The sequence below is a fragment of the Mobula birostris genome, chromosome 9 (genome assembly GCF_030028105.1).
Source record: "Mobula birostris isolate sMobBir1 chromosome 9, sMobBir1.hap1, whole genome shotgun sequence".
Taxonomy (NCBI): Eukaryota; Metazoa; Chordata; class Chondrichthyes; order Myliobatiformes; family Myliobatidae; genus Mobula; species Mobula birostris.
The window spans coordinates 77,511,254-77,655,432 of NC_092378.1; the positions used below are offsets into that span (position 1 = coordinate 77,511,254).

Below are 144,179 nucleotides of genomic sequence, written 5' to 3' on the forward strand. Positions count from 1 at the left end.
GCTCGAAGTTTTCGGATGGATGGACTCGGTGTCGGCTGTGGTTGGCTGCTTCCAAGGCACCGGCAGTTGTCGGTGCCTTGGAGGTTTATGGCAGGGAGTTTCTCCCTTTTGCTGCCTACTATCGGGGACTCAGGAGTCGATCGGGACTTGAGACTTTTTTTACCGTGCCCATGGTCTGTTTTTATCAAATTATGGTATTGTTTTGCACTGTTTTCTGTGATATCACTCTGGAGGAACATTGTATCATTTCTTAATGCACGTATGCATTTCTAAATGACAATAAAAGAGGACTGAGTGTTCTCATAATCTATATCTTTTGGTGTTTTTGTTTTAAGTTGATGAGACAGATTTTACATTGGACACTCTAATGACAAAATTTGAGGAGTATTTTGCCCCAAGTAAGAATATTATGTTTGAGAAATATACTTTTTCCCTATGACCAGAAACAAGATAATGGGCTTTGATAAGATTGCTCCGTGAAAAAGATTTGGCACTGGGTGGCAGTGTTAGCTGTGAGGGGGATGCTAAGAAGATGCAGGGTGACTTGGATAGGTTAGTTGAGTGAGCAAATTCATGGCAGATGCAATTTAATGTGGATAAATGTGAGGTTATCCACTTTGGTAGCAAGAACAGGAAAACAAATTATTATCTGAATGGTGGCCGATTAGGAAAAGGGGAGGTGCAACGAGACCTGGGTGTCATTGTACACAGGTCATTGAAAGTGGGCATGCAGGTACAGCAGGCAGTGAGAAAGGCGAATGGTATGCTGGCATTCTTAGCAAGAGAATTCAAGTACAGGAACAAGGAGGTACTACTGCAGTTGTACAAGGCCTTGGTGAGACCACACCTAGAGTATTGTGTGCAGTTTTGGTCCCCTAATCTGAGGAAAGACATTCTTGCCATAGAGGGAGTACAAAGAAGGTTCACCAGATTGATTCTTGGGATGGCAGGACTTTCATATGATGAAAGACTGGATCAACTAGGCTTATACTCTCTGGAATTTAGAAGATTGAGGGGGGATCTTATTGAAACATATAAAATTCTAAAGGGATTGGACAGGCTAGATGTAGGAAGATTGTTCCCGATGCTGGGGAAGTCCAGAATGAGAGGTCACAGTTTGAGGATAAAGGGGAAGCCTTTTAGGACCAAGATGAGGAAAAACTTCTTCACACAGAGAGTGGGGAATCTGTGGAATTCTCTGCCACAGGAAACAGTTGAGTCCAGCTCATTGGCTGTATTTAAGAGGGAGTTAGATATGGCCCTTATGGCTAAAGGGATCAGGGGATATGGAGAGAAGGCAGGTACAGGGTTCTGAGTTGGATTATCAGCCATGATCATAGTGAATGGTGGTGCAGGCTCGAAGGGCTGAATGGCCTACTCCTGCACCTATTTTCTATGTTTCTATGTTTCTATGAAGAGGCTTTGGATGTGTTGGGTGGCAGAGACCCACATGAACACAAGCTAAAGAGCTGCACAGAGCAGACACAATAGTGCTTGCTGCGAAAACAGAGGATCAATGCAAAATGCATTTCCCAAAGCAACAACAAAACAAAAAGGAAGGCAAATGCAGCAAATGTGGAGGTAGGTAAATAGCAAAGATATGGCCTGCTTGTGGAGAAATCCTACAATAATTGTGGAAAGAATTATTCTGCAAAGTGCTGTAAAGCTGAGGTTACCAAGAGAAAGGTGCGCACCGTTGATGAGGAGGCCTTTGTGGATTCTGTACATAGTGCTGGCGCTGGTAAAACAGAATGGTTCCTTTCTGTGACTGTGAATGAGACAGTAATTCCTTTCAAGCTTCATACCAGTGCCTGGGTGCATCTGTTATCCACGGATGATTACAGGACTCTCAAAACAAAAACCAGTGAAGTTAAAAGTGACCAGCTATAATTGGAGAGAACATACCAGTAAAAGGAGGCTGTATAGTGAGTTTCAAGCACATGAGACAGTGTCTAAAAGCACAGCTACAGATTGTAGAAATCAGAGTACAGGCATTATTAAGTTTGAATACATATGGAAAGCTCAACCTGGTGAGAAGAGTTTCCACAGTGGCTTCACAGACCAAAGATGACCACGCTCACTCATGGAAGAGTATGCAGATGTCTTTAAGGGGCTTGGATGCTTCCCTGGTGTACACAAAATTCATGTAGATCAGACAGTAGGCCTTGTTGTCCATGGCATACCGGAAAGTTCCATTTGCCTTAGAGACAAACTTAAAGTAGAACTATCACATATAGGATGGATAAAGTTTCTACAGACTGTTGAAGATCGAACAGACTGGCCATTGTGCAAAAGGAAAATGGAGCATTGCAGATATTTTTAGACCCAAGAGATCTCAATAGAACCATCAAGAGAGAGCATTTTAAATTGCCAACACAGGAGAAGGTCATGGCCTGGTTTGCAAATTTGACATGTTGTCTGGGTTTTGGCTGATGAAGGTTGATGAGGCAAGTTCAAGTGTATATTCTTAAACACACCACAGAGAAGATATTGCTTCCTCTGGATTCTTTCTGCTCCAGAAGTCTACCATAAATCAATCCACATGATCTTTGAGGACATCCCTGGTGTTGGGACCATGATGGATGACATCATCGTCTGGGTTCCACCAAGGATGAGCATGATGCATGACTGAGACATGTGCTTGCCGTGACCTAGAATGTCAATTTGACATTAAATAAAGTGGAATGTGAGTTTCATAAGAGATGTCATATCGGTAGAGGGAGTGAAGCCTGACCCAAGAAAGGTGTCAGCCATTGAAAACATAGAGGGGCCCCAAAACAAGAAGGAGGTGAGACATTTCTTAGGTATGGTGACTTACCTGGCTAAGTTCATCCCTCGACTGTCTACTGCTTGAGAAGAAAAATGAGTGGATTTGGACTCACGAGCAGGAAGAGTGTTTCTGGAGGTGGAAAAGAATCCTAACTGAAGTCTTGTGCTGAAGGTTAATGCTCTCTCTTGATAGCTCTATTGAGATCTCTTGGCTGATGTGTCTCAGTACGTCCTTGAAGCAGTACTATAGCAGCAACATGATGACACATAGCAACCTGTGCCCTTTGCATCAAGGGCCTCATGAAGAAGGCACAAGATGGAGGAGAGGACATCCACAAAAGTCTAATGATTTACAGAAATGTGCTACTACAGAATGGCCTTTCACCAGCCCAAATGCTGATGGATTGATGCATATGCACTAACCTTCCAGATAACGAAAACATGATGACACCTAAAGGAGCAGACAAGGTCAAATTGGCTGAAGGGAAAGGGAAAGAAAAACAGACACAGTACATGACATGACTGTGAAAAGCCTACTAGTCCTGAAGCCTGGAGATCAAGTGCAAATCCAGGATCACAATTCTGGTACATGGTCCATGCAAGAATATGTGCAAGAGGAAGAAGCTCCACAGTCTTACCAGTTCCAGATGCAGCGAAGGACATCTCTGAGAAGGAATTGTGTGGATCTATAACTACAAGCTCCAGCCCGTAGCTATGACACATCACCTGTTAGTACACCAAAGGGGTTTGCAGATGTAAAAAAATGAACATATTGATCAGAGTTCTCAAAAAAGACAATATTATTAATACAGCAAATGAAAGCACTGCATCTGTGAAAACAAAGAGCAGACCAAAAAAAAGTTGCTGAGTGAATAAGGGACTGTATTTGCTCGTTACAATTGGAGTTAATGTAGATATCTTTGTTGGAAGGGATTGTTGTTCCATGCAGCTATGAGGACATAGTATTTTGTTTGTTCTTCTTTAAAGGGGAAGATGTGTTATTATGTGTGTACATAATAAAGAACTTCACTTCCCATGGGCAATGAGGGTGTTTCACCCAGACCTGGAAACAACGGTGGTGAGCTGATTGCATGCTTTCAGTGTGGAGCTAAGACTGTTCTGAAAATAAAATGTGCTTTTGTTTACCCACGTGAAATTTGTTTTTATTAGGAGCAAACATAACAAGGACCTCACCCACATCCTCCACAACTGAACAAGTGTTCCCCCTTTTATCCGTGAGTGGTCCTATCCTCTCCCGAGTTATGCTCTTGCTCTTGATATACATATAGAGTGCCTTGAGATTCTCTTCAATACTACTTGCTAATGACTTTCATGGCCCCTTCTGGCTTTTCCAATTCCCTTCTTGAGTTCATTTCTGGCTTCCTTATCACACTCAAGGGTTCTGTTTGATTCTAGCTTCCTAAGATTTACATAATTTTCCTTTCTCTTGACTAAATTCATCACCTCCCTCAATATCCAAGGTTTACTTATCTTGCCAGCCTTGTCCTCCTCCTGACTGGAACATAACTGTCCTGTACTCTGTGCAGTTGGTCTTTAAACACCCTCTTCATGTCAGATGTAGACTTGCCTGAAAACAACTGATCCCATTTAACTCTCCCTAGTTCTCATAAATTGCCCGCTCCCAATTTGTCCCAGTTTATGTTTGGGAAGTTGGAGCCCCCTGTGACAACAGCCCTTTAATTTCACACTTTTCCTCAAAGTTAATGGGGAATCTGTAGTATAATCTCATCAATGATCGCACCCTGTCTATTTTAAAGTTCTGCTCATAGAGATTCAGGAAACAAGCCCTCCATTATGTCCCTTCTGACTGCTGCTGTGATATTGTCTCTGATTAGTAATGTGACCCCTTTTACCCCCCTCTCTATCTTTCCTAAAGTACTGAAACTCTGTGACACTATGCCCCACTTCCTTTCTCTCTCAACCAAATTTCTGTAATGGCCACATCATCATAGTTCCATGTTTTGATCTACGCTCTTCATCTTTACCCATAATACTCCTAGCATTAAAATACGCACACTTCTAACTATACATACCATTGTATCTACTGTAAGGAGTTTCTTCTTTTATGTTACTGCGTAGGTTAATTAAAATGGTTTCTTTGTTATGTTACAATTGAAATGGCTTCTTTGTTATGTTAAATGCTGAGAAAGTTCTCTCGCTAGCAGCTTGTTTGGGTTATATTATTGATAATAGAGTTAACGAACCAATTGGGATAGATGTTATTCTTTCTAGTGTGTCTGTAAGTTATTGTGATGTTAGCAGAAGGCGCGAGGGAGAGAGAGGATGGACAAAGTGCTGTGAGCCAGCTAACAGGGTCGGACCCCGAGCAGGAGTTCAAGGTCCAGGGTTTTCAGTGAGGAGAGGAGACGGAGGTAGACTTGTGTGGCGTGTCTGGTTGACCACCGTGGTTGGTCCCAGGCGGCGGGTTGAAGTGTTCAGAGGGGATCGAATGGTGAAGAGAGGATCGTTACTTGTGCATGAAGAGATCGAACTTTGATAAGTGTGGCGCCTTTTACTTTCCTTTTATATTTTATCTCTATTAATAATATATTTCCAGTAATATCTATAAAGTGTAATCATTTAATCGTATATGGTGTATTGTCTGTTATTTGGCGTGGTGGGATACATCACACAGCATCCACACAAACTTAATTACCCAGTTTGGCGGGGCCGAGGGCTGTTTCCGTAAATGACAACGAGCTGAGCGACCCTGAGACTTGCCAGGGGGCTACATTATTATTTTGCTCCTGTCTGTTTTTACTGACCCTGGCATCTACCTTCCTCTTTATCCTTCCACTTTTTGATGAGGTGTTGTAGTCTGCATTCTCCTGCCAAACTAATTTAAATCCTCCTGAGAAGCATTAGTGAACCTCCCAGCCACGATATTGGTTCTCCTTCAGTTTAGGTGCCTTACATTGTTCTAAAACTTCACAACCTTTCTTTCTATTTCATCTCTGATTTTTTCCACCTTCTGTTTAAACAACTGGAAATATTATCACACTGTTATTATCTTATACATGGTATGAGACAGAAAGGATCCCAATGAACTGTCCCTGGACTGCCATTGAGCAACAAGCAACAAGCAATCTATTGGAAGAATTCAAGTTAACAGGAAAGGAACTCAATGTCAAAGTAGAAGTAAATCAATGTAATCTTATCGTCAAAGTATGTACTTTATCTCAACTTCCTTAGAAGTTTGTGAAGATTTACAAACGTAGCATGACATCTAAAACTTTGACAAATTTCTATGGATGTATGGTGGAGATCAAGGACCTCATTGCTGACATCAGGAATAAGGTACCAGAGCCTCAAGACCCACACCATCAAGTTCAGGAAGATTTATATTCCCTCACTCTTCAACCAGAGGGGAAAACATCACTCAACTTAACTCTTCATCTCATGTTCTTGATTTATATTGCTTCAGCAGCTTGAACGGGGCATGACTGCACAAGTGTGTGGAGGCTGGCCAGTGAGAACAGGGAGAAGAGTTTAAGGGCGAGCAGAGTTTAAAAGGTGACAGTTATTTCTTCAGTGGTTTGAACGAGGCACGACTGCACAAGTGCACGGAGGTTGGCCAGTGAGAACAGCGGGAAGAGTGTAAAAAGAAGACAGATTCATAGAGTGGGCGACAGAACAGTGGGAGACAGAGTAGGAGGGCTTTGGCTCAACGGGGCTTAGGCGATAAGGGGTCGAGGCCAGGTAGGTTATCTTTTCAGAATACAGACAGAAGAATATGTGTGAGGCCGGTTTTCTGTACTGGGTATCAGATGTAGTCAGATGTGGGAAGTGTTGGAGACTCCCAGCCTCCCGGATGACCACATCTGGACCAGGTGCATCGAGCTGCAGCTCCTTAGGGACCATGTTAGGGAACTGGAGCTGCAGCTCGTTGACCTTCGTCTGGTCAGGGAGAGTGAGGAGGTGATAGAGAGGAGCTATAGGTAGGCAGTCACCCTGGGACCACAGGAAACAGAGAAGTGGGTAACAGTCAAAAGAGGGAAGGGCAGGAGCCAGATGCTAGAGAGTACCCCAGTGGCTGTCCCCCTTAACAATAAGTACTCCTGTCTGAGTACTATTGGGGGGGGACGGCCTACCTGGGGGAAGCAACAGTGGTCGTGCCTCTGGCACAGAGTCTGGCCCTGTGGCTCAGAAGGGTAGGGAAAGGAAGAGGATGGCAGCCGTGATAGGGGACTCTATAGTTAGGGGGTCAGACAGGCAATTCTGTGGATGCAGGAAAGAAACACAGATGGTAGTTTGCCTCCCAGGTGCTAGGGTCTGGGATGTTTCTGATCGCGTCCACGATATCTTGAAGTGGGAGGGAGAACAGCCAGAGGTCGTGGTACATTTAGGTACAAATGACACAGGCAGGAAAAGGGAGGAGGTCCTGAAAGCAGACTACAGGGAGTTAGGAAGGAAGTTGAGAAACAGGACCTCAAAGATAGTAATCTCGGGATTACTGCCTGTGCCACGTGACAGTGCATATAGGAATAGAATGAGGTGGAGGATAAATGCGTGGCGGAGGGATTGGAGCAGGGGGCAGGGATTCAGATTTCTGGATCATTGGGACCTCTTCAGGGGCAGGTGTGACCTGTACAAAAAGGACGGGTTGCACTTGAATCCGAGGGGTCTAATATCCTGGTGGGATGGTTTGCTAAGGCTACTGGGGAGACTTTAAACTAGAATTGCTGAGGGCTGGGAACCAAACTGAAGTGATGGATGAAAGGCAGGTTAGCTCACAAATAAAGAAAGCTTAGAGACAGTGCAAAAGGGGGGATAGGCAGGTGATAGAGAAGGGATGAACTCAGACCAATGGTTTGAGATGTGTCTATTTTAATGCGAGGAAGATTATAAATAAAGCGGATGAGCTTAAAGCAGGGATCAGCACTTGGAGCTATGATGTTGTGGCCATTACAGAGACTTGGATGGTGCAGGGGCAGGAATGGCTACTTCAAGTGCCAGGCTTTAGATGTTTCAGAAAGAACAGGGAGGGAGGCAAAAGAGGTGGGGGCGTGGCACTGTTGATCAGAGATAGTGTCACGGCTGCAGAAAAGGAGGAAGTCATGGAGGGGTTGTCTACAGAGTCCCTGTGGGTGGAAGTTAGGAATAGGAAGGGGTCAATAACTCTACTGGGTGTTTTTATAGACCACCCAATAGTAACAAGAACATCAAGGAGCAGATAGGGAGACAGATTCTGGAAAGGAGTAATAATAACAAGGTTGTTGTGGTGGGAGATTTTAGTTTCCCAAATATTGATTGGCATCTCCCTAGAGTGAGGGGTTTAGATGGGGTAGAGTTTGTTAGGTGTGTTCAGGAAGGTTTCTTGACACAATATGTAGATAAGCCTACAAGAGGAGAGACTGTACTTGATTTGGTATTGGGAAATGAACCTGGTCAGGTGTCACGTCTCTCAGTGGGAGAGCATTTTGGAGATAGTGATCACAATTCTATCTCCTTGACAATAACATTGGAGAGGGATAGGAACAGACAAGTTAGGGAAACGTTTAATTGGAGTAAGGGGAAATATGAAGCTATCAGGCAGGATCTTGGAAGCATAAATTGGAAACAGATGTTCTCAGACAAATGTACGGAAGAAATGTGGCAAACGATCATTGGATATTTGCATGGGGTTCTGAGTTGGTTCTTTCTGAGACATGGAAAGGATGGTGGGGTACAAGATCCATGGTGTACAAAGGCTGTTGTAAATCTAGTCAAGAAGAAAAGAAGAGCTTATGAAAGGTTCAAAAAACTAGATAATGATAAGAATCTAGATGATTATAAGGCTTGCAGGAAGGAGCTTAAGAATAAAATTAGGAGAGCCAGAAGGGGCCATGAGAAGGCCTTGGTGGACAGGATTAAGGAAAACCCCAAGGCATTCTACAAGTATGTGAAGAGCAAGAGGAAAAGACGTGAGAGTATAGGACCAATCAAGTGTGACAGTGGAAAAGTGTGTATGGAACTGAAGGAAATAGTGGAGGTACTTAATGAATACTTTGCTTCAGTATTCACTACGGAAAAGGATCTTGGCGATTGTAGGGATGACTTGCAGTGGACTGAAAAGCTTGAGCATGTAGATGTTAAGGAAGAGGATGTGCTGGATCTTTTGGAAAGTATCAAGTTGGATAAGTCACTGGGACCAGATGGGATGTACCCCAGGCTACTATGGGAAGCGAGGGAGGAGATTGCTGAGCCTCTGGCAATGATCTTTGCATCATCAATGAGGATGGGAGAGGTTCCGGAGGACTGGAGGGTTGTGGATGCTCCTTTATTCAAGAAAGGGAGTAGGGATAGCCCAGGAAATTATAGGCCAGTGAGTCTTTCTTCTGTGGTTGGTAAGTTGATGGAGAAGATCCTGAGAGGCAGGATTTATGAACGTTTAGAGAGGCATAATATGATTAGGAATAGTCAGCATGGCTTTGTCAAAGGCAGGTCGTGCTTTATGAGCCTGATTGAATTTTTTGAGGATGTGACTAAACACATTGATGAAGGTAGAGCTGTAGATGTAGTGTATATGGATTTCAGCAAGGTATTTGATAAGGTACCCCATGCAAGCCTTATTGAGAAAGTAAAGAGGCATGGGATCCAAGGGGACATTGCTTTGCGGATGCAGAACTGGCTTGCACACAGGTCATATTCTGGATGGAGGTCGGTGACCAGTGGTGTGCCTCAGGGATCTGTTCTGGTACCCCTATTCTTTGTGATTTTTCTAAATGACTTGGGTGAGGAAGTGGAGGGATGCGTTAGTAAATTTGCTGTTGACACAAAGGTTCAGGGGTGTTGTAGATAGTGTGGAGGGCTGTCAGAGGTTACAATGGGACATTGATAGGATGCAATACTGGGCTGAGAAGTGGCAGATGGAGTTCAGACCAGATAAGTGTGTGGTGCTTCATTTTGGTAGGTCAAATATGATGGCAGAATATAGTATTAATGGTAAGACTCTTGGCAGTGTGGAGGATCAGAAGGATCTTGGGGTCCAAGTCCATAGGACACTCAAAGCTGCTACGTATCTTGACTATGTGGTTAAGAAGGCATACGGTACACTGGCCTTCATCAATCATGGGATTGAGTTTAAGAGCCGAGAGGTAATGCTGCAGCTATATAGGACCCTGGTCAGACCCCACTTGGAGAACTGTGCTCAATTCTGGTCGCCTCACTACAGGAAGGATGTGGAAACCACAGAAAGGGTGCAGAAGAGATTTAGAAGGATGTTGCCTGGATTGGGGAACATGACATATGAGAATAGGTTGAATGAACTTGGCCTTTTCTCCTTGGTGCGATGGAGGATGAGAGATGTCCTGATAGAGGTGTACAAGATGAGAGGCATTGATTGTGTGGATAGTCAGAGGCTTTTCCCCAGGGCTGAAATAGCTAGCATGAGCGGGCATGGTTTTAAGTTGCTTCGAAGTATGTATAGAGGAGATGTCAGGGGTGAGTTTTTTACACAGAGAGTGGTGAGTGTGTGGAATGGGCTGTCAGCGGCGGTGGTGGAGGCGGAAATGAAAAGGTCTTTTAAGAGACTCCTGGATGGCTACATGGAGCCTAGAAAAATAGAGGGCTATGGGTAAAGCTTAGGTAGTTCTAAGGTAGGCACATGTTTGGCACAGCTTTGTGGGCTGAAGGGCCTGTATTGTGCTGAAGGTTTTTCTCTGTTTCTGTTTCCATTTATTTATTCTTATTCTTTTTCTTTTCATATTTGTACAGTTTGTTGTTCTTTGCACATCGGTTGATCATCCTGTTGGGTGCTGTCTTTCATTGATTCTATTGTATTTCTTGGATTTACTGTGTACGCTTGCTCGAAAACAAATCTCAGGGTTGTATATGGTGACTTTGATAATAAATTTACATGCTACTTGAACATATATACTATCTTGAGATTCATTTTCAGGCAGCTACAACAAAATAAAGAAATTATCCAATGTGCAAAGAAAGGCTAATTGTGCAAATAAAATGAAATAAATAATGCCGAGAATGTGAGTTATGGAGATTTTGAAAGTGAATTTGTAGGCTGTGGAATCAGTTCAGAATGAGGTGAATGAAGTTATCCAGGTTGGTCAGGAACCTGATACTTGAAGGGTATTAACTATACCTGAACCTGGTGGTGTGGGACTTTACGCTCCTGTAGGACTTTCCCAATGCCAACAGCATAAAGAGAGCAAAGCCTGGAGTATGGGGGTCCTTGACAATGGTTGCAGCTTTCTCTTGGCTGATCTCCATATAAATGTGCTTAATGGGAGAGCTTTTCCTGTGAAAGACTAGGCTGTATCCATCAATATTTGTGAACTCTTCCATTCCTGTGCATGTCCATATTTTGGGTTGAAAACCTGCGTCCCTTGCAAACCCCTCTCCCAGCTTCATATAGACAATCTGAGTTAAGAAACTGCAAGGGTAAAAGTGGCTGGGAGGTGGACCACAGATAGCAACAGGAAATAGAAAAGCCATGTCAAAAGGCAATGTTATGATAGGTATGGGAGATTTTAACAAGCAGGTCGATTGGGAAAATTAGGTTGGTAATAGATCTCAAGAGAGTGAGTTTGTTGAGTGCCAAAGAGATGGCTTTTTAGAGCAATTTGTCATTGAGCCTACTAGGGGATCAGCTATACTGGATTGGGTGTTACACAATAAACTGGAGGCGATTTGAGAGCTTAAGGTAAAAGAACCATTAGGAACTAATGATCACAATATGATTATGTTCAACTTGAAATTTGATAGGGAGAAAGTAAAGTCTGATGTAGCAGTATTTCAGTGGAGTAAGGGAAATTACAGTGGTATGAGAGAGAAGTTGGCCAAAGTAAATTGGAAGGAGCTGCTGGCAGGGATGTCAGCAAAGCAGCAATGGGTGCGATCCTGGGAAAAATGAGGAAGGTGCAGGACATGTGTATTCCAGAAATGAAGAAATACTCAAATGGCAAAATAGTACAACTGTGGCTTACAAGGGAAGTCAAAGCTATTGTAAAAGCAAAAGAAATGGCAAACAACAAAGCAAAAATTAGTGGGAAGATACTGGGAAGTTTTTAAAAACCTACAGGGAGCAACTAAAAAATCATTAGAAAGGAAAAGATGAAATTTGAAAGCAAGCTAGCAAATAATATCAAAGTGGATAGTTAATGTTTTTTCAAGTATGTTAAAAATAAAAGAGAAATGAGAGTGGATATAGGACCACTAAAAAATGAGGCAGGAGAAATAATAACGGGGGACAAGAAGATGGCTGATGAACTAAATGAGTATTTTGCATCAGTCTTCACTGCTGAACACACTAGCTGTATGCCTGATGTTGTAGTATGTGGAGGAACAGAAGTGGGTGCAGTTACTGTTACAAGAGAGAAGGTGTTCAAAAAGCTGAAAGACCAAAAGGTACATAAGTCACCCAGACCAGATGAACTGCATCCTCGGGTTCTGAAAGAGGTAACGTTAGAGATTGTGGTGGCATTAGAAATGATCTTTCAAAAATCATTGGACTCTGGCATGTTGCCAGAGGACTAGAAAATTGCAAATGTCACTCCATGCTTTAAGAAAGGAGGAAGGCAGCAGAAAGGAAGTTATAGGTCAGCTAGCCTGACCTCAGTGGTTGGGAAGATGGTAGAGTCAATTGTTAAGGATGAGGTGATGGAGTAGATGGTGACACAGGACAAAATAATACAAACTCCGCATGGTTTTTTACATGCTTCCTGACTGAGGAACCTGTTGGAATTCTTTGAGGGGATTAATTCTTTTTGGTGCTGTTATGTACCCCGTAACTGGGTTGCCAAACCAGCAGAAATGGAACACGTATTGGAGTCTGTGATTACTAGGAATTAATAAAGTTTTATTAAAGAAATAAGTAATACAGTACACTAATCGCAAGGATATAAATGTAACAGGTTAGCAATGATGGTATACACAGAAATAGGGTAATAGGAATCAACCAAGCTCTATTGCAGTCTAGGGGTAAAATGATCAGTCTTAAGTGAAGCAGAGTTCAGCTCAGTCTAATGCAGTTCGAAGTAATCGCTGTTGTTGTACCGTTGGAGAGAGAGAGAGAGATAGATAGACAGAGAGAGAGAGAGAGAGAGAGAGAAAGAGAGAGAGAGAGCGAGAGAGTGAGAGATGCAGTTGGTTTCGGGCAAACCTTTTCGATGTCTTCTGTTCCAGCTGTGGTCACTGACTGTGACCCCTCCGTTCCGGATGCGATCGTTCTTCCGTGGTGAACCCGGCACCCAGGCAAGGGCGGACACACACCAAGTTCCCACCGATCATACCTTTACACCCTGTGAACCTCTGACCGATTCCCACGAACCGGTCCTCCAAACTCCCACCACCTTGTGGGGCACACTGCTCTTTCCAGGGTCTCGAGGTGTGTGTGTCCCGTGCCTTAGCAAATCTGCTATTTTATCCCCCTGCTGGGGTATCACCTGTCCACCAAACTTCAAACAATTCAGGTTCAAAGCAAATGGCCTGTCACAGACGCCAACATCGGAATTGTGTTTCTTTCTCATTAATCTCTCTCTTCTCTCTTACTAGCATTTTGAATGTTTCTCCATTGTCTCCTGTTATCTCTCTCATTCGCATCATCCGTTCTGCAGCTCTGCTTGGCATCACACATGACACCCCCACCCTTAAAAGGATTTTTACTGGGGTAAAAATTATGGGCATGAATGCACATTTTAAGATACACACTAATATACAGGTAGTCATCAGCTATTCGGTTAATACAGAAAACTTTAAGTTTTAACACCTGGGCAGACAATCAGCAATCATATTGTCAGTTCCTTTTATATGTTTTATCTTAATATCAAATTCATGTAATACCAGGCTCTAACTTAACAAGTGTTTGTTTTTATCCTTCATTGTGGCCAAAAACACTAATGGATTGTGATCAGTGTAAACTATCAGTGGTTTCCGTGCTGGACAAATATAAACCTCAAAATGTTGTAATGCCAGAATGATTCCCATAATTCCTTCTCCACAGTGGAATAATTTCTCTGATGGACATTAAACTTCTTAGAAAAATAAGCCACCGGGTGTTCAATTTCCTCTTTGTCTGTCTGCAACAGCACCGCCCCTGCCGCTTCGTCGCTAGCATCTTTGGTAGGGAGAAGGGTTTTGAAAAGTCAGGCACATTCAATACAGGGTGGTGACACAGAGTCGCCTTCAGACTCTCGAAGGCTTGTTAACAAAGATCGTTCCACACAAACTTCTCATTCTTCGGCTAGAGCTTTGTAAGAGGGAGGGTAATATCCGCAAAGTTTTTGCAAAACTTCCCATAGTACCCTACCATCCCCAAGAACCTTCTCAGGGCCCTCTTGTCCATCGGGATGGGAACTTCAGAGATAGCCTGCACCTCAGCCTGCATCGGGGTCAGCTGCCCCTGTCCTACCACATACCCCAGATATGTGACCTTAGCGTGGCCAAGCTCACTTTTTGCGATGTTCACTGTCAGGTTGGCTTCAGACAGCCGTTTAAACAGTTACTGTCCTGCCACAATGTGCTCCTCCCACGTGTCACTCCAGACCACTAAATCGTCAATATACGCATCTGCGTTCTTTAACCCTTTTATCACTGAAATAATCATCCTTTGGAAGGTCCCTGGGGCGTTCTTCATGCCAAAAGATAAAACATTATACTCGTAGAACCCGGATGGAGTGACAAATGCTGAGATTTCTCTAGCCGGTTGGTTAAAGGAACACACCAGTACCCTTTCAGCAAATCTATCTTTCTGAGGTACTTAGCTCTCCCCACTTTATCGATGCAATCATCTACCCTTGTGATGGGGTAAGCATCAGTTTTTGTGATGGCGTTCACCTTTCTGTAATCTGTACAGAATCGTATGCTCCCATCAGGTTTCGGGACAACCACACAGGGAAAAGCCCATTCCGATTTGGATGGCCTAATAATGCCTGTGGCTAGCATGCGTTCAATTTCTTTCTCCACTAGCTTGCCCTTCTCCATGTTCATCCTATAGGGGTGTTGCTTAATAGGCTGATCTGATGTGACAACAACATCATGTACCGTCCCCTTGCATTGCCTCGGGGCATCCGGACATACATCTGCATGCCGGTTAATTAGCTTTATCAGTGGCTCGCTCTGTTCAGGGGTTAAGTGAGAGACCTTACCAGCAAAGTTGGCCAGAACAATAGAGCTTTCCAATCTGGTCGGCACCATATTTACCTTTTCAGGATGGGTTTTCCCCTTATCATTTGGCACCCCAGCCTCATTTATTTTTGTGATAACACCGACTAGATCTGCTTTCTGATCATGGTAAGCTTTTAACATATTAATATGCATTAACTGTGTCGGCTTACGTCTACAATACTCAATAATATCCTTCCTTATGTTCGGCCAGTAAAACTCTTTCATAATTCTATCGACTGTTTTCCTCACCCCAAAATGTCCACCAAGGGGTATTTTGTGGGCCAGTTTAAGAATTTCGTCCCTATAAATTTTTGGCACTACCACCTGGTGTACCACCCCCCATTCCTCATCTGCGGGCATGGTACTTGGTCTCCACTTCCTCATCAGTACTCCCTTCTTCACATAATAGCCCACTGGTTTCCTTTTTATTTCTGCTTCGGAGGGAGCTGTCACCGTCAAAACCATCAGCTCCTCGTCTCGTTCCTGTGCCTGTATAAATTCCTTCCTCGCTAATGATAAATCTACCTCAACTCCCTCACTTCCTTCCGCTCCACTATGCTCCTTCTTCTCACTTTCTAACCCCTCCTGGTACAAGGCTGGCAAAAACGTCTCAGCTAAATCTACATTCGCTTCGGCAGCCTTTCTCGACATGCGCCGGGTTACTGCGCAAACGGGATAAACCTGTGAGTCCACGGGCGGATCTTCAGTCCTGGCAGGCTTGCTCGTCAGCTTTACTGCTGGGTAAACATCTTCCCCTGCAAGGTCGTTACCAAGTAAGACCTCCACATCTTCCATCGGTAATTCAGGCCTCACCCCTATCGTGACTGGTCTGGAGACCAAGTCACTTTTCAGGTATATCTGGTGCAAAGGTACTGCTTCAGTCCCTTTCCCAATGCCTTTTATCACACTGACCTCCCCAGTCTCGGTCTCTGCACCTAGTCTAACACCCTCCCTAAGATCAATGACTGACAAGCCCCAGTGTCTCTCCAGATCCGTACTGGAACTGGGGTTGACCCCTCCTTCACTGACACCAATCCGGCTGAAATAAACTTCTTGTGCCCTTCCTGAACTCTGTCAGCCTTCTTCTCCCCTAGCGGTTTGTTTGCCGACTCCATACAGCCAGTCGGAGTCGTCGTTTTTCCTTTCCCCGTCTTCTTCTTTGGGGCAAAACACTTGGACGTAATGTGACCGGCTTTTCCACAATTATAGCATATGACCTCAGGACATTTCCTACCAAACTGCTTCCCATCTTCCTTATCCTTCTCACTAGTCCCCAGCTTACTTTCTGGCTTTTCCGGCGGACCTTCTCCGCCCTCTCGACTACCCTTCTGGTAGTTCTTACTTGGGGTAAACTTTGCTTTGTGTGTTAACGCGTACTCATCCGCTAATTTAGCAGCTGAGGCTAAGGTTTCTGTCTCTTTCTCATCTGGATAGGACCTCATACCTTCAGGGACACAACCTTTAAATTGCTCAATCAGTCTTAGCTGTAGCAGTCTGTCATAATTCCCAGTGACCCCTTTCGAGGCGCACCAACGCTCACAATACATCTGCATCTCATGGGCAAACTCTAAATACGTGCGGCCCCACTGCTTCCTCACATTCCGGAACCTTTGCCAGAATGCCTCCGGGACCAACTCATAAATCCTGAGTATAGCCTCTTTCACCACATCATACCTCTGGGCATCTTTTGCTGACAATGCTGAGTAAGCTTGCTGAGCCTCTCCATCAAGCACGCTCTGAAGCAAAACAGCCCACTTATCCCTCGGCCAGTCCTGACTTGCAGCGACTTTTTCGAAATGTAGAAAGTACCGATCAACATTGACCTCCTCAAATGGGGGAACCAGCCAAACCTCCTGGGTCGCCCTGAACCCTCCACCTTGGTTCGGCATTTGGCCCCTCTCTAGTGCCATCCTTAACTTCTCCAGCTCAAACTCCCTTTCCTTCTCTCTCTCTTCCCGTTCTAGCTGCTTTTCTCTCTTTTCCCGTTCTAGCTGCCTTTCTCTCTCTTCTTGCTCTAGCTGCTTTACTCTCTCTTCTCGTTCTAACTGCTTCATTCAGAACTCATGTTCAGGCCTTAATTTTTCCATTTGCAGCTGCACTGCCTCCCCACCAGGTTTGCTCATAGACATTACCTCCAACTCCCCGTGGGGAAACACACCTTTAGATACATAATGTTCAACGATAGCTCTGCGCATCTCCGTTCTCCTCATTGTCGGCTTCCCCTTAAAAAGATTTAACCGTTTGGCAACAGTCGCCAATTCTGATTTCCTGGTATCCTCTAATGCCTCCAAGGTTGGCGCCTTTAGAAATTCCTCAGTCTCCATTTCTGCTGTTTGCCCTTTTTTTCTCTTTCGGGAATTTTAACCCAATGAATTTACCCAGTCCCAATTTTGGCGTTCAAAATCCCGGACGAGATCCCCACTTATGTTACGTACCCCGTAACTGGGTTGCCAAATCAGCAGAAATGGAAAATGTGTTGGAGTCTGTGATTACTAGGAATTAATAAAGTTTTATTAAAGAAATAAGTAATACAGTACACTAATCGCAAGGATATAAATGTGACAGGTTAGCAATGATAGTATACACAGAAATAGGGTAATAAGAATCAACCAAGCTCTGTTGCAGTCTAGGGGTAAAATGATCAGTCTTAAGTGAAGCAGAGTTCAGTTCAGTCTAATGCAGTTCGAAGTAATCGCTGTTGTTGTACTGTTGGAGAGAGAGCGAGAGAGAGAGAGAGAGAGAGAGAGAGAGTGAGAGATGCAGCTGGTTTCAGGCAAACCTTTTCTATGCCTTCTGTTCCATCTGTGGTCACCGACTGTGACCCCTCCGTTACGGATGCGATCGTTCTTCTGTGGTGAACCCGGCACCCAGGCAAGGGCAGACACACACCAGGTTCCCACCGATCGTACCTTTACATCCTGTGAACGTCTGACTGATTCCCGTGAACCGGTCCTCCAAACTCCCACCATCTTGTGGGGCACACTGCTCTGTCCAGGGTCTCGAGGCGTGTGTGTCCCGTGCCTTAGCAAACCTGCTATTTATATCCCCCTGCTGGGGTATCACCTGTCCACCAAACTTCAAACAGTTCAGGTTCAAAGCAACCGGCCTGTCGCAGACGCCAACATCGGAATTGTGTTTCTTTCTCGTTAATCTCTCTCTTCTCTCTTATTAGCATTTTGAATGTTTCACCATTGTCTTCCATTATCTCTCTCATTAGCAGCATCCGTCCTGCAGCTCTGCTTGGCGTCACACATGACAGTGCCAAAAAAGAATGATTAAAAGTCAGTGCTCACTTAGAATCACTGTTGTTACAGACCATAAACCAAGCCAGAAACCTTGGTGTTATGATGGACTCAGACTTAAATTTTTACTGTCACATTAAGACAATTACAAAGTCAGCCTACTACTATCATAAAAAATTGCAAGAGTTAAAGGGCGTATGTCTCATCAAGATCTAGAAAAACTCATCCACGCATTTATTTTTAGTAGGCTTGACTATTGTAATGACGTTTTCACAGGTCTCTGTAAAAAAAATCGCTCAGACGGCTGCAGCTCATTCAGAACACTTCTGCTAGAGTCCTCATTAAGACCAAGAAAGTTGAACACATCACTCCAGTTCTCAGATCGCTGCACTGGCTTTCTGTCCATCGGAGGATTGACTTCAAAATATTACTACTGGTTTATAAACCACGGAATGGTCTAGGGCCAAAATGCACCTCTGATATCTTGCTGCTTTATGAACCTTTCCCAGCTCCCAGTTCGTCTGAGGTGGGTCTGCTTACCGTCTCCAGGGTCAAAACTAAACATGGTGAAGCAGCTATTAGTTTCTATTCTCCACATATCTGGAATAACCTTCCAGAGGACCTGAAGTCTGCCCCAACTTTAAGCTCTTTTAAATCGAGGCTTAAAACATTTCTTTTTGCTGTAGCTTTTAATTAGAATCCCCTGCATGGTAACTTTTATTTATCATATCTACTTTTGTGCAATTTTATTCTTTTATATATCATCTGAAATTTGATGTTTGATTTTTATATCTTGTTCTATGTAAAGCACTTTGAACTGTCGTGTGTTTGAAAGGTGCTTTACAAATAAACTTGATTGCTTGCTAACTGATTCAACTTTTCCCTATAACTTAGGTCCTCAAGCCCTGACAACATCCTTGTTAATTTTCACTGTACTCTTTCAATATTATTTATATCTTTCCTGTAGGTAGGTGACTGAAACTGCATACAATACTTCAAATTAGGTCTTACTAATGTCTTATACAATTTCAACAAAACATTCCAACCTCTGGACTCAAAACTTGAAGAACACACAATGACCATTTAAAATACACCAAGTACCCCTGACAAAGTAAGAAAAAAAGGGAAACTTAACAGAAACCTACCCGGACAACTTACACAGAACTAAATCTTCTTCCGAGCCGAAGCCTCCTTTGAGCCAAAGCCTGACAGTCCCACTCCCACCACTGACCCACTCTCACCACTGGCCCACTCTCACCACTGGCCCACTCTCACCACTGGCCCACTCCCACCACTGGCCCACTCTCACCACTGGCCCACTCCCACCACTGGCCCACTCCCACCACTGGCCCACTCTCACCACTGGCCCACTCCCACCACTGGCCCACTCTCACCACTGGCCCACTCCCACCACTGGCCCACTCTCACCACTGGCCCACTCCCAACAATAGCCGCTCTACTTGTCCATTCTGTACGTTCATTTACTCCTCTCTGCGCTGCTCCTGCCACTGATTAGGCTGCCAGAATGACACCGAATGCCTGCGAATCTCTCCTTTTAAATGAGCGCTGTTGACCTGTGAGAAACCTCCTCATTGTGTGCTGCTCCCTCCACAGATTGGGCCGCTGGAATGATGCCTTTATTCCTTCTTCCAAGTGCATAATCATACTCTATATTCCATCTGCCGTTTCTTTGCCCATTCTCTTCATCTGTCTATCTGCAAATTCCTTGTCTCCTTAACACTCCCTGACCCTGCACCTAAGTAAAAAACAGCTGCTGTTATAAATCTACACCACAAACCTAACAACTAAATACAACATATTCAAGTTTTAAAATTTATTTTCCTATTATGCTCTTATTTATTACTGATCTTTAATTGCATGTGCTAAATATGTATTCATTTTCTAAGTTCAAAAGTTTCAGTTATACCAGTGATCTTACAGATTTGTACTGTACTAAAGCCATGAAGGACATGTGATGCAAAAGTGGAAAGGAACTCTAAATATTTTACTGGTGAGAATATCCTCTTAGCTCACCAGAGACCAAATGCCATTTTTGGAAGGTATACTGTATTTATGGCAAAATAATAAAGCAAAACTGAGTTTTATTTACAAAATGATAAAGTGGTTGCTTTGGTTGTAGGGAAGTGGAACTCTATGTTCAGACTCAGGTACCTGAAGTAAGTTCAGGAGAAGTTTTTTTTATACTAGAGCAGAACTGTGGTGCACTCTTGGGTCATCTTGATTTTTATTACTCTGAAAATATAAGGTGACTCTGAACTGAGTTTTACCTACTTGACACCAGATGCCAATTGGCTTCCAGTAATTCTCCCACTCCCCCTTCTGTCCTTTCTAGTCCCCTTTCTGGCTCCCCTCTTAGCACTTCGCTTCTCCTCAGCCACCCATCACTTCCTTTCCCTTCCTCCCATGATCCACTCTCCTTTCCTGTCAGAATCCTTCTACAGTCTTCAACCTCTTCCACCTAGCACCTCCCAGCTTCTCACCTCATTCCCCCTCCGCCGCCCACTTTTCCCTCACCTGGTTTCACCTGTCATCTTCTAGCTTGTACTCCATCCCCTACCCCTACCTTCTTATTCAGGCTTCTTCCCCCTTCCTTGCCAGTCCTGGTGAACAGTCTCGGCCCGAAATGTCAGTTGTTTACTTTCGCCCATTGATGCTGCCTGACCTGCTGAGTTCCTCTAGTATTTTTCTCCAGATCAGTAGTTTCTGAGCTACTCAAACCACCCCATCTGACACCAACAATCATTCTATGGTCAAAATCATGTATATCATATTTCTTACCCACCCTGATGTTTGGTCTGAACAACAACTGAACCTCTTCACCATGTCAGCATACCTTTATGCATTGAATTTGTAACATTCTGTTAAGATTTTTACTGTTAATGTTGTAGGATACTTCAGTTAGTAGCTTTCCGTAGAAGTAGAATGTCCTGCTGATAGCATGCTTGGGTTTTCGGCTAAAGATAAGGGGCTATGATGTTCAACTTAGGAATGTTGGTTTACCAATCAGGATGGTTGAATTGGGAGAAGGTTCTAGAGAGATTTGTGACAGACACTGGTGGGATTTGTGACAGACACTGTTGGAGTTTGTGGTTTTTTTAACAGGAGATGTAGAGAGGAGATCAGGAGAGGCAGCTGTAGGATTTGATCAACTGGAAGACGCGATTGCAAGTCGACGGATTCCAAAATGGGAAGTTCTACCTGTGACTGGTGAGGAGAATTCAGCACTGTAATGGTCATACCAAGATGTGCACATTTAGACTGGTTAAATTGTAACAGACCCTTTTTCTTTTCCTCTTAATGACTGGCTGATAAAGGTGAAATTAATAAATACACTTTATTTATATTTGTATGCAGTGTACATCTGTTATTTCTTGCCGATGGATAATTGTGTGTGGGCAGTATTTACACAGCATTCACTCAAATCGGGATTCAGTTAATCAAAACATCCTAACTTTCCTGTTTGGTTGGACCCAAATCATACCTACCCTAGATGTCTATTGTTTAAGAAAGTTGGTCTTCTCACTGCTGAGTTCAGTGGCTGTTAGCAGAACTGGTTAACGAGCCAAAAGTTTCCACATGAGCCCAGTGAAGGGGCTTCAAGTTGCTGCCACATGATTGGCTGATTAGACATCTGCCTTAATCAGCAGGTGTACAGGTGTACCTAATGAAGAGGCCACTGGGTGTATAAGTTCACTACTTTGCACAGGAAATGTATGTAATTGGAAAGAAGATTTGTAGTGTAAAAAATTGGTATTATATTAATTTTTAATCACAGAGTGGAAAATACAGAATTCTTTTCATTGATCTATCTAACAGGATGTGATTAGTGTGTTCAAAGAGGTACAAATCAATTCATTATATTGTGGAAGGAAAACATTCCACTGTGTCCCCTAAGTCCAATATTTCACATTTGGTACCCATACAGTATGTCCATCAAAAATCTACAGACCAAGTCCACAATCTTCTGGTATAGTAGTATTTGTGATTAGGTGAGATGAGAGTGAATATCTAGGTTAAATGCTATTATCCAAGGAACAGCTCTGGGACAGACTTGGTTGTGTTTAGGTCCATAGGGATGGTTTTGAGTACTGAGAGTGGAGTTAGGTTTAGGGAACAAGAGTGTGGACGAATAGAAGTCAGGTCGGAGTATAAGCCTGTATCGAAGGCCAGCGACGTGATGTGAGATATCCATGGTCAGATATCGGGCTGGCAAACCAACGAGGACAAGAGCTGATTTGCGAGTTGTTAGTGTGTTTCATGTTGGTAAGAGGCACGAGGTATTTGTGTTTGCAAGATCGGAGTTCTTGTTCTTGTGTTCGGGGGAAAGGAGACCAGACACGAGGCATCAGGAGAACATTCTGAAAGCTGGAATAAGAACACATGGGCTGGAATCTTGGAAATCCTTCAGCTTCAGGGTGATTACGTTACAGCACAGCTCAATGGATACGATTAAATATTCCTGTTCCAGCATTCTACAGCTGTGAGTCACAACTTCATCCAAGGTCTGTACAGTTAATAAAGATATTTTAGTGCAATTGAACAGTCTATCACTGTTTAAAACTGATGAAAACAATGCCAATTGTGGCCATACTTCTTCTCAAAGTCCTCGAAGGAAAGATGGCTTCTGGTCCAGGTTACAAGTGCATTTTAAAAAATGGGGTTTTTGACTCCGAATACTGACTTATTGCTGGCAAACATACAGTCTCTACTAAATAAAATTGATGACCTCAGACCTAGGGCACTGTATCAGAGGGACGTTAGGACAATGTGCATCCTTTGCTTCATGGACTCCTGGTTAACCCCTTCCATACTGGACGCAGTGATTCAGATTGACAGGTTTTCTATACACCGTCAGGATAGGATGTCATCTCTCAAAAGCAGGGGTGGAGGTGTCTGCCTCGTGATCAACTCCTCTTGGTGCACAAATGTGTCAGAGAGGTCCCAATTCTGCCCAGCAGACCTGGAACACCTCGCAATGCTGGCCATTTTACCTGCTGTGGAAGACGTCAGTGATCATTGGTAGCAGTACACATTCCACTTCAATGCCAATGCTGAACAGGTTCTAGATGATCTGAGCAACGTGATCAATGTGAATGAAACAGCACACCCTGATGCCTTCACCATCATTTTGGAGAATTTTAACCAGGCCAGCTTGAAAAGGTCACCAAATAATTACAATCAACAAATCACTTGTAATCCCAGGGAAAACAATACACTGGACTGCTGTTACACCATCACCAAGAATGCCTACTGCGCTATTCCACGCCCTCACTTCAGGAGGTTTGATCACCTGGCTGTATTTCTACTCCCTGAGTATAGGCAGAGACTGAAGACTGCTGCACCAGCAGTGAGGACAAAGAAGGTTTGGACAAGGGAAGCACAGGAGCGCCTACAGGACTGCTTTGCATCGGTGGACTGGACTGTATTCAGGGATTCATCATCAAACCTGGATGAGCATGCCACAGTTGTTATTGACTTCATTAAAACCTGCATGGATAAATATCTGCTTATGAAAACTTGCTGTATATTCCCAAATCAAAAGCCGTAGATCAGCCATGAGGTGCGTCATCCACTGATCTGTGGCATTTAAGCCTGGCGACCCAGGTCTATATAAGAAAACCAAGTATAACTTCTGGAGGGCTATTTCAAGAGTAAAGAAACAATTTTGAATGAGGGTGGAGGTGACATCAAATGTACAACAACTCTGGCAGGGTTTGTAAGCCATTAATTCCTACAAAGCGAAACCCAATAGCATGAATGGCAGTGACGTTTCACTACCAGATGAACTCAATGCCTTCTATGCCAGTCATCGAAAGGGAGAAGACGATCTCTGCTACCTGGTGACCCTGTGATCTCTGTCTCGGAAGCTGATGTCAGGCCGTCTTTCAGAAGAGTGAAGCCTCGCAAGGCAGCAGGCCCTGATGGAGTACCTGGTAAAGTGCTGAAAATTTGTGCCAATCAACTGGCAGGAATATTCAAGGACATTTTCAACCTCTTACAGCTACGACTGTAAGTTCCACCTACTTCAAAAGGGCAACAATTATACCAGTGCCCAAGAAGAATAATGTGAGCTGCCTTAATGACTATCACCCGGTAGCACTCACATCGACAGTGATGAAGTGCTTTGAGAGGTTGGTGATGACTAGACTGACCTCCTGCCTCAGCAAGGACCAGGTCCTATTGCAATTTGCCTATCGCCACAATAGGTCAATGGCAGATGCAATCTCAGTGGCTCTCCACATGGCCATAGATCACTGGGACAATGCAAACACCTATGTCAGGATGCTGTTCATCGAGTATAGCACAGTGTGTAACACCATCATTCCCACAGTCTTGATCGATGAGCTACAGGACCTGGGTCTCTGTAATTGGATCCTTGACTTCCTAACCAGAAAATCACAACCTGTCCGGATTGGAAATAACATTTCCTCCTCACTGATGATCAACACTGGTGCACCTCAGGGGTGTGTGCTTAGCCCACTGTTTTACTCTTCCTATACCCATGACTGTGGCTAGGCAAGGCTCAAATACCGTCTATAAATTTGCTGTCGATACAACCATTGGTGGTAGAATCTCAGGTGGTGACGAGAGGGCGTACAGGAGCAAAATATGCCAACTAGTGGAGTGGTGTCGCAGCAACAACCTGGCACTCAATGTCAGTAAGATCAAAGAACTGATTGTGGACTTCAGGAAGGGTAAGACGAAGGAGCACATACCAATCCTCATAGAAGGATCATAAATGGAGAGAGTGAGCAGCTTCAAGTTCCTGGGTGTCAGGATCTCTGAGGACCTAAACTGGTCCCAACATATTGATGCGGTTATAATGAAGGCAAGACAGGAGTTTGAAGAGATTTGGTTTGTCACCTAAAACACTCAGAAACTTCTATAGATGTGCTGTGGAGAGCCTGCACCACAGGCTGAATCACTGTCTGGTATGGGAGGGCTACTGCACAGGACCGAAAGAAGCTACAAAGTTGTAAAATTAGACATCTCCATCACAGGTACTAGTATTCAAAACATCTTCAAGGGGCAATGCCTCAGAAAGGTGGCATTCATTATTAAGGAACCCTGTCATCCAGGACATGTCCTCTTCTCGTTGTTACTGTCAGGTACAGAAACCTGAAGCCATGACTCAGCGATTCAGGAACAGCTTCTTCCCCTTTGCCATACGATCGCTAAATGGACATTGAACCCATGAGCACCACCTCACTTTTTTATATATTATTTCTGTTTTGCACTGTTTTAAATTTAATTATATATACTTCCTGTAATTGACTTACTTTTTTCTTTATTATCATGTATTGTATTGTACTGCTACTGCTAAATTAACAAACTTCATTACTTATGCTGGTGCTATTAAAACTGATTCTGATTCTAATGCGTTTGTTGCTTCTTGTCTGTCTGTCTGTTTGAGAGGGACGGATTAGGGATAGTCAGTATGGCTTCGTACATGTTAAGTTGTGTCTAACCAAACTTATAGAATTTGCAGAGGAAGTTACCAGTAAAGCTGATGATGGAAAGGCAGTGGGTGCTGCCGATAAGGTCTTTTTCAAGATGTTAGACAGGGTTCCAGATGGGAGGTTGGTTAAGAAGGTTCAGTTGCTTGGCATTCAAGATGAGGTATTAAATTGGATTAGGCATTTTCTTCAAAAGGGAAGCTGGAGAGTGGTAGTAGATGGTTGCCACTCTGTCTGGAGGCCTGTGACTAGTGGACTGCTACAGTGGTCGGTGCTGGGCCCGTAGTTGTTTGTCATCTATATCAATGATCTGGATGGTAATGTGGTAAGCTGGATCAGCAAATTTGTGAATGACACCAAGATTGAGGGGAGTGGGGGTGAAGTGGACTGCTTGAAAGGTTATCAAACTTTGTAACAGGATCTGGACACACAAAATATTCTGCAGATGCTGGGGTCAAAGCAACACACACAAAACGCTGGAGGAACTCAGCAGGTCGGGCAGCATCCGTGGAAATGAACAGTCAACGTTTCGGGCCGAGGCCCTTCGTCAGGACTGAAGAGGGAGGGGGCAGGGGCCCTATAAAGTAGGTGGAGTGTGGGAAGGAGAAGGCTCCCTATATATAACAAGATCTGGACCAGCTGGAAGAATGGGCTAAAAAATGACAGTTGGAATTTAACGCAGATAAATGTGAAGTGTTGCACTCTGGGAGGATAAACCAGGTTAGGGTTACACAGTGTGTGGTAGTCACTGAGGAGTGTAGTAGAACAGAGGGATCTGGGAATACAAATCCATAATTCCTTGAAAGTGGCATCATAGGTAGATAGGATCATAAAGAAAGCTTTTGGCACATTGATTTTCGTAAATGTAAGTATTTGGTACAGGAGTTGTGATGTTACATTGAAGTTGTATAAGACATTGCTAAGGCCAAATTTGGAGTATGATGTACAGTTCTGGTCAACTCCCTGCAGGAAAGTTATCATAAGATTGAAAGAGTGCAGGTAAAATTTACAAGGATGTTGTCAGGACTTAAGGAGTTGAGATAAAGGTTGAATAGATTAGAGCTTTATCAAATCTCCCCTCATTCTCCTGTGCTCCAGGGATATAGTATAGAAAATGATGAGAGGCATAGGTAGGGTAAATGCAAATAGTCCTTCCCTTGCTCCCACTTTCTTTCTATACCTTCTTCCCCCTTCTTTTCCAGTTCTGATGAAGGGTCTCAGCCCAAAATATTAATTCTATATTCACTTCAAAGATTTCAAAGGTACATTTAGTGTCAGGGAAACATATACAATATAAACCCTGAAATTCTTTTTCTTTGTAACCATCCACAAAAACAGAGGAGTGCACCAAAGAATGAATGACAGTTAAATGTTAGAACACCAAAACCCCCTCCCCAGCTCCCCCTCCCATGCCTAAGCAGCAGCAAAGCAATGATACTCCCTCCCCCACCAGCAAAAAAAAAGCATCAGTGCCCAACACCAAGCACTCAAGCATGCAGCAAAGCATCAATAAAGACACAGACGGAGTACCTCAAAGACTACTCATTCACCCAGTAATTTGACATACCATGGGCTGTCTCTCCCTAATAAGGGAAAAGTGAAGTCTCCGTTTCACAGCGAGAGGGGAGACATAACAAACAACTCGCTGATTTATATAACCATATAACAATTACAGCACGGAAACAGGCCATCTCGGCCTTTCTAGTCTGTGCCGAGCTCTTACCCTCACCTAGTCCCACCAACCTGCACTCACCCCATAATCCTCCATTCCTTTCCTGTCCATATAGTTGTCCAATTAAACGACAACATCGAACCTGCCTCAACCACTTCTCCTGGAAGCTCGTTCCACACAGCTACCACCCTCTGAGTAAGGAAGTTCCCCCTCATGTTACCCCTAAACTTTTGCCCTTTAACTCTCAACTCATGTCCTCTTGTTTGAATCTCCCCCATTCTCAATGGAAAAAACCCATCCACATCAACTCTATCTATCCCCATCATAATTTTAGATACCCCTATCAAGTCCCCCCTCAACCTTCTACGTTCCAAAGAATAAAGACCCAACTTGTTCAACTTTACTCTGTAACTTAGGTGATGAAACCCAGGTAACATTGTAGTAAATCTTCTCTGTACTCTCTCTATTTTGTTGACATCTTTCCTAAAATTCGGTGACCAGAACTGGACACAATACTTCAAATTTGGCCTTACCAATGCCTTGTACAATTTCAACATTACATCCCAACTCCTATACTCAATGCTCTGATTTATAAAGGCCAGCATACAAAAAGCTTTCTTCACCAACCTATCCACATGAGATTCTACCTTCAGGGAACTATGCACCGTTATTCCTAGATCCCTCTGTTCTACTGCATTCTTCAATGCCCTACCATTTACCATGTATGTCCTATTTTGATTAGTCCTACCAAAATGTAGCACCTCACATTTATCAGCATTAAACTCCATCTGCCATCTTTCAGCCCACTCTTCTAACCGGCCTAAATCTCACTGCAAGCTTTGAAAACCGACTTTATTATCCACAACTCCACCTATCTTAGTATCATCTGCATAGTTACTCATCCAACTTACCACCCCATCATCCAGATCATTTATGTATATTACAAATAACATTGGACCCACTACAGATCCTTAGGCACACCACTAGTCACCGACCTCCAATCTGACAAACAGATATCCACCACCACTCTCTGGCGTCTCCCATCCAGCCACTGCTGAATCCATTTTACTACTTCAATATTAATACCTAACGATTGAACCTTCCTAACCAGCCTTCCATATGGGAACTTGCCAAAGGCCTTACTGAAGTCCATATAGACAACATCCACCGCTTTACCCTCATCAACTTTCCTAGTAACCTCTTCAAAAAACTCAATAAGATTTGTCAGACATGACCTTCCACGCACAAATCCATGTTGATTGTTCCTAATCAAACCCTGTCTATCCGGATAATTGTATATACCATCCTAAGAATACCTTCCATCAATTTACCCACTACTGATGTCAAACTCACAGGCTGATAATTGCTAGGTTTACTCTTGGAACACTTTTTAAACAATGGACCCACATGAGCAATACACCAATCCTCTGGCACCATCCCCGTTTCTAATGACATTTGATATATTTCTGTCAGAGCCCCTGCTATTTCCACACTAGCCTCCCTCAAAGTCCTAGGGAATATCCTGTCAGGACCCGGAGACTTATCCACTTTTATATTCCTTAAAAGCTCCAGTACTTCCTCTTCTTTAATCATCATAGGTTCCATAACTTCCCTACCTGTTTCTCTTACCTTACCCAATTCAATATCCTTCTCCTTAGTGAATATTGAAGAAAAGAAATTATTCAGAATCTCCCCCATCTCTTTTGGCTCCACACATAGCTGTCCACTCTGATTCTCTAAGGGACCAATTTTATCCCTCACTATCCTTTTGCTATTAATATAATGGTAGAAACCCTTGGGATTTATTTTCACCTTACTTGCCAAAGCAAACACATATCTTCTTTTAGCTTTTCTAATTTCTTTCTTAGGATTCTTTTTACATTCTTTATATTCCTCGAGCACCCTATATTCTCCATGCTGCCTATATTTATTGTAGATAACTCTCTTTTTCCGAACCAACTTTCCAATATCCCTTGAAAATCATGGCTCTCTCAAACTTTTAACCTTTCCTTTCATCTTAACAGGAACATAAAGATTCTGTACTCTCAAAATTTCATCTTTAAATGACCAACATTTCTCTATTACATTCTTCCCATAAAACAAATTGTCCCAATCCACTCCTTCTAAATCCTTTTGCGTCTCCTCAAAGTTAGCCTTTCTCCAATCAGAAATCTCAACCCTGGGTCTAAACCTATCCTTCTCCATAATTATATTGAAACTAATAGCATTGTGATCACTGGACCTGAAATGCTCCCCAACACAAACCTCCGTCACCTGACCTATCTCATTCCCTAACAGGAGATCCAACACTGTCCCTTCTTTAGTTGGTACCTCTAGGTATTGCTGCAAAAAACTATCCTGCACACATTTTACAAACTCCAAACCATCCAGCCCTTTTACAGTGTGGGCTTCCCAGTCTATTTGTGGAAAATTAAAATCTCCCACAATCACAACCTTGTGCTTACTACAAATATCTGCTATCTCCTTACAAATTTGCTCCTCTAATTCTCGCTCCCCATTTGGTGGTCTATAATACACCCCCATAAGAGTTACTGCACCTTTCCCATTCCTCAATTCCACCCAAATAACTTCCTTAGATGAGCCCTCTAATCTATCCTGTCAGAGCACCGCTGTAATATTTTCTCTGACAAACAATGCACACCTCCCCCTCTTGTCCCTCCTATTTTATCACACCTGAAGCAACTAAATCCAGGAATATTTAGTTGCCAATCACACCCCTCCTGTAACCATGTTTCACTAATAGCTACCACATCATACTTCCAGGTATCAATCCATGCTTTAAGTTCCTCCACCTTTCTTATAATGCTCCTAGCATTAAAATAAATGCATTTAAGAAATTTTCCACCTCTTACTCTCTGTTTATCACTAACAGTGCAAACGACTTTGCTATTTTCTTTTTCTTCCTTCTCCCCTATATCTGTTCCTACGCTCTGGTTCCCCTCCCCCCTCGTATCTAGTTTAAATCCATTGGAGCCTCTCTAGCAAACCTACCTGCAAGAGTATTTGTCCCCCCCCAGTTCAGATGTAAACCGTCCCGCCGGAGCAGGTCCCACCTTTCCTGGAAAACTGCCCAATTATCTATAAATCTGAAGCCCTCCCTCCTGCACCATGTTTTCAGCCACGTGTTGATCTGTGCTATCTTACTATTTCTAAACCTGCCTGTACGTGGCACTGGTAGAAATCCTGAGATTGCTATCCTGGAGGTCCTGTCTTTTAACTTGGCTCCTAATTCCCTAAACTCTCCTTTAAGGACCTCCTCACTCTTCCTACCCACGTTATTGGTCCCTACATGGACCACAACATCTGGCTGCTCACCCTCCCTCTTGAGAATACTGAGAACTGAATCCGAGATATCACGGACCTTGGCACCAGGGAGGCAACAGACCATCCGCGATTCTCGATCTCTTCCACAGATCCTCTTATCTGTCCCCCTAACTATCGAATCCTCTATCACTACTGCTCTCCTCTTTTCCCTCCTTCCCTTCTGAGCTGAGGGTCCCATCTCGGTGCCAGAGATGCAGCTACTGCAACTTGTCCCTGTTAGGTCGTCCCCATCAACAGCATCCAAAACGATGTACTTATTATTGGTGGGAACAGCCACAGGGGTTCTCTGCTCATTCTGTCTATTCCCCTTCCCTCTTCTGACAGACACCCAGCTACCTGTCTCCTGAACCTGCAGCTCCTCTCTATTTCTGTCTCTGCCTCCCGAATGATCCGAAGTTCATCCAGCTCCAGCTCCAGTTCCCTAACTCGGTTTGTCAGGAGCTGCAGCTGAATGCACCTTTCGTAGGTGTACTTATCAGGGACAATTGTGCTCACCCTGACTTCCCACATCCTGCAAACGGAGCACTCAACTGCCCTAACTGCTGCCTCCATTACCTACTCCTAAGGTAATTAGATTTATTAAAGGAACTTATCCGGCCTTACCTCACTTGGAGGGAAGCTTGAAGGCAAGCTAATCTTCTAGGCTACATCCTTGGTGTATCGAATAATGGCCAGTTGTGAGACCCCGAGAGCGGGTCCCATTCCCGCAAAGAACCAAAGTCAGCATGGAACTCCAGATTAGGGTCTTCAAAAGAACCCTGAAAGGGAAAAGTAGAGATATTAAGGATAGAAATAGAGATATTAAGGATAGATATTAAGGTTTCCGAAGATGCAAGCAAAGGAGTTGCCGTTAGGTGACATTGTCTCCTAAGCTCCACCCCTTTGTTACCTTTCCATAGTTTTTACCTGACCTGCTGAGTTCCTCCAGAATTTTGTGTGCATTGCTCTGGATTTCCAACATCTGCAGAATCTCTTGTGTTTATGATGCCTGGAAACTGCACTGGATTAGACACTTATGTGGTGCCAGCCTTCCCCCACCCTACCAGGGACAGGGTTCCTTTTGTCCTCACCTACCACCCTAGACGCTTCTATGTCCAGCACATAACTCTCCAAACCTTTCGCCACCTCCAACAGGATCCTACCTCCAAACACGTCTTTCCCTCCCCCCTCACTTTCTGCTTCCGCTGGGGTCGCTTCCTAGGTGACTTCCTTATCCATTCATCCCTTCCCACTGATCTCCCTCCTGGCACTTATCCATACAAGCGCAACAAGTCCTAGGGAAATTGGGTGGTTGGGAGAGCGGGTGAAGTGAGAAGCTTTGGGGTGATAGGTGGATGGTATTATTTACAGGTATCTATGGGCATCATTTGTGTTTATAAAGAGGGTGGGGAATTCAAAGGAAGGAGTGACCTGGTAATGCAATGCAAGGAAACAGTCTCTATCTCAAGACAATTTACATAAAATGTCAATTGAAACTCAGACCAGGAATATTTTGTTAAGCAGACTTAAACAGAAGTATGGAACCAAGATGGGTCGGCAATGAATTCAATAAATGCCTCAATATCCTTGTCAACCAAACCCACAAGACAATCTAATTTTTAAACAGTTAATAGATATCTCAGAAACTTTCACAAAAATATGCATAAAGTTGATCTCTAACTCATGTAAAGGTGCCAACTAGAGATGCTTAATGGTCAGGTGTGTACAGTGGGAGTTTAGAAGAAGGAGAAGGGTTCTCATTGAATCCCATCGAATATTCAAACGTTCCAATAGTTTGGACATGGAGAGGATGTTTCCAATAGTGGGAGAGTGTAGAACTAAAGGGCACAGTCTCAGAATACAAGGACATCCCTTCAGAAAAAAGATGAGAAGGAATTTTTACAAACAGAGGGTTATGAATCTATGGAATTCATTGCCACGGATAGCTGTGGAGGGTATACAGTATTCAATGTGGAGGCAAAAATGTTCTTGATAAGTAAGAGCATCAAAGGTTACTGAAGAACTGAGGCCATGGGAGTGTAGAAACAGTTCTGCTATGTCTATGCAAATGTGGGAAATGTGGCCTTGGTCTGTGAATGAAAATGTGAGTACTGGGGTACATGTGTATCAAAGGCATTGTTGGATCTGGGGTCACCGGTGTAGCAAAGGGACTGTGGGAAATGGGAGCCTTGTGTGTTAAAGGGAGTGTGCAAACCAGTGCTCTATTGAGCCATAGAAATTGTGGGAAATTTGCACTGGTGTCTCAAAGGGAGTGTAGGAACTGGGATCTGGTGCATTAAAGGAACTGTAGGAACTCCGTCAAATGGAGCACGAGAACTGGGTCTCTGGTATGAAAACTGAGTGTGGGAACTGGTGTTCTGGTGCATCAAGGGGAGTGTGGTAATCAGATTTCTGGAATTTTCAAAGGGGGTGTGGAAACTGAGTCTCTCGTGCATTGCAAAGATTGTATATACTGTGGCAGTGTTGTGTCAGAGAGAGTGGGAGCTAGGGTTCTGGTGTGTCAAAGGGAGTGTGGGAAATGGGGTTCTGGTGTGTCAAAGGGAGTGTGGGAAATGGGGTTCTGGGGTGTCAAAGGGATTGTGGGAACTGGGGTTCAGGTGTGTCAAAGGGATTGTGGGAAATGGGGTTCTGGGGTGTCAAAGGGAGTATTGGAAATGGGGATCTGGGGTGTCAAAGTGAGTGTGGGAAAAGGGGTTCTGGGGTGTCAAAGGGAGTGTGGGAAATGGGGTTCTGGGGTGTCAAAGGGATTGTGGGAACTGGGGTTCAGGTGTGTCAAAGGGGGTATGGGAACTGGGGTTCTGGGGTGTCAAAGGGAGTATTGGAAATGGGGATCTGGGGTGTCAAAATGAGTGTGGTAAAAGGGGTTCTGGGGTGTCAAAGGGAGTGTGGGAAATGGGGTTCTGGTGTGTCAAAGGGATTGTGGGAAGTGGGGTTCTGGGGTGTCAAAGGGAGTATTGGAAATGGGGATCTGGGGTGTCAAAATGAGTGTGGGAAAAGGGGTTCTGGTGTGTCAAAGGGATTGTGGGAAATGGGGTTCTGGTGTGTCAAAGGGATTGTGGGAAATGGGGTTCAGGTGTGTCAAAGGGAGTGTGGGAAATGGGGTTCAGGTGTGTCAGAGGGAGTGTGGGAACTGGGGTTCTAGTGTGTCAAAGGGAGTGTGGGAACCCGGATATGGTTGTGTCAATGGGAGTGTGAAAACTAGGTTTCTAAACTTTCAAAGGGAGCGTGGGAAATGAGTATTGTGTGTGTCAAAGGGAAGTTGGGAACTGGTGTTCTGGTGCGTCAAAGGCAGTGTGGGAATTGTGCTTCCTATGTTTCAATGGGAAGGTTTGAACTGGGGTCCCGGTATACTAAAATGGAGCATGAGAACTGGGGTTCTGTTGTTTCAGAGAGTGTGGGAACTGGGATCCTGATGTGTCAAAGGGACTGTGGGATCCAGATCTCAGTTGTGTCAAAGGGAGTGTTGAAAGTGGGTTTCTAATTTCCCCCGGGATGCATAAAGTATGACTATGACTAAAATTTCTAAGGGGGTACGGGAAATGAGTCTTGGTGTGCCAAAGGGGTTGTGGAAATTGGTATCCTGATGTGTCAAAGGGCGTGTTGGAACTGGGGTTCTGGTGTGTCAAAGCAGCATTTGTCATCAAGGACCCTTACCATGCAGGACAAGCTCTCTCCTCACTACAGGCATCAGGCAGGAGTTACAGGAGTCTTAGGTCTCGCATTACGGACAGTCATATCACCATCAGACTCCTGAACTCATGTGGATAACTTCAGTCAGCTCAGCTCTGAACTGATTCCACAACCTATGGATTCCCTTTCAAGGACTCTACAGCTCATGTTTTCAGGATTATCTATCTATCTATCTATTTGTCTGTCTGTCCATCTGTCTATCTGTCTATCTACTTATCTGTATATCTCTCTATCTATTTATTTATCTATTTATCTGTTTGTCTATTTTTGTATTTGCAGTTTGTCTTCTTTTGCAAGTTGGTTGTTTGTCAGTCTTTGCGTGTCACTATTCATTGATTCTATTGTACTTCTTTGTTTCCTTTAGGAAAATCTCAAGGTAATATATAATGGCATTATATGTACTTCGATAATGTATTTACTTTGAACTTCTTGTCTGTGAAGAGCTTCAGCATTATGCTGCTGTCCTTTCTACGCATAATCCTCTAATGCAGGACAACACACTGTGGGAAATGATTGCATGAATCCTCTGTACTGGCTGGATGCATTACCATGACAACACTGGACTTGATTAAAATTGCATTAAGGATTTCAAAACCAGCGGATCCTTGAGAACTTGCTTAGAAAGTGCATGGAGGGTGGCCATGAAAGAGATAAGAATTCTTTGCAGTGGTGATGCAGCTGTGAGGAAAAGCTATAAATTATCTTTCTTATCCTTTTTTGATGCATAACACACGCGCGATGCTCTTACCCAATGGAATTCATTAAATTGAAAAATCTAAATTGCTAAACTGACAAAAAAAGATACTGACAGTGTTATATCTCTTTACACTTGGAATACCGAGTACATAGCAAGTAACATGACGAAGTGTGGACAAATGCTTTGAGAATATCCGATGCACTAAGGTGAAATTGAATCATCAAGTTCAAGTTTTCAGATGAGAGCCAGCTGCAGCTTCTAACACACCGCTATAAGGAGATGGAACTGGAACTGGAAGAATTCCGGATCACTCGGGAGGCTGAGGGGGTGGTAGGCAGGATGTACAGAGAAGTAGCTATACACAAGGTGCAGATACAAGAAACTGGTTGACAGTCTGGTGGGTGAAAGGAGCTACAGAGTACCCCTGTGGCCATCCTCCTCAACCACTTTGGATGATCTAGCAGAGGAAAGTCACCAGAGTCAGGGCTCTGGCACTCAGTCTGGCTCTATGGTTCAGAAGGGAAGGGGAGAGAAAAGGAGCTGTGGTGATAGGGATTTGTTAGTTAGGGGGAACAGAAAGAAGTTTCTGTGGATGAGAACAAGATTCCCAGATGGTATGTTGCCTCCAGGGTGCCATGTTCTGGGGCATCTTGGATCACGTCCTCTGCATTCTTAAATGGGCAGAGTGAAGAGCCAGAGTTTACTCTGCACATGGCTAGCAATGACATAGGTGGGAAGAGGGATGAGGTTCTGCGAAGTGAGTTCTGGGAGTTAGCTACCGAGTTAGGACCTCCAGAGTTGTGATCTCAGGTTGCTACCCATGCCGTATGGTGAGGTCAGAAACAGGAAGATCGTACAGTGGAACATGTGACTAAGGAGCTGGTGTAGGAGGGAGGGCTTTAGATTTTTGGATAATTGGGCTGTCTTTCAGGGAAGGTGGGACCTGTACAAAAGATATAGTTTGCACCTGAACTGGAGAGGGACAAATAGTGGGAAGGTTTGCTTGTGCTGCACAGGGGGAGGTTAAACTAGAGTTACAGGGGGATTGGAACCAGAGTGCCAGAACAGATAGTGAAGTGAATACGGAGACAGATGTTGTTAAGACCTCAGACAAAGTCAGGAATTAAAAAGGTTCCGTGTTGTGTATATTTCAATGCAAGAAGGCAAGGTAGATGAGCTTAGGACATTGATCAACCAATGGAATTATGATATTGTACCCATTAATGAGATTTGATTGGTGGAGGGGCAGGACTGACAACTCAGTATTCTGGGATTCTCTTGTTTGAGATGTGATAGAGTGGGAGAGGTTAAAGAGGGAGTCGTGGTGTTACTAGTCAGGGGGTCTTGAGAGTGTGAAATGAACTGCCAGTGCAAGTGGTGCTTGTGAGCTCAATTTCAATATTTAAAAGAAGTGTACATGGATAGCAGGAATATGGATGGCTGGAGTCTGGGTGCAGGCTGATGGGATTCGGCAGTTTAAATTGTTTGGCTTGAACTAGATGGGCAGAAGGGCCTGTTTCTGTGTTGTACTTCTCTATGATTCTATGACCCTCTGAATGAGACAGGGCAAGTGACAGAAATTTGTGTGGCAGAACCCTTAGCATCTAGTGATGATCATGCCATTAGTTTCAAAGTAAATACAGAAAATGATTGGTCTGGTCTGTGGGGGTTGAAATTCTGAATTGGAGAAGTACTAGTTTTGATGGTATCAGAAAGGAGATGACAAGTGTGGAGTGGGAAAGGGTATTTTTGGTAAGAGGGAGGCCTTGAAACATGAAATTTGGAGAGTACTATATCAACCATCAGGATGATAATGTGGTAACATGAATCAGCTAATTTACTGATGACTCCAAGTTTGGGGGTGTACTGGACAGTGAGAAGACTATCAGGCTTACAGAGGGGTCTGCATCAGCTGAAATAATGGGCTGAAAATGCCAGATGGAACTTAATGCAAACAGAACCGAGGTGTTGCACTTTGGTGGGACTAACCAGGGTAGGTCTTAGTGTGGCAATGTGGTGGAGGTTCATAATTCGTTGAAAGTGGTGTCACAGTTACATAGGGTCATAATATCACAATGGGGGAGTGCTTGGAGCAGGGGTGAACCCAAATGCGAGACACAGACACTGAAGTACAAGGACCAGGACTTGACTACAGTAGGGACATGACAGGATACAGACAAGGAGCAGGGACAAGAACACAGACTTGGGCTAGGACATGGATTAGACACAGGCAACCCCGACAAGGAACTATGAACTAGGAGCCTGCGCTTGTACTCCTGGCAAAGAAACTGGCCAAGGACCCAGGACCTGGGTCTTGCTTCAGGCTTGGACCCCAGAACTAGGCAAGGACATGACATGGCTTCAGGACAGGACATGGCTGGGGTCATGGGCTGCGGGATCCTCGAGGCCTGGGGTCTTGGAGCTTGGCTGCGGGATCCTCGTCTTGAAATGCGGAGGCTGATAACTCGGAGGCTGGAGCTCAGAGACAGACTAGGAACTGTACATCAACATAGAGCCGGGACTTATCCTTCAGAAAGCCAGGACTCATCTTTAACACAACACCAAGGTGGGACAGGTCCACCTGTTGGGTAATGGCAGAACAGCCAGACTTACCCAACAGAGGCAAAGACAAGACAAGACAGATCCCCCCGCAGGGCAATGGCAGAACAGCCTGGCTTACCCCACAAAAGCAAGGACAAGACAAGACAGATTCCCCCCACAGGGCAACAGTTAAACGGCCTGACTTACCCAAGGAGGCGAGGACAAGACAAGACAGGAACCCTCGCAGGGCAACAGCAGAACGGCCTGACTTACCCCACAGAGGCAAGGACAAGACAAGACAAGACAGATCCCTCCGCAGGACAATGGCAAAACAGCCTGACTTACCCCATGGAGGCGAGGACAAGAAGAGACAAACACCAAAGAGCAGACAGTTCCATCTCTGCTTCAGGGTAGCTCTGAGCCTCAGTTTGGCCGGCAACTTCAGCTGGCGATGGAAACAGCTGGATCCCTACCTAGCTCAGATTGGCTGGCACCCACTCAGCTGGCCCAGGAAACAGCCAAATCCATACCGCAAAGACAGCTCCGACTACCGACAGCAAAGCTCCATAAGGGGATGGTTCCGTAATGCGGCCTAAAGATGGAAGTGACCACTCTAGCCTTCCACCAGCAAGTTGCTCCCGGGGATCTTGACAAGACAAACCAGCAGCTCACACTTGACCCCAAGGCTACTTATATTCCAAGTCCCAAGATGGGAATCAGGTGCGTATGATTAACCCAACCGAAACAACTGGAAGCCCAAACAACAGGAATTCTGCAGATGCTGGAACTTCAAGCAACACACATAAAAGTTGCTGGTGAACACAGCAGGCCAGGCAGCATCTCTAGGAAGAGGTACAGTCGACGTTTCAGGCCGAGACCCTTCGTCAGGACTAACTGAAGGAAGAGTGAGTAAGGGATTTGAAAGTTGGAGGGGGAGGGGGAGATCCAAAATGATAGGAGAAGACAGGAGGGGGAGGGATGGAGCCAAGAGCTGGACAGGTGATTGGCAAAAGGGATACGAGAGGATCATGGGACAGGAGGTCTGGGAAGAAAGACAAGGAGGGCGGGGAGGGAACCAGAGGATGGGCAAGGGGTATATTCAGAGGGACAGAGGGAGAAAAAGGAGAGTGAGAGAAAGAATGTGTGTATAAAAGTAAGTAACAGATGGGGTACGAGGGGGAGGTGGGGCATTAGCGGAAGTTAGAGAAGTCGATGTTCATGCCATCAGGTTGGAGGCTACCCAGACGGAATATAAGGTGTTGTTCCTCCAACCTGAGTGTGGCTTCATCTTTACAGTAGAGGAGGCCGTGGATAGACATGTCAGAATGGGAATGGGATGTGGAATTAAAATGTGTAGCCACTGGGAGATCCGGCTTTCTCTGGCAGACAGAGCATAGGTGTTCAGCAAAGCGGTCTCCCAGTCTGCGTCGGGTCTCGCCAATAAATAAAAGGCCACATCGGGAGCACCAGATGCAGTATATCACCCCAGCCGACTCACAGGTGAAGTGTTGCCTCACCTGGAAGGACTGTTTGGGGCCCTGAATGGTGATAAGGGAGGAAGTGTAAGGCTGGAAGCCCGGAGTCCTGAGTCCATAGACCGGACCGTGAACCGGAATGCGGACTTCACAGACCGGACCATGACATATAAGGAAAGTTTTTGGGACATTGGCCTTCATAAATCAAAATATTGAGTTCAGGAGATGGGATGTTATGTTGAAGGTGTACAAGAAATTGCAGAGGCCTAATTTGGAATATGTTAGAACTTTATTCTTTAGAATGTGGAAAATTGAGAGGAGATTTGATTGAGGTATACAGAACTATGAGTGGTATAGATAGGGTGAATGCAAGCAGGCTTTTTCCACTGAGGTGAGACTGGAACTAGAGGTCATGGGTTAAGGGTGGTAGGTGCAATATTTAAGGGCAACATGAGAGGGGACTTCTTCAACAGAGAGAGGTGAGAGTGTGGAACGAGCTGCCAGCAGAAGTGATGGATGTGATTTGGTTTCAGTGTTTAAGTGAAATTTGGATAGGTAGATGGAAGCGAGGCATATGGAGGGCAATGGTCCGGAAGCAGGTCGATGGGAGTAGGCAGTTTAAATGGTTCAGCTCAGACTAGATGGGGCAAAGGGCCTGTTTCTGTACTGTAGTTTTCTCTGATTGAGTGACTATGACAACAGTGATGCCTCACCAACAACGGTGATGAGACAGCGTACGTATGAGTGCAAGAACAATAATTTGAGACGCAATGTGGACAAGACCAAAGAGTTGATTGTGGAATTTAGGAAGGTGAAGGCTGACCACTCCTCATTGCACACACTTGGCTTCTCCATTAAGAGTTCAACAGGCACATTTAATGTCAGAGAAATGTATACAATATACATCCTGAAATTCTTTTTCTTTGCAAAGGAACACATTATAGTGCACATTATAAATGATCTCACCTGGTCTCCCAATGTCACATAACAGGAAGGGGACAATAACTCTACTGGATGTTTTTTATAGACCTCCTAATAGTAACAGGGACATCGAGGAGCAATAGGGGGACAGATTCGGGAAAGGTGTAATAATAACAGGGTTGTTGTGATGGGAGATTTTAATTTCCCAAATATTGATTGGTATCTCCCTACAGCAAGGGGTTTAGATGGGGTGGAGTTTGTTAGGTGTGTTCAGGAAGGTTTCCTGACATGATATGTAGATAAGCCTACAAGAAGAGAGGCTGTACTTGATCTGGTATTGGGAAATGAACCTGGTCCGTGTCAGATCTCTCAGTGGGAGAGCATTTTGGAGATAGTGATCACAATTCTATCTCCTTTACCATAGCATTGGAGAGGGATAGGAACAGACAAGTTAGGAAGTGGTTAATTGAAGTAAGGGGAAATATGAAGCTATCAGGCAGGAACTTGGAAGCATAACTTGGGAACTTATGTTCTCAGGTAAATGTGACAAATGTTCAGGGGATATTTGTGTGGAGTTCCGCACAGGTACGTTCCAATGAGACAGGGAAAGGATGGTAGGGTACAGGAACTGTGGTGTACAAAGGCTGTTAAAAATTTAGTCAAGGAGAAAAGAAAACCTTAAGAAAGGTTCAAAAAACTAGGTAATGATAGAGATCTAGAAGAGTGTAAGGCTAGCAGGAAGGAGCTTAAAAATGAAATTAGGAGTGCCAGAAGGGGCCATGATGAGTAGGATTAAGGAAAATCCCAAGGCATTCTACAAGTATGTGAAGAGCAAGAGGATAAGACGTGAAAGAATAGGGTGACAGTAGAAAAGTGTGTATGGAACTGGAGAAGATAGTGGATATACTTAATGAGTAAACAACAGGAATTCTGCAGATGCTGGAAATTCAAACAACACACATCAAAGTTGCTGGTGAACGCAGCAGGCCAGGCAGCATCTCTAGGAAGAGGTGCAGTCGACGTTTCAGGCCGAGACCCTTCGTCAGGACTAACTGAAGGAAGAGTTAGTAAGAGGTTTGAAAGTGGGAGGGGGAGGGGCAGATTCAAAATGATAGGAGAAGACAGGAGGGGGAGGGATGGAGCCAAGAGCTGGACAGGTGATTGGCAAAAGGGATATAAGAGGATCATGGGACAGGAGGTTTGGAGAGAAAGACAAGGGGGGGGGAACCAGAGGATGGGCAAGGGGTATAGTCAGAGGGACAGAGGGAGAAAAAGGAGAGTGAGAGAAAGAATGTGTGCATAAAAATAAGTAACAGATGGGGTACGAGGGGGAGGTGTGGCATTAGAGGAAGTTAGAGAAGTCGATGCTCATGCCACCAGGTTGGAGACTACCCAGACGGAATATAAGGTGTTGTACTTAATGAGTACTTTGCTTCAGTATTCACTATGGAAAAGGACCTTGGTGATTGTAGAGATGACTTACAGCAGACTGAAAAGCTTGAGCATATAGACATTGAGAAAGAGGATGTGTTGGAGCTTTTGGAAAGCATCAAGTTGGATAAGTCGCCGGGACTGGATGAGATATACCCCAGGCTATCATGGGAGGCAAGGGAGGAGATTGCTGAGCCTCTGAAAATGATCTTTGCATCATCAATGGGGACAGGAGAGGTTCCAGAGGATTTTTAGGGTTACAGATGTTGTTCCCTTATTGAAGAAATGGAGTAGAGATAGCCCAGGAAATTATAGAGCAGGGAGTCTTACTTCAGTGGTTGATATGTTGATGGAGAAGATCCTGAGAGGCAGGATTTATGAACATTTGGGGAGGTATAATATGATTAGGAATAGTCAGCATGGCTTTGTGAAAGGCAGGTCATGCTTTATGATCCTGATAGAATTTTTTGAGGATGTGACTAAACACATTGATGAAGGAAGAGCAGTAGATGTAGTGTATATGGATTTCAGCAAGGCATTTGATAAAGTACCCCTTGCAAGGCTTATTGAGAAAGTAAGGAGGCTTGGGATCCAATGGGAAATTGCTTTGTGGATCCAGAACTGGCTTGCCCACAGGAAACAAAGAGTGGTTGTAGATGGGTCTTATTCTGCATGGAGGTCGGTGACCAGTGGTGTGCCTCAGGGATCTGTTCTGGGACGCCTTCTCTTTGTGATTTTTATATATAACCTGGATAATGAAGTGGAGGGATGGGTTAGTAAATCTGCTGAAGACACAAAGGTTGGGGGTGTTGTGGATAGTGTTGTGGATACTGTCAGAGCTTACAGCAGGACATCAATAGGATGCAAAACTGGGCTGAGAAGTGGCAGATGGAGTCCAACCCAGATAAGTGTGAGGTGGTTCATTTTGGTAGGTGAAATATGATGGCAGAATACAGTTTTAATGCTAAGACTCTTGGCAGTGTGGAGGATCAGAGAGATCTTGGGGCCCAAGTTCATCGGACACTCCATGCTCCTGCACAGGTTGACTGTGTGGTTAAGAAGGCATACGGTACATTGGCCTTCATCAACTGTGGGATACGATAGGATCTTTTAAGAGACTCCTGGATAGGTACATGGAGCTTAGAAAAATAGAGGGCTATGGGTAACCCTCAGTAATTTCTAAAATAAATACATGTTCGGCACGGCATCGTGGGTCGAAGGGCCTGTATTATGCTGTGGGTTTTCTATGTTTCTACCACGTCTTCCGGTCAAGAAAGCACAGTAACACCTCCTCTTCCTGAGGAGATTGAGGCATGTGAAGCTTCACCCAAGCCCCTACCGTTTTAACTCTATTTTTTTGCAGCATCAATGAGAGTGGTCTGACCAGCTGCATCAATATCTGAAATGGGAATTGCAACATACCTCACCACAAGTCCCTGCAAAAGTTTGCAAGGACTGCTGAGAGGATCATCAGGGTCTCTCTTCCATACACTGGACACACTTATCAGGAGTGCTGTGTACACAGGGCTCTCAGCATTGTCAGAGATCACTCCCATCCATCCAACAATTACTTTGATCTCCTTTCATCTGACAGGTGGTTCTGTAGCACTAGGACAAGAATTGTTAGGATGGCAGACAGCTTCTTCTCCCGGGCTGTACATCTACTGAACTCCTTGCCACACCCAGGTCTCATCACGTATGAAGTGCCAGTAGCGTTATACTTGAACTTACGAGGGGTGATTGATAAGATCGTGGCCTAAGGTGGAGGGAGTCAATTTTAGAAAACCTAGCACATTTATTTCTCAACATAGTCCCCTCCTACATGTACACACATAGTCTAGTGGTGGTGGAGCATACGGATCCCTACTTTGGAGAAGTGGTCCACAGCAGGGGTGATTGATAAGTTCATGGCCTAAGGTAGAAGGAGATGAGTTATGGACTTCAAACTTACTGCATTATCACTCAAAGCGTTAAACTGCATGTGCATGTAATGAAAGCATCTTGAATCTCCAGGCGGTCCACAGCAGGGGTGATTGATAAGTTCATGGCCTTGGGTGGAAGGAGATGAGTTATACAGCTCTTGTTACATGCACGTGCAGTTCAATTCTTTGAGTGAAAATGCAGAAAGTTTGAAGTTAATAACTCATCTCCTTCTACCTTAGGCCACGAACTTATCAATCACCCCTGCTGTGCACCACTTTCTGGAGGTCCAAAACGCCAACTTCTACAAAGAAGGAATCTGTATGCTCCACGACCACTGGACTCAGTGTGTAAATATAGGAAAGGTAAATGTGCTAGGTTTTCTAAAATTGACTCCTTCTACCTTAGGCCACAAACTTATCAATCACCCCTCATAAATAACAGCTAACTTCCTGATGAACATACTTTTGTCCGGAAAGGATTGATGGCAGCACCCGACTCAGGTTCAATTGCTTCTATCTGCAAGTTGTGCATAAAAAAACAGGCGGCAATGGATGCAGTCTTTTGCTGAAATGCTCAAACAGGAAAATAGTGAAATGCCTTTTCACTGCTAACCTCGGCCAGGAGCTTTCAATTCCACACTACCAGGTTCAGGAACAGTTACAATGGACAGAATTTCTTTTCATAAGTGTTGCTTCCTCAGAATTTTTTTTTGATTAAGGTAGACTGCTTGAAGCTGAATGCAAATGTAATTTCAGATTACTTGTTTCACATAGGAATTTGGAGAAGCAGCAAATTTGCAGATGACACTAAGATTGGGGTGGTAGTGGGCACTGAGGAATAGCTTGCAGAGGGATCTGCATCAGCTGGAAAAATGGGCTTAAAATGGCAGATGGAGTTTAACATAGATAAGTATGAGGTTTTGCACTTTTGTAGGACTAACCAGGATAGTGAACCGTAGGGCACTGAGGACTGTGGTAGAACAAATAGTTCTAGGAATACAGGCCCATTATTTGTTGAAAGTGGTGTCACAGGTAGATAGGGTTATAAAGAAAGCTTTTGGCACATTGGCCTTCATAAATCAATGTATTGAATGTAGGATATGGGATGTTCTGTTGAAGTTGTATAAGGCATTGAAGAAGTCTAATTGGGAATGCAGAAAATGAATCAATCATTAGTGAACGTTGAACTTCATGGCTTTGTATGCCTGAAGCATATTGTCAACCAAGTGCACATGGTTTGTTGCTCTGTAGTTGTCAAGAAAATTTTCAACACCATCCTTGAATGCCCTCCGTATGATTTTCTCCAGTTCCACTAGAAGGTCTTCAAATTTGCTTCATGATTAACCCATCGCGGTGCATAGGTATGATGTTTCTATTTCAGTCCTGCTGACCCAACCCAAAACACTTACCGGTCAAATGTCATCCTTTTTATCTGTCAAGGGAGTTTTCCACCATCATCCTGGTGACAGTGTACATTTCACCTCAGGCCAATGTCAGGCAGGCACTGGAGGAGCTGAGCTCCAGAATCAGCAGGAAGGAAACAGTGCACCCTGATGCCTTCTCTATCATTGCAGGGAATTTCCACAAGGCCAGTTTGATGAAGTCTCTGAACAACTACCACCAACATATCACCTGTGGAACCAGAGGAGCCAGTGCACCAAACCACTGGTAGAACACTCTAGAACACATAAGGTGCAATCAAACGCCTACACTTTGGACTGTCCGATCACCTGGCTGTACCTCTACTCCCAGCATATCGACAGAGACTAAGGATCACAGCACCAGTGGTGAGGGCCAAGAAGGTATGGTCAAGGGAGATGGAGGAGTGTTTACAGGACTGCTTTGAGTGAATGAACTGCACAGTATTCAGGCATTCATCTTTGTGTCTGAACAAATACATCACAGTTGTCACTGGTTTCATTAAAACCTGAATGGGTGGAGTTGTTCCTTTGAGAACATACTGGACATACTCAAACCAAAAGCTGTCAGTGAACCAGGAGATTCACAATCTGCTGAAGGCTAGATCTGTGGCATTCAAAACTGGTGATCTCGAGTTGTACAAGAAGTCCAGGTATGACCTATGGAAGACTATTTTAAGAGCGGAAAAAAAACAATCCTGATTGAGCTTAGTGTTGGAATCAGATGCATGTCAGCGCTGGTGGGTTTTGCAGGCCATTACTTCCAGAAAGCGAAACACAATATCATGCGTCGCCATGATGCTTCACTCCCTGATCAGCTCAACACCAATGCGATTCCCTGCAGCATCTGGTGACCTTGTGATCTCTGGTTCAGAAATCAACATCAGAACCTCTTTCAAGAGGATGAACCCTCTCCAGGCAGCCCACCCTGATGGTGTACCTGGTAAGGTTCTGAAAACCTATGCCAACCAACTGGTAGGAGTGTTCAAGGACATCTGCAATCTCTCACTGCTGCAGTCGGAGGTTCCCATCTGCTTCAAAAGGGTGACAATCATACCTGTGCCTAAGAGCAGGGTGAGCTGCCTCAATGATTATCGTACAGAAGCACTCACTTCTACTGTAATTAAGTGCTTTGAGAAGTTGGTCATGGCTAGAACCAACTCTTGCCTAAGCCGGCACCTGAACCCGATACAACTTGCCTATCGGCAAATAAGTCTACAGCAAATGCATTCTCACCAGCTCTTCACTCAGCCTTGGGTCATCTGGACAATTAATAACACCTACCTCAGGCTGGTGCTTATTGATTACAGCTCAGCATTCATCATAATTATACCCTCCGTTCTAATTAACAAGCTCCGAAACTTGGACTTCTGTACCTCCTTCTGCAATGGAACCTTGACTTCCTCATTGGGAGACCACAGTCTGGGGATAGGAAATTACATCCTCTCTTCACTGACAATCAACACTGCTGCACCTTGAGGATGCATGCTTAGCTCACTGCTCTACTCTCTCTGCACCCATGACTGTGTGGCTAGGCACAGCTCAGTCTCCATCTATAAATTTTCTGAGGACACAACTATTATTGGCAGATGGTGATAAAGAGGCACACAGGAGCAAGGTAGATCAGCTGATTAAGTGGTGTTGCAAGAACAACTTTGCATTCAATGTCAGTAAGACCAAGGAACTGATTGTGAACTTCAGGAAGGGAAAGTTAAGGGAACACACACCAGTCCTCATCGAGGGATCAGTGAGTGTAAGCAGTTCCCGGCGGGGGGGAGGGGGGGTCAACATCTTTGAAGATCAATCTGATACTCAACATATTGGTGCACTTACAAAAGAAAGCACCACAGCAGATATCGTTCATTAGGAGCTTAAAGAGATGCTATGTCACCCATGACACTCTCAAATTTCTACACATGTTTTGTGGAGAGCATTCTGACTGGTTGCATCACAATCTGGTATGCAGAAGATCAGAAAGTTGTAAACTCAGCCAGCTCCATCATGAGCACTAGCTTCCCCAGCATGGAGGTCAGCTTCTAAAGGTGATGCCTCAAAAAGGTGGCACCCCTCATTAAGGACCCCATCAGCCAGGCTACTCTTCTCATTGCTACCTTGAGGAGGAGATACAGGAGACTGAAGACACACACTCAACAATTCAGCAGCTGCTTCTTCCCCTCTGCCATCAGATTTCAAAATGGTCAATGTACACATAAACATTTCAAAATGGTCAATATACACATAAACATTACCTCACTATTTTCTTCCTCTCTTTTTGCACTATTTATTTAATTTTTATATCTGTACTTACTGTAATGTATAGTTTTGTTGTTATTATGTATGACAATGTTCTGCTGCTGCAAAACACCAAACTTCATGACATTTTCTGGTGATATTAAACCTAAATCTGATTCACTGACCCCCAGCATCGAATCCATATAGTTGATACTCCTCCTAACTCCACACGTTGTAGGTACAGTCACAGCCAACTGGGACTCTAACCTTGGATCTCACTGAAGTTATATTGCCGGTGGAGGTGCAACGCACAACCAGAACAGTTTGCATTAATGTTATTTATTCATTTAATTATTTACCGGTACAGTGAGGGAAAGGCACTCTGGACCAATGTTCGGCGCCAGCCCACAACCCACCTATTAACATTAGCCAAATCACAGGACAATTTACAATGTCCAGTTAACCTACTAACTCATAAAACAAGTTGTCTATTCCAGGTAGCATCCTGGTAAAGCTCCTCTGCACCTTCTCTAAAGCCTGCATGTTCTTTCTATAGTGAGGCGATCAGAACAGAGCACAATACTTACTCCGAGGGTGGTCGTACCAGATCTGCAACGTAACCTCATGGCTCTTGAGCTCAATCTGCCAAGTAAGATTCAAGATTCAAGATTGAAATTTATTTATCACACGTACATCAAAACATACAGTGAATTGAGTCATCTGCACTAACAACTAATATATCCGGGGGTGTGCTAGGGGCAGCTTGCAAGTATTGCCGCACTTTCCAGCAGCAATATAGCATGCCCACAGTGCTTGGCAGTAACGAAGACCAACACACCATATATCTTCTTAACAACCCTGTTACTTAGAATCTTCAGTTTGATTTGTTTCAAGCGCATTATACCCTCTGATTTTTCTCCAGAGAGCAGTGAGTTTTAAATGAACTCTAGATGGCAGCAGAGAATTGAGGAGGGCTTGGAAGGGAACACCCTAAGCGACCTGCCTTCTGGCAGGATGTGACACCAAAGACCCCGATCTTTGTGTTCACAGTATTTACGTAATCTGCTTCAATTTCCTTTAAAGTTCAGGGTGCAAGAATTATTGGCGGTGTGCTCGAGTGCAACATGCCCAGGGTCACAACGAACAACTTGTCTCCTGTACATGTCAAAGATCAAGGATCAAGGATCAACTTTATTCACCATGTACATTGACACGTTTTAGGAATTTTCTGTGGTCTGTCAGTCAAGGCATGACACACAACAAAAACAGCATTCAATGGTTATGAAGAATAAAGAATTATGTAAAGAATAAGTTTGAGGTTAAAATACAGCCATAGAATATAATGTGCATAAACACATAAATATCAGCATGTATTTACTATGTAAGCAGGATTATAAAAGGTGGTTGAAAATATAATAGATAGAGGGAGTTTGGGGGACTTACTAGAGTGGTTGATTACAAGCCATTGGTGTACAATAAAATTCAATTAAGCTTTCATGCTTGGGAATTTGGTAGTGCCAGATTGGCAGATTTTCCAAACAATTAAATGTTATTCCTATTAGTATCCCATTCATTGTTTTTTGTTAATGTTATACAGTATAATGATAAATTTTCTAGTGAAAATGGTGAGTGCAGGAATTGGAGACTCAGAGAGTTTAAGGTGGGCACAGGACATGGACCCCCAGTGAGTTTTAAGGAGGAAGGAGAACTTGGGGTCACCACAGGACTCAACAGAGTAGGAGAAATGGATCATGTGAACAGTGGCCCTGGTGAATTTAAAAGGAGCAACAGAGAACATTGTTTGATGGGCTAGATGCTGAAGGAATTGCAAAGAGTCAGATAACAGGTTATTGGAGTTTTGCTATATTCATCTCTATGCTATCTTTTGCCCAAAAGCAAATTAGGATGCCCAAGAACCAAGAATTCAGTGAAATTATTGTCAATTCAACATGCATACACAATGTGACATCAGGAAACAGGCTCTCTTATAACCATATGTCAGTGTATCATTGGTTTTACTTGTAAGGAATTTACTTGTGGAAGAGCTGGATGCAGGTTTGAATGCAACATTTAAGAAAAGTTGGGCTGAGTACATGGATGGGAGAGCTAGGGAGGGCTATGGAGAGCTACAGTTCAGGTGCAGGTTGCTGGGATGTCAGAGTAACAGTCTGATATGAACTAGATGGGCTGAAGGTTCAGTTTCTCTGTTGTGGTGCTCTATGACATTACTACGCTCATTGCTACCGCTATTAATTTGAAAGGTGGCACGGTAGTGTAAAGGTTAGCAATACGCTATTACAGTGATGGTGAGCAAATTCAATTCCTGCCAATGACTGTGAGGAGTTCCTGACCAAGTGGGTTTCCCCTCACGTCCCAAAGACCTGCGGGTTGGTAGGTTAATTAGGATCATGGACCAAACGGCCATGCTGTATCTCTAAAGAAACAGGAAAATATAAATTTCCTCTATTGTGTACAGCAAAAATGTAAAAAAATTCACTAAGCAGAGAAAATCCCTTTCCTTACCAATACTTTGGAAATCTTACATTTCATTTTTACATTCCACAGTCCATTTTGATTTTTGTGAATTATTTTTAGAACACACTTGACTGCTAGCCCTGCTTGCAAATCCTATGCTAAAGGGCCAGGTTCTATACTCATAGTTCTACTACAAAAAGCAGGAAGATATATTCAGCAGAGAGCAGGCTGAAGTCAGTATAAAGATCAGCTAAAGATTAGCTTTATTGATCACATGTACATTGAAACGTACAGTGAAATGTGTTGTTGGCATCAAAATCAAGTCAGCGAGATTGTTTTGGGCAGCCCACAAGTGCCGCCATAGTTCCGGCACCAACATAGAATGCCCACACACGTAAAAGTTGCTGGTGAACACAGTAGGCCAGGCAGCATCTCTAGGAAGAGGTACAGTTGACGTTTCGGGCCGAGACCCTTCGTCAGGACTAACTGAAAGAAGAGCCGGTAAAAGATTTGAAAGGGGGAGGGCGAGGGGGAGATCCGAAATGATAGGAGAAGACAGGAGGGGGAGGGATGGAGCCAAGAGCTGGACAGTTGATTGGCAAAAGGGATATGAAAGGATCATGGGACAGGAGGTCCAGGGAGAAAGAAAAGGGAGGGGGGGAAAAACCAGAGGATGGGCAGGGGGTATAGTGAGAGGGACAGAGGGAGAAAAAGGAGAGAGATAGAAAGAATGTGTGTATATAAATAAATAACGGATGGGGTACAAGGGGGAAGTGGGGCATTAGCGGAAGATTTAGAAGTCAATGTTCATGCCATCAGGTTGGAGGCCACCCAGACGGAATATAAGGTGGTGTTCCTGCAACCTGAGTGTGGCTTCATCTTTACAGCAGAGGAGGCCGTGGATAGACATGTCAGAATGGGACGCCAAGAGACATCCCACAACTTACTAAGCCTAACCTATATGTCTTTGGAACATGGAAGGAAAATGGAGCATTTGGCGAAAACCCATGCAGTCATGGGGAAAAGGTAAAAACTCCTTATAGACTGCAGCAGGAATTGAACCCTGATAGATTTTACAGCTGCTGCTGTAAAGCAATTGTGCTGAACGTTACACTACAGTGCCATCTCAGCTGCTCAGGGTTCATCTTTCTGAAGCTGCAGTTATCATGCTTTCATGTCAGCAGTCATGCGAACCATAATCAGCAAAGCCTCACACTGTGCCCAGGGGGAAGAAATAGTGCTGAGCGTGATATTGTGTTTTCATTTGGTTCAACAAAATGTTAAAACTTCTACAGAGCTATTTAAGAAGAGCAGGTGAATGAATGATTATTCTGCCACACTAATATACAGAACACTCTAGATAAACATGCAGAAGGAGAAAGATTACATGGAGCTTAAATATTATCACACTTCAAAAGTTTGAATGCTGCATGTTCTATTTAAAACAGATATTTGGTTAATATTGCTTATGAGACCATTGCTGCTCAGTTTCCTTGGACTGCAGCAGACAGTTACCAGGAAACTGTTGGCAGCTCAGATTCTGATTTAATTATCATGTGTACAGTGGATCATACAGTGAAGTGTGTTGTATGTGTTAACCAACGAGAATGTGCTGGGGTCAGCCAGCAAGTGATGCCACACGTTGCAGTGCCAACATGCTGTTGTATGTCCGCCATGCTTAGCAGAGCAACACAAGCAAAAACAGCAACAACGCATAACGCCAAAACATAATGTGTGCAACCTAATTTGCAGGCCACTGCACCTTCGAGGTAGTTAGGTATTTTGGTATTTTCCCAGGCTGAGAAATGTGAACTATGGACATTAATTCTTCATTTCCTCTCTCACATTCAGTTGTCTGAGAGTTAACTGACCTACAATTATAACTGAATACACAAAATTACTGTGGTCAGATGTCACACAAACTCTCACTCAACAACTGAGGGATGAAAACTTAGGAAAACTTGAGTTGACATTGATCGAACCTGAGCTGCAAGTAGAAAGAATTCTGTAAACAGGGGTTCAAAATTCAAGGTGGATTTATTATCAAAATATGTATACACACTACCTTGAAAGTAAGGAAATACAATAGAATTCTATGAGAAAGACTCTACATAAACAACCCAAGTGCCAGTTGACACCATTGTAAAGGGTTAGGGTGAATGATGAACCATTCTTAGGCCCACATGGGCTGCTTGATGTGATATTGTTGCTGTCAGCTCACAACTGCAGTTGCTATGTTTTAAAACTGAAGCAAACTTTCAGACAGCAGTGTTGCAAAGGGAAGAATGTGATATGTGAGGCACATAATCTTGGAATCCTTGGACATCAACTTCAGCAGAGAAGAGGCGTACCTTATGAGAATAGGTTTAGTGAACTCAGCCTTTTCTCCTTGGAACGACGGAGTATGGGAGGTGAGCTGATAGAGGTGTATAAGATGATGAGAGGCATTGATCACGTGGATACCCAGGGCTGAAGTGGCTAACACGAGGGGGCATAGTTTTAAGGTGCTTGGAAGTAGGTGCAAGGGAGATGTCAGGGGTAAGTTTTTTACTCAGAGAGTGGTTGGTGCATGGAATGCACTGCTGGTGGTGGTGGTGGTAGAGGTGGATACAATAGGGTCGTTTAAGAGCCTCTTAGATACATGAATCTTAGAAAAATAGAGGGCTATGTGCTAGGGAAATTCTAGGCAGTTTCTAGAGTAGGCTACATGGTCGGCACAACATTGTGGGCCGAAGGGCCTGTAATGTGCTGGAGATTTCTATGTTCTACGTTCTATACATCCCAGGAATCAATCTGCTGAGCATTTAGTGCGCACACCTTATCACGAACACGTCCTTCCTCTGGTGAAGAAAAGCAGGTTTGTGACCTTACTGGATACATTTGCAGCATTAAGTCCTATAAAGTCATAGAGCACTATAGCTTAGAAACAGCCATTTGGCTCATCTACCCCATGCTGAAATGTTATTCTGCTTGGTCCCATTGAACTGCACCTGGACCATAGGCCTCCATACTCCTTCCATCCATGTACCTATTGAAATTTCTCTTAAGTATTGAAATCCAGCTTGCATTCACCACTTCCGCTAGCAGCTGATTCCACGCTCTGACAACCCTGTAAGTGAAGTTTTTTCTCAAGTTCCCCTCAAGCAGTTCACCTTTTGCCCTCAACCCATGACATATAGTTCTAGTTTCACCCAACCTCAGTGAAAAACGTCTGCTTCTATTTACCCTATGCATAATAACCCAAATAGATTTATATACCTCAACTAAATTCCTCTCATTGTCCTACCATCCAGGTTAAAAAGTCCTAATCCATGCACCAGTCCTCAAGTTTATTTTTGTTCTCATATCCTCTTACAAAAAGGCTAACATACCATTTACCTTCCCAATTGATTCCTGGGCATTAACTTTCAATGATGCATGTACAAGAACACCAGGTCCCACTGAAACCTTCCTATTTCAGTCTCACCTTGATTTAAAAATCTCTAATTTCTATTTATTCCAACTAAAGTGGATGATTTCACAATTTTGTTCATTTTCATTCATATGCCATGACCACATCCATTCACTTAGCCTGCCTATGTCTCCCTCAAGTTTCATAACACATACCCTGACTCCCTCAGACCACAGCCAATTCTTAAATTGGTCATTAATACTGATCTGCTGTCCATTAACATAACTCATGAATGGGATAGAACGCAGACCATAAAACATAGACCAACACAGCACAGGAACAGGTCTTTCCACCCAAAATACTGTGCTGAACTAATTAAATTAGTAATCAAATTGCCAACTAAATCCCTTCTGCCTACACATTCTGTCCATATCCTTCCATTTTCCTCACATTCATGTGCTTATCAAAACCTCTTTTAAAAGTTGGTAACGTATCTGCCTCTACCACCACCCCAGGCAGTGCATTCCAGGCACCCAACACTCTGTGTAAAAAATTAACCTCTCATAACCACTTTAAAATTACCCCTTCTCATCTTAAAAGCATGCTTTCTAATATGAGACATTTCAAACCTGGGAAATAGATATTATCTGTCTACTCCATCTATACCTTTCATAATCTCATAAACCTTTTAATTGAAAGAGAATGCTTTCACTAGGAATCTGTGGCAGTGTATCATGGCTCTGCTAAGATTTTTGGGATAGATGTTGGAGATGTGTTTGGATCTGGGGAGAAAAGGACAAGAGAGGGGTAAGACGATCCAAGAAGGTGTGAAAGGGATCAGAATAAGTCTTAGACCATTTTACACCCGACACAATTTCCTCTTCCCACGTCTTCATTTGAGCACAGTCATCCAGTTCATTATTGTCCATTTTACCAAAACACAAAGTTCATCCTCAGGACTGTAAGAGAAGGTGGAGAAGATCTCAGTAAAATTCATTGCCACAGATGTATGCGGAGGCTAAATCATTGCGTATACTTAAAAGAGAGGTTGATAGTTCTTGATTAGTAAGAGCATCAATGTTTACAGGGAGAAGGCAGGAGAATGGGTTTAAGAGAGATAATAAATCGGCCATGATAGAATTGTGGAACAGATTCGATGGACTGAATGGCTTAATTCTGCTCCTATGTCTTATGATCTTTGGTTGAAGTATTTCTGTTGACAGACTCACAAGGAAGCTTTATAAAAAAGTTGAGTCATCTTCATTGTTTATCACTCAAATATCCTTGTAGTTGTTCCTCGTCTGAGTCATTCTATACTTTATTTCAATGAGTCTTTCAGCACATTATCAAAGTAAAATTTATTATCAAAGTAAATATATGTTGCTATATATCACCTTGAGATCCATTTTCCTGCAGTGATCTACAGAGAAATAGAATAAAATTCATGAAAAACATACATAAACAAAAACTGACAAACTACCAATGAGCAAAAGAAGACAAATTGTGCAAATATAAAAGATAATACCAAGAACGTTAAGTTGTAAAGTCCTTGAAAATAAATCTCTTAGGTTGTAGAATCAGTTCGTAGTAGAGGTGAGTGAAGTTACCCACACTGAGTCAGGAACCTCATGATTGTAGGGTGATACCTGTCCCTGAACCAGGTGATGTGGGACCTAAGGCTGCTGTATCTCCTTGCCGAAGGCAGTCATGAGAAAAGGGCATGGCCTGGATGGTGGGGGCGGGGGGGGGGGGGGGGGGTCCTCGATGATAGGTGTCTCGATCCTGTATTGTGGTAGTGCTCCTTGTAAAGGTTCTCAATAATGGGGAGTGTTTTTCCTGTGATGGACTGGGCTGTATATACCGCTTTCTGTAGACAATTCCATTCCTGGGAATTTGTGTTTCCATACCAGACCATGATGCAACCAGTTGGAATACTCTCCACCGTTTATCTGTAAAAGTTTGTCAAAGTTTTTTTGTTACATGCCAAACTTACATGAACTTCTAAACAAGTGAAGGTTCTGTTGTGCCTTCTTTGTGATGGCACTTATATGCAGGTCCCAGGACAGATCTTCTGATATGATAGTGTCAAGGAAACTAAAGCTTCTGCTTTTCTTTCCAGTTCTGATGAAGTATCTGGGCCTGAAACATTAACTGTTTATTTCTCTCCATAGGTGTTGCCTGACCTGCTGAGTTCCTCCAGCATTTTGTATGTGTTGCTTTGGATTTCCAGTATCTGCAGAATCTTGTGTGTAAAAGAAATAACCTGACTTAAATGTTGCATTCTGTTCATACAGGTGGAGAAAGGTCCAAAAGATAATTTGGAATTTCTAGCCCTGTAATAGCAAGGAGTTTTTATTCTCAAAGGCCCCACATGATTTTACTTGTTAGGTTTAGAACAGGGAAACATATCCTTCTTTGAAACTTAACACAACCTTAAATAAACACTGCTTCATGGCAAAAAAAATTGTATTTGCATTTGAATAGTTTCTATAGTTCCATCTAATACCAGGCAAATATATGCAATATACATCTTGAAATTCTTCTTCTTCGCAGACATCCATGAAATCAGAAGAATGCCCCAAGGAATGAGTGATAGTTAAAACATTAGAACCCCAAAGCCCCCCAACTCCCCTTCCCATGCAGAGGCAGCAGAAAAGCAATGGCCCTCCCCTCCTCCACATACATCTGCAAAAGGAGCATCAGCACCCTCTACCCACCAAGCAGGCAATAGCAAAGTCACCAATAAAGACCATGATCTGCAGTACAACCAAAACTAATCATTCACCCCAACAGTTTGACATACCACAGGCTCTCTCACTCCCTAATAAAGAATAAAAGAGATCCCCCCCTTTCACAGTGAGAGGAAGACATTACAAAATTACTCACTGATTTGCCATGATAAAGTCTGTCGCATTGTTTTTTTTCCCAAGTTCTCCAACTTGAGAATCAGCAACAAACTCTCCCCCACCAATGAGAGAGAGAGAGAGAGAGAAAGACAGAGAGAGAGTGCGTGATTCGCTGAGTTTTTGCGCAATTGTGAGGTCACTCATTCTGTCTTCAACTCTTCATATATGGTAATGTACTATAGACTTCACAGTGTTGGTCTTCAATCCCAGCAGGCCATTTTGGACATTCAAACATGGCAACAAACCACAATGAAGGAGAGGCTAGTTAAGCCCATCTGCTGGAGGTACAGTATAACTCAGATAATCCACCCCTGAGAGTGCATTCAGAAATCGCAATGTTTACCTCAAAAGGAGCCTATTCCCACACTCCCTTTGACACACCATATCACCAATTCCCACATATCTTTGATATGCCATAACCTGATTCCCCTCAAATCTATTAATATATCAGTGTCCCAGTCCCATAAGAGCACATAAGATGCAGGAACAGAATTAGGCCATTCAGCCTTCAGGTCTGTTCTGCCATTGGAAAGTCTGCTTTTTTTCAACCCATTTTCCCTGTAACCGTCAACTCCCTCACTGATCCAGAAACTATCAAACACTTTCCTTAAATACACCCAATGACTTTTCCTCCATGGTGGTTGGTGGCAATGAATTTCATAGCTTCCTTTCCCTGACATCCCATGCTTTCTTTGCTTCTCTCGGAACCCCTCCTTCCAGCTATCATCTGACACAAGTTTCAAATTCCAAATTAAAATAAATTTATTACCCTACAACCGTCAGTCTCCTGAACCACTGTGGATAACTTCACTCACCTCAACACCTATGGACTCAATATCAAGGAGATTACAATCTATGTTCTCTTTTGTTTTCTTTTTTTACTGATTATTATTATTATTTATTCTTTTGTATTTCCACAGTTTGTCATTGTTTGCACGTTGGTTATTTGTTCGTCTTCGTGTATAGTCTTTCAGAAACTCTATTGTACTCTGTTCTACTGTAAATGCCTACAAGAAAATAAATCTCAGAGTAGTAAATGGTGACAGGGTACATAAATTTACTTTGAATTTTGAAACTCTTCAAGTGCCATTCACACTTTTTTAAGAAGATGGCAAAAGGTGAAAAAGGGAAAGAAAAATGACAAAATCATGATTACCATACAACCCTCTCTGGTTGATTTTGAAACATCCGAAACTGACCTGCAATTGGCATCTGCCAAGATAGTTACTGGAAAAGGGAAGAGGTGGCTTTTAAAAGATTCATTTATAACAAGGTTTAATGACAGATTGCTGGCAAACATTCTTCCCGAAGGTTATGTAACTGCCTATGTGCCATCTAAAAACTGTCATCTTATTACAAAAAGAACAAAATAAGAAGACAAGATGTGCCGTTTCTTTAGGAGCTGTGTGTAAATCTCTGAGGTTTTACACATTTGGCACATTGCCAAGTAGCAAGGAAAAGATTAGTGATCTGTTTATTGAATTCAACACACCATGAAAGCCCATGGGTGATGTAATGACTGCTTAATAGGTTTCACAAATTCTGGCACTTTATGTAATTTATGTTAAATTAATGTTATATTTTGTGTAATAGATGTGGCTAAGGGAACAGTGCGTTAATACGAGAGTATTACTACCTTTATCATAGGGCTGGAATTGCAAGGTGTAATGTGAAACATTTTCACACATAGCTCTCTATTTAAGGCCCTAACACGAGACACAGTGTGTTTTTCTTACAGAGTTACAGAACACTACAGCACAGAGAAAAAGCCCTAAAGCTCATTTAGTCCATGCCGAGCTATTATTCTGCCTAGTCCCATCAATCTGCACCTGCACCACAGCCCCCTATACCCCTGCTATCTATGTACCTATTCAAATTTCTCTTAACTATCAAAATTGAAAACATCCTCCACTTCCAATGGCACATGCTCACCACCTTCTGAATGAAGAAATTCCCCCTTATGTTCCCCTTAAACATTTCACCTTTCACCTTTAACTGATGACCTCTAGTTCTAGTCTCACCCAGCCTCAGAGCAAAAGGTCTGTTTGCATTTACCCTATCTAAACCCCTCATATCTTTGTATACCTCTATCAAGTCTCCTCTCTTTCTCCTACCGTCCAAGGAATCAAGTCCTATAACTCAAATAAGCTCACTTTATCTGAAATGAAGTTAGGAATGAGAGGATTTTGTTATCATAAGTTATCATTGTGATGAAACTCACCAGGTTTATATGCTTCAACTTTGGATGTTAAGTTTGTCACAAATAGTTAGTTTCAGTTATTAAATTAATCAGGACATTATTTTACTGATGAAGGACAAGTTCAACACTGACTGGCAACTCCTGTGACACCACTGGTACCAAACCGTATTGATCTCTGCCGTTCCTTTTTCGGTTTATCAGATGCACAGAGGGGGAGAGCCTTCTACTTGGGCAACAGCTTGCTGCCTATATTGAAATGCCCTAGCTTGTGTATTACATAGACAGCTATGATACAATATTAATGGACCTCACTTCTCTAGCCACAAGTGAGGTGCTGGAGGATGTTGTTCAGTTGTTTAAGAAACGTTCTAAAAATAACCAGGAAATTTTAGGCTGGTGAGCCTGATGTCAGTAGTGGGAAAATTATTGTAGTGTATTCGAAGGGACCAGATATACTGTATAAGTATATGGATGGACAGGAACTGATGAAGAATAGTCAATATGGCTTTGTTTGTGGTAAGTCGTATCTAACCAATCCTATAGAGTTTTTCGAGGAGGTTACCAGGAAATTTGATGCAGGCAAGGCAGTGGATGTTGTCTACACAGACTTTGACTAGGTCTCATATGGGAGGTTGGTTAAGAAGGTTCAGTTATTTGGCATTTAGGATAAAGTGATAAATTAGATTAGACAGTGGCTTTGTGGGAGAAGCCAGAGAGTGTTGGTAGATGGTTGTTTTTCTCACTGGCCTGAGACTGCTGGAGTGCCGCAGGGATTGGTGCTGGGTCTGTTGTTCTTGCCATCTATAGTAACAATATGTATGATGATATAGTAGCAAATTTGTGAATGACACCAAGTCTGAGTTGTTGCACTTTGGGAGGACAAACCAGGGTAGTACTTACTTAACGAAGCAGAGCGCTGAGGAGTGCAGTAGAATGGTGGGATGTGAGAATACAGATCCAGAATTCCTTGAAAGCAGCTTTACAGGCAGATAGCGTAGTGAAGAGAGCTTTTGGTACATTAGCCTTCATTAATCAAAGTATTGAGTACAGTCATTTGGATGTTACCTTGAGGTTGTACAAGACATTGGTGAGACCTAATTTGGGATATTGTGTGCAGTTTTGGTCACCTACCAACAAGAAAGATATCAATAAGATTGAAAGAATACAGAGAAAATTTATAAGGATGTTGCGAGGCCATGAGGATCTGAGCTATAAGGAAAAATTAGAACTTTATTCCTTAGAGTGAGAGGAGATTTGATCAAGGTATACAAAATCATGAAGGGTATACAGAGGGTAAATGCAAGCAGTCTTTTGGCACTGTTTGACATGGACGAGATGAGCTGAAAAGACTGCTCTGTGTTATAGTGTCCTATGACTCTATGACTGTGCATGATCAGACATTGAAAGGCATATCTTCACCACAAGAGATTCTGCAGTTGTTGGAAATCCAGGGCAAGACACAAATGCTGGAGGAACTCAGCAGGTCAGACAACATCCATGAAGAGAAATGAACAGTCAACATTTCTGGCCAAGACCCTTCATCTGGACTGACAATGGAGGGACTTCCTTCCCCTTTCTCTCCAGGCCTAACAGTGAGATCAATACAGGTGTTTTAAAGGGATTGCAGGGGGTAAGTATTTTACACAGGAAGTGAGTGATAATCTAGAATGTGTAGCTAGAGGAACTGATGGAATCAGATACAATTACTATATGTAAGAGGCATTTAAACAGACAATTAAATAGACAAGGGTTAGGAAGGTACATTCCCAATGCAGACAAATGAGATTACAGGAGATGGGCAAAAAGTCGGCATGGGTATGTTGGGCTTTCCATGCTGTACGCTCTACAACAATTAACTAGATCTTTGTCTGCTCTGTTCTCATTTATTTAATGTTTCCTTCACTTAAAGCCTAAATGAACATGGGACATCACTAGTTACGATAGATTTATATCTGGATCAATATTGATATGAGTTTTGAAACTTGCAACATCTGTGACAGTATCTTTCTACATTTCTGGAAACTTTCCCAATTGATGTTCTTTTCTGTTGTTCTACCACTGCATATTTTTATCCATCTTCTACCCTCACTGTTGTTTTGCCTATTACATTACACCCAGGTGTAAAGTTATGGAGAACTGTTCCAACCTCGATTATCAGCTGTGGAGGTAAAGTCAATGGATATATTTAAAGTTGAGGTTACTGGGTTCTTGATTAGCAAGGGTGTCAAAGGTTTTGGGGAGGATTCAGGAATATGGGGTTGAGAGGGAAAGTAAATAAGCCATGATCAAATGGCAGAGCAACTTGATGGGCCAGGTGACTTATTCCTGCTGCAATGTTGTAGGGTTTTATTCAGTTACATAACTGCACTGAGCATGTGTACATAAAACACACATATACAGTATATCATAACTTCCTATTGAGTACTCACAAGAAAGTGACATGGTAGCTTAGTAGTTAGCGCAGCACTTTGCAGATCAGGGTTCAATTCCCACCACTGCCTGTAAGTCGTTTTATATGTTTTCCATGTGACTGCAAGGGTTTCCTCTAGATTTTCCACCCTTCATCCAATTTTCTAAAGACGTACGCTTACGGTTAGTGAATTGTGAGCACCAGAAGCTTGGCAACACTTGCGGGTTGCCAGCATAATCTTTGCTGATTTGATTTGACACAGATGTCGCATGTCACTGTCTGCTTGGGGTGCTACAGTACATAATGCTATTACACATGTCACAGATCTCGCTTGTCACTGTCTGCTTGGGGTGGTACAGTACATAATGCTGTCACAGATGTCACGTGTCACTGTCTGCTTGGGGTGGTACAGTACATAATGCTATTACACAGGTCACAGATGTCACGTGTCACTGTCTGCTTGGGGTGCTTCATATGAAGAGAATTTGATGACTCTGGGCCAGTATTAACTAGAATTCAGAAAGATGAGGGGTGACCTAATTGAGACCTATTGAATGGTGAAAGGCCTTGACAGAGTGGATGTGGAGAGGAAGTTTCCTGTGATGAGTGAGTGTAAGACCAGAGAACATAGATTTAGAATAGCAGGGTGTCCTTTTAGAATGGAGATGAGGAGGAATTTTTTTAGTCAGAGAGTGGTGAATCTGTGGAATTCTTTGCTACAGGCAGCTATGGAGGCCAAGTCTTTATGTATATTTAAGGCAGAAGTTGATAGATTCTTGGTAGATCATGGCATGAAGAGATAAGGGAAGAAGACAGGAGACTGGGGCTGAGAGGAAAATTGGATCAGCTATGATGAAATGTTGGAGCAGATTCGATGGGCCAAATGGGCAAACTCTGCTCCTATATCTTATGGTCTTAAGGGTTAGTAGGTTAATTAGTCACATGGGTCTAACTGGGCTGCACGGACTGGAAAGACCTGCATACCGTGCTGTAGCTCTAAATGTATAAGATAAATAAAAAAGTGATAGATTTTTTTAACTGAAGTTTATATGTAACTGAGGAAAAGAACATGATTGAGATTGGGTCCCAGATCAGCCATCATTTTATTGAAAGGCAGAATGGTACAATTCCTAACTAATGTGTTCCAGAGTCTCTTTAAATTCCTCCTCAGCCTACATCAATGATCCTGTCTACATCTGTCCTTTCCAAAGTACCTTGGTTAAAAGCTCTATGTGCAATCAGTGGCCACTTTATTAGGTACAAGAGATAGTAGCCACTGAGTGTAGATACCGCCCAGTTCTATTCTTCTTTCAGAATCAAACTGAGGTGTTTAATGTATAATATGACATTAAATTGCTCAGCAGATAATTATTTTATCATCTGTCACTGTTCAGAGAGCTATGAAACTAAGATGGCTGGTGTTAGACTGAAACTGAGATGGTCCTGGCAATATACGATGATATTTTTCAGGTAGCTCACAAAGCTACAAGATATTCTACTAGATATGCTTCTTCTGAAGTATGATGGTTGCAATCCGCAGTCTGTAATTTCCCTTTAAGAAACCTATGTTTGAACTGCCTAACGGACTAGTGATTTTATGATCTGCTGAGGGATTCGGCGAACTTGACTTCCAGGAATGAAGTTATGGCACCTTGAAGTAGACAAAGTTTGGCTGTCGGCAAAAGAGAAGGTGCCAGTGTGGACTTCAAGCCAGATTAAGCCTAGAGGTTTGAGGGTAGAGAACGAGCTGGTGTTCAGACCCATTACTCCGTGCCAGCTAAGAGCTCCCATCTATGCCCTTCCTGTTTGTCTCTATTTGACTCATTTCACTCTTTTCTTGCTGCTCCAATCGTGCAGAAGTTGCCGGCTCCCTGCGCCCCTCTCTACCAGCATCAGTTGTTGTTGTACAACCATCGTGTTCCTGGACCAGTGTGGATATCTTCACTTGCCTTAACTTGGAGCTAACCCTACAGCTTTGGACTCACTTTTGGGGACTCTGCAGCTCATGTTCTCAGTATTATTTATTTATTTTTTTATTACTTGCACCTTTTGTCCTCTTTTGCACACTGGTTGCTTGGCAGCCTTTGTTATAAGTGGCTTTCCATGGATTCCACTGTATTTCTTTATTTTTCTGCGGGTGTCTGCAAGAAAGTGAATTTCAATGATGTATATGGTATACATACTTTGTTAATAAATTTACTTGGAGCATTGAACTATAAAGTGTAATCATCACACTGACACTACAGGAACCTGGTACTTAAAATTTAATCTCCAGCATGGTAAGCTACGCTTGACTGTGTCTTGTTGTCTCCCTTTCACATCAATTCTGTCACCAAGATGGATGCTTCCACTTCACAGATCACTAAGTGAAACCTTTGACCTTTTGTGCCTCTACTGATCTCATCAAACAATTCCCGGTTAACTTGGGGCTGATAAAAAATCCCATCATTCACTGGCATCTTTTTCATGTTAAGTGTTTTGCAATCCATTTTCATTCTTCCTCTTCTTTTTTTTATTATTAGGATAAGAAATAAGCCAGAAACTCTTTGACTTTAAGGTCAGGCTGAAAAGAACAGCAGTCCACAGCCTAATGGATGGTTGAAATGGCACAAAGATTACTGCCAGGAGAGGTGACCTCCCAGCCTTTAAGGTTGTTAAACTCAAAGGCAGGTCAGAGTAATCTGCCGTAATGACTAAAGGATTAAAACTTTCTCTGAACTGAGTGAATCACTCCTCAGTTCATTGGCTGAAATTTGACAGACCCTGTTCCTACAGGCAATGGTAGTTTTGGAAGCAAGTTGTTAATTAACCCAGTAAGTTTTTCCATAGTTGCATGCTGCAGAGTAACTGTAAATCTGTAAAAGTAGAAATAGTCACATCTCCTTGGATCTATTAAAAGGAAGATGTTAAAACAAAATATAATTAAAACTCTGTAAAATCTAAAAAAGGGCATTTTTAAGTGGTGATGTACCCAGTCCCACACCACCAGGTTCAGGAACAGTTATTACCCTTCAGGCTCCTGAAACAATGTGGACAACTTCACTCACCAGAATATTGAAGTGATTACTGAAAACTGAGCACAACCTATAAACTCACTTCTGAGGGGCCCACACTCGTGTTCTCAGTGTAAATTATTTATTATCATGAATATTATTTGCTTTTTTAGTATTTGCAGTTTCTCTTCTGTTGCACAATGGTTGTTTGTCTTTGTGTGTGGTTTTTCATTGCATTTCTTTGTTCTACTGTGAATGTCTGTAAAGAAATGAATCTCAGGGTTGTATATGGTGACATATATGTATTTTAATAATAAATTTACTTTGAACTTTGAACTTTGCAGGTAAATGATCGACCCCTACAAAAGAAATAATAAATAACAAAAATAATAAAAATAAAAAAAGAGGCTGGTATTTTATCATTTCTGCTTGTATTAAATGATTCAAAAGGGAGATAATTTCCTTTCTGCTTATAACAACCCAGTTCAATTTTGACAGGATATTTCTATGCAAAGATACCTGTCTGTTTCAAGGTGTTAGGTTTTTGATAAATAGCACATTGATTGCTATTATGGGTGAGAATTGGGCAGCACAGGTTCTAATGGGCTCCAGATCAAATGAACAGAAGAGACTCATCAAAATATCCCAGAAAAGTAATCAGGCCTGGTCCATTTCCAGCAATTGTGGCCTTTGGTGCTGCAACAGCCTTACTCCTTCCCTGATGCAACCTTAAACTACCGTTCATTACAGTGAGATGTTTCAGAATGCCTGCTAGCACCCAGGAGCTTGCCTGCTAAATCTGAGTGAAAATGAGGCCTAAACAACAGACACCTCCAATTTCAGATCAACCAGGAAATTTATAGATGGACTGGTCCAAGGTCAGAGTTCAACCACTTGAATGAACATTTATGCCATGTTGAGGACACAGGTCTAGCTACCAATTTCCTGACCTAAAGTGAAACACCTTCTTCTTAGAACCATCCACCAAGGTATTTCCATTTGCAGCACAACGCAAGGGTTTGAGTTGGCCTTAGCAGGGTTTCTGCATTTGGCAAATTAGAAGACAATGTCTACATTATGTCACAGTTGCGAGACCTTATATGGTTATAGAGAACTACAACACACAACCAGGCCATTTGGCCCATCTACTCCAAGCCAAACTGTTACTCTCCCTAGTCCCGTTGACCCACACCTGGATCATATCCCTCCATAACCCTCCCATTCATGTACTTACTTTCTAAGCTTCTCTTAAATGTGAAATCAATCCTGCATCCATCTCTTCCACTGGCAGCTCATTCCAGATTCTGACCATGCTCTCTAATTGAAAAAGTTCCCCCTCAAGCTCCCCTTAAACATTTCACCTTCCACCCTTAACCCGTGACCTTCAGTTCTAGTCTCACCTGACCTCAGCGGAAAAGCCTTCTTGCATTTAACTTATCTATGAGGTAAGGCCTCCGTCGGTCAGGGTCGACCATGGATGCTGTGTCCCAGCTGTCTAGATATTCGATCCTGGGCAGTACGATATGGAGAGCAAGCTGTTGCCCATGTAGCAAGCTCCTCCCTCTCCATACCTCTGATGCACCCAAAGGAAGGGCATAGACTGATGCAGTTTGCCACCAGCAGCATCACAGGAGTTGCCGGTCAGCATTGAACTCAATGAAGGACTGCCTGAAGGACTCCAGCTCCTGATTTTTCCCTTGGGATTTACTCCCGAAGTCTTCCCCATAGGTGTGTATAGCTGTAAGGCAGCAGAGGTTTGAGATCAGAGTTTTCCTTCGCAGAGATAAACTAGTAAACTCAGTTGGTGAGCCCCATTTCCCCAAAGCGACTGGTTTTAAGGCACTACCAACCCACCTTTGCCCCTTCTACTGTCAGTAGAAATGGTTCCGCTGGGCTTAGTAGCTAAGCCACTCATGAAGGCCAGGAGCTGTTCTTGGTTGTCAGAGGCTATTTGAGGCACACGCCATTGGGGCATTTAATAGGTGTCCCCCATTACTACCCCCCGGATATAATAACCTTACAGAACCTTAACTATACCCATCATAATTTTGCATACCTCTATCAGATCGTTCCTTGTTATCCTATGCTCCAAGGAATGAAGTTCCAACCTATTCCACCTTCCCTGTAACTCAGGTCTTCAAGTTCTGCCAACCTTGTGAGTGGCAGCGTATTGCTACATAGGTCTTCTTTTCTCTTGGTTAGCCAGTTCGGGGCTATCCTGTTGGTTAATTCCCTTTACCCCTGAGAAGCCTCCTCAGTTGCCCCAATATTAATGTTGACTCCACTATCAAGGTCTGTGGGAGTAACTGCAGGAGGGCTGGCTGGCCATGTTATCTGAGGACAGCCCTGTGTTTACTCATGCCTTTGTGATATTGTAGAGATTCTTCAGCAACCGCTGTTTCTATTCTCCTTGGCTGGTCCACAGCTCTTTAGATATCTGGTGGTGATATTCCAGAATCTGTTTTCATATCACTGGCATATGTCATGAAATTTGTTGTTTTCCACCACCTTTTGCTTGTTTTCTCCCTGTTGAGTTAAACCTTAGCCAGAGATACAGACCAGCACGTCTGGACAGGAGCCAAATCAGATCAACTTCATCACAGCTGTAAACAAGTAGAAATGTTCATTTGAGACCAAAATGCCATAAGACAAAGGAACAGAATTAGGCCATTTGGCCCATTGAGTCTGCTCTACCACTCAATCATGGCTGATCCTTTTTTCCCCTCCTCAGCCCCACTCCCTGGCCTTCTCCACACAACCTTTGATGCTGTGTCCAGTCAACAACCTATTTATCTCTGCTTTAAATACACCTAACGACCTGATCTCCACAGCTGCTTGTGGTAATAAATTCCACAAATTCCCGAAATAAATTTCTGTTTAAAATGGATGCCCCTCTAACCTGAGACTGTTCTTTCTTGGAGGAGGAGGAGAAGATGGCAGCGCGACGGCAGCAGCGTGGCCACTCCGATGATGTTGTCTGTTATCTGTCAAGTAAGGTACTGTTCACAATTCTGATTTGATGGAGTCAGACGTGAGAGTACGGAGGAACATCTGGAAAACTTCTGAAATGCCCACTTCGCTGCCGCTGCTACTGTGTGGTACCCGGAATCTCTGGAGCAGAAGGCCCCGAATCCTCGGCTTTGCTTGTTTCAGCGGTTGGAGCTAGGTCGAAGGCGCTCGGCAGAGGATGGCGCTTGGGAGGCTGCATTGGAGGGGCTGGTCGGAGGCTTGAAGTTTTCGGACGGACAGACTCAATGTCGGCTGTGGTCGGCTGCTTCCAAGGCATTGGCAAGTTGACGGTGCCTGGAGGTTTATGGCAGAGAGTTTCTCCCTTTTGCCGCCTGCTATCAGGGACTTTGAATCTTTTTACCGTGCCCATAGTTTGTTCTTCATCAAATTATGGTATTGCTTTGCACTGCTGTAACTATATGTTATAATTATGTGGTTCTGTCAGTGTTAGTCTTTGGTTTGGTTTGTCCTCTTTTACTGTGATATCACTCTGGAGAAACATTGTATCATTTCTTAATGCATGTATGCATTTCTAAATGTCAATAAAAGAGGACTGACTGTTCTCATAATCTAATCCTTCTAAATTCCAGCGAATACACCCAATACACTCAGAGCTATGAAACGTTCCTCGTATGATAACCCTTTCATTCCCAGAATCATCCTTGTGAACCTCCTCTGAAACCTCTCCAATGCCAGCACATCTTTTCTTAGATGAGGAGCCTAAAACTATTCACAATACTCTAGGTGAGGCCTCACCGGTGCCTTATAAGCATCACATTGCTGCTCTTGTATTTTGGACCTCTTGAAATAAATGCTAACATTGTATTTTCCTTCGTCACCACTGACTCTATCTGCAAGTTAGCCTTTAGGGTATTCTGCACAAGTACACCCAAGTCCTTTTGCATCTCAGATTTTTGGATTTTCTCCCCGTTTAGAAAATAGTCTGCACATTTATTTCTACTAGCAAATTGCATGACCGTGCATTTTCCAACATTGTATTTCATTTGCCACTTAGGTGTCCATTCTCCTAATCTGTCTAAGTGCTTCTGCAGCCTAATTGTTTCCTCAACACTAACATCTGCAAACTTGGCATCAAAGCCATCTATTCCATCATCTAAATCATTGATATACAGCATAAAAAAAGTATCAGTATGTCCCAACACCGACCCCTGTGGAACAGTACTTGTCATTGGCAGCCAACCAGAAAAGAGTCCTTTTATTCCCACTCGCTGCCTCCTGCCAATCAGCCAATGTTCTAACCATACCAGTAACTTTCCTGTAAAACCATGGGCTCTTATCTTGGTAAGCAGCCTCATGTGTGGCACCTTGTTAAAGGCTTTCTGAAAGTCTAAATAAACAACATCCACTACATCCCCTTTCTCTATCCTATTTGTAATCTCCACAAAGAATTCCAACAGGTTTGTCAGGCATGATTATCCCTTGAAAAAAGGAAAATCATGTCCTATCTCGTCCTAGCTTTTCTTGAGTCACCAAGTGCTTCATAACCTCATCCATAACAATTAACTCCAACATCTTCCCAACCACTGAGGTCAGGCTAACTGGTCTATAATTTCCTTTCTGCTGTTTTCCTCCTTTCTTAAAGAGTGGAGTGACATTTGCAGTTTTCCAGTCCTCTGGCACCATGCCAGGGCCCAATGATTTTTAAAAGATCATTACTAATGCATTCACAATCTCTACCGCTACCTCTTTCAGAACTCCAGAGTGCAGTTCATCTGGTCCAGGTGACTTATTTACCCTAACGCCTTTCAGCTTTTTGAGCACTTCTACCCAGCTCTCTAAATTTTCTTTTCAGGACCTCTTTGCTTTTCCTTCCTATGTCATTGGTATCAGTATGTTCCAAGACATCCGGCTGCTCTCCATCCCTCTCCAAGATGTTGTGGACGTGATCTGAGACATCCCTGACCCTGGAACCTGGAAGGCAACATACCATCCGGGCGTCCCATTCACATTCACATAATCTCCTGTCTGCTTCCTTGACTACTGAGTCCCCGATCACTACAGCTCCTCTCTTCTCCCTCTTTCCCTTCTGCACCATGGGGCCATGCTCAGTGCCAGTAACCTGGTCTCCCTGGCAATCCCCTGGGAGATCATCCCCCACAACAGTATCCAAAGCAGTATATTTATTTTTGAGGGAAATGACCACATTGGTGCTCTGTGCTAACTGCCTATTCACATTTCCATTCCTCCTGACAGTCACCCAGCTGCTCGCCTCCTGCAACTTCGGGATGACTGTTTCCCTGTAACTGTCTCAGCAGTGAACGATAATTCTGTTTGCCACCGTGAGTGGTTACTTTGCATACATTCACAGCAACCTCAATTAAAGATGGAACTTTGAACAGCCTCTCTCAGCCAGCACCATCTGTCTCATTCAGCCTCTTCTCCCAAACATGGACATTAGCCTTGTTCTCTCCATCTTTCTCAATATGAATCATCTTTCACTTCAAACTCATTCTAGTTCTGCTGATAAGGTCAGCAACGTGAAATGTTAACTTTGACTCTCCCTCTACAGATGCTTTCCAACCTGTTGAGTATTCCCACAATTCCAGCACTGAGTGGACCGTGTTCAAAGCTCCAAAAGAAAAAGAAAGACAGGTAGGCATTTACTTGAACTGAGCTCCACTGAGGATATCCCAAAATACCATTAGCGGGTTTATCAGCACTGACATGTGCTGTGAAATATGTTGTTTTGCGGCAGCAGTACAGTGCAAATGGATAAAATATACTATTAATTACAATAAGATATATATATATATATATATATGTGTGTGTGTGTATGTGTGTGTATTGTATATACATATACAGTAAATATACTGAGCCACTGAGTGTATCTTCATGGTCTTCTGCTGTTGTAGCCCATCCACTTCGAGGTTTGATGTGTTGTACATTCAGAGATTCCCTTTTGCACACCACTGATGTAACACGTGGTTATTTGAGTTATTGTCCTCTTAATGTCAGTCTGGCCTTTCTCCTCTGACCTCTGTCATTAAAAAGGCATTTTCACCTCACTGCGTCATTTTTTTTGTCGCACCATTCTCTGTAAGCTCCAGAGTTAATAGTGCAATCACTTGAGTTGAGTATGGTGTTCTGCTAAGAGTTGGTCTCTTGGTGGGTCAGTCTGGGTTCAACATATTTTGATGGCTGTTCTTAGTGGTTGGATCTTTTGGTTTTTAACTTTAGAGACTGTTGTGCAAGAAAATGCCAGGAGATCAGCAGTTCCTGAGATAGTCCAATCACAGAATATGGCATCAGAATCACGTTTAATATCACTGGCATGTATCGAGAAATATGTTGGTTTGCAGCAGCAGTACTTTGCAATACGTAATAAAAAAGTAAGTTACAGGAAGAAATATATACACATGCACATATTATATAAGTATAAATTCAATTAAATAAACTGAGCAAACAAGAGAGCAAAAACAGAAAAATAAATGGTGAGATAGTGTTCTTGGACTCATAGTCTGTTTAGAGATCTGATGACAGAAGGGAAGAAGCACTGGGTCCTTTTTCAGGAAGAAGTTGTTTCTAAAATGTTGAGTGTGTGACTTCATGCATCTGTACCTCCTCGATACTTTCACTTATACTTAATACTTTACTGTCGCCAAACAATTGATACTAGAATGTACAATCATCACAGCACTATTTGATTCTGCGCTTCCCACTCCCTGGATTACAAATATTAAATATTAAAAATAGTAAAAATTAGTAAATATTAAAAATTTAAATTATAAATTATAAATAGAAAATAGAAAAATGGAAAGTAAGGTAGTGCAAAAAAACCGAGAGGCAGGTCCGGATATTTGGAGGGTATGGCCCAGATCCAGGTCAGGATCCGTTCAGCTGTCTTATCACAGTTGGAAAGAAGCTGTTTCCAAATCTGGCCGTACGAGTCTTCAAGCTCCTAAGCCTTCTCCTGGAGGGAAGAGGGACGAAAAGTGTGTTATAGACAATAGACAATAGGTGCAGGAGTAGGCCATTCAGCCCTTCAAGCCAACACCGCCATTCACTGTGATCATGGCTGATCATCTGCAATCAGTATCTAGTTCCTGCCTTATCCCCATAACCTTTGATTCCGCTATCTTTAAGAGCTCTATCCATCTTTTTCTTGAAAGCATCCAGGGACTTGGCCTCCACAGCCTTCTGGGGCAAAGCATTCCATATATTCACCACTCTCTGGGTGAAAAATTTTTTCCTCAACTCCGTTCTAAATGGCCTACTCCTTATTCTTAAACTGTGGCCTCTGGTTCTGGACTCACCCATCAGCGGGAACATGCTTCCTGTCTCCAGCGTGTCCAATCCCTTAATAATCTTATATGTTTCAATAAGATCCCCTCTCAACCTTCTAAATTCCAGAGTATACAAGCCCAGTCGCACCAATCTTTCAACATATGACAGTTCCGCCATCCCGGGAATTAACCTTGTGAACCTACACTGCACTCCCTCAATAGCAAGAATGTCCTTCCTCAAATTTGGAGTCCAAAACCGCACACGGTACTCCAGGTGTGGTCTCACTAGGGCCCTGTACAGCTGCAGAAGGACCTCTTTGCTCTTATACTCAATTCCCCTTGTTATGAAGGCCAGCATGCCATTAGCTTTCTCCACTGCCTGCTGCACTTACATGTTGGCTGGGTGGGTCGTGTCCTTGATTATCCTGGCAGCACTGCTCCGACAGCGTGCAGTGTAAAGTGAGTCCACGGACAGAAGATTGGTTTGTGTGATGTGCTGCGCTGTGTTCACGATCTTCTGCAGCTTCTTCCGGTCTTGAACAGGACAACTTCCATACTAGGTTGTGGTGCACCCTAGAAGAATGCTTTCTACAGTGCATCTATAAAAATTAGTGAGGGTTTTAGGGGACAGGCCAAATTTCTTTAGTTTTCTCAGGAAGTAAAGGCGCTGTTGGGCCTTCTTGGCAGTGAACTCTGCTTGGTTGGACCAAGTCAGGTCATTTGTGATATTGACCCAGAGGAACTTAAAGCTTTTGACCTGTTCCACTTGCGCACCATTGATGTAAATTGGGTCGTGTGGTCCACTACTCCTTCTGAAGTCAACAACCAATTCCTTCGTCTTGCTGACGTTGAGGGATAGGTTATTGCCTTCACACCATGCCACCAGGTTCTTAATTTCCTCTCTGTACTCAAACTCATCATTACCTGAGATACGGCCTACCATTGTTGTGGTAACAATAAGAAAAGGGCTTGTCCTCGGTGATAGGTGCTGCTGTTCTGAGGCATCCTCCATGGTGAGGAGGTTTGTGCTCATGATGGAGCTGGGTGAATTTACAACTGTCTGCATCTTTTCCCAATTCTGTTTAGTAGCCCCTTCATACTAGACAGTAACACAACCAGTTAGAGTGCTCTCCAAAGTACATCTGCAGGAATTTATGATGGTCTTTGGTGACATACCAAGTCTCCACAAAGTTCTAATGAAATACAGCTGCTATGGTCTCTTCTTTGTAATCACATTAATACGTTGGGCCCAGATAGATATTCATAGATGCTGACACCAGGAGCTTTAAACTACTCATCCTTTCCACTGACAGACCCTCGATGAGGACTCTTGTGTGTTCATTGTATTTCCCCTTCCAGAAGCCTACATTCAATTCCTTGGTCTTACTGACATTGGGTGCAATGTTGCTGCTGTGACACCAGTCAACCAGCTGACCTATGTCACTCACGTATAACCATATAACCATATAACAATTACAGCACGGAAACAGGCCATCTCAGCCCTTCAAGTCCATGCCGAACGCTTACCCTCACCTAGTCCCACCAACCTGCACTCAGCCCATAACCCTCCATTCCTCTCCTGTCCATATATCTATCCAATTTAACTTTAAATGACATCGAACCTTCCTCAACCACTTCTACTGGAAGCTCGTTCCACACAGCTACCACTCTCTGAGTAAAGAAGCTCCCCCTCATGTTACCCCTAAACTTTTGCCCTTTAGATCGCAACTCATGTCCTCTTGTTTGAATCTCCCCTACTCTCAATGGAAAAAAGCCTATCCACGTCAAATCTGTCTATCCCCCTCATAATTTTAAATACCTCTATCAAGTCCCCCCTCAACCTTCTATGCTCTAAAGAATAAAGACCCAACTTGTTCAACCTTTCTCTGTAACTTAGGTGATGAAACCCAGGTAACATTGTAGTAAATATTCTCTGCACTCTCTCTATTTCGTTCACATCTTTCCTATAATTCGGTGACCAGAACTGCACACAATACTCGAAATCTGGCCTTGCCAAAGCCTTGTACAATTTCAACATTACATCCCAACTCCTATACTCAATGCTCTGATTTATAAAGGCCAGCATACCAAAAGCATTCACCAACCTATCCACATGACTCTCAATACAACCTCTGTAGAATGTGGTGAGGATGGAGGGTGGGAGATGGACTTTTCTCAGCCTTCGCAGAAAGTAGAGACGTTGCTGGGCTTTCTTTGTTATGGAGCTGGTGTTGAGGGACCAGGTGAGATTCTCTGCCAGGTGAACACCAAGAAATTTGGTGATCTTAACGATCTCTATGGAAGAGTTGTTGATGTTCAGCAGCGAGTGGGCTGTACTGAACCCTCTCAGACTTCCCCATTCCTATGCATTATGTTTCCATACCAGCTCATGATGCAACCAGTCAGGATACTCTCCACTGTGCATCCTCAGAAGTTCAAAAAAGTATTAGTTGACTTGCCGATCTACACAAGCCTCTAAGAAAGTAGGGGTGTTGTTTTGCCTTCTTTGTGCTGACACTTACTTGCTGGACAGATCCTCTGCTATAACACGAAGGAATTCAATATTACCTACTCTCTCCATCTCCAATTCCCTGATAGGGATCTTGTTAGTTTCAAGGGAATGATGGTATTGAATGCTGAGCTGTAGTCAATGATAATTTATACACTTTCATCGTCCAGGTGTTCCAGAGCTGAGTGAAGGGCCAATGAAGTGGCACCTACTGTTGACCTTTGGAGCAGATGAAATTCTATTGAAATGCTAAAACACAGTCAAGAGCTACTTCTGGTGCTAAATCAGATCCTATCTCTGTCACCTAGGAAGAATGGAGCATGCTGGGGGACGACACAGATGCCATAATTGTGAGCGTCCTCGAAGTTCAAAATGCCTGATTGAGTAATAACTTAGGAGTCTCCCTCGCTTCTGCGACAGAGAAAATCATTGCACGGAACCTCTGCAAGTAAGTTTACTCCATGAGTTTCATGCCAGTACTGACTTTCATTGCATCCTAGTACATATGTAGAAGTGTTATAGCAATTAGTGAAACTTGGCTACAGGAGGGGCAGGACTGGCAGCTTAATATTCCAGGGTTCCGATGTTTCAGATGTGATCGAGGCAGAGGAATGAAAGGTGGGGGAGTAGCATTGCTTGTTAGGGAAAATATTACAGCAGTGCTCAGACAGGACAGATTAGAGGGCTTGTCTACTGAGTCCTTATGGGTGGAGCTGAGAAACAGGAAAGGTATGGCCACATTAGTGGGATTGTATTACAGACCACCCAATAGTCAACGAGAATTGGAAGAGCAAATCTGCAGGGAAATAGCAGGCAACTGCAGGAAACATAAAGTTGTGGTGGTAGGGGATTTTAATTTTCCATACATTGATTGGGACTCCCATACTGTTAGGGGTCTAGATGGTTTAGAGTTTGTAAAATGTGTTCAGGAAAGTTTTCTAAATCAATATATAGAGGGACCAACTAGAAGGGATGCAATATTGGATCTCCTGTTAGGAAACGAGTTAGGACAAGTGACGGAAGTCTGTGTAGGGGAGCACTTTGGTTCCAGTGATCATAACACCATTAGTTTCAACTTGATCATGGACAAGGATAGATCTGGTCCTAGGGTTGAGGTTCTTAACTAGAAGAAGGCCAAATTTGAAGAAATGAGAAAGGATCTAAAAAGCGTGGATTGGGACAGGTTGTTCTCTGGCAAGGATGTGATCGGTAGGTGGGAAGCCTTCAAAGGAGAAATTTTGAGAGTGCAGAATTTGTATGTTCCGGTCAGGATTAAAGGCAAAGTGAACAGGAATAAGGAACCTTGGTTCTCAAGGGATATTGTAACTCTGATAAAGAAGAAGAGGGAGTTGTATGACATGTATAGGAAGCAGGGATTAAATAAGATGCTTGAGGAGTATAAGAAGTGCAAGAAAATACTTAAGAAAGAAATCAGGAGTGCTAAAAGAAGACATGAGGTTGCCTTGGCAGTCAAAGTGAAGGATAATCCAAAGAGCTTTTACAGGTATATTAAGAGCAAAAGGATTGTAAGGGATAAAACTGGTCCTCTTGAAGATCAGAGTGGTCGGCTATGTGCGGAACCAAAGGAAATGGGGGAGATCTTAAACAGGTTTTTTGCGTCTGTATTTACTAAGGAAACTGACATGAAGTCTATGGAATTAGGGGAAACAAGTAGTAAGATCATGAAAACTGTACAGATCGAAAAGGAGGAGGTCCTTGCTGACTTGAGGAAAATTAAAGTGGATAAATCCCCGGGACCTGACAGGGTGTTCCCTCGGATCTTGAAGGAGACTGGTGTTGAAATTGCAGGGGCCCTGGCCGAAATATTTAAAATGTTGCTGTCTACAGATGAGGTGCCGGAGGATTAGAGAGTGGCTCATGTTGTTCCGTTGCTTAAAAAAGGATCAAAAAGTAATCTGGGAAATTATAGGCCGGTAAGTTTAACGTCGGTAGTAGGTAAGTTATTGGAGGGAGTACTAAGAGACAGAATCTAGAAGCATTTGGATAGACAGGGACTTATTAGGGAGAGTCAACATGGCTTTGTGCGTGGCAGGTCATGTTTGACCAATCTATCGGAGTTTTTCGAGGAGGTTACCAGGAAAGTGGATGAAGGGAAGGCAGTGGATATTGTCTACATGGACTTCAATAAGGCCTTTGACAAGGTCCCGCGTGGGAGGTTAGTTAGGAAAATTCAGTCGTTAGGTATACATGGAGAGGTGGTAAATTGGATCAGACATTGGCTCAATGGAAAAAGCCAAAGAGTGGTAGTAGAGAATTGCTTCTCTGAGTGGAGGCCTGTGACTAGTGGTGTGCCACAGGGATCAGTGCTGGGTCCATTGTTATTTGTCATCTATATCAATGATCTGGATGATAATGTGGTAAATTGGATCAGCAAATTTGCTGATGATACAAAGATTGGAGGTGTAGTAGACAGCGAGGAAGGTTTTCAGAGCCTGCAGAGGGACTTGGACCAGCTGGAAAATTGGGCTGAAAAATGGCAGATGGAGTTTAATACAGACAAGTGTGAGGTATTGCACGTTGGAAGGACAAACCAACGTAGAACATACAGGGTTAATGGTAAGGCACTGAGCAGTGCAGTGGAAGAGAGGGATCTGGGAATACAGATACGAAATTCCCTAAAAGTGGCGTCACAGGTAGATAGGGTCGTAAAGAGAGCTTTTGGTACATTGGCCTTTATTAATCCAAGTATTGAGTATAAGAGCTGGAATGTTATGATGAGGTTGTATAAGGCATTGGTGAGGCCGAATCTGGAATATTGTGTTCAGTTTTGGTCACCAAATTACAGGAAGGATATAAATAAGGTTGAAAGAGTGCAGAGAAGGTTTACAAGGATGTTGCCGGGACTTGAGAGACTCAGTTACAGAGAAAGGTTGAATAGGTTAGGACTTTATTCCCTGGAGTGTAGAAGAATGAGGGGAGATTTGATAGAGGTATATAAAATTATGATGGGTATAGATAGAGTGAATGCAAGCAGGCTTTTTCCACTGAGGCAAGGGGAGAAAAAAACCAGAGGACATGGGTTAAGGGTGAGGGGGGGAAAGTTTAAAGGGAACAATGGGGGGGGGCTTCTTCACACAGAGAGTGGTGGGAGTATGGAACGAGCTGCCAGACGAGGTGGTAAATGTGGGTTCTTTTTTAACATTTAAGAATAAATTGGACAGATACATGGATGGGAGGTGTATGGAGGGATATGGTCCGTGTGCAGGTCAGTGGGACTAGGCAGAAAACGGTTTGGCACAGCCAAGAGGCCTGTTTCTGTCCTGTAGTTTCTATGGTTCTATGGTGTGATTGCTTGAGTCAGGTGTGACGTTCTCCTATAGCTTTTTTGGGGATTTTAGGCTGGATTCTCTTCATGGAGAAAGCCTGTGCATGACTTTGTTTAATGTAGGCTGGCTGATGTGTGGGCAGGCAAGACACAGTTCGTGACAAATCTTGGTGGGGATACAGTGGCATGGAATGCAAGAAGAATGGGGATCCTTCTGTACTGCAGCCTTATTTCCAGTTCCACAATTGAGGTCTTGTTTGGATCGCAGTTTGTCTGGAACCTTGTGTGATCCTAGTAGGAGCTAAACGCCAGTTGGTTAAATTCCAGATGGCATCTCTTTGGGATCTCGGGACCTCAGAAGCCTCTCCAGCACGACCACCTCACACAGCGATGTATATGACAATAGTCTCAATGAACTAAACTAAATAAACTAAATGACTCTTTCAGAATATCACTGTCCTGATGAAGGGTCTCAGCCAAAAATGTAATGGGATGGGTTTAACAGAGTTCGCTGTCTATACTGTAATTGGCTGGGTGTAACAGTGTTCTCAGTCTATACTAAAATGTGCTGGGTTTAACAGTGTTTTCTGTGTATGGTAAAAAGGGCTGGGTTTAACAGTGTTTTCTGTCTATACTAAAAAGGGCTGGGTTTAACAGAGTTCTCAGTATATACTAAACAGGGCTGGGTTTAACAGTGCTCTCTGTCTATACTAAAAAGGGCTGGGTTTAAGAGAATTCTCTGTATATACTAAACAGGGCTGGATTTAATAGTGTTAAAAGGCTAGGTTTAACAGTGTTCTCTGTCTATACTGTAAAGGGCTAGGATTACCCGTGTTTGTGTAATGTGCTGGGTAAACCAGGGTTTCCTGACTATTGTGCAAAGGGTTTTCAGTACAAGTGTTCCCTCTCTATAATGTAAAGGCCAGGGTATATTAGTGTTCTGTGTAAAGGGCTGGATACACCAGTGTTCCCTGTCTATAATATAAAGGGCTGGATACACAAGTGTTCTCCCTTTATAATATAAAAGCCTGTGTGTACCAGTGTTCCCTGTCTATAATATAAAGGGCTGTGTGTACCAGTGTTCCCGGTCTATAATATAAAGGGCTGTGTGTACCAGTGTTCCTGGTCTATAATATAAAGGGCTGTGTGTACCAGTGTTCCCGGTCTATAATATAAAGGACTGGATACACCAGTGTTCCCTGTCTATAATATAAAGGCCTGTCAGTACCTATGTTCCCTGTCTATAATATAAAGGCTGGATACACCAGTGTTCCCTGTCTATAATATAAAGGACTGGATACACCAGTGATACACCAGTGTTCCCGGTCTATAATATAAAGGTTGGATACACAAGTGTTCCCTGTCTATAATATCAAGACCTGTCTGTACCAGTGTTCCCTGACTATAATATAAAGGGCTGTGTGTACCAGTGTTCCCGGTCTATAATATAAAGGACTGGATACACCAGTGATACACCAGTGTTCCCGGTCTATAATATAAAGGTTGGATACACAAGTGTTCCCTGTCTATAATATCAAGACCTGTCTGTACCAGTGTTCCCTGACTATAATATAAAGGGCTGTGTGTACCAGTGTTCCCGGTCTATAATATAAAGGACTGGATGCACCAGTGATACACCAGTGTTCCCGGTCTATAATATAAAGGCTGGATACACCAGTGTTCCCTGTCTATAATATAAAGGACTGGATACACCAGTGATACACCAGTGTTCCCGGTCTATAATATAAAGGTTGGATACACAAGTGTTCCCTGTCTATAATATCAAGGCCTGTCTGTACCAGTGTTCCCTGACTATAATATAAAGGGCTGTGTGTACCAGTGTTCCCGGTCTATAATATAAAGGACTGGATACACCAGTGATACACCAGTGTTCCCGGTCTATAATATAAAGGTATGGATACACCATTGTTCCATCTATGATATAAACAGCTGGATACACCATTATTTCCTGTCTATAATATAAAGGGCTGTGTGTACCTGTGTTCCCTGTCTATAATAATTAAATGGGTGGGTGTACCGGTCTTCCCTGCCTATAATATAAAGGGCTGTGTGTATCAGTTTTTCCTGTCTCTAATATAAAGGGCTGTGCCTGCATGTGTTCCTGGTCTATAATATAAAGGCTGTGTGTACCAGTGTTCTCTGTCTATTATATAAAGAGTTGTGTGTACCAATATTCCCTGTCTATAATATCAAGGGCTGAATACACCAGTGTTCCTTGTCTATAATATTAAGGTCTGGGTACACCAGTGTTCCCTGTCTAAAATATAAAGGGCTGTGTGTACCTGTGTTCCTTGTCTAGAATATCAAGAGAGCTTGGATACATACATGGAATTATGATGTAGTGGCCATTATAGAGACTTGGCTGGCTCCAGGGCAGAAATGGATTCTCAATATTCCTGGATTTCGGTGCTTTAAAACGGATGGAGAGTGGGGAAAAGGGGAGGAGAGGTGGCAATGCTGGTCAGGGATACTCTTACAGCTACAGAAAGGATGGGTAATGTAGCAGGATCCTCTTTTGAGTCAGTGTGGGTAGAAGTCAGGAACAGGAAGGGAGCAGTTACTCCACTGGGAGTATTCTATAGGCCCCCTGGTAGCAGCAGAGATACTGAGGAGCAGATTGGGAGGCAGATTTTGGAAAGGTGCAAAAATAACAGGGTTGTTTATCATGGGTGACTTTAACTTCCCTAATATTGATTGGCACCTGATTAGTTCCAAGGGTTTAGACAGGGTGGAGTTTGTTAAGTGTGTCCAGAACGGATTCCTGTCACAGTATGTTGACAGGCCGACTAGGGGGAATGCCATACTATATCTAGTATTAGGTAACGAGTCAGGTTAGGTCACAGATCTCTCAGTGGGTGAGCCTCTGGGGGACAGTGACCACCGCTCCCTGGCCTTTAACACTATCATGGAAAAGGATAGAATCAGAGAGGACAGGAAAATATTTAATTGGGGAAGGGCTAATTATGAGGCTAGAACTTTTGGGTGTAAATTGGGATGATGTTTTTGCAGGGAAATGTACTATGGACATATGGTCGATGTTTAGGGATCTCTTGCAGGATGATAGGGATAAATTTGTCTCGATGAGGAAGATAAAGAATGGTAGGGTGAAGGAACCATGGGTGACAAGTGAGGTGGAGAATCTAGTCAGGTGGAAGAAGGCAGCGTACATGAGGTTTAGGAAGCAAGGATCAGATGAGTCTATTGAGGAATATAGGGAAGCAAGAAAGGAGCTGAAGAAGGGGCTGAGGAGAGCAAGAAGGGGGCATGAGAAGGCCTTGGTGAGTAGGGTAAAGGAAAACCACAAGGCATTCTTCAGTTATGTGAAGAACAAAGGGTTGACAGGAGTGAAGATAGGACTGATTAGAGGTAAAGATGGGAAGAGGTGCCTGGAGGCTGTGGAAGTGAGCGAGGTCCTCAATGAATACTTCTCTTCGGTATTCACCAATGAGAGGGAACTTGATGATGGTGAGGACAATATGAGTGAGGTTGATGTTCTGGAGCATGTTGATATTAAGGGAGAAGAGATGTTGGAGTTGTTAAAATACATTTGGACGGATAAGTCCCCGGGGCCTGACGGAATATTCCCCAGGCTGCTCCAAGAGGTGAGGGAAGTGATTGCTGAGCCTCCGGCTAGGATCTTCATGTCCTGGTTGTATACGGGAATGATACCAAAGGATTAGAGGGAGGCGAATGTTGTCCCCTTGTTCAAAAAAAGTAGTAGGGATAGTCTGGGTAATTATAGACCAGTGAGCCTTATGTCTGTGGTGGGAAAGCTATTGGAAAAGATTCTTAGAGATAGGATCTATGGGCATTTAGAGAATCATGGTCTGCTCAGGGAGAGTCAGCATAGCTTTTTGAAGGACAGATCGTGCCTAACAAGCCTGATAGAGTTCTTTGAGGAGGTGACCACGCATATAGATGAGGGTAGTGCAGTGGATGTGATCTGCATGGATTTTAGTAAGGCATTTGACAAGGTTCCACATGGTAGGCTTATTCAGAAAGTCGGAAGGCATGGGATCCAGGGAAGTTTGGCCAGGTGGATTCAGAATTGGCTTGCCTGCAGAAGGCAGAGGGTCGTGGTGGGGGGAGTACATTCGGATTGGAGGGTTGTGACTAGTGGTGTCCCACAAGGATCGATTCTGGGACCTCTACTTTTCGTGATTTTTATTAACGACCTGGATGTGGGGGTAGAAGGGTGGGTAGACAAGCTTGTAGATGACACAAAGATTGGTGGTGTTGTGGATAGTGTAGAGGATTGTCGAAGATTGCAGAGAGACATTGATAGGATGCAGAAGTGGGCTGAGAAGTGGAAGATGGAGTTCAACCCGGAGAAGTGTGAGGTGGTACACTTTGGAAGGACAAACTCCAAGGCAGAGTACAAAGTAAATGACAGGATACTTGGAAGTGCGGGGGAGCAGAGGGATCTGGGGGTACACGTCTACAGATCCCTGAAAGTTGCCTCACAGGTAGCTAGGGTAGTTAAGAAAGCTTATGGAGTGTTAGCTTTTATAAGTCGAGGGATAGAGTTGAAAAGTCGCGGGGTAATGATGCAGCTCTATAAAACTCTGGTTAGGTCACACTTGGCGTACTGTGTCCAGTTCTGGTCGCCTCACTATAGGAAGGATGTGGAAGCATTGGAAAGGGTACAGAGGAGATTCACCAGGATGCTGCCTGGGCTAGGGAGTACTCATTATGATCAAAGATTAAGGGCTTTACTTACTGGAGGGAAGGAGGATGAGAGGAGACATGATAGAAGTATACAAGATATTAAGAGGAATAGATAGAGTGGATAACCAGCACCTCTTCCCCAGGGCACCACTGCTCAATACAAGAGGACAACACATCAAAGTTGCTGGTGAACGCAGCAGGCCAGGCAGCATCTGTAGGAAGAGGTGCAGTCGATGTTTCAGGCCGAGACCGTTCGTCAGGACTAACTGAAGGAAGAGTGAGTAAGGGATTTGAAAGTTGGAGGGGGAGGGGGAGATCCAAAATGATAGGAGAAGACTGGAGGGGGAGGGATAGAGCCAAGGGCTGGACAGGTAATAGACAAAAGGGGAGGAACCACTCAGGTTGGAGGAACAACACCTTGTATTCCGTCTGGGTAGCCTCCAGCCTGATGGCATGAACATCGACTTCTCTAACTTCCGCTAAGGCCCCACCTCCCCCTCGTACCCCATCTGTTACTTATTTTTATGCACACATTCTTTCTCTCACTCTCCTTTTTCTCCCTCTGTCCCTCTGAATATACCTCTTGCCCATCCTCTGGGTCCCCCCTCTTGTCTTTCTTCCCGGACCTCCTGTCCCATAATCCTCTCGTATCCCCTTTTGCCTATCAAGGGGGATATTAGAATGTTTTTGACTCAGAGAGTGGCTGGTGCATGGAATGCACTGCCTCAGTCAGTGGTGGAGGCAGATACACTAATGAAATTCAAGAGACTACTGGACAGGTATATGGAGGAATTTAAGGTGGGAGGGGGTTATATGGGAGGCAGGGTTTAAGGGTCGACACAACATTGTGGGCCAAAGGGCCTGTACTGTGCTGTACTATTCTATGTTCTAAAGTGCTGGATACACCAGTTTTTCCTGTCTGTAATATAAAGTCTGGATACACCAGTGTTCCCTGTCTATAATATAAAGGGCTGGATACTCCAGTGTTCCCTGTCTATAATATGAAGGGCTGTGTGTACCAGTGTTCTCTGTCCATACTGTTTGGTCTGAGTACTCCAGTGTTCTCTGTCTATACTGTACGGGCTGGCTTTTCGATTATTCCCTCTCTATACTGTACGGGTTGAGCATATTCGGTGTTCCATTCTATACTGCAATAGCAGGGTACGTCAGTGTTCCCTGTCTATACTGTATGGTCTGAGCATGTTCATTGTTCCATTCCATACTGCAATGGCTGGGTGTCTCAGTTTTTCATGTCTTTTCTGTAATGCATTTGGTAAACCAGTTGTCTGTGTCTATACTGTAATGGGCTGCATGTATCAGTGTTCACAGTCTATACTGTAGTGGGCTGAATGTAATTGGTGTTCTCTGTCTATACTGTAATGGTACTGGTGCACTTGTTGCTCTCTGTCCAAATTAGAATGCATTCATAACCACAAGATATTCTATCGATGCTGGAAATCCAGAGTAATGCGCACAATGCCGGAGGAATCTAGGAGGTCATGATCTCAAAGTCCCGATGAAGATGTCAGCCTGAAGTGTTAACTTGATGCCCCCTGCCTGTCCTGGACCAGTGTTTCAGTTAGATATTGGGCTCTATTGCCATTTATACTGAGGTGCTGGTGCTTTTGGTGTCCACTGCATTATTACTGGACCCTTTATATCACTGTATCATCATTAGATCCATGGTAAAACTCCTGTTGCTCTTGGCCAACAATGCACTATCCGAACACTCGCAGGAATACTCATCTGTTCTGTCATCCAAAAACTCAAATGCTTTTCTGTTTAGGGTAGTAATGGAAACGAGACTTGAGTTCACATGAAACCTTTCCATCTGTCAAAATTAAGGAAGGTTCTTGTCATGGCTTTGAAGCTGGGTTTGAGCTCAGGTCACTGAGAAATGAGGTTGATGTTTCACACACAGCACCATGCTAATCAGATTTCTGAGACTTCAAAGACAAATTTGCCAAAATTTTAAAGCTCAAAATTACTGTTGGCAATATTACTGGCCGACTGTTTAATGCCATTCATGACATTGCTCTATCTGCTTGAGTCTCACAGTGCTTCATTTGTTGGAAACACAGGAAATAATTATGGATACAGTATCTAGGGATTTACAAGGGAAAGGAATAGTGGACAAGATCTAATGGACTTCGATAAGCTGTTATTGATTGACAATACGTGCAAACAATCATCTATATCAATATAAAGGCATATATCTACATCTATCTACCCATATATAAATATATATTTTTATATATTTACAGCATTTTATACATTTAGATAGATAGATAGGTAGATAGATAAATTGATAACTACAACCAATTTGTGCAGTATGGTCTAGAGATTTCAGATTCAGATGTATTTATCATTTGTATATTGAAACACTCGGTGAAATACATAATTTGCATTAACAACCAACACACCCAAGAATGTGCAGAGGACAGCCCACACATTCCGGCATGCCCGCTGTGCTTGGCAGAACAACACAGAAGCCACAAGAGAACACAGAACAAAACAACAACAGTAAAACAAGCTTCTTTCCTCCCTCACCCACCCACCCACCCACCCACACACGGACAGTCTTCCAGCTCCAGGACACTCCTCCAGTCTCCATCAGACTTTGACTTCTGGATTTCCGATCAACCGACTGGCTTTGATCTTTGGCATTGATCCTTGGCTAATGCAATGACAGAATCCCGAATTCCAGCATCACAGATAGACCAGACTTGATGCCTCATTCTGCTTCCTGCTCGCATGGACATCCGATCCCGGAACCCACCGACTTAGGACAGCCATGTATGTCATGTGTTACTCACTTATATCAGTGGTCTTCAACTGGGGAGCCTTCATCATCTGTTCACTTTGATGTATTTAATGATGGATAGCTTAACTTCTGCCTTTGCTCTATAGTGTCCAATGTACCTTCCTCATTGCAATTAAGATTAAAGTAGACAAGAAGTCACATAATACAGCAGAACTGGCACAACCAAGATGGCTATCTTAGTGAGACCCTTTTGTCTGCATGTGGCTTATATCTCTCTCTAACCATTCTTAACGGTGGCATATACAGTACATTTTTATACAACAACTATTGCGACTCTGTAAAGTGACAGATGAAAAAAGGTGAAAGGAATGAAAAAAACCCACGTGCCCTCAAGGCTGGCTTAAGAAAGCTGGAGGGAAGTGGGAAAGGTGGAAGAGATTTATGATGGAAGTTCCAGAAAATAACAAAGTCAAGGTGAGGAATGAAGGAGGGGAGACAGATTGTCTTTGGAGGAACATAAGAGTGAAAAGAGAGTCTTGTTGCTCCTCTGCCCTGGTAGTTCCATAGGCCCAAAATGTTTCCATAGATTCTGTCTGACCTGCTGAGTTCCTCCAGTATTTTGTGTATGTTGCTTGGGATGTCCAGCACTTGCAGAATCTCTTGTCTTTATGTAGGCCTGATGTTACATAGAAACATAGAAACAGGCCATTCAGCCCTTCGAGCCTGCACCGCCATTTATTATGATCATGGCTGATCATCCAACTCAGAACCCTGCCCCAGCCTTCCCTCCATACCCCCGACCCCCGTAGCCACAAGGGCCATATCTAACTCCCTCTTAAATATAGCCAATGAACTGGCCTCAACTGTTTCCTGTGGCAGAGAATTCCACAGATTCACCACTCTCTGTGTGAAGAAGTTTTTCCTAATCTCGGTCCTAAAAGGCTTCCCGTCTATCCTCAAACTGTGACCCCTCGTTCTGGACTTCCCCAACATCGGGAACAATCTTCCTGCATCTAGCCTGTCCAATCCCTTTAGGATCTTATACGTTTCAATCAGATCCCCCCTCAATCTTCTAAATTCCAACGAGTACAAGCCCAGTTCATCCAGTCTTTCTTCATATGAAAGTCCTGCCATCCCAGGAATCAATCTGGTGAGCCTTCTCTGTACTCCCTCTATGGCAAGGATGTCTTTCCTCAGATTAGGGGACCAAAACTGCACACAATACTCCAGGTGTGGTCTCACCAAGGCCTTGTACAACTGCAGTAGTACCTCCCTGCTCCTGTACTTGAATCCTCTCGCTATAAATGCCAGCATACCATTCGCCTTTTTCACCGCCTGCTGTACCTGTATGCCCACTTTCAATGACTGGTGTATAATGACACCCAGGTCTCGTTGCACCTCCCCTTTTCCTAATTGGCCACCATTCAGATAATAATCTGTTTTCCTATTTTTGCCACCAAAGTGGATAACTTCACATTTATCCACATTAAATTGCATCTGCCATGAATTTGCCCACTCACCCAACCTATCCAAGTCACCCTGCATCCTCTTAGCATCCTCCTCACAGCTAACACTGCCACCCAGCTTCGTGTCATCCGCAAACTTGGAGATGCTGCATTTAATTCCCTCATCCAAGTCATTAATATATATTGTAAACAACTGGGGTCCCAGCACTGAGCCTTGCGGTACCCCACTAGTCACTGCCTGCCATTCTGAAAAGGTCCCGTTTATTCCCACTCTTTGCTTCCTGTCTGCTAACCAACTCTCCACCCACACCAATACCTTACCCCCAATACCGTGTGCTTTAAGTTTGCACACTAATCTCCTGTGTGGGACCTTGTCAAAAGCCTTCTGAAAATCCAAATATACCACATCCACTGGTTCTCCCCTATCCACTCTACTAGTTACATCCTCAAAAAATTCTATGAGATTCGTCAGACATGATTTTCCTTTCACAAATCCATGCTGACTTTGTCCGATGATTTCACCGCTTTCCAAATGTGCTGTTATCACATCCTTGATAACTGACTCCAGCAGTTTCCCCACCACCGACGTTAGGCTAACCGGTCTATAATTCCCCGGTTTCTCTCTCCCTCCTTTTTTAAAAAGTGGAGTTACATTAGCCACCCTCCAATCCTCAGGAACTAGTCCAGAATCTAACGAGTTTTGAAAAATTATCACTAATGCATCCACTATTTCTTGGGCTACTTCCTTAAGCACCCTGGGATGCAGACCATCTGGCCCTGGGGATTTATCTTCCTTCAATCCCTTCAGTTTACCTAACACCACTTCCCTACTAACATGTATTTCGCTCAGTTCCTCCATCTCACTGGACCCTCTGTCCCCTACTATTTCTGGAAGATTATTTATGTCCTCCTTAGTGAAGACAGAACCAAAGTAATTATTCAATTGGTCTGCCATGTCTTTGCTCCCCATAATCAATTCACCTGTTTCTGTCTGCAGGGGACCTACATTTGTCTTTACCAGTCTTTTCCTTTTTACATATCTATAAAAGCTTTTACAGTCCGTTTTTATGTTTCCTGCCAGCTTTCTCTCATAATCTTTTTTCCCCTTCCTAATTAAGCCCTTTGTCCTCCTCTGCTGAACTCTGAATTTCTCCCAGTCCTCAGGTGAGCCACTTTTTCTGGCTAATTTGTATGCTTCTTCTTTGGAATTGATACTATCCCTAATTTCTCTTGTCAGCCACTGGCGCACTACCTTCCTTGATTTATTCTTTTGCCAAACTGGGATGAACAATTGTTGTAGTTCATCCATGCAACCTTTAAATGCTTGCCATTGCATATTGACCGTCAATCCTTTAAGTGTCATTTGCCAGTCTATCTTAGCTAATTCACGTCTCATACCTTCAAAGTTACCCCTCTTTAAGTTCAGAACCTTTGTTTCTGAATTAACTATGTCACTCTCCATCTTAATGAAGAATTCCACCATATTATGGTCACTCTTACCCAAGGGGTCTCTCACGACAAAATTGCTAATTAACCCTTCCTCATTGCTCAAAACCCAGTCCAGAATAGCCTGCTCTCTAGTTGGTTCCTCGACATGTTGGTTCAAAAAACCATCCCGCATACATTCCAAGAAATCCTCTTCCTCAGCACCTTTACCAATTTGGTTCACTCAATCTACATGTAGATTGAAGTCACCCATTATAACTGCTGTTCCTTTATTGCACACATTTCTAATTTCCTGTTTAATACCATCTCCAACCTCACTACTACTGTTAGGTGGCCTGTACACAACTCCCACCAGCGTCTTCTGCCCCTTAGTGTTACGCAGCTCTACCCATATCGATTCCACATCTTCCCGGCTTATGTCCTTCCTTTCTATTGCGTTAATCTCTTCTTTAACCAGCAACGCCACCCCACCTCCCCTTCCTTCATGTCTATCCCTCCTGAATATTGAATATCCCTGAACGTTGAGCTCCCATCCCTGGTCACCCTGGAGCCATGTCTCTGTGATCCCAACTATATCATAATCATTAATAACAATCTACACTTTCAATTCATCCACCTTATTACGAATGCTCCTTGCATTGACACACAAAGCCTTAAAATGGATATGTTCTCATGACAATGAGTGGTAAATAAAATTGGTTGTAACTTATTTACAGCAAGATGTAAGCTGTTTTTAATCATTGGTTGCCTCTGGCAGACTGGGTGGATGAGATCCAATGGCCAGGAAGCTAGTTCTGCAAGGCATCGTGGAGAACAAAGGGCTTGACAAGGCATGACACTGCAATCAAGGAAGACACCGGTTGTGACGACTACTTGTACCACTAAACCCAGACATCTGAGGTCAAGAGAGTGGAGCTACCCCAGTACAGTGACTTTTCCACTTTAAAAACTCTCCTTCACAGGTTTCAAAACTGTATTTTTTGAATAAAATGGAAAAGCAAACAATCAATCATTGGTTAAATTTCTGGCTGAAACCTCAATAAATCTGTTAAGTGAAAGGGTTATTATTTTGTTAAAATTGTGTACTTCTATCTCTTGAACATTGCTATTTGTTTCATTTTTTTAAGGATATTCTATGCTTGGAAAAATGAGTGATAAAACAATATCATTATATCACATACACAGGAACAGTACAATCGGCATGCTCACACCCTGCATCGGGGAATGGTACCGGATTGATAGGGCTATGGACAGGGCAGTTGGTCTACAAGTCGTTGCAGTGTGTAGTAAGACCGTGAGGAAGGACAGGCAGATGATAGGGATGAGACCGTGAGGAAGGACAGACAGATGATAGGGATGAGACCGTGAGGAAGGACAGGCAGATGATAGGGATGAGACCATGAGGAAGGACAGGCAGATGATAGGGATGAGACCGTGAGGAAGGACAGGCAGATAACAAGGATGAGATGAATAGGGGAAATATCAGAATCAGAATCAGGTTTATTATCACCTGCATGTGTCGTGAAATTTGTTAACTTAGCAGCAGCAGTTCAAAACAATACATAATATAGAAGAAAAAAATTAAGTAAATCAATTACAGTGAGTATATAGATGTATACTGAATAGATTAGAAGTAGTGCAAAAACAGAATTAATATATATTAAAAAAGTAGTGAGGTAGTGTTCATGGGTTCAATGTCCATTCAGGTATCAAATAGCAGAGAGAAAGAAGCTGCTCTTGAATCACAGAGTGTGTGCCTTCAGGGTTCTGTACGTCTTTCCTGATGGTAGCAATGAGAAGGGGGTATGTCCTGGGTGATGGGGGTTCTTAATTATGGATGTCGTCTTTCTGAGGCACCGCTCCTTGAAGATGTCTTGAGTACAGTGGAGGTTAGTACCCAAGATGGAGCTGACTAATTTTACAACTTTCTGCAGCTTCTTTCGGTCCTGTGCAGTAGCCCCGCCCCCCCGCCCCCCAAACCAGACAGTGAAACAGCCTGTCAGAATGCTCTCCATGGTATATCTATAGAAGTTTTCAAGTGTGTTAGTTGACTAACCAAATCTCTTCAAACTTCTAATGAAATATAGCTGCTGTCTTGCCTTCTTTATAGCTGCACTGATATGTTGGGACCAAATTAGATCCTCAGAGACCTTGACAGTCAGGAACTTAAGGTTGCTCATTCTCTCCACTTCTGATCCATCTATGAAAATTGGTTCATGTTCCTCATCTTACCCTTCTTGAAGTTCACAATCAGCCCTTTTACCTTACTAACAGTGAGTGCGAGGTTGTTGCTGTGACATCAGGAAACTAGCTGGTATATCTTGCATCCATCTGAGATTCTACCAATAATGGTTGTATCATCAGCAATTTTTATAGATGGTACTTGAGCTATACCTGGCCACACAGTCATGTGTATATACAGAGTAGAGTAGTGGGCTAAGCACTCACCCCTGAGGTGCGCCAGTGTTGATCGTCTGCGAGGAGGAGATACTATCACCAATCTGCACAGATTGTGATCTTCTGGTTAGGAAGTTGAGGATCCAGTTGCAGGAGAAGGTTCAGAGACCCAGGTTCTATAGTTTATCCATCAAGACTGTGGGAATTATGGCGTTAAATACCTGGCTACTGTCAATGAACAGTATCCTGACAGAGGTGTTTGTATTGTCCAGGTGGTCTAAGGTCATGTGAAGAGCCACTGAGATTGTGTCGGCCATTGACCTATTCTGGTCCTTGCTGAGGCAGGAGTTCAGTCTAGTTAAGACCAACCTCTCAAAGTATTTCATCACTGTAGGTATAAGTGGTATTGAGTGATAGTCATTGAGGCAACTCACACTACTCTTCTCAGTCACTGGTATAATTGTTGCCCTTTTGAATCAGGTGGGATCTTCTGAATGCTGAAGTGAGAGATTGAACATGTCTTTGGATACACCCATCAGTTGGTTGGCACAAGTTTTCAGAGTCTTACCAAGTACTTCATTAAGGCCTGCTTCCTTGTGAGAGTTCACTCTTCTTAAAGACAGCCTGATGTCAGCCTCTGAGACAGAGATCACAGGGTCACTGGGTGCCACAGGGATCCTCACAGCTGTAGTTATATTCTCCCTTTCAACAGAGGCATAGAAGGCATTAAGCTCGTCTGGTAGTGAAGCATCACTGCCATTCATGCTACTGGATTTTGCCTTGTAGGAAGCAATGTCTTTCAAACCCTGCCAGGGTTGCCGTGCATCTGATGTTGCCTAAAACCTTGCTCAGAATTGTCTCTTTGCCCTTGAAATATAAGTCATACCTCGTTCTCTTGTATAGACCTGAGTCACAAGACTTAAATGTCACAGATCTAGCCCTCAGCAGACAACGCACCTCTTTGTTCTTCTACAGCTTTTGGTTTGGAAATGTACAGTAAGTCTTAGTAAGCACACACTCATCCACACTGGTTTTAATGAAGTTGGTAACAAATGCAGCACACCCATCCAGATTCAAAGATGAATCCCTGAATACAGTCCAGTCCACCGATTCAAAGCACTCCTGTGCTTCCCTTGTCCATACCTTCTTGGTCCTCACTACTGGTGCTGCTGTCTTAAGTCTCTGCCTGCACTCAGGGAGTAGATGTACATCCAGGTGGGCAGACTTTCTGAAGTGAGGACGTGGAGCAGCACGGTCAGCATTCTTGATGATGGTGTAACAGTGGTCAGTGTGTTGTTTCGAAAATCGAAAAGGGTGATCAATGCAGGACAGAAGGCATTATATTTGAATGCACAGAGTACATGTTTCTCCTGCCATCCGAAGGTAGAGCATTCCTATGAAACGGTTCATAAGCCGGAATGTCATAAAGCAAAGAAGCAATTACCATTTATTTATATGGGAAAATTTTGTGAGCATTCACAGACCCAAAAATAACCTACCAAATCATGCCAAATAACACATAAAACCTAAAATAACAGTAACATATAGCAAAAGCAGGAATGATATGATAAAGACACAGCCTATATTAAGTAGAAATACTTTTCCACAATGATTGCCTGCACTGTTCTCCGTAGCGAAAATCTCACGCAAGCACTGTTGGCAAAAACACTCTCTCCAGTAACCTTTAAGCTATGAAGCTGCCAAATCATACCAAATAACACATAAAAATACACAGTCGATATAAAGCAGAAATAATGTATGTACAGTGTAGTATCACTTATGGGAATCGGGAAGACAGCTTGCAGAGCACACTGTTGATGGTGTGTTAGACTGAGTCGTCGGAGGTTGGGGTGGTGCAGTGGCCCCCACCCTCCAGGCCGCTGACCGATACTGATCCACGAAGCATGCTGGGGTGCAGCGGTAGCCGGGAGGCACACAGCACATCTTTAAAAAAAAGCCAAAATAAACATGCTAATTAATTAGGTGCCACCCGGCACGTATTTGTCGGCCCAGATCAGAGGCAACGCAATCGGCTATCACCTCTGATCTGGGCCGACATTTACGTGCTGGGTGGCACCTAATTAATGAGCTTGTTTATTTCGGCTTTTTTCTTAAAGATGTGCTGTGTGCCTCCCGGCTACCGTTGCATTCTCCGCGAATCGGTATCAGTCCACGGCCTGGGGGTTTGGGGTGGTGGGACACTGGGGTGTCACCTCATCATCATCTGTTTCCATTAGAGCAGGCAGGTCATCTTCTATGTCTGCCCACCTCGATGTCGAAGATCGAGGTTCGTCGTCTACTGTGGCTGATGTGGAAGGCTTGCTTGACTGCTGAGCCTCGCGCATTTTTCTATCATACAGTTCTTTGAAAGCACTCAAACCATCCTGCAAACATGCCCTAAACCAACGTACCCTTTCAAAATTAAAGCCGTACTTTATCATTGCAGCGAAAATCTCATGTAGTTGCTTTACGTTCAGTTCCTGGATGACTTCACTTTTGCTACTGAATTCGGTTTCGATTGTTATCCTTTCCTCTTCCAATTGCATCAGCTCTTCAGCTATCAGTTCTTGGTCATGGGATGCCAAAACCTCTTCAACATCATCTTCATCAACTTCTACAAGCCAAACTCACTTTGTCCTTACTTCGTTCACCACGATCGAAACGCTTAATTATGTCTAGTTTTATGCTAAATGTAACACCCTTACGAGCTCTTTTAGGCTTTTCCGATACCTTAGAACTCATCTTGCAAACTGCTACTCACAGGCACGTGTTTAAGCAATGCCGGCTAGAATGCCATTCCGAATCCGGGGGAGAGCAGCTGCTCGGGGCGCGCGCTGCCTTTTTTATGCCCGCTGACTTTTTTTGCGCGCTGCTTTTCCCTGCGCACTGCTTTTCTTCGTAACAGTGAAAACACCTTCTGTTAGCGAAAGCAGGGAACTAATGTAGGTCTTTCGTAACAGTGAGGTTTCGTAAAGCGAATGTTCGAAAAGCGGGGGACACCTGTATATGGAATAAGGTAGATGATCTTGTAGTGCAGTTTGAGATTGGCAGGTATGATGTTGTGTGCATCTCTGAGTCATGGCTGAACGAAGATCATATTTGGGAGTTTATCATTCAAGGATACACTTAGTTTTGAAAGGACAGGCAGATAGGCAGGCAGGCAGGGTAGGGTGATTCCACTGTTAAAAAACATAATTAAATCCTTCGAAAGAGGTGATATAGGATTGTAAGATGTAGAATCCTTCTGGGTAGAGTTAGGAAACTGTAAGTGTAAAAAGATCCTGCAGGGAATTATATACCAGGGACAGGATGTGGAATATAAATTTCAATGAGAATTAGAAAATTCATGTAGTGTTAGAAACAAAAACATAGAAAACCTACAGCACAATACAGGCCCTTCGGCCCACAAAGTTGTACTGAACATGTCCCTACCTTAGATATTACTAGGCTTACCCATAGCCCTCTATTTTACTAAGCTCCATGTACCTATCTAAATATCTCTTAAAAGACCCTATCATATCAACCTCCACCAACGTTGCCAGCAGCACATTCCACGCACTCACCACTCTCTGAGTAAAAAAAAATACCCCTGACATCTCCTCTGTACCTACTCCCCAGCACCTTAGACCTGTGTCCTCTTGTGGCAACCATTTCAGCCCCAGGAAAATGCCTCTGACTATCCACATGATCAATGCCTCTCATCATCTTATACACCCCTATCAGGTCACCTCTCATCCTCCATCGCTCCAAGGAGAAAAGGCTGAGTTCACTCAATCTAATCTCATAAGGCATGCTCCCCAAACCAGGCAACATCGTCGTAAATTTCCTCTGCACCCTTTCTATGGCTTCCACATCCTTCCTGTAGTGAGGCAACCAGAACTGAGCACAATACTCCAAGTCCGGTCTGACCAGTGTCCTATATAGCTGCAACGTTACCTCTCGGCTCCTAAATACAATTCCACGATTGATGAAGGCCAATATACCGTACATCTTCCTAACCACAGAGTCAACCTGCGCATCGGCTTTGAGCGTCCTATGGACTCTTACCCCAAGCTCCCTCTGATCCTGCACACTGCCAAGAGTCTTTCCATTAATACTATATTCTGCTATCATATTTGACCTACCAAAATGAACCACTTCACACTTATCTGGGTTGAACTGCATCTGCCACTCCTCAGTCCAATTTTGCATCCTATCAATGTCCCGTTGTAACCTCTGACAGACCGCCACACTATCCACAACACCTCCAACCTTTGTGTCATCAGAAAACTTACTAACCCATTTCTCCACTTCCTCATCCAAGTCATTTATAAAAATTATGAAGAGTAAGGGTCCCAGAACAGATCCCTCAGGCACACCACTAGTCACCGACCTCCATGCAGAATATGACCCGTCTACAACTACTCTTTGCCTTCTGTGGGCAAGCCAGTTCTGAGATCCACAAAGCAATGTCCCCATGGATCCCATGCCTCTTTACTTTCTCAATAAGCCTTGCATGGGGTATCGTATCAAAAGCCTTGCTGAAATCCATATACACTACATTTACTGCACTTCCTTCATCAATATGTTCAGATACATCCTCAAAAAATTCAATCAAGCTCATAAGGCACGACTTGCCCTTGACAAAGCCATGCTGACTATTCCTAATCATATTATACCTCTCCAAATGTTCATAAATCTTGCCTCTCAAGGTCTTCTCCATAAACTTACCAACTACTGAAGTAAGACTCACTGGTCTATAATTTCTTGGGCTATCTCTACTCCCTTTCTTGAATAAAGGAACAACATTTGCAACACTCCAATCCTCCGGAACCTCTCCCATCCTCATTGATGATGCAAAAATCATTGCCAGAGGCTCAGCAATCTCCTTCCTTGCCTCCCACAGTAGCCTGGGGCACATCCCATCTGGTCCCGGCGATTTATCCAACTTGATGCTTTCCAAAAGCTCCAGCACATCCTCTTTCTTAATATCTACATGCTCAAGTTTTTCAGTCTGCTGCAAGTCATCACTACAATCACCAAGATCCTTTTCCATAGTGAATACTGAAGTAAAGTATTCATTAAGTACCTCTGCTATTTCCTCTGGTTCCATGCATACTTTCCCACTGTCACACTTAATAGGTCCTATTCTTTCACGTCTTAACCTCTTGCTCTTCACATACTTGTAGAATGCCTTGGGGTTTTCCTTAATCCTGCCCACCAAGGCCTTCTCATGTCCCCTTCTGGCTCTCCTAATTTCCTTCTTAAGCTCCTTCCTATTAGCCTTATAATCTTCTAGATCTCTAACATTACCTAGCTTTTTGAACCGTTTTACCTGTCTGTACCTTTTGTAAGCTTTTCTTTTCATCTTGACTGGACTTATTACAGCCTTTGTACACCATGGTTTCTGTACCCTACCATCTTTTCCCTGTCTCATTGGAACATACCTATGCAGAACTCCATGCAAATAGCCCCTGAACATTAGTCACATTTCTTCCGTACTTTTCCCTGAGAACATCTGTTTCCAATTTATGCTTCCAAGTTCCTGCCTGACAGCCTTATATTTCCCTTTGCTTCCTAACTTCTCTGTTCCTATCCGTTTCCAATGCTATGGTAAAGGAGATAGAATTGTGATCACTATCTCCAAAATGCTCTCCCACTGAGAGATCTGACACCTGACCAGGTTTATTTCCCAATACCAGATCAAGTACAGCCTCTCCTCTTGTAGACTTATCTTCATATTGTGTCAAGAAACCTTCTTGAACGCACCTAACAAACTTCACCCCAACTAAACCCCTCGCTCTAGGGACATGTCAATCAATACTTGGGGAATTAAAATCTCCCACCACTACAACCCTGTTATTATTACAACTTTCCAGAATCTGTTTCCCTATCTGCTCCTTGATATCCCTGTTACTATTAGGTGGTCTGTAAAAAACCACCCAGTAGAGGTATTGACCCCTTCCTGTTCCTAACTTCCACCCATAGAGACTCCATAGACAATCCCTCCATGACTTCCTCCTTTTCTGCAGCTATGACACAATCTTTTGCCTCCCCACCTGTCGTTTCTGAAACATCTAAAGCCTGGCACTTGAAGTAACCATTTCTGCCCCTGAGCCATCCAAGTCTCTGTACCGGCCACAACTTCATAGCTCCAAGTACTGATCCACGCTCTAAGCTCATCTACTTTGTTTAGAATACTCATTGCATTAAAGTAGACACATCTCAAACCATCACTCTGAGTGTGTCCCTTCTCGATCACCTGCCTATCCTCCCTCTCGCACTGTCTCCAAGCTTTCCCTATTTGTGAGCCAATCGCCTCTTCCTCTGTCTCTTCAGTTTGATTCCCACCCCCCAGCAACCCAAGTTAAACTCTCCCCAGTAGTCTTAGCAAACCTCCCTGCCAGGATATTGGTCCCCCTGGGATTCAAGTGCAACCCATCCTTTTTGTACAGGTCTCTCCTGCCCCAAATGAGGTCCCAAATGATCTAGAAATCTGAATCCTTCAACCATGCATTTATCCTCCACCTCACTCTATTCCTATACTCACTGTTGCGTGGCACAGGCACATGGCTACCTTTGTGGTCCTGCTTCTCAACTTCCTTTCTAACCCTCTGTATTCAGCTTTCAGGACCTCTTCCCTTTTCCTACCTATGTCATTGGTACCAATATGTACCATGACCTCTGGCTCTTCTCTTTCCAACTTCAGGATATCTTGGATGTGATCAGTGCTTCTTTCCTGCATCCACAGAATCACCTGTCTGACCCCCTAACTATAGAGTCCCCTATCACTGCTGCCATCCTCTTCCTTTCCCTACTTTTCTGAGCCTCAAGGCCAGACTCTGTGCCAGAGGCACGACCACTGTTGCTTCCCCCAGGTAGGCCATTCCCCCAACAGTACTCAAGCAGGAGTACTTATTGTTAAGGGGGACAGCCACAGGGGTACTCTCTAGCATCTGGCTCCTGCCCTTCCCTCTCCTGACTGTTACCCACTTATCTGTCTCCCGAGGCCCCAGAGTGACACAGCTGCCTAAAGCTCCTCTCTATCAGCTCCTCACTGTCCTTGACTGGACGAAGGTCATCGAGCTGCATCTCCAGTTCCCTAACACGGTCCCTAAGGGGATGCAGCTCGATGCATCTGACGCAGATGTGGCCATCCGGGAGGCCGGGAGTCTCCAGTACCTCGCACGTCTGACACCGAGCACAGAAAACTGGCCTCACACAATACTTCCAGTCTGTATTCTACTCAGGCAACCTACCTCACCTCAACCCGTTAACGCCTATTCCCCATTAAGCCAAAGCCTTCCTATTCTGTCTCCCTCTACTGCGTCACCCGCTCCTCTGATGCCCGCTCTATAAGGTGTCTTCTTTTTTACTCTTCTCGCTGTTCTCACTGGCTGATGCCCAAGTGCTTGCGCAGTCGTGCCCTGATCAGACTGCTGAGGAAATAACCAATATATACCAAGAAGGTGCTTGGGAAGCTGAAAAATCTGAGGAGAAGTCACCTGAACCAGATGGAGTATGCAGCAGGGTTCTGAAAGAGGTAGCTGAAGAGATTGTGGCGGCATCAGTAATAACCTTTCAAGAATCATTATATTCTGGAATGTTTCTAGAGGACTGGAACATTGCAAATGTCATTCCATTTGTTATGAAGGGAGGCGGGTAGAAGAAAAGAAATGATAGGCCAGCTAGCCTGACTTCAGTGGTTGGGAAGATGTTGGAGTCCATGATTAAGGATGAGATTTCGAGGTATTTGGGGGCACGTGATAAAATAGGCCAAAGTCAGCATGGCTTCCTTAAGGGGAAATCTTGTCTGATGAATCTGTTGGAATTCTTTCTGGAAATAACAGACAGGATAGACAAAGGAGAGTCTGTGGAATCAACATACCTGCCTTTCACTCCTCCCACTTTCTCCAGACTCGGGAGACACTGGCATGGGCCCCAGCTATGCCTCCCTCTTTGTTAGCTCCATATTTGAAGCCTTCCCTGGTAATACTCCCCAACTCCTCCTCTGCTCCATTGGTGACTGCATTGGTGCTGCTTCATCCACCCATGCTGAGCTCATCAATTTCATTCACTTTGCTTCCAACCTCTATCCTGCCCTTAAATTCACTTGGCCCACTTATCCCTCCCCTTTCTCAATCTCTCTGACTCCATATCTGGAGACAAACTCTCAACTGACATCTTTTTAAACCTATTGATTCCCACAGTTTTCCTGACTATATCTCTTCCCAACCTGTCTCTTGTAAAAATGCTGACTGTTATGTGACTTCTGCCCTCACTAGCCATGGGCTAAAATTGCAGTCAGTCAGATGAAGGATGAAGTAGGCAATCTCCTTCTTGCCATTCCTAGTTCAATACTCTAGTAATTTTTTACAACTGTATCATGGAAAACGTTTTAACTAATTGCATCAACATCTGATATAGAGGGACAAACGCACAGGATCGAAAGAAGTTGCAGACAGCCAGCTCCATCAGACAGTAGCCTCCCCACCGCTGAGGACATTTTCAACAGGCAATGCCTCAAAAAAGCAGCGTCCACCATTAAAGTCCACCACCACCCAGAAAATGCTCTCTTCTCATCACTACCATCAGAGAGGAGATAGAGCAGCCTAAAGACACACACTCAACTTTTCAGAAGCAGGTTCTTCCCCTCTGTCATCAGAGTTTGAAATGGGCAATGAAACCAATAACATTACTTCATTGTTTCTGCTCTCTTTTTGCACCACATTTAACTTTTTAATGCATTTCTCATTGTAATTTATAGTAGATGTTATGTATTGCACTGTACTGTTACCACAAAACAACAAATTTCATGACATATACACCCATGAATGTGCTGCCACACACAGCTCCAATCTGCTGATCAAAATGGCAGATAACACGACATCAATAGGCCTTATTTCCAACAATGATGAGATGCCTACAGAGGAGAAATCAACACCCTGACACAGTGGTGCCAAGAAATCAAACTCTCCCTCAATGTCAAAAAAACGCAGGAGTTGGTCGTGGTTTACAGGAGCAATGTAAACAGGCTAGCCCCTATTGATATCAATGGGACTGTAGTTGAGAGGCTAAGTAGTTTCAGATTCTTCGGTATGCACATCACCGAGGATCTCAGCTGGACTGTACACACCGGCTGTGTGGTGAATAAAGCACTATAGTGCTTTTCACCTCAGACAGCTGAAGAAGTTCAGTATGAGTCCCCAAATCCTCAGGACTTTCTACAGGGGCACCATTGAGAGCATCCTTACTGGCTGTGTCACCGCCTGGTATAGAAACTGTACTACTCTAATCGCCGAGCACTGCAGAGAGTAGTGCCGACAGCCTGGCGCATCTGTAGATGTGAACTTCCCTCTTTTAGGGGCATTTACAGCAGCAGGTGTGTAAAAAAGGCCTGAAGGATTATCAGGGACTCCAGCCACCCCAACCAAAAACTCTTTCAGTTGCTTCTGTCTGGCAAATGGTACCGCAGCATAAAGGCCAGGACCAACAGGCTCCAGGATAGCTTCTTTCACCAGGCCATCAGATTTATCAATACCAATCGGATGGATGCAGTCAATTACAGGGGATGACTACGACCAAGAGCTAGGATAAGAGGCTCTGAGTGTCCAGTGTGTTGGTGTGGGACAGTCTTTTCCAGCATTAAAGGTTTACGAGTCTACCAAGCAAAGTTGAGGTGCTATTCCATCCCAGTGGATGAAGATGAGATTACTTCACCAAGCACAGATGATGTGGTCTTATCAACCACTGATTCACAAGCCACAGCGATTCGCTCTGGAGAGAATCATCATACTCCAGGTCAGACGAGAGATAACCCAGGTCAGGTTTCAGACCACAGTACCCAGGTAGATCCTTCGCATGATGGCGGTGGTGTGGAGGTAGAGAAGAAGAGGAAGGTCAAGTGGCTAGCAATGGCAGATGAGAAGGCTTGGCGTGTATTTGATGAGGATATCAGTATGATGTTGGAGAACACGCTCAGGGGAACATTGAAGAGAAAGTTGGATGTGATGGGTGATATGATTTACGATGTTGGAAAGTACAGGTTTGGTTTGGTTAAGTTGAAGAAAGCAAAGCCCACACAGCAACCAAGCAGGTGCCAGAAGGAGATTAGTAGGTTGAGGATAGAGCTTAGATCGTTGAGACAGAGGTGGAAGGTAGCAAGTGAGGGTGACAAGCCAGGGCTTGTTGATCTCTGAGAGCATTTTCGAATAAAGTTAGCATCACTCTGTCATGCAGAGTCACAATGAAAAAAGAGAAAGAAGAGAGAGAAGGCAAGAACGTTGTTTTTTGAGAACCCTCACGAGTTCACAAAGAAACTGTTTGAACAAAGTAAGAGCAGGCAGCTTAACATCTCTCAACAAGAACTTGAGGATCACCTGGCAGGCACTTACTCTAACAAACAGCAGGAGGCTCCTTTGCTTGATAATTCAGGGCTTGTGAAGCCTATCAAGCCGGGAGTGAAGTTCAATTTGTCAGAACCCAAACTGGCAGAAGTCGAATGGTTCATCAGAAAGGCAAGGTCAGGCTCATTGCCAGGACCTAATGGAGTGCTGTATAAGGTGTTCAAGAAGTGTGAAGAGCTGAGGAAATACTTGTGGAGATTGTTAAAGGTGGTGTGGAGACAAGATGTTGTTCCTTTGTCATGGAGTGAGGCTGAAGGAGTATACATCCCGAAGGAAGAGAATTCTACTACATTGAATCAGTTCCGACCAATTTCACTCCTGGATGTAGAGGGGAAGATTATGTTTGGCATTCTGGCAGAAAGAATATCTTCATTTGTGATAGAGAATGGATTAGTAAATACATCTGTGTGGAAGGCAGGAGTACCAGACTTCGCAGGATGCCTTGAACATTTTAGTATGATATGGCGTATCATCCAGGAGTCAAAAAGGTTGAGAAGAAATCTGGCTGTAGTTTGGCTTGGTCTGGCAAATGCATATGGTTCTGTTCCCCATGTCCTGATTGAGTTTACGATGGAATTCCTATGGATTCCTGCTAAGGTGAGGAACTTTGTTATGCAGTACTACAACGATTTCTGGATGAGGTTTTCCAATCAGCAGTTTACAACTAGGTGGCAGAGCTTGGTTGTTGGAATCCCAATGGGATGTGCAATTTCACCCATCCTTTTTGTGTTAACCATGGAGGTCATTGTGAGGGCTGCAGAATCAGTGGGACCAGGTGTCGCACTTGATGGCCGAGAGGAGTTACCACCAATACGAGCGTTCATGGATGATCTTACCCTTTTGGGCCCCAGCACGGAGGCAGTGGAAAATGTACTATCTAGACTCGAGGAGCTAATGGATTGGGGAAGAATGAAGTTCAAGACCAAGAAGTCAAGGAGCCTTGTTCTGAGGAGAGGAAAGCTGGTTGACTTTCATTTCACCCTTTGTGGAGAGGAGATTCCATCCATTCAGGACCAACCAGTTAAGAGCCTCGGGCGATGGTACACAGATGAACTGAGAGACACCAAGAGGGTTCAAGAGACAGGAGAACAGATCGGCAGAGGTTTGATGTCTGTTGACAAGTGTGGCTTGCCTGGCAAGTTGAAGTTGTGGTGCTTGCAGTACGGACTGATGCCATGGATAATGTGGCCAGTAACTGTCTATGAAGTGGCAATGTCCCACTTTGAGGCAACGGAACAGAAGATCAACAAGTATATGAAGAAGTGGCTTGGAGCACCAAGCAGCCTCATCAATGTTGCAATCCACAGTAGCCAGACAAAGCTTACCATCCCAGTGCAATCCCTTGTTGAGGAGGTCAGGGTAGCCAAGGTAAGATCATTCTTGATGCTTCAAGACTCGAAAGACCCTGTCATCAATAACACTCAGCCCGATGTGAGATCAGGCAGGAAGTGGTCAGCCCGTGTAACAGTTGATGAGGCAGAGTCTAGATTGAAGCACAAGGAGACGGCTGGGGCTATCCAGCCAGGCCACCAGGGACTTGGATGGACAACCCACAAGTGGTGGTCATCTTCTACAGGTAAGGAGCGCCGTGAGCTTGTAACACAAGAAATACGAGAGGTAGAAGAGGAGAAGAGGTTAGCTAAAACAGCTGGCCTGGCCAAACAAGGGGCTTGGACCCGGTGGGAAAGTGTAGAACAACGACATCTATCTTGGAATTTTCTGTGGCAGATGGAACCGCTCCGCATTTCTTTTCTATGCAGAGCAGCGTACGATCTGCTCCCAACACCTACCAACCTCAGCACCTGGTATGAAGATAAGTCAGACAGGTGTGCTGCTTGTGGCGAGAAGGGAACACTTCAACATATCTTGAGTGCATGCAGAGACAATCTTTCCAGCGGCATGTACACTTGGAGACATAACAACGTTCTCAAAGTTGTGACAGAAGCGGTTGAGCAGAGAGTACTGCAGCACAACTTAGCTCATGCCCCATGCTGCACAGAACATCGTATATCACTTGTGAAAGAAAGCTCCAAGTCAAGGGTGTACAGCGCAGGCTCACGATCAAGCATACTTTCTTCAGCCAATGATTGGTGTGTCAAGGCCGACCTCGACGGGAAAGGCAGTTTCCCGGAGCAAATAGCTTTCACGACATTGCGTCCAGATATAATCATATGGTCAGTAGAGAAGTGGTTATTGGTGAACTCACAGTCCCCTGGGAAGACAACATCGATGAAGCCCATAAGTGCAAGTTAACCAAGTATGCAGAATTAAGATCAGAGTGCAAAGACAGAGGGTGGAAGGTCTCATGCTATCCATTTGAAGTAGGCTGCCGTGGATTTATTGCGTTCACTCTCCAGAAGTGGCTGCGTGACCGTGGCTTCACTAGAAGAGAGATCAAGTCAACCAGCAGGGCTGTAGCTGAGGCAGCAGAGAAAGGATCAGCATCGGTGTGGACCAAGTATGTCCAGAGGGACAGATAGTCTGACAGTGTATACACATCTTGCAAACCCCTCAGTAGTTGCATAGACACCTGATGAGCAGAATATCTGTTGGATGGAAGTGACCCACAACTCTGATAGAGGCAGATGCCAAGTTTTTAAGCTCACCAGTGGGAGGTGGTGCTTTAGCACTGCTGGCCCACCACCTCGAGGGAGTCTTGATCATAAGCGGGCCGAAACTCCTGAAGACAGGTGGCAGATCAACTGATGATCCCACTGGTGATAGCACAGGACAGCTAACATCTTAGTCCACGTGTATTTTGTAACTCTGATCTGATTGAATATCTGACTGTACATTGTATCTGACTGTACATACATGAATACAAAACAATTATGTATATAATCTTAGTGTTTGGGCAATATCCTCCCACAGTTCCCTTCCTCATTGCCTGTACATTGCAATGGAGATGCAGCATAAAGATTGTTATTCCCTTGGATGTAATAAGTAAGTAAATAACTAAACAAACAAACAAACAAATAAATAAACAAATAAATAGGTCAGTATAATTCACCTGATTCAGATTCTAATTATTTTTAACTGCTCTGGTCTGGTTTTCAATGGCCCGCAGGGGTATAAGTCAGTACTAAACTTGCCTTCTTTCTGAATTGGAGGTATTGCTGCGGTACCAATCATGAGAAACCTCACACCACATCTACCCTGCATGATATCCCTTCTATTTTTCTACTCTCAAGGGAGTATAGGGCGGGTCTGCTTAGTTTTCTTTCACAGGTCACAACCACAACCAGGAGTCAGTCAACTTGGTGAAACTATACATCACCTTCATACTTCCTCTGTAATAGTGGTAAGGAAATCAGACTTACACAAAGTATCCTTGCTGTTATTCTACCATGATCTAAATACAATCAGCAGCCACTTTATTAGTTACCTCCTGTATCTAACAAAGTGGCCACTGAGTGTTTGTTCATGGTCTTCTATTGTGATAGCCTGTTCGACATTATGTGCATTCAAAGCTGCTGCTCTGCACATAACTGTTGTAACATGGGGTTACTTGAGTTATGCACACCTTCCTGCCAGCTTGAACCAGCCTGGCAATTCTTCTCTGATGTCATTCGTTAATAAGGCTTTTTTTGTCCATAAGAATTGCCACTCACTGGATGATTTTTGTTTTTCCCTGTAAACTCTGGAGACTGCTATGCGTGAAAACCCCAGGACATCAGCAGTTTCTGAGATACTCAAACCACCACTTCTGACACCAACAAATATTCCACAGTCAAAGTCACTGAGATCACATTTCTTACCCATTCTGATTTTTGGTCCGAACAACAACTGTACCTCTTGACCACGTCTGCCTGCTTTTATGCAATGAATTGTTGCCGTATGATTGGTTGATTAGATATTTGAATTAAAGAGCAAGAGTACAGGTGTACCTAATAAAGTGGCCAGTGAGTGAAAATCTAGTTTGAGGTCTTTGCTCCAGGGTTCAGGTCCTCTTTCAATTAAAGCCGTCAAATTAAAGCATTGACCTCCCCCCTCCAACTTGCACTAGCAAAATCACTGACCCTCCTTGCCGTATGCTCGAATGCTTGGTTTTAATGACGGCTGTCATATCACAAGAACTTGGCTGTTTTATGGGTTCACTGTTATCAATGGAATTTCGGTTATCAGTCGTATAGTATGAGAAGACTACATCACTTTAAGTCTTTCTTTATCCTTTATTCTCTATCACCATCCTTCTTCTTAGACAATTTGGAAGAATGGGGAAAAAGTGTCAGATGGAATACAGTGTTAGGAAAGGTATAACAATGCATTTTCATAAAAGGAACAATATGGGGGGAAGTGGGGGGGGAATAGGGAGAAAATTCAAATGGGGAGAAAATACGAACATCAGAGGTGGAGAGGGACGCAGGAGTCCTCGTGCAAGACTCCCAGAAGGTTAATGCACAGGCTGAATCTGTAGTAAAGAAGGCAAATGCAAAGTTGGTATTTATTTCAAGGGGAATAGAATATAAAAACAAGGAGATAATGCTGAGGCTTTATAAGACATTAGTTAGGCCACACTTGGAGTATGGTCAACAGTTTTGGGCGTCTTATCTCAGAAAAGATGTGTTGTCATTAGGGAGAGTCCAGACGATGGTTCATGATGATTATTCCAGGAATGAAAGGGTTAACTTATCAAGAGCATTTGACAACTGGAATTTAGAAGAATGTGTAGGGATCTTATTGAAACATAGAAACATAAAAATCCTACACAATAATGGTGTGCCAAATATGTACTTTAGAAATTACCTAGGGTTACCCATAGCCCTCTATTTTTCTAAGCTCCATGTACCTATTCAGGAGTCTCAGAAGAGATCCTATCGTATCCGCCTCCACCACAGTCACCAGCAGCCCATTCCACGCACTCACCACTCTCTGTATAAAAAACTTAACCCTGACATCCCCTTTGTACCTACTTCCAGGCACCTTAAAACTGGTCCCTCTTGTGTTAGCCATTTCAGCCCTGGGAAAATGCCTCTGACTATCCCAGGCAAGTATGACGTTGTGGCCATCTCTGAACTTGGCTAAAGGATGTTACCAGTGGGAGCTGAACGTCCAAGGACATACAGTGTATTGGAAAGATAGGTTAGCAGACAGAGGAGTGGTGTGGCCCTGTGTATCAGAAATAATATTAAATCATTAGAAAGGGATGACATAGGATCAGAAGGTGCAGAGTCTCTATAGGTTGAGTTAAGAAATGACTAGGGTAAAAGGACTCTAATGGCAGTTGTAGCTGGGATCTGGATTACAAATTACAGCAGGAGATAGAAAAGGTGTGTCAGGAGGGCAATGTCATGATAATAGTTGGGGATTTTAACGTGAAATTGCATTGGGAAAACCAGACCAGTACTGGACCTCAAGAGAGAGAATTTGTAGAATGTCTAAGGGATGGATTTTCAGAACAGCTTGTTGTTGAGCCAACTAGGGGATCGGCTGTGCTGGATTGGGTGTTGTGCAATGATCTGGAGGTGAAGAAACTCTTAGGGAACACTGATTACAATATGATCGAGTTCACTTTGATATTTGAGAAAGAGAAGTTACATTCCAATGTGTCGGTATTTCAGTGGAATAAAAGAAATTACAATGGCATTAGAGAGGAACTAGCCAAAGTTGACTGGAAAGGGACATTAGCATGAAGGACAGCAGAGAGGCAACGGCATACAAGGAAGTGAAAGCTAGTGGGAAAATAGAGGTTTGGAAAGATTTTTAAACTTTCAGAAGGAAACTAAGAAGGTCATCAGGAAGGAAAAATGAATTATGAAAGGAAGCTGGCGACTAATATCAAAGAAGATACTAAAAGCTTTTTTAAGTATATAAAGGGTAAAAGAGAGTTGAGGGTAGATATAGGACCAACAGAAAATAGTATTGTAATGAGAAACGCAGAGATGGCAGAGGAACTGAATGCGTATTTTGCATCAGTCTTCACAGTGGAAGATATCTGCAGTAAACCAGACATTCAAGAGTGTCAGGGAAGTGAAGTATGTGCAGTGAAAATTATGACTGAGAAGATGCTCAGGAAGCTTAATAGTCTGAGGGTGGATAAATCTCCTGGACTTGATGGACTGTACCCTTGGGTTCTGAAGGAAGTAGCTAGAGAGATTGCGGAGACATTAACAATGATCTTTCAAGAATTGAAAGATTCTGGCATTGTACCAGATGACTGGAAAATTGCAGATATAACTCCACTATTTAAGGAGGGTGGAAGGCAGCAGAAAGGGAACCAAAGACCTGTTAGCCTGACATCAGTGGTTGGGAAGTTGTTGGAATCGATTGATAAGGATGAGATTATGGAGTACCTGGAGGCACATGACAAGATAGGCCAAAGCCAGCATGGTTTCCTGAAAGGAAAATCCTGCCTGATTAACCTTCTGCAATATTTTGAGGAAGTTACAAGCAGGATAGACAAAGAAAATACAGTGGATGTGGTGTTCTTGGATTTTCAGAAGACCTCTGACAAGGTGCTGCACATGAGGCTGCTTAGCAAGATAAGATCCCATGGAATTACAGGGAAGTTACTAGCATGGGTGGAGCATTAGCTGATTGGCAGAAAACAGAGAGTGGGAATAAAGGGATCCTGTTCTGGCTGGCTGCTGGTTATCAGTGGAGTTCCACAGAGGTTGGTGCTGGGACTGCTGCTTTTTATGATGTATTTCAATGATTTGGACTATGGGATTAATGGATTTGTGGCTAAATTTGCCCATGATACAAAGACAGGTGGAGGAGTGGATAGTGTTGAGGAAACAGAGAGTCTGCAGAGAGACTTAGATAGTTTAGGGGAAGCGGCAAAGAAGTGGCAAATGAAATACAATGTTGGAAAGTGTGTGTTCATGCACTTTGGTGGAAGAAATAAGTAGGCAGACAATTATTTAGATGTGGAGAAAATTCAAAATGTAGAGATGCAAAGGGACTTGGGAGTCCTTGTGCAGGATACCCTAAAGGTTGAGTTGGTGATGGAGAAGGCAAATGTTGACATTTATTTCTAGAGGTATAGAATATAAGAGCGGGGATGTGATGTTGAGGCTCTATAAAGCACTTGTGAGACTACACTTGGAGTATTGTGCGCAGTTTTGGGTTCCTTATTTTAGAAAAGATATACTGACATTGGAGAGGGTTCAGAGAAGATTCGCAAGAATGTTCCCAGGAATGAAAGAGTTACTGTATAAGGAACGTCAGGCATCTCTTGTGCTGTATTCCCTGGAGTTCAGGAGAATGAGGGAGGATCTCATAGAAACATTCCAAATGTTAAAAGGCCTGAACAGATTAGATATGACAAAGTTATTTCCCATGGTAGGGGAGTCCAGGGCAAGAGAGCATGAATTCAGGATTTAAGGACGTCCATTTAGAACAGAGAAATTATTTTAGTCAGAAGTTGGTAAATCTGTGGAATATGTTGCTACAAACAGCTGCGGAGGCCAAGTCATTGGGTGCATTTAAGGCAGAGATAGATAGGTTCTTGATTAGCCAGGATATCAAAGGTATGGGGAGAAGGCAGGGGAGTGGGGATGACTGGAAGAATTGTATCAGCCCATGATTGAATGGCGGAGCAGACTCAATGGGCCGAATGGCCCACTTATGCTCCTATATCTTATGGTCTTATCTTATCTACAAGATCAATGCCTCTGATCATCTTATACAACTCTATCAGGTCCCTCTCATCCTCCGTCACTCCAAGGAGAACAGGCCAAGTTCACTCAACCTATTCTCATAAGGCATGCTCGCCAAACCAGGCAACATCCTTGTAAATCTCCTCCGCTCCTTTTCTATAGTTACCACTTCCTTCCTGTAGTGAGGTGACCAGAACTGAACACAGTATTCCAAGTGGGATCTGACCAGGGTCCTATACAGCTGTAACAATACCTCTTAGCTCCTAAACTCTATCCCACAGTTGATGAAGGCCAAATTGACCAAATATTGATAAGGTGGGTGTGGACAGGACGTTTCCTCTGATGGAGGTTTCCAGAACAAGAGGACACAGCTTTAAAATTGATGGGTGACCTTTAGGAACGGAGTTAGGGAAGAATTATTTAGCCAAAGGTGGTGAATCTGTGGAATGCTCTGCCACAGACTATGGGAGGCCAAGTCTGTGGGTGTATTCAAAGTGAAAAATGATAGATTATTTATTGGTCGGGGCATCAGGGAATATGGTGATAGGGTACGTGTATGGGGTTGAATGGGATCCTGGATCAGCCATGATGAACTGGCAGAGTGGATTCGATGGGCAGAATGGCCTAATTCTGCTCCTATGTCTTATCTTCGTATGGTCTTGTTCTTTACTCTTGTAACACTGAATAAAACGTTCGTGATCAACAAGTTTTATGTCTCATTCTTTACTTCCAAACACCATTTGGATCACAAAAGCATCAGGATCCAACACCATTTATCTTAGAAACATAGAAACATGGAAAATAGGTGCAGGAGTAGGCCATTCGGCCCTTCAAGCCTGCACCGCCATTCATTATGATCATGGCTGATCATCCAACTCAGAACCCCGCCCCAGCCTTCCCTCCATACCCCCTGACCCCCGTAGCCACAAGGGCCATATCTAACTCCCTCTTAAATATAGCCAATGAACTGGCCTCAACTGTTTCCTGTGGCAGAGAATTCCACAGATTCACCACTCTCTGTGTGAAGAAGTTTTTCCTAATCTCGGTCCTAAAAGGCTTCCCCTCTATCCTCAAACTGTGACCCCTTGTTCTGGACTTCCCCAACATCAGGAACAATCTTCCTGCATCTAGCCTGTCCAATCCCTTTAGGATCTTATACGTTTCAATCAGATCCCCCCTCAATCTTCTAAATTCCAACGAGTACAAACCCAGTTCATTCAGTCTTTCTTCATATGAAAGTCCTGCCATCCCAGGAATCAATCTAGTGAACCTTCTTTGTACTCCCTCTATGGCAAGGATGTCTTTCCTCAGATTAGGGGACCAAAACTGCACACAATACTCCAGGTGTGGTCTCACCAAGGCCTTGTACAACTGCAGTAGTACCTCCCTGCTCCTGTACTCAAATCCTCTCGCTATAAATGCTAGCATACCATTCACCTTTTTCACCGCCTGCTGTACCTGTATGCCCACTTTCAATGACTGGTGTATAATGACACCCAGGTCTCGTTGCACCTCCCCTTTTCCTAATCGGCCACCATTCAGATAATAATCTGTTTTCCTATTTTTGCCACCAAAGTGGATAACTTCACATTTATCCATATTAAATTGCACCTGCCATGAACTTGCCCACTCACCCAACCTATCCAAGTCACCCTGCATCCTCTTAGCATCCTCCTCACAGCTAACACTGCCACCCAGCTTCATGTCATCCGCAAACTTGGAGATGCTGCATTTAATTCCCTCATCCAAGTCATTAATATATATTGTAAACAACTGGGGTCCCAGCACTGAGCCTTGCGGTACCCCACTAGTCACCGCCTGCCATTCTGAAAAGGTCCCGTTTATTCCCACTCTTTACTTCCTGTCTGCTAACCAACTCTCCACCCACACCAATACCTTACCCACAATACCGTGTGCTTTAAGTTTGCACACTAATCTCCTGTGTGGGACCTTGTCAAAAGCCTTTTGAAAATCCAAATATACCACATCCACTGGTTCTCCCCTATCCACTCTACTAGTTACATCCTCAAAAAATTCTATGAGATTCGTCAGACATGATTTTCCTTTCACAAATCCATGCTGACTTTGTCCGATGATTTCACCGCTTTCCAAATGTGCTGTTATCACATCCTTGATAACTGACTCCAGCAGTTTCCCCACCACCGACGTTAGGCTAACCGGTCTATAATTCCCCAGTTTCTCTCTCCCTCCTTTTTTAAAAAGTGGAGTTACATTAGCCACCCTCCAATCCTCAGGAACTAGTCCAGAATCTAATGAGTTTTGAAAAATTATCACTAATGCATCCACTATTTCTTGGGCTACTTCCTTAAGCACTCTAGGATGCAGACCATCTGGCCCTAGGGATTTATCTGCCTTCAATCCCTTCAATTTACCTAACACCACTTCCCTACTAACATGTATTTCGCTCAGTTCCTCCATCTCACTGGACCCTCTGTCCCCTACTATTTCTGGAAGATTATTTATGTCCTCCTTAGTGAAGACAGAACCAAAGTAATTATTCAATTGGTCTGCCATGTCCTTGCTCCCCATAATCAATTCACCTGTTTCTGTCTGCAGGGGACCTACATTTGTCTTTACCAGTCTTTTCCTTTTTACATATCTATAAAAGCTTTTACAATCCGTTTTTATGTTCCCTGCCAGTTTTCTCTTTGTCCTCCTCTGCTGAACTCTGAATTTCTCCCAGTCCTCAGGTGAGCCACTTTCTCTGGCTAATTTGTATGCTTCTTCCTTGGAATTGATACTATCCCTAATTTCTCTTGTCAGCCACGGATGCACTACCTTCCTTGATTTATTCTTTTGCCAAACTGGGATGAACAATTGTTGTAGTTCATCCATGCAACCTTTAAATGCTTGCCATTGCATATCGACCGTCAATCCTTTAAGTGTCATTTGCCAGTCTATCTTAGCTAATTCACGTCTCATACCTTCAAAGTTACCCCTCTTTAAGTTCAGAACCTTTGTTTCTGAATTAACTATGTCACTCTCCATCTTAATGAAGAATTCCACCATATTATGGTCACTCTTACCCAAGGGGTCTCTCACGACAAAATTGCTAATTAACCCTTCCTCATTGCTCAAAACCCAGTCCAGAATAGCCTGCTCTCTAGTTGGTTCCTCGACATGTTGGTTCAAAAAACCATCCCGCATACATTCCAAGAAATCCTCTTCCTCAGCACCTTTATCAATTTGGTTCACCCAATCAACATGTAGATTGAAGTCACCCATTATAACTGCTGTTCCTTTATTGCACACATTTCTAATATCCTGTTTAATACCATCTCCAACCTCACTACTACTGTTAGGTGGCCTGTACACAACTCCCACCAGCGTCTTCTGCCCCTTAGTGTTACGCAGTTCTACCCATATCGATTCCACATCTTCCCGGCTTATGTCCTTCCTTTCTATTGCGTTAATATCTTCTTTAACCATCAACACCACCCCACCTCCCCTTCCTTCATGTCTATCCCTTCTGAATATTGAATATCCCTGAACGTTGAGCTCCCATCCCTGGTCACCCTGGAGCCATGTCTCTGTGATCCCAACTATATCATAATCATTAATAACAATCTGCACTTTCAATTCATCCGCCTTATTACGAATGCTCCTTGCATTGACACACAAAGCCTTCAGGCGCTCTTTTACAACTCTCTTAGCCCTTATACAATTATGCTGAAAAGTGGCCCTTTTTAATGCTTGCCCTGGATTTGTCGGCCTGCCACTTTTACTTTTCTCCTTACTACGTTTTGCTTCTACCCTCACTTTACACCCCTCTGTCTCTCTGCACTGGTTCCCATCCCCCTGTTGTGAACTAACCTCTTCACACCTAGCCTCTTTAATTTGATTCCCACCCCCCCAACCATTCTAGTTTAAAGTCACCTCAGTAGCCCCCGTTAATCTCCCTGCCAGGATATTGGTCCCCCTAGGATTCAAGTGTAACCCGTCCTTTTTGTACAGGTCACGCCTGCGCCAAAAGAGGTCCCAATGATCCAAAAACTTGAATCCCTGCCCCCTGCTCCAATCCCTCAGCCACGCATTTATCCTCCACCTCATCGCATTCCTACTCTCACTGTCACATGGCACAGGCAGTAATCCCGAGATTACTACCTTTGCGGTCCTTTTTCTCAACTCCCTTCCTAGCTCCCTATATTCTCCTTTCAGGACCTCATCCCTTTTCCTACCTATGTCATTGGTACCGATATGTACCACGACCTCTGGCTCCTCACCCTCCCACTTCAGGATATCTTGGACACGATCAGAAATATCCCGGACCCTGGCACCAGGGAGGCAAACTACCATCCGGGTCTCTGGACTGCATCCACAGAATTGCCTATCTGACCCCCTTACTATCGAGTCCCCTATCACAACTGCCCTCCTCTTCCTTGCCCTACCCTTCTGAGCTACAGGGCCGGACTCTGTACCGGAGTATCTTCTTCATTGTGGTAGTATTTTTCATTAGTTATTAGTGATTCATGTCTCTATTCTCATACTGTGGGTGACAGCACGTTTAGCACAACGGCAGTGGCCTTAGTTCAATTCCTGCTGCTGCATGTACGTTCTCTCTATGGCCATGTGGGTTTCCTCTGGGTGATGCGATCTCCTCCCACATTCCAAAGACACACGTATGGTGTGGGCTCATTGGGACAAAAGTCAGTTACTTTGCTGGACAGTATTTCTGAATAAAATAAAATAAAGGTTTGAGATGCAGTTCTCTTTGAATTCCAGAATCTTTCAGTTCCTTGACAGTAAAAATAAGATTTTTGATATTCCAACGAAGTGAGTGACTTCTATAATCTTATATAATTTTGTATGTTACTTTTAGTTTATATTTTTCTTGTGAATTTTATGTTTCTAATGCTATATGATAGTTTCTTTTTTCTTTTTCAATCTTTTTATTAATATCAAAATGTTAAACGTAACATAGTATTAATACAAAGCTATTGGGATCACATTGTAAATAATTAACATATTAAATATAAACTCAGCTGGCACACAGGTATTATACCTCCCAAAATCATACAAAATACGAATATAATATACAAAAAAACAGAAATAGCATGAAAAAGGAAAAAAATACCACAGAAAAAAACTAATCTAACAATGCTAACCAACTAAACTAAGGAAAAGGAAAAGACATGGGCTGTGTATAACGTCAAAAAGAACCATAGTGTCATTGACTCCGATTCCTCTCTGCATCTATATAAAAGAAGTAGAATAGGTTTGGAAAAGGGCTATATGATAATTATTCTGCTATGATAATGGTTTCTCACTGCGTCTGTGTATGTGCTGGCTTGTGCATATGACACCAATATGAACTTTAAAGCTTAGCTTTTTATTTGTCACGTGTATCAAAACATTGAAATGTTCAGTAAAGTACGTGTATCATTTTGCACCAATGACAAAGACAGTGCGAGGATAGTGCTGATAGCACAAACATAGCACGCCCACAACTTACTAACCCTAACCGTACAGCTTTTGAAATGTGGGAGGAAACCGGTGCAGAGGAGATTTACCGGAATGCTGCCTGAACTAGAGAGCGTGTCTTATGCTGAAAGGTTGAGCAAGCTCGAGCTTTTCTCTTTGGAGTGAAGGAGGGTGAGAGGTGTACAAGATGAAATGGGACACAGATTAAGTGGATAGTCAGAGACATTTTCCAAGGACATCATTTTAAAGTGATTGGATGAAAATATAGAGGGAATATCAGAGGTAAATTTTTTGCTCAGAGAGTAGTGGGTGCCTGAAATACCCTGCCAGGCTTGGGGGTAGAGGCAGATACATTAGAAGCATCTAAGCAGCTCTTAGATAGGCATATTGATGATAGAAAAATGGAAGTCTAGGTCGGGGGAAAGGGGCAGATTGATCTCATAACCAAAATCAGAATCTGAACCAGGTTTAATATCAACTGAATATGCTGTGAAATTTGTTGTTTTGTGGCAGCAGTACAATGCAATATATAGTAATAAAAACTATATTACAATAAGAAACACTGTACATATAAAAAATAAATTAAGTCAGAGACTGGGGAAGAGGTGGTTGGCTCACAAATAGATAAAACTTGGAGACAGTGTGTGAGGGAGGATAGGCAGGTGATAAAGAAGGGACGCACTCAGACCGACGGTTTGAGATGTGTCTATTTTAACGCAAGGAGTATTGTGAACAGAGCTGATGAGCTTAGAGTGTGGATTAATACTTGGAGCTATGATGTGATGGCCATTACAGAGACTTAAATGGCTCAGGGACAGGAATAGTTACTTCAAGTGCCAGGTTTTAGATGTTTCAGAAAGAACAGGGAGGGAGACAAAAGAGCTGGGAACGTGGCAATGTTGATCAGAGATAGTGTCATACCTGCAGAAAAGGTGGACGTCATGGAGGGATTGTCTACGGAGTCTCTGTGGGTGGAGGTTAGGATCAGAAAGGGGTCAATAACTTTACTGGGTGTTTTTTATAGGCTGCCCAACAGTAACAGGGATATCGAAGAGCAGATTGGGAAACAGATCCTGGAAAGGTGTAAATATAACAGAGTTATCGTGATGTGAGATTTTAATTCCCTAAATATCAATTGGCATCCCCCTAGAGCAAGGAGTTTAGATGGGGTGGAGTTTGTTCGGTGTGTTCAGGAAGGTTTCCTGACACAATATGTAGATAAGCCGACAAGAAGAGAGGCTGTACTTGATTTGCTATTGGGAAATGAACCTGGTCAGGTGTCAGATCTCTCAGTGGGAGAGCGTTCTGGAGATACTGATCATAATTCTATCTCCTTTACAATAGCATTGGAGAGAGATAGGAACAGACAAGTTAGAAAAGCATGTAATTGGAGTAAGGGGAATTATGAGGCAGGAAATTGGAAGCTTAAATTGGAAACAGATGTTCCCAGGGAAAAGTACGCAAGAAATGTGGCAAGTGTTTAGGAGATATTTGTGTGGAGCTCTGCATAGGAATTCCAATGAGACAGGGAAGTGATGGTAGGGTACAGGAATCGTGGTGTACAAAGGCTGTAATAAATCTAGTCAAGAAGAAAAGAAAAGCTTACAAAAAGTTCAGAGAGCTAGGTAATGTCAGAGATCTAGAAAATTAAAAGGCTAACAGAAAGGGGCTTAAAAAGGAAATTAGGAGAGCCAGAAGGGGCCATGAAAAGGCCTTGGTGGGCAGGATTAAGGTAAACCCCAAGGCATTCTACAAATATGTGAAGAGAAAGAGGATAAGATGTGAAGGAATAGGACCTATCAAGTGTGACAGTGGGAAAGTGTGTATGGAACCAAAGGAACTAGCAGAGGTACTTAATGAATACTTTACTTCAGTATTCACTATGGAAAAGGATCTTGGTGACTGTAGTGCTGATTTGCAGCAGACTGAAAAGCTTGAGCATGTAGATATTAAGAAAGAGGATGTGCTGGAGCTTTTAGAAAGCATCAAGTTGGATAAGTCGCCAGGACTAGATGAGATGTACCCCAGGCTACTGTGGGAGGCCAGGGAGGAGATTGCTGAACTTCTGGCGATGGTCTTTGAATCATTAATGAGGATGGGAGAGGTTCCGGAGGATTGGAGGGTTGCGGATGTTGTTCTTTTATTCAAGAAAGAGAGTAGAGATAGCCCAGGAAATCATAGACCAGTGAGTCTTATTGCAGTGGTTGGTAATTTGATGGAGAAGATCCTGAGAGGCAGGATTTATGAAAATTTGGAGAAGTATAATATGATTAGGAATAGTCAGCATGGCTTTGTCAAGGGCAGGTCGTGTCTTACGAGCCTGAATGATTTTTTGAGGATGTGACTAAACAATTGATGAAGGAAGAGCAGAAGATGTAGTGTACATGGCTTTCAGCAAGGCATTTGATAAGGTACTCTATGCAAGGCTTATTGAGAAAGTAAAGAGGCATGGGATCCAAGTGGTCATTGTTTTGTGGATCTCAGTACTGGCTTGTCCACAGAAGGCAAAGAGTAGTTGTAGACGGGTCATATTCTGCATGGAGGCCAGTGACCAGTGGTGTGCCTGAGGGACCTGTTCTGGGACCCTTACTCTTCATGATTGTTATAAATGACCTGGATGAGGAAGTGGTGAAATGGGTTAGTAAGTTTGCTGATGACACAAAGGTTGGGGGTGTTGTGGATAGTGGCTGTCAGAGGTTACAGCAGAACATTGATCGGTGCAAAACTGGGCTGAGAAGCGGCAGATGGAGTTCAACCCAGATAAGTGTGAGGTGGTTCATTTTGGCAGGTCAAATATGATGGCAGAATATAGTATTAAAGGTAAGACTCTTGGCAGTGTGGAGAATCAGAGGGATCTTGGGGTCAGAGTCCATAGGACACTCAAAGCAGCTCTGCAGGTTGACACTGTGGTTAAGAAGGCATATGGTTTATTGGCCTTCATTAATCGTGGAATTGAATTTAGGAGCCGAGAGGTAATATTACAGCTATATGGGACCCTTGTCAGACCCCACTCAGAGTACTTTGCTTAGTTCTGGTCACCTCACTGCAGGAAGGATGTGGGAGCCATAGAAAGGGTGCAGAAGAGATTTACAAAGATATTGCCTGGATTGGGGAGCATGCCTTATGAAAACAGGTTGAATGAACTCGGCCTTTTTTCCTTGGAGCGACGGAGGATGAGAGGTGAACTGACAGAGGTGTAGAAGATGATGAGAGGCATTGATTGTGTGGATAGTCAGAAGCTTTTTCCCAGGGCTGAAGTGGTTGCCATAAGAGGACACAGGTTTAAGGTGCTGGGGAGTAGGTACAGAGGAGATGTCAGGGGTAAGTTTTTTACTCAGAGAGTGGTGATTGTGTGGAATGGGCTGCCGGCAGCAGCGGTGGAGGCGGATATGATAGGGTCCGTTAAGAGACTTTTGGATAAGTGCATGGATCTTAGAAAGCTAGAGGGCTATAGGTAAGCCTAGTAATTTCTAAGTTAGGGACATGTTCGGCACAAATTTGTTGGCTGAAGAGCCTATATTGTGCTGTAGGTTTTCTATGTTTCTGTAAGTAGTGTAAAAAGAGGGGAAAATGCTGGGTCGTGTTGATGGGTTCACGGTCCATTCAATAATCTGATGGCAGGGGGAGGATGCTGTTCCTGAAATGTTGAGTGTATGTCTTCAAGCACCTGTACGTCCTCCTTGAATCTAAGAACGAGAAGCTGGCTTGTCCTGGGTGATGAGGGTCTTTAATGATAGATGCTACTTTTTTGAGTCATTGCTTTTTGAAGATGTCAGGGATGCTGGGGAGGCTAGTGTCCATGATGGAGCGGACTGAGTTTACAACCTTCTGCAGCTTTTTTAGATCCAGTGCAGTGGCCCCTCCACAATCGCACCCCCTCTCATGCCAGACAGTGATGCAACCAGTTAGAGTGCTCTCCATGGTATATTTGCAGAAATTTGTCAGTGTCTTTGGTGACAAGCCAAATCTCAAATGCCTAATGAAATATAGTCACCGTCGTTCTTTTTTTGTAATTCCATCAATGTGTTGGGCTAGTTAGATCTTCAGAGATGTTGACACCCAGGAACTTGAAAGTGCTCACCCAACTAGAAGTAGGTTAAATGTCAGCACAACATCGTGGACCAAAGGGCCTGTACTGTGCTGTACTGTTTTGTGTTCTATGTTCTATAAATCCATATCTGTCCAAGTCACTACTATTTTCCGAGTCTCCTTTTACTATTTCTTTAATAATAATTTCAAGCATTTTAATCCCTTCTGATTTTAGACTAACTGGTCTGCAGTTCTGTATTTCCTCTGTTCCACTATTTCTAATAAGTGTGGTTACATTTATCATCTCCCTATGTGTAGAAACAATTTTAGAATCCATGGAATTTCAGAAGGTAGGAATCCACGAATCCATTATTTCCATACATGCCTCTTTCAAAGCCTTAAGCAGGTCTAGGGATTTATTAGCTCCATTCTACCATTAATATCCCCATTTTTTAACTAATGATGATTTCCGTTAGCTCTTCATTCACTCTAGATTTAACATAGTAAACAAGTGAACCCGAACCCATTCTCACTGCACTAGCTAGGCACTAGACAAAGGTTACATCTACACTATGCCAGATAATTTTGAAAACGTTGGTTTTGAGTAAAAATGATAGGCGTCCACACTAAGCGTTTTTTAAAATATCTCTGTCCACATTAGACGGATATTTGGGTAATCTCCTCTACTGGGCATGCACAGGACACACAGAAAACAAGCAAAGAGGAAACGATATACTTGGTGCATGTTTGTCCAGTTACAGAGTAGAAAAAATTACAAGGAATTGCTTTTGGTTCTTGCGCAGGAGGACTTAAAACTAAAAAAAAATGAATACTGGAGCATATGGAGGCAACTCACAGGGAGTTCACGGACAGTATGACCCGGCTGACGACGAAGATTGAAAATCTGACTAACTCTGTTGCATTAATAAAGCACCTTGTTAAATGTATAAAACATGTCTGTATCAGTGTTATCTTGTATTTCCATACAATGTTACATTAGGCTATTGTCACACACTATTGTCAGAGAAGTACCTGCATAAATAGATAAACCACCTTCATACAAGCAAGGACAGAAAACAGGGCAAAGTGAGTATACTTATTTATTCAGTAAGCTATGGGTCAAAGTATTTGGTGAGTACATTTCTAACTCTTCTGGCTTCAGTCTCGTTGCCGTCTGTTCTAAAATTGTTAGGACAGAAACAAATATCGCTGTGATTACGCTCTTTTTGGCGACAATAAAGTAGTAATAATAATCATAAGAATAATAATCAGAAAACAATGAAGTGCCGCGCTGTCGCCATCTGTTCCGGCACGCCATGACAGCGGTTTTAAAAAACTCCGGTTACCCCGTACACACTGCAATGGATATTAGGCGTTTTCAAATTTATTCACTCTGGAGACCGTTTCTGAAAATCTCCATTTTCGGGGGCTGAAAACGCCATTTCAGTGTGGACAGAAGGTCAAAACGAAGAGAAAAAGCTTTGTTTTCAAAATTATCCGGCGTAGTGTGGACATAGCCAAAGAAAGGAATAAACCGACCAGAAACTTACCTTGATTTTCACCTCTTTACAATTGAGTCTCTTTGAGCTAAAGCTTCAAAGCTATGATGGCTGCTCTGCTTAAACCTGACTACTTTTTATTGCCCCTTGTCAAGTGCCTAATTATTCCATGATCTCCGGCATGCAGGAAGTCCCATCTGGTGCTGTTTGCCTTTTCAGATTTTGCTCCCAAAATGCACTCGCCATTGCCACCTCAAGATCTCATTTAATGAAGATTTGCGTTTCACTATTTCTGTGAATTATTTTTATTGTCTCCTGTGAAGGTAGGCACAAAACATATGGTTAATTTCTCATCCGCTTCCTATTCCTTAATATAATTTATTTAGTCTCACTCTGTAACTGACCCACAGTAATGATTGCTAGTCTATTTCACTCACTGGACACTTTATTAATTATTCCTAAACACTTGCTCTTTAATGCAAATATCCAATCAGCCAATCATATGGCAGCAGCTCAACACATAAGAGCATGCAGTCATGCTCAAAAGGTTCTATTGTTGTTCAGACCAAACATCAGGATGGGGAAGAAATGTGATCTAGGTGACTTTGACCACGTTGTTGCCAGATCAGGTGGTTTCAGTATCTCAGAAACTGTTGATTTCCTGGGAGTTTACGCCTCTAGAATTTGCAGAGAATGGTATGAAAAACAAAAAAATCCAGTGAGTGGCAATTCTCTAGGTGAAAATTAGAGAGGTCAGAGGAGAATGGCCAGACTGGTTCAAGCTAACTCAAATAACCACCCATTACAATATTGGTGTGCCGAAGAGTATCTCCGAATGCACAACAGATAAAACCTTGAAGTGGTTAGGCTACAGCAGCAGAAGACAGGTGGTACCTTTGTTAGATGAAACCTAATAAAGTGCCCACCCAGGCTATTGTTAATACTTTTACTTCATACTATGGTCACTCTCCCATAATAACTATTTGTAAGTTTATTAATTAGTTCTTTTTCATTGTGCAACACTGTATCCAAAATACACCGATAAAAACAGGATTTACCGGTAGCCACCCATTTCAATTCCACTTCCCATTCCCATTCTGACATGTCTGCCCAGGGCCTCCTCTACTGCTGCAATGAGGACACACTCAAGTTGGAGGAGCAACACATAATATTCCATCCGGGTAACCTCCAACCTGAAGGCATGAACATCAATTTCTCAGATTTCCAGTACATGTGCCATTCCCCATTCCTGTTTCCTTGTCCATCTTATCTCCTTACCTGCCCATCACTTCTCCCTGGTGCTCCTCCTCCTTCCCTTTCTTCTATAGTCTTCAAACTTCCCCTATCAGATTCCCCCTCCTCCAGCCCTTTATCTCTTTCACCAATCAACTTCCCAGCTCCTCACTCGCCCTCCCCCTCTCCCAGTTTCACCTATCACCTTGTACTTCTTCCTCCCCTTCCCCATCTTATCCTGACCTCTCATTTTCCCTTCCAGTTCTGATGAAAGGTCTCAGCCTGAAACATCAACTGTTTACTCTTTCCTGTAGATGCTGCCTGTTCTGTTGAGTTCTTCCAGCATTTTGTGTGTGTTGCTCTGTATCTAAAATAGTCTGTTCCCTGATTGGTATCACAAGACATTGAAATCATTTCAGATATATTCCACAAATTTCTCAATCTCACTATTGCTCTCATTTTGTTTTTTTTTTTCAGGTTTATGCTGTCCCTTGTACTGAACTTTTACCCAAAGCTTTCAAGAATGCAGGAAGTCATAGTTTTATTCTAATAATGCTAAGACCAGAAAAAGAATATTGCCTTGACTCATACTTTGAATTATAGTCTGACTGTGTTAAAACATTTCCCAGCCCTTTGCTTCTGCAAGTGTATGACTGAAAATTCAAGGTTCCAGTTTATTTGTTGCATGTACATTGAAACATACAGTGAAATGTATTGTTTGCATTAGCAACCAACACAGCTTAAGGATGTGCTAGGGGTAGTGCACAAGTGTCACCACATATTCCAGCGCCAACAAAGCATGTCCGCAATGCTCAGCAGAACTATACAGAATAGAACACAAGCAATAAAGCAACAACAGCAAAACAATGTCAGCACAACATTGTGGTCTGAGGTGCCTGCACTGTGCTGTAATGTTCTATGGCCTATGTTCTATGAAGTCTACTTAGGACTTAGGCAAATAGGAAGAATGGGCAAAGAAGTGGCAGATGGAATATAGCGTTGGGAAATGTATGATGGTAAAGGAACAATAGTGCCAACTGTTATCTAGATGGGAAGAAGTTCAAACTTCAGAGGTACAGTGGGCTCAGAGGAGGTTCACAAGGATGATTCCAACAAAAGAGTTATGATACGAGGAACGTTTGATGGCTCTGGCTCTAGGTCTGTACTCACTGAAATTTAGGATGAGGGGGGATCTCATTGAAACCTTTAGTATGTTGAAAGGCCTAGACAGAGTGTATGTGCAAAGTATATTTCCCATGGTGTGGGTGTCTAGGACAAGAGGACACAGCCTCAGGATAGAGGTGCATCCTTTTAAAACAGCGATGGGGAGAAATGTCCTTAGCTAGAGGGTGGTGAACTTGTGGAATTTGTTACTGCAGGCAGCTGTTGAGGCCAGGTCATTGGGTGTATTAAAGGCAGACTTGATTGGACACAGCATCGAGAGTTATGGGGAGAATCCGGGAAGTGGGGCTGAGGACGGGAAAAAAGGATCAGCCATGATTGAATGGTGGAGCAGACTCAATGGGCCAAATTGCCTAATTCTGCTCCTATGACATGGTTTTATGGTCATATTGTCTAAACGGGGGGTGGGGGGGGGGTAGGGGAGTATCCAGAACTAGAGGGCACAGCCTCAAAATTTAGAACAGAGGTAAAGAGGAATAATTTCAGCCAGAGATTAGTAAATATCTGTGGAATCCTCTGCTACAGACTTCAGTGGAGGCCAAGTCCATGGGTATGTTTAAAGCAGAAGCTGATCGTTTTCTCATTAGTCAGAGCATAAGAAAATACGGTGAGAAAGCAGGCGTATCGGCTGAATGGCCTTATTCTGCTCCCATCTCTAATGGCTCTATGGTCTTATTTCCTGAAATGTCTACTGTTTATTCCCCACTATACATGCTGCCTGATCTGCTGTTTCCAAGTTGGTGCTGGAAATAAACAAAGACATTTTAAGGGCTGCTCACAAAACTTGTAGATATACTGTACTTCTTCCAGTATTTTGTGTGTGTTGCTCTAACTCCCTTGTTCATTCCTTTTAGCCTGACAATGTTATTCCCTTTTGCTTTCATCAACAAACACACAACTATAATTTCCTTGGCCTGTGTAATCTGTTATCAGTCCATGTTTGGATCTTTAAAGGCTTAGTAATTTCATTTGTACCAGTTACATAACAAAGTCACTGCAGAAGCAGATGTTATTTGCAGTTTACAAAACTGCAGCTGCTTTCGCCGATAGCTATTGCGAAGCACTGTTAGACCAGACCCTGAGAACTTGCACAATACTGTTGATTTATGCAGCTGAGTATGTGTGTGTGTGAATTCAAAAACTGTGCAAAGCTCCTTGTCTGGGGAATTGTGGCTACTGGTATTGGTGGCCCCCACTGGTTTAGGCAATCTAACTTTAAGCGAAGTGCAAGTTAATTTCTGAGAAAGCTGCTGACAATAGGAGGGACCACATTTAAACTGACAAACCATTTCCTATCATACGTTAACAGAATTGGGGAAACGGGGGTCGGCGGAGGGTCATGCTAGAGAACTCAAGCTTTGTCAGGCTGCCAAGAGTGAGACGGTGTCAATAGAGGACATTTTCATTCCTTCAGAGTCACCCAGGGTGGATAGAAATTAATGAGAAGAATTTCCCATCCATCTAAAGCCTTCTCTTTATCCCTCTCCCAGGAGAAGAATGGTGTTTCACACATGGGGTTCCTGTAGCTCCTTCTGACATTCACACATAAGACTCATCAGGGAATGCTGCTACCCTGGCTCCTACTTGTACAACCATATTTTGCAACATTGACTCTTCTCCAAAGATGCTGCCTGACCTACTGAGTTTCTCCAGCATTTTGTGTGTGTTGTTTACACACATACACAAGGAGACACACATATAAATCTGCAGAACAAATGTGTGCAGCCATCTGCACATGCACCCTTACTCATACATAAACACACATATGAACAGTCAGACACACAAATGCATGGATGTCTGAACTAAAGAATGCAATGATAAAATACATAGAGCAAGTATGTAATGCTGAGACTTTATAAGGCACTGGTCAGACTGCACGTGGAGTATTGTGAGCAGTTTTGAGACCCTTATCTGAAAGAGGCTGTGCTGACATTGGAGAAGGTTCATGAGAATGATCCCAGGAATGAAAGGGTTCCCGGGAATGAAATGATTCCAGGAAGGATGGCTTTGAACTGGAGATTAGAGGAATGAGAGGAGAGCTCATTGAAACCTATTGTAGTGCTCTAGGGGTATGGCATGGCCAACACCTTGCCCCAGCATTCCTATTGGCCAGTGCTATTTATTGTTCTTGTTTTAAAATGCTTCTGTGGGATTATGGTGGAATGTTCATATATTGTTACATTTTAGCTTGGGTTATACAGTTATTCGCTTTAGTGCTTCTGAGTCTCCCTGACTGTACCCAGGGTGTGTGATCGTCACCTCCCCCATCTGTATGTGACTGGGTGGTTCTCTCCCTGGGTCACAGTGCCCTGTCTGTTTCTGTGCTTGTCACAATAAAACCGGCAGTTGAGCTAAACAGGCTTCTCTCACTATCATCATGGACCAAATCCTTGCCACAATGTCAAACACTGAAAGGCCTAGACAGCGTGGAGGATGTTTGCAATACTTGGACAGTCTAGGACTAGAGGGCATAGTCTCAGGGTACAAGAATGTTCCTTTAGAACAGAGATAAGGAAGTTTTTTCTTTAGCCTGGGAGTTGTTTTATTTCTTTCCAGTACACAAGTGTAAAGGAGAACAAAATAACTGTAGTCCTAGGTCTGGTGTAGCACAAAAAAAACACAATAAGTATAAATACATAAGACAGCTTATATACATAGTTAGATTTTCTGTCCTAAAGTGATGGTAGGTATCGGAGTAAAGGTGACTGACAGGAACTGATAAGGTAGTGGTGGTAGGAGAGTGTTAGTGTTTAAAGGTGTTGATTTGTCTTGCTGCTTCGGGAAAATAATTGTTTTTGAGTCTGGTGGTCCTGGTGTGGATGCTATGTACTCTGTCCTTGATGGGAGTGGGACAAATGGCCCATGAGCAGGTTGCATGTGATCATTCATGATGTTACTGGTCCTTTTCTGGCACCTTTATATATACACTGTACGACATTGGGTGTATTTAAAGTGGAGGTCAATAGAGTCTGATTAGTAAGGGCATCAGAGGTTATGGGAAGAAGTCAGGATAATAAATCAGGATTGATGGATGTCAGCGGTATGTTTTTTACACAGCGTGGTGGGTGTATGGAACATCTTGCCAGGGTTAGTGGTAGAGGCAGATACATCAGGGGCGTTTTAGAAAATTTTAGATAGACAGATGAATGATAGAAAAAATGGAGGGCTATGGAATGCTACAGATTTTAGAGTAGGTTAGAAGGTCAGCATAATATTGACAGCTGAAGAGCCTGTACTGTGCTGTAATGTATTATGTTCTATGAGAGATTTCAACATGCAGATTGATTGGGAAAATCAGGTTGGTAATGGATCTCAAGAGAGTGAGTTTGTTGATTTCCTCTGGGATGGCTTTTGAGAGCACTTTGTCACTAAACCTATGAGGGGATCAGCTATTCTGGACTGAGTGTTATGTAATGAACTGGAGATGATTTGGGAGCTTAAGGTAAAAGAACCCATTGGAGGCAGTGATCACAATATGATTGAGTTCAACTTGAATTTTGATAGGGAGAAAGTAAAGTCTACTGTAGCAGTATTTCAGTGGAGTAAAGCGCATTATAACAGTATGAGAGAGGAGTTGGCCGAAGTAAAATGGAGGAAAATGGTGGCAGGGATGACAGCAGAGCACCAATGGTGTGAGTTTCTGGGAAAAATGAGGAAGGTGCAGGACTGATATATTCCAAAAACTAAGAAATATTCAAATGGCAATATAGTACAACCCTGGCTGACCAAGGAAGTCAAAGCTGATGTAAAGCAAAAGAGAGGGCATACGACAAAACAAAAATTAGTGGGAAGATAGAGGATTGGGAAGCTTTTAAAAACCTACAAAGAGGAACTAAGAAAATCATTAGGAGGGAAAAGATGAAATATGAACCCAAGCTAGTAAACAATGTCAAAGTGGATAGTAGAAACTTTTTCAAGTACGTAAAAAATAAAATAGAGATTGAAGAGGATATAGGACCAATAGAAAATGCGGCCAGAGAAATAATAACAGGGGCCAAGGAAATAGAAGATGAAGTAAATGAGTATTTTGCATCAGTCTTCACTGTGGAATACAGTAAGAGTGTGCCAGATGTTGTAGTGTGTGAGGGAAGAGAAGTGAGTGCAGTTACTATTACAAAGGAGAAGGTGCTCAAAAGGCTGAAAGACCGAGGGGTACAAGTCACCTGGGCCAGATGAACTGATTCCTCGGGTTCTGAATGAGGTAGTGGTAGAGATTGAGGAGGCATTAGTAATGATCTTTCAAAAATCATTGGACTCTGGCATGATGCCAAAGGACTGGAAAATTACAGATGTCACTCCACTCTAAGAAAGAACGAAGGCAGCAGAAAGGAAATTATAAACCAGTTAGCCTGACCTTAGTAGTTGGGAAGATTTTGGAGTCAATTGTTAAGGATGAGATTATGGAGTGCTTGGTGACGCAGGACAAGATAAAACAAAGTTAGCATGGTTTCCTTAAGGGAAAATCTTGCCTGATGAACCTGTTGGAATTCTCTGAGGAGATTACAAGTAGGGTAGGTAAAGGGGATGGAGTGGATGTTGTATATTTAGAGTTTCAGAAGGCCTTTGGCAAGGTGCCACATGGGAGGCTGCTTACCGAGTTAAGAGCACATGGTATTACAGGAAATTTACTGTTATGGTTAGAACATTGGCTGATTGGTAGGGGGCAGCGAGTGGGAATAAGAGGATCCTTTTCTAGTTGGCTGCCAGTGACTAGTGGTGTTCCGCAGGGATTGGTGTTGGGACCACTTCTTTTTAAGCTGTATATCAATGATTTAGATGATGGAAAAGATGGCTTTTTTCCCAAGTTTGCAGATGATACGAAGACTGGTGGAGGGGCAGGTAGTGTTGAGGAAACAGGTAGGATGCAGGAGGACTTAGATGGATTAGGAGAATGGGCAAGAAAGTGGCAAATGAAATACAATGTTGGAAAATGCATGGTCATGCACTTTGGTAGAAGAAAGATCTGTGCAGACTATTTTCTAAACGGGAAGAAAATCCAAAAATCTGATGCAAAGTGACTTGGGAGTCCTTGTTCAGAACACCCTTAAGGTGAACTTGCAAGTAGAGTCAGTGGTGAGGAGACAAATGCAATGTTAGCATTCATTTCAAGAGGTCTAGAATACAAGAGCAGGGATGTGATGCTGAGGCTTTATAAGGCACTGGTGAGGCCTCACCTTGAGTATTGTGAATAGTTTTGGGCTCATCTAAGAAAAGATGTGCTGGCATTGGAGTGGGTTTATAAGAGATTCACAAGGATGTTTCCGGGAATGAAAGGGTTATCATACAAGGAACATTTGATACCTCTGGGTCTGTATTCGCTGGAATTGAGAAGGATGGAGCGGGGGCGGATCTCATTGAAACCTTTTGAATGTTGTAAGGTCTGGACAGAGTAACAGAGTAGATGTGGAAAGGATGTTTCCCATGGTGGAGGAGTCTAGGACAAGAGGGTGCAGCCTCAGGATGGAGGGGAATCTATTTAAAAGGTGTATGCAGAGAGGTAATGAATTTGTGGAATTTACTATTACAGGCAGCTGTGGAGGCCAGGTCATCGGATGTACTTAAGGCAGTGCTTGATCGGGTCTTGGTCGGACACAGTATCAAAGATTATGGGGAGAAGGCTGGGGAGTGGGGCTCAGGAGGGAAGGATCAGCCATGATCGAATGGCGGAGCAGTCTCGATGAGCTAAATAGGCTAATTCTGCTCCTAAGGTCTTATATGGTTCCTATGCCTTATGATCTTATGGTCTTATTTTTGTTGACCTCACAGCTTTAATCATTAGGTTTAAAACAAGAAAGTCACGATTACAGTATTACGTTTACCAACAAGTGATTGTGAAGATTTACAGGATAATGTCAATAGGTCATAAGTTGGATTATGACAAATTCTGAAAAGTACTCTCTTCTCACTGCTGCCAACAGAAAGGTGGTACAGGAGCCTTAGGACTCACACTACCAGGCTCAGGAACAGTTAGTTTTCCTCATCCATCACTCAATGGGGATAACTTCACTCAGCTTTACTTGCCCCATCGCTGAACTGTTCCTACATCCTATGGACTCACTTTTAACAACTCTTCATCTCATGTTCTTGATACTTATTACTTACTTATTATTATTATTAGTCTCGTTATTTTTTCTTCTTTATTTTCACAAATTGTTGCCTTTTGCATATCGGTTGTTCGTCTGTCCTGTTGGTTGAGGGCTTTTATTGATTTTGTTAAGTTCTTGGATTCACTGAGTGTGAATCAAATCTGAGGGTTGTATATTGTGACATATGTGTACTTTGAACTTTGCAATACATACTTGGCAATAAACACAAGCAATTCCGTAGATGCTGGAAATCTAGAGCATTATCCACAAAATGCTGGAGGATGTGGGTGTTTTGGCATGGAGCTCCACTGACAATACGTATTGGAAAATGAGTCAACATGCTGTCTGGAACAACTGCCACAATGTGAAATATCATATTGCAGCATCTAATACCTGAAGATGAAGTTCAATGCTGAGAACTCAATTTTTCAAAAGGAGCATTGTCAGGAATATCATGTCTAGAAAAAGTATTCACATAACCGTAGCACAGATAATCAGGTTTGTAAAGTCAGACAGAAATCTATATTGCTAGATCTCTGCCTGAAAATCACACCATTTAATTTTTCAGGTGAAGCTGTAGGTGTTCAGTGCGAGAGTTTTGTTTTCAATAAAGCGTCCATATACATGATGCTGAAATCAGATTGCTAGCAGCTTGTTGGGATTTTCCTCTGAGGGCTTTGCATACAGCAATATGGACAACAATGTTGCTTTCAGCATGTATTATAAGTTCTATTCAGCAAGTTTTTCATGGCTACATCTGTGATTTTTATATTTGAGAGATTGATTTAATAATAAACTCAAGAGTTTCAGAAATCCAGAGCAACACACACGAAGTGCTGGAGGAACTCAGCAGGTCAGGTCAGGCATCTATGGAGAGGAATAAACAGTTGATGTTTCAGGCCAAGACCCTTCATCAGGATTGATTTAATAGTGGTTTATGCCATTAGTATGTGGAGTATATAGTCTATTCAAACTCTCATTTTGACTTTTGGACATGTGTTCCAGTTCAAAATCAGCTTGATAGATGGAGATTTTTGCATCTCTCAACTCGAAGTATTTTGATAGTCATAACACAACACTGATAATTAATCTACAGAATATGAGTGCTTCAATTCAGCACAATTACATGTAAATTGCCATTACAAACAAATGCATCCATTGGATGGAGGTCTACACAGATGCATTATGGAGTTTAATGTTAACAATTGGTGATATTAGGAGATGAAAGCTTTATTTGATTTGTCATACTCGCATCCATGATGTACTTCTATGAAGATGTTAAACAGGAAATTTAACATGGGAGATTGAGTTCAAGAGCTGAGAGGTAAATATTTCAGCTCTGCCAGACTCTGGTTAGACCACACTTGGAATATTGTGTTCAGTTCTGGCGTTCATTATAGGAAGGATGTGGAAGCTTTAGAGAATGTGCAGAGAAGATCTAACAGGATGCTGCCTAGATTAAAGAGCATATCTTATGAGGCTAACTTGAGCAAGTTAGGGCTTGTCTCTTTGAGCCAAAGAGAATGAGTGGTGACTTGATAGAGGCAAACACGAGGAAATCTGCAGATGCTGGAATTTCAAGCAACACACATAAAAATGCTGGTGAACACAGCAGGCCAGGCAGCACCTATAGGAAGAGGTACAGTCGACGTTTTGGGCTGAGATCCTTCGTCAGGACTAACTGAAAGAAGAGATAGGAAGAGATTTGAAAGTAGAAGGGGGAGGGGGAGATCCAAAATGATAGGAGAAGACGGGGGGTGGGGGAGGGATGGAGCCAAGAGCTGGAAAGTTGATTGGCAAAAGGGATATGAGGCTGGAGAAGGGAGAGGATCATAGGACGGGAGGCCTAGGAAGAAAAAAAGGCGGGGGGGGGAAGCACAGGGGATGGGCAAGCAGTATAGTGAGAGGGACAGAGGGAGAAAAAAGAGAGAGAAAAAAATAATAAATGAATAAATAACGGATGGAGTACGAAGGGAAGGTGGGGCATTAACGGAAGTTAGAGAAGTCAATGTTCATGCTATCAGGTTGGAGGCTACTCAGACGGAATATAAGGTGTTGTTCCTCCAACCTGATTGTGGCTTCATCTTTACAGTAGAGGAAGGTGCAAATAGACATATCAGAATGGGAATGGGATGTGGAATTAAAATGTGTGGCCACTGGGAAATCCTGCTTTCTCTGGCAGACAGAGCGTAGGTGTTCAGCAAAATGATCTCCCAGCCTGCGTTGGATCTCGCCAGTATATAGAAGGCCGCATCGGGAGCACCGGACGCAGTATATCACCCCAGCCGACTCACAGGTGAAGTGTCGCCTCACCTGGAAGGACTGTCTGGGGCCCTGAATGGTGGTGAGGGAGGAAGTGTAAGGGCATGTGTAGCACTTGTTCCACTTAACAGGATAAGTGCCAGGAGGGAGATCAGTGGGCGGGATCGGGGGGGACGAATGGACAAGGGAGTTATGTAGTGAGCAATCCCTGCGAAAAGCAGAGAGAATGGGGGTGGGCGAGATGTGCTTAGTGGTGGGATCCCGTTGGAAGTGGCAGAAGTTATGGAGAATTATATGTTGGACCCGGAGACTGGTGGGGTGGTAGGTGAGGACAAGGGGAACCCTATCCCTTGTGGGGTGGCGGGACAATTGGGTGAGAGCAGATGTGTGTGAAATGGGAGAGATACATTTGAGAGCAGAGTTGATGGTGGAGGAAGGGAAGCCCCTTTCCTTAAAACAGGAGGACATCTCCTTCGTCCTAGAATGAAAAGACTCATCCTGAGAGCAGATGCAGCAGAGATGGAGGAATTGCGAGAAGGGGGTGGCATTTTTGCAAGAGATAGGGTGGGAAGAGGTCCAGGTAGCTGTGAGAGTCCGTAGGCTTATAGTAGACATCAGTCGATGAGCTGTGTCCAGAGATAGAGACAGAAAGATCAAGAAAGGGGAGGGATGTGTCGGAAATGGACCAGGTAAACTTGAGGGCAGGGTTAAGGTTGGAGGAAAAGTTAATGAAGTCAACGAGCTCAGCATGCGTGCAGGAAGCAGTACCAATGCAGTCGTCAATGTAGCGAAGGAAAAGTGGGGGACAGATACCAGTAAAGGCATGGAACATAGATTGTTCCACAAACCCAACAAAAAGGCAGGCATAGCTAGGACCCATACGGGTGCCCATAGCTACACCTTTAGTTTGGAGGAAGTGGGAGGAGCCAAAGGAGAGATTATTAAGAGTAAGGACTAATTCCGCTAGATGGAGGAGAGTGGTGGTAGAGGGTAACTGGTTAGGTCTGGAATCCAAAAAGAAGCAGAGAGCTTTGAGACCTTCCTGGTGGGGGATAGAGGTATATAGGGACTGGACATCCATGGTGAAAATAAAGCGGTGGGGGCCAGGGAACTTAAAATCATCAAAAAAAATCAGAACATGAGAAGTGTCACGAACATAGGTAAAAAGGGATTGAACAAGGGGGGATAAAACAGTGTCAAGGTATGCAGAAATGCATTCGGTGGGGCAGGAGCAAGCTGAGACAATGGGTCTGCCAGGACAGGCAGGTATGTGGATCTTGGGTAGGAGGTAGAATCGGGAAGTGCGGGTGTGGGAACTATAAGTTTGGTAGCAGTGGATGGGAGATCCTCTGAGTGGATAAAGTTGGTGATGGTGTGGGAGACAATGGCCTGGTGCTCCTTAGTGGGGTCATGATCAAGGGGTAAATAAGAGGAGGTATCCGCGACTTGTGGCTGTGCCTCAGCAAGGTAGAGGTCAGTATACCAGACTACAATGGTGCCCCCCTTATCGGTGGGTTTTATGGTAAGGTTAGGATTAGTGCGGAGGGAGTGGAGAGCAGAGCGTTCGGAAGGAGTGAGCTTGGAATGGGAACAAGGTGTGGCGAAGTCGAGACGGTTGATGTCCCATTGGCAGTTAGCAATAAAGAGATCCAGAGCAGGCAGAAGACCAGAGCGGGGTGTCCATGAAGAGGAGGAGGGTTGAAGATGGGAGAAGGGGTCATCGGTGGGGGTGGGAGAGACCTTGCTGAAGAAGTAGGCTTGAAGACGGAGCTGGCGGAAGAGTAGTTCAGCGTCATGGCGAACATGGAACTCGCTGAGGTGTGGAGTAAGGGGGACAAAGGTGAGGCCCTTACTGAGGACAGAGTGCTCTGCCTCAGGCAGTTGAAGGTCGGAGGGGGTGGTAAAGATCTGTCACGGTTGAGAAGTGGGATCAGAGGGGGGAGAGGGAGAGGGAGGCTGGGGGTATCAGTGGAGAGGGGAGGGTTGGGGTGAGAGGAAAATGGAGCCTCTGAGGGCCCAGGAGTAGATGGTGGAATATGAGGGAGACGGGGTTCCAGAGTGGTGGTAGGGGAAGGGGAGACGGGAGTCACAATAGCAGCACGTGAAGACCTGACCTGGAGTTCAAGGCTGGAGTCTTGAGAGCTGGGATCAGAGGGGGGAGGGAGGTTGGTGGTGTCAGTGGAGAGGGGAGGGTTGGGGTGAGAGGAAGATGGAGTCTCTGAGGGCCCAGGAGCTGACAGTGGGATCTGAGGGAGACGGGGTTGCGGAGTGGTGGTGGGGGAAGGGTTGATAGATGTGTGCATCGATCGAGTAAAGAGTCTGAGACTTTTTCTTAGGGCGGAAATGGCTAACATGAGGAGTCATGATTGGATGAACGTATAGGGGGGTGACAAAGATAAGATTGTTTACACAGATAATGGTGAGTGCTTGGATATCATAAGGCGGTGGCTGGGAATGGACCCAAGTGCAAGACACAGACACTGAAGTACTAGGGACAGGACTAGGATACAGGGCGATGGCAAGGACATGGACAGGAAAACCAGGAACCTGGAACAGGACCGGACAAGAGAGCTAGGAGCCCGGGCTTGGACTCCGAGCCAGAGACTGGACAAGGACTCAGTACCTGGGTCTTGCCTCTGGCTCAGACCCCAGAACTAGGCAAGAACGAGGCTAGGCTGGCGGGCAGGATGAGGCTGGAGTCTTCAGGCTTGAGGCTAGAGACTAGAGGCGAGGTTTGGCAGGAGGCAGGAGGCTGGAGTCTACAGACTTGAGGCTAGGCAGGAGGCTGGAGTCTACAGGCTTGAGGCTAGGCAGGAGGCTGGAGTCTCCAGGCTTGAGGCCAGGCAGGAGGCTGGAGCTTCCAGGCCTGAGGCCAGGCAGGAGGCTGGAGCCCCCAGGCTAGAGGCTAGACAGGCTTCTCCTGGGCACGGCATGGTTCACCTGAGCAGGACGCGGTTCACCTGGGCAAGGCGCGGATCACCACCCGACGGAGGCGAGGGACAGAACCAACCGCAGGTAACGGAAAGACAGCCTCGCTTACCTGATGGAGGCAAGGGACAGGAAGGGAGCTAGGTACAGTGTGGCTCCAGGACAAGACTGCAGGCGAGACGAGGCGAGAGTTACAGGCGAGACGAGGCGAGAGTTACCAGCAAGACAAGGCAAGGCTTCAGGCAATGCAAGGTGAAACGAGAACTTCAGGTGAGGCGAGAGTTACCGGCAAGACAAGGCAAAGCTTCTGGCAAGGCAAGGCGAGACAAGAACTTCAGGCGAGGCTAGAGTTACCGGCAAGACAAGGCAGGCCTTCAGGTGAGGAAACAGAAGGCAGAGGAAAGGATACAAGGAGTAAGGACAAGAACAATTCAGCAGTCACGCCCTGGTCTCTGAAGGTATTTATTCAGCCAGCCCCCACGAGCATCAACTGCCTCAATTAGAGCTCAACAAGAACAGAAACAGGGTGGATAGGAGCAAGGGTCGATGGACCGGACCGGAACCGGAATACGGACTTCACGGACTGGACCATGACAATGGAACACCCTACCAGGAGTGGTGGTAGAGGCAGATACTTTAGGGGCATTTAAGGAACTCAGAAATAGGTAGATAATGATAGAACAATGGAGTGCTATGTTGAGGGAAGTGTTAGATTAATGGGAAAGAAAACAAACTATGCAAATAAAAATAGAAATAAATAAGTAAATAAATTATATTGAGAACTTGAATTATAGATCCTTGACAGAGATTCCATAGGTTGTGGAATCAGCTCAGTGTTGAGGTACTTTGGTTCAGTAATCTGATGTTGGATGGGTAATAACTGTTCCTGAACCTAGTGGTGTGTTAACCATTGACAGTAGTTGACAGTTCATGTTTTAGACAGTTGAACACAGATGTAATCAGGATCCACAGACATTTCCTGAAACATATTTCACTGCACACACACATTACTCCTCCTCTACTTCCCAGAATATAAATGAAAGGCGTTCTGATATTACACATTAAATTGTGGTTTACCAAGCTTAGAAAAAGCAACTTCATAAGTGATTGAAGATTAAATAAGTGCTACATGTTGGTTGCTTTTCTGGGAATGCACAAGGAACCTTACAGGAAAACTAAAACTGTGAGTGGTTGACTAAAAAATGAAGCATAGCTGCAGATTGCAAATCAGTTAAATTTAGTAGTGAGGTGTGATCTAGTGATTCGCTTTGCTAACCTCAGACTCTAATTGTGTTGGGTTTGAATCTGTATGGGATCGACATTGGTCAAACGTCCCACAACTGACAGCTGGTACATACAAAACCAGGTGCCACCTTCCAGGGTGGTTCATACATACCATATGACCACAGTGTATTATACAGAAAGATTAGATTAATTTTATTTGTCACATGTACATCGAAGCATACATACATACAGTGAAATGTGTCAAATTTGTGTCAAATCAAATCAGCAAGGATTGTGCTGGGTTCAGACTTCAAATGTCACCACACTTCCAACATCAACATAGCATACGCACAGCTCACTGACTTTAATGAAACCCGTACATCTTTGGAATGTGGGAGAAAACTGGAGCACCTGGAGGAAACCACACAGTCATGGCAGAGCACACAAATGCCTTAGAAACAGCAGTGAGAATTGTATCCCAGCTGGTGACTACGGGCACTGTAATAGTGTTATGCCATTTGGTACACTTCGACAGCGAACATCGCTGTACAATACAAATTACTAGATGTCAATCTCAACCATTGGTTATTTGATAACACTACGAAACTTAAAAATATTAAAACATCTCTGGAACCACAACTTTATTAATTTGAACATAGGACAAAGACTGTCGGAGCCCAGTACAGGCCCTTCGGCTCACAATGTTGCACCAACCTTTTAACCTAATCTAAGATCAATCTAACTCTTCCTTCTCAATTAGCTGTTGATTTTTTCTTCCCATTTGTTTGAGAGATTACATTTCAATGCAGTCTTCTGTAGGATAGATTCGTAATAAGTGAGAGGTGAAAAAGCAGACGGTCATTTATCAAATTGACCTATGTGCATCTTATCCTTCAATGGTATTGAGAGTAAGTTATTGGCAGTGAGCAATTATTGTGGGTTTTTGGATGGCATCAGGACTAACCTACGTGAGGATATTCTTTTGATTCAATACCATGTCAATTTCATATCATATGTTCTCCTATTACCCTTGACCCGTTGAAATTTTAACCAACCGCAAATAGTTGTACACCTGCTTGTTATTGCAAATATGTAATCAGCCAATCATGTGCCCGCAACTCAGTGCACAGAAACATGCAGACATGATCATAGGTTCCATTTGTTGTTCAGAACCAGAATGGGGAAGAAATGTGATCAAAGTTATTTTAACTGCGAATGACGTTGGTGCCAGATGGGGTGGTTTCAGCATTTCAGAAACTGCTGATCTCCTGGATTTTCATGCAGAACAATTTACAAAGAATGGTACAAAAAATATCCGGTGAGTGGCAGTTCTGTGGGCAGAAATGCCTTGTTAATAAGAGAGGTCAGAGGAGAATGGCAGACTGGTTCAGGCTGACAGGAAAATGACAGTAACTCAAATGACCACACCTTACAACAGTGGTGTGCAGAAAGCATCTCTGAATACACAACACATCAAACCTTAAAGTACATGGGTTACAGCAGCAGAAGACCATGAATATGTACTCAATGGCCACGTTATTAATGCTGGGGGCTACCTCTTAAAATGAACACTGAATGTATTTTGGTTTGACACCATTTCAATATATAAAAGACACGTGCTCCTACCACCCTTGATAAATTTGACTTTCAGTGGCATCACTGTCAACAATTCTCCAAAGAATTCAAAAATTCAAGATTCAGATTTATTCAGTTGAGGTGGTGGGGGGGGGGGAGGTGCGGCTACAGAGAATTTTTCATCAGATTAACTGTCTGGGGGAAGAAACTTTTGAGATGGTGTGAAGTTTTTGTTTTCAAAACCCTATGTTCCTTTCCAGAGGGAAACTTTTGAAAAAGGCAGTTTGCTGGGTGAGTAGATTCTGTGATGATTTTTCCTTCTTATTCCTTTGTCCTGGACACATACAAGACCTGCAGGGATGGTAGACTAGCCAATGACCTTTCCCAATGTCCTGACAGTTCACTGTAGCTTTTGTATATTGTAAGGGAATGCTGTACCAAACTAGACAGTAATGTCTGATGTGAGGATTCTCTCTATGATGGCAGAGTAGAATTGTACCAGTATATTCTGGGGAAGATGGATTTTACCAACTGAAACAAGAAGTGCATCCTCTGCCGAGGAGAAATGGCTCTCCCACATAAAGTCCTGAGAAATAATGATGCCCAGAAATATAAATGTTGAAACGGTTCTAACTCTAGAGTTGTTGATGATGAGTGGGTGGACAGGAAACACATCTCTCCTGAAGTGGACATGCATGCCCAGCTTTCCAGAAAGTATTCTTGAACTACCATTTCAATTGTGAAGCTACCTCTTCCAACTACTATTACTCTAAATTTTCATTTCTTTAAACAGGACATAGGTGGCATGGATATGATTAAAAACTGCAGTGGTTGCATGAGTACTTTGCTTTCAGACCACCTGGAGAAATGGACTTCAGCATAATCACAAAATCCTCAAATATGTGTCTCAATCTCTTTGGAAGATACCAGGTAGAAAATGGAGGCCTGCTCTGAAGTTGGATGACTATCTTTGTGTGTGGATGGGTGGGAGGGAAGGAAGCCGCTTGTTTTCCTGTTGTTGTTTTATGCTGGTTGTATTCTGTTATTTGCGTTCTGTGTTGTTCTGCTGACCATGACGAATATGCTATGTTGGCACTACAATGTGTGTTGCTAATGCAAACATCACATTTCATTGTATGTCTTTCATGTACATCTGATAACTAAATCTGCATCTGACAAATGTCATTTTTCAAGATGGCACCAGCAAAGTCCTGCAGACAATTCACAAAACTACTTCTTTTACTTCTTTCAAGTATGATTCTATGACTAAGTTGCGTGCGACTGGAACCTGTGATTTACATTTTGATAGTGGTTTTTGACCCAATTGAGCGATCTGGTGCTTTGCTGTCTCTGAGGGAGTTTGATGAGGTTTGAAGCAGAGTGTGTGGCCAGGAGGCAAGAAGTCTGGGCATAGGGCCTGAGCCCATGATCAACTCTAATTCTCACCGATCTCACTGATTCATGCCTTGAACAAGATGATAATGAGAAAGTGCTGGAGTCTTGGTTCTTGGGCAAGGTTTGATCAGTGCTGTTTGTGGATTGGACTTGTTTTTAGAGAATTCTGCAGATCATGTTATATGTTTTTCTGGTTACTCTGTTTTTTACTGCGATTCTGTGTGATTTTGATTGGTGTGGACTGACAGGCAATGACACAGCACTAAATTGAACTGATCTGAGCATTCCTAGACTGCTGCAAGTACTCTGCAGTTTGATGTTTAATATGCAGTGTGTTAGTCATTTTTCCTTTTGCGCATTGGATATTTGATTTTTTTTTATGGATTCCATGGAGTTTCTTGTTTAGTGGCTGTCTGTGGGACGACACACTGCATCGGTACTTTGATAATAAATGTACTTCGAATCTTTGAATGTGAATCTCCCCATAACTACATGGTGCGATTTAAGGAACATATTTTTGCGAGATTGCAAAAGTTTAGTGAGCTGCGTAGAAGAGGCTCATTCAATTAAGTTATTAGATCAGAATTAGAATGAGATGAGCATATCAATATTGAGGGACCTCTTAGGTGTAGCTACAATGGGGATAATGACACAACTACAGAATTTGAAGATTGGTGTTCACTCACAAAGGCTAAAACTGGGTTAGTTTATATTGATTTACTGACATAATATACATAGTATGGACATAATTCGTTGAGCACACTTGCCTCATAATGTGGGAGTAGCTTGTAGCTTTGATTGAACTAATTGAATTTAATAGGTTGTAACTGCCATCAGAGGTGTATGGAATGTCCAGGGAGAAGGGCTTTTCACATCCATTCTGAAGAAACTCACTCACCTTTGGTCCCCACCAGATACTCAGCTCTCAGTTGTGGCCCCAAGTAGCTGCTTGCAAGCGACAGCAGCCATGCCCTGACACACCGCTTCGGTAGGTGAGCTAAACACAGGTGAGGGTAGGCAGTGGGCATCATACCCTAGCAAGATAGGTCATCCCTGTTCTAGCATGTGAAGTCAGCTCTGGTGGACTAGGTGGATGGAATTAACAGAGAGATCAAATAGCCAAGAGTCAGGATCAGAATCGGTTTAATATCACTGGCATATGTCATGAAAGTTTTGTTTTGCGGCAGCTTTTCAGTGCAGTATATAACATTTTATAAAAATCAATAAAAAATACAATAAGTTGTGTATGTATATATAAAATTAAATTAAGTAAGTAGTGCAAAAAGAATGGTGGGAGTCCTTATAGATGGGTGCTGCTTTCTAGAGGCTTGCTTTTTTAAAGATGTCCTCCATGCTGGGAGGCTGGGGTAAGCTGATTCTGGCCATGACGAACCTCCCAAAGCTCTTCATCGAAGTAGATGGAGTACAAATGGGGCAATTGTTGTTGAGGTAAGTCACCCTGCTCTTCTTGGCCACTGATGTGTTTTCGCTCTTTTGAAGCATGTGGGGACCTCCAACTGTAGTAGTGAGAGATTGAAGATGTCCTTGAACACTCTCAGCAGTTGGTTGGCATAGGTATTGAATGCCCTACCAGGTACACCATCAGGGCTTGTTGCTTTGCAAGGGTTCCCCCTCTTGAAAGAGATTCTGTTGCAGACAGAGATCACAGGGTCACTAGATGCTGCAGGGATTCACATGGGTGTAGTTTTATTCTCCCTTTCAAAGTGTGCTTAGCTCATCTGAGATTGAAGTATCACAGCAATTATGATGTTAGGTTTCACCTTTTAGGCCTGCAAACCCTGCCAGAACTGACGGGCATCCGATTCCATCTGACTTTAATCAGAATTGTTGTTTTGCCTTTAAAAAGCTTTCCATAGTTCATACCTAGACATCTTGTACAGTTCTATATCACCGGTCTTGAGTGCCACAGATCTGGCCCTCAGCAGACTACAAATCTCCTGGTTCATTCATGGCTTTGGTTTGTGCATGTCTAGTATGTCCTTGAAGGCATATACTTATCCACACAGGTCTCTAAGTAGCTGTTTGCATGCCACAGTCGACTCATTCTGGTACAGGCAGGCTAAATGAGGTGAGGATGGTCTCATATCATGGTGAGATAGAGCCATGCTTGTCCTAGCACCCAAAGACAGCTCTGCAGAATGAGATCTATAGCGAGATCCAATAGCCAGGAAGGTAGCTTCTGCAATGCTGTGTGGAGGAGAGAAGACTGATGAGATACAGAAGTCATGGTCATCCACTGCAACTGAGGAAGACCCCAGTTGTGACTACTATCTCAGACCACTGGACCTGGATTCTGAGGTTGAGAGAATGGAACTACCCCATTGAAATTCTTTTTCCACTTTAAAACTGAAAAATGGGTTTCTTCATGCAGTCCGCATCATCTGAGGAACAACTGCACAAATCTAACTTTCATTTTTTGATACAACGGACAACCAAATCACAGCTACTACGTGACAGCAAAGCTGCTAAAGTAATCCACTCCTTAATAATATTTTCGCAGGACCAGTCCTTTACCAATGCATCTAACTCATTTACAATACACTTCAATATATTGGAGCAACTTCAGTGGATAGTTCTTATAAATTGCTTCTGTTTCATTATTACATGCGTTGAATGTGAATGTTAACCATTGGCACGCGGGGAAACAGAGAAAAGGCAGATACCAAGCATTACCCAATTGAATTGAATTGAATGAATTGAACTGACTTTATTTATTACATCCTTCATATACACAAGGAGTAAAATTCCTTGTTACATCTCCATCTGAATATGCAATGTGCAAATTACAGTAATTTGTAATAAATTGTATGTACAGTAAGATATACAACAGAACAGTCAATATAGCTTAAAAATACAATTGTATCAGCATGAATTAATCAGACTGATGGTCTGGTGGAAAAAGCTGTCCCGAAGCTTGTTGGTCCTGGCTTTTATGTTGTGGTACCATTTCCTGGATGGTAGCAGCCGGAACAGTTTGTGGTTGGGGTGACTCAAGTCCCCAATGATCCTTCGGGCCTTTTTTATGCACCTGCCACTGTAAATATCCTGAATAGTGGGAAGTTCATATCCACACGGGCGCTGGGCTGTCCGCACCACTCTCTGCAGAGCCCTGCAATTAAGGGAAGTACAGTTTCCATACAGCCAGTCAGGATGCTCTCAATTGTGCCCCTGTAGAAAGCCCTTAGGATTTGGGGATCCATGCTAAAGAAAGGAAGGGAGCAACATTCTTGTATTGTTGTTCCCTTGTGTTGCCACTGTCCATCTTCTGGCTTTAAACACTGTTAAAGCTTAAAACCTGCTCCTGGAAGAATGGAGTTCTCTTTACCTCCTACACCTGTTCAGATTTATTTATCACATGTGCATGGAAACATAAAGAGAAAAGTGTTATTTGTGTTAACAACGAACAATGAACAAGGATATGCCAGGGGCAGTCTGCAAGTGTTGCCACTCACTGGAGTCTGGAAGCTGAAGACAGCACTGCGTATGGTGGGCAGATAAGTGCAAGGGAGGAACAAAGCTTGTTCTTCTGTTGTTTCTTTGTCACTTGGGTTTTGTATTGCTGTGTTCTGTGTTGTTCTGCCGAGCATTGTGGGCAAGCTATGTTGACATCATTGACTTGCCAGAACATTAAGGATCGGTAGTTGCCCAGTCTACAATTAGTGCTGGACTATTTACTAAAACTCAGGTACTTTCTGGGGCTGTGGATTATGTAGTAGTCCATCAGTCAATACTGCTATCTCACAATTCCACACACCAAAAATGGGGTTTGGATGATCTCCCCATGGAGTTTGAATGGCTTCCTCCCCCATCCCAAAGATGCACTGGCATGCTAAGCTGTTGCTGCAAGTAATTACAAAATAATTATTTAAAAATAAACTCTGTTACGCAGATGACATTTTGATCTATCTAGGGCAACCAACATATTCTTTACCTAAATTGATGCAATCCTTTGAACACTATGGCCAACTATCAGGATACAAGATCAACATAGATAAAACCCAACTACTTACATATAACTATAGCCCACCAAGAGAAATTGAAAGTAGATATCCTTGGGCATGGCAAACAGAGTCTGTCAAATATTTGGGCATCATGATGCCAAAAGATTTGGCAAAATTATCAGAATGCAATATCAGCCTATATATAAAAAAATTAAGGAAGATATTACAAGATGGAACCTAATTCCTTTTCTTGGTTCAAGGATTGATTCTATTAAAATGAATATACTACCCAGACTACTATATCTCTTTCAGACCCTACCAATAGAGATCAACCAAAATCAATTCAATGATTGGAACAAAATGCTATCAAGATATATATGGCAAGGTAAACGGCCTAGGGTTCATCTCAAAACTTTGCAATTAGCCAAGGAAAAGAGGGGATGGGGCCTACCTTCTCTGAGAGATTATTGTTTTGCAGCACAGTTGAGAGCCGTGATATGCTGGTGCAACCCATCATATGACGCTCAATGGATAAACATTGAGGAGAGGATATTTTCCATACCCATACAGGCAATTTTGGCTGATAACAACCTACAAAGTTACATAAATACTATTGATAACCCATGGGTGAAATGGACCCTTAAAATATGGAAAATTATTATAAAATAATATAAACTAGAGAGAGACATTGCAATTCTTAAATGGTGTGTATATGAGTCCGATTTTACGCCGAATAAACTGGATGCTAGATTTAAGGACTGGACAGCTAAAGGAATAACAGCTATCTGCAATATAATGAAAGAAGGAACACTGTTCAGTCTTGAAATGCTCAAAGAGAAACACTTATTAGAAAAACAAGTCTTTTATCAGTATTTACAGATGCGACAGTTAAAAATGTAACCAAGGCAAGTACATGTTTGATAGAGCTATTTAGAAAAGCATATAATTCAGACAATGGTAGTAGAATCATTTCAAGCATGTATAAGGGTTTGTCAAATCTTAAAACACATTCAACTTCATACATTAAAACAAAAGGGGAGAAGGAAGGAGAGATAATATCTGAGGATGAGTGGACAGTAATATGGAAGTATCAATGGAAGTGTACCAGTTCACAAAAATGAAGGGAGTTCGGGTGGAAAAACTTATTAAGGTATTTTATTACTCCGTCTCAGAAATCCCATTATGATAGTAACCTTCCTGTTTACTGGAGAAATTGTGGAAATCAAAATGCAAACTATTACCATATTTTCTGGGAATGCCTCATTATCAAAGACTATTAGATACACAATGCCCTACAAGACATCTTTAAATGTAAAATACCCTTAGCAAGTCAGACCATATATTTTGGGTGTATACTTCAAGAATGGTTTAAAAGAGATTAATATTTAATGAATATACTGCTGATGGCTGGTAAAAAGACACTTACCAGGAAATGGTTAGCACAGGAGAGCCCAGCTTTAAATGTATGGATGGAAATTACAATGGACATTTAGAAAATGGAGAAGATAACAGCATCTGTTAATCATAAGTTGGAACAATTTGATTCAGGCCTGATTTTATTCTCACAAGTCAATGAATATATTGTAAAAAAAATCACTCCCTACTTTGTAAATAGTTTTCTCCTTTTGATTGTTCTTTCTTTCTTCTCCTTTCTATAAGTGTATAGCTCAGCTAAATATTATGTGGAAATTTGTGACAAATATGACTATATGATAAATATGCACAGTATCTGAAATACATCTTATGGAAATGCTTGTTTGATGATGAACTTCAATAAAAAAATAAATTACAAAAAAAAATAAACTTAAGGTGGGGCATAATTTTAAGGTGATTGGAGGAAAGCTTAGAGGGGATGTTAGAGGTAAGTTCTTCATACAGAGTGTTGGGTGTGTGGACCACCCTGTCAGGAAAAGGCTGAGAGAGCATTGGTATTGGTTTTAGTTTATTATTGTCAGATATACCAATATACAGTGAAAAGTTTGTCTTACTTAAGTAATTTTTTACAGATCAAATCATTATGCAGTTCATTGAATTGATATAAGGTAAAAAAAAAGAAGAATAAAGTAAAACACCAAAAAAAGCGGCAGGGCAGGTAAATGACGAAGTACAAGATCGTAACGAGGTAGATTGTGGGGCCAAGAGTCCACCTAGTCATACAAGAGGCCCATTCGAGAATCTGATATCAGTGGGATAGAAGCTGTTGTTGGATCTGGTGGTACATGCTTTCGGGTGCTTGCATTTCTTCTGCTTAATGGGAGAAGGGAAAAGTGAGATTGTCAGGGTTGGGTGATTCTTTGATTATGCAGCCTGCTTTACTGAGGCAGTGAAAAATATAGAAAGAAGGCTAGCTCCTGTGGTGTGCCGAGAAATTATGCAGTTTTGTGCAGTCAGCTGCAGAGCAGTTGCCAAACCAAGCTGTTATGCATCCAGACAGAATTATTTCTGTGGTGTGCCTGTGTGTGTGTGTGTGTGTGTGTGTGTGTGAGTGTAAATGTGTGTGTGTAAATGTATGTGTGTAAATGTGTGTGTGTGAATGTGTGAGTGTGTGTATGTGTGAACGTGTGAGTGTGTGTGAATGTGTGAGAGAGTGTGTGTGTGTGTGTGTGTGTGTGTGTGAATGTGTATGAGTGTGTGTGTGTCTGTGTGTGTGTGTGTGTGTGTGTGTGAGTATGTGTGTGTGTGTGTGTGTGTGAGTATGTGTGTGTGTGTGTGTGTGTGTGTGTGTGAATGTGTATGAATGTGTGTGTATCTGTGTGTGTGTGTGTGTGTATGTGTGTGTGGGGGGGGGAGTGGTGGGTGGTGGGTTTGGTCGTGGAACTGAGGGGAATCACTATGGAAGTTTGAGGAATCGATGTTTATGCCATCGGATTGGAGACTACTGAGATGGAATATGAGGTGCTGCTCCTCCAACCTGCATTTGGTCTGATGATGATAGCGGAGGAGGCCATGGACAGACATATTGTTGTGGAAAGGGTGTGGCCACCAACCTCAATTCAACTTCCCATTCCCACACTGCCATTAAGGGTTTCTAAGTCACTTATGAGTTGGTTTTAATTTTAAAGGGAAGCTTACTTGTTCAAAAGCCACAACATTAAATGTTGGAAGTTTGCAATGAGAGTTGTGGATTAAATAGTCAAGATTGTTTAATGTCATTTCTAGTACACAAGAGTAAAGGAGAACAAGATAATTTTACTCCATTTCCGATGCAGCATAAAAATGCACAATAATATAAAGGATACAATAATAATTTTTAAAGCACAATAAATAAAAATACATAAGATTAGGTTATATAGACAGATTGATTGTCTGTGTATAAAGTAACCCTAGGCATAGGAGTGTCTGTACGTAAAGTGACCCTGACAGGAAATGATAAAGTAGTGATTGTGGGGGGGGGGGGGGGAGGGGGTGGAGTGGGTTTGTGGGTGGAGGTGTTGATAAGCCTTACTGCTTGGGGAAAGTAACTGTATAGTGGTCCTGGTGTGGGTGCTGGGTAGACTCCTCCCTGATGGGAGTGAGCCAAACAGTCCATGAGCAGGGTAGGTGAGATCCTTTATGATATTGCTGGCCTTTTACTGGCACCTTTCTGTATATACATTATGTCCTTGAAGAACTCCTAACAGCCACAGGCCATTAGACGCAAACAAGAGATGTCCGTGCCACCCCAAGTGAATGGTTCTCAAGTATCACAGATGTTTTCATCAGTTTTGAAAAACAGACATCTATCTTGCTGAGGTTCAATACAATTCTGAGGTGCAGATCCATTTAGAAACAATACAGGGACTGGGAGGGATCCTTTCTCCAAAGGTCTCCTACTTCCTTTTCTTGGAATCTCTAACCACAGTGGTCAGGAAGGGAGCCTGTGGTTAGCAAGTAAAAACGAACTTCTTCACATCTCCCCATGCACCTTGAGCTCTGTGGTCAAAGCTGCAAGCTTGCTGATATAATCCCTAGAAGGGCAAGACCTCTGTCGGCATTTCTTCATAGTGTGCGAATTGACAAAACGATGGGACCCTGTTTTATGTCACAATTCCACAGCTCCAGAGGCACTTTCAGGAAACAATTCTTAATTCTGCAAAGCAACGTATGGAAAACCATGGCAAAAGAGCGAGGGAAGGAAAAGATAGCGGAAGCCACGAGTAGATGACGTAAACTTCTGACTGGAAATCAAAGGGGCCACAATGGTACAATGAAGATTATTTTGTGAGGAGTGGCAATACTAGACATGTAATTGTTAT

At 43.3% G+C, this 144,179-nt stretch overlaps 2 long non-coding RNA genes across 4 annotated transcripts; one reads left to right on the forward strand and one right to left on the reverse strand.

Moving 5' to 3' along the window:
* Nucleotides 1–17,432: 17,432 nt before the first annotated feature.
* LOC140203399 (uncharacterized) lies at nucleotides 17,433–55,786 on the reverse strand. Of its 2 annotated transcripts, XR_011887358.1 has the most exons (5): nucleotides 55,709–55,786; nucleotides 54,217–54,242; nucleotides 47,544–47,598; nucleotides 31,233–31,387; nucleotides 17,433–18,128 (listed from the first exon to the last, which is right to left on the reverse strand). It is a non-coding gene; the product is annotated as an uncharacterized lncRNA (long non-coding RNA). The 2 variants fall into 2 exon arrangements; XR_011887359.1 differs by lacking the exon at nucleotides 54,217–54,242 and having other exon boundaries at nucleotides 55,709–55,784.
* Nucleotides 55,787–58,265: 2,479 nt separating this feature from the next.
* On the forward strand, nucleotides 58,266–87,768 carry LOC140203400 (uncharacterized). Of its 2 annotated transcripts, none has more exons than XR_011887361.1 (5): nucleotides 58,266–58,444; nucleotides 68,871–68,953; nucleotides 73,402–73,541; nucleotides 81,212–81,345; nucleotides 87,502–87,768. It is a non-coding gene; the product is annotated as an uncharacterized lncRNA (long non-coding RNA). The 2 variants fall into 2 exon arrangements; XR_011887360.1 differs by lacking the exon at nucleotides 58,266–58,444 and adding an exon at nucleotides 59,167–59,558.
* Nucleotides 87,769–144,179: the final 56,411 nt, after the last annotated feature.